Source organism: Leopardus geoffroyi, chromosome A1, assembly GCF_018350155.1.
Source record: "Leopardus geoffroyi isolate Oge1 chromosome A1, O.geoffroyi_Oge1_pat1.0, whole genome shotgun sequence".
Taxonomy (NCBI): domain Eukaryota; kingdom Metazoa; phylum Chordata; class Mammalia; order Carnivora; family Felidae; genus Leopardus; species Leopardus geoffroyi.
The window spans coordinates 117,626,031-117,767,234 of NC_059326.1; the positions used below are offsets into that span (position 1 = coordinate 117,626,031).

A 141,204-nucleotide genomic window follows, 5' to 3' on the forward strand; every position below is an offset into this window, starting at 1 on the left:
GGTCTAAAAGGTGACCCCAGTAAGCTGTTAGCCCAGGTGTAGACTTCTTCCCAACCAGAAGTCAGGTACCTGGGGGAAAGAAGGAGGAAGGATGTCTAAGTACCTTAGATTTGAACTTGAAGTCCTTTATTTCATATATTCACATTTGGTTAAAGAAGAACCATTCTCTTCCACCCAAAAGAACGCATAGATAACACTGGCTGGGTCTGAGCATGAGGGCTCTGATTAACAGGTGTTGGGGGGTGGGTGGGGGGATGGTCTCCTCTTAGGTATTTCGAAAGCAACTCAAGTTGTTCCTGTAGAGCCAGGAAGGACTACTCGAGATCCCTCCATCTATCTGATTCTATCATGGCTCAAGCTGAGGCCCAGACAGGGGAAAAGGTCGTACGGTGGCTGCACGGTACACACAAGATGAGCCAGAGCTAGAACCCCGGAATCACAACGCTGCCTGCGCAGTTTTTTAACGCCTACCCCGTCGGTCCCAGCCCGAATCTCCTAGTCGAGGGCCTTGGACTGGAAAAGCGCGGACTACGGGCCTCTCTCGTTGGACCCTAGCACTCCTCTCCGCCCACTGGCCCTGCTTACTACCGCCTCGTCCAGGCGCGGGGCTGGGGTACACTATTCCCCTTTTCGCGTCTCCACGGTGTCTGCAAGGTCGTCCTGCGCTACCGAGGCCGCCCTTAGCCCCGCCTCTCCACAGTCCAGTTTCCGACTCGGTTCGGCTTCGCCACCTGCGACCCCCCCCCCCACCCCCACCGCCGAGCGTTCTCCCCACTCTCTAGCGGGCGGCAAGCGACGCCTCTTCCAGGGTAGGACGGGCCCACGTCCATGCCCTTGCCGCAGTTCACCTCCCAGCCAGCCCCCACTTCCTTTCGCGCAGCGCCGGTCTTCCGGCTAGGCTCCTTTCTAATTGGCTGGCTGGAAGCTTCCTCGGGACTCGGCCGTTCGGAGGGCGCGACAGCGGCCTCTCTAGCCGCCGCCCGTAGGTCTGGCCTCGCTCTTTGGACTGCGAGCTCTCTATGCTGTTGGCGACGACATGTGGCGCCTCCCGGGACTCCTGGGCAGAGGTAGGGGGCGTCGGAGCCGCGGGTCGAGAAGCAGCTGAAACTCCGAACTGCAGAAGGGCGGGCCGGAGGACTGAGCCGAAGCCTCAGCGGGCTGGGTTAAAGCTGAGGAAAGGCGGGGCCCACGGGGGCGGGGCTACGCCCGCTGGTCAGGGGCTCGTGGGGAAGAGGGTGGAGCTTAGGGCCGCGGAGATGGGTGGGGCTATCTAAAGGGGGAGAGGTTAAATGGCTGGTGTTCCGAATTCGTGAAAGGTGGGTAGTGGCCAATGGAGTGCGGAACCAATGAAAAGAGGCAGGATTTAGAGTCAGGGCGCTCCAAACATTGAGCGGGAGTTTGCGTAGGAATGTCTGGTAATTTCATAATGGTGGTTGTCAGCCCTGGGAGGACATCAGAGTCACCCGGGGAGCATTTTCAGAATATGCCCTGGATGATCCTGGTTTACTGGCCTGGGTGGCACCTCAGAAACTGTACTAGGCAAAAGATTCCCACTTATGTCCTTGTTTAAGAACTTACGCAGTGGCAGATGCCAGTGATTCCTGGGTTCCAGGAGTGGGGCTCTGTCAAGGAACAGAGGGAAGATTGGTGGGGCCGTTCATGTTGAGATGATTGATCTTTGTTATTATACATAGCTCTTCCCCGTCTGCTGGGACCCGGCTTCCGGGGGCTGACTCCAAAGTCTACCAACCCAAATGAGCCTCAGGCTGCCTCCTCCACTCTGCTGGTCCCTGTCCCCAGCTTTGACAGGTGAGATGTTACCATTCCATCACCCATTCCTTCCCCTTCCCCCCCACTCCTTCCTCTTGGGATATAACTTGATAGCTTTTCTTGCCTCATCTAGGTCAGGCCCCCATGGCCCAGGCCCAGGCACGAACAGGGGCCCAAGGTCTCATGGATGGAAGGATGCCTTCCAGTGGATGTCTGCCCGTGTCTCCCCAAACACCTTGTGGGATGCCATATCATGGGTAAGGCTTCCCAGCTCTGTCCTTGACCTTCTGTGTGGATGAGAATGATGCTGCATGGTAATAAAGCCTAGAAACAAGAGCTAGGGCATCATTGTCCCCACACTCAAAATGTGAGTAACCCATGTCATTGGGGCATATTTGGGGGGAGATATTGCGGCTCCTCTTCCCCTCAGTCCTATTTCTCCTTTCATTCAGTAAACATTTATTTAACACCTTCTCTGAGCCAGGCATTTTTGTTAGGCACTTGTGACACAGCCGAGAACAAGGTAGATGTTATCAATGAATAATACTAAATAGCTAACATGTTATATATTAATGTAGAATATTATGTATGTGTTATCTTGTTTAATCCTTATAAAAATCTTGCGAGGGAAATATAATCTCTGTTTTATAGATAAGGGAACTCAGGCTCTGGACCTTTAGGTAACATGCTTAAGGCCATACAGCTCTTAAGTAGAGAAACCAGGTTTTATTCTGGAGCTCATGCTCTGAGCTACCATGCTCTACAGCTTGGTTGCTGTACTTAGTGTGGCTTTGTAAAAGCACCTAGTACAGATCCCAGTGCAGAACAATAAATATTTGTTGACTCTGATGTATAAAGTTAGGTGCTCAGTAGTGAACATTAGGTCCAAGAAAGCAGAATCTTTGTCATCCAGGTTTTGCACACATCACTCTCATTTCTGCCACATCTCATCCCTGTCACTTTCATGCTGTGTGCTTTAGGCAAGACTTGACTTCCCCGAGCATCAGTTGTCTTATCTGTAAATTGGTGTCATCAGCGGAATGGAGCCTGGAATGTCTCCATGGTAGGGCCACTTCTCTTTGGTGCTGTGGACTAGGGGTGTAACATACTTTGAAGAGGGGAGCATTTTCTCATTTTGTCAAAGATCTGAGCCCTAGAGCTATTCTACAGTGAGTCCTTCTAGAATCTGGGCTTGGATTCTGGGGGTCCTGATGCTGTCCCTCAGCTGTGTCACTGTTGCCCTTGTGAAAGTGTATGAGCTGTCCCAGTATTCTGGATACACGTCTCTGTTATTTACATGCTGGCACCTTCTCTTCCTTCCAGCCTCAGCTCACACATCACGCCTACAGAGAGGCTATCCTTAATGCCCTATTTTGTCAGACCTCCCTCTTATGCTCTGTGTAAACTCCTGATTTCTTTTTCTTTTTTTTTTTTTTTTACATTTAGCATAATTTGTTGTTATTATATTTATTTCTCTGTGTACGTGAATTTTGTCTTTCTCCCTCAGTGAAGATATAAAGTCCATAAGGACAGAGATGTGACTATCATCTTTCCCAGTGTACCCAGCGCCTGTTGTAATAAACAGGTATTTGGGTGTGGACAGGAAGGGGCAGGGAAAACCAAGCAGTCTCTGAGCTAGGAGCTAGCTTAGGTTTTCCACACACCTGTCAGAGAAGAGACACCTTCAACAAGCCTGTATGTGTGAATGTGTCTGTGGTGGGGTGGCTTGGTCAGAGAGAAAGGAAGAGTTGTGCCTCAGGCCAGAGAAAGAGAATAAACTTGATGGTGAGCCCTGACCTGTCACTGCATTTGTGGCCAAGCCCCAGCTTACCACATTATCTTTTTGCCTGCTTAGACTTTATTTATTCATTCGCTCCTTATGCATGTAATAAATACATGTGTGTATTTATTAGTGCTACATCTTAGCGTTCTCCTAGGCTCCAGGGATACATGGGTGAACAAAACAGACGTGATTCCTGTCCTCATGGTGCTTAGAGACTAACAGGAGAGACAGACCTTAGCTAAATAATTGTCGAGGTGATTACTTAAGTACCAGTGTGATCAGGGCTCTACCAGGCAAGTTTGGGCACCGGGAGGGTTTTAGTTGACCCCAGCCAGGAGTGAGGAAAGGCTTCCCAAGGAAGTGGCGTTTGAACTGAAGGGTGAGACTGAAGGAGGTAACTGGTGCAAAGCTGGGTCCCCAGTGTGCTGTCTTTCCCAGGGCACTCTGGCCGTGCTGGCCCTGCAGCTGGCAAGGCAGATCCACTTCCAGTCGTCCCTGCCAGCAGGACCTCGACAAGCAGAGCACTGCTCTTGGCGCAGACCCCTGGACTGTTTCCTCTCATCTCCCTTGTGGCATCTGCGCTCCTGTGAGTTTTCAGTCCCAGGGACAGGAGGGCTAGGCTGGGAGTTTTTCTAGGCCAGGAAGCATCTCTGGACACACCTCAGGAAAAGAGCCATCAGCAGCTCCTTGCCTTTCCTATCTGAAGTCAGAGGAAGGGGAATGTGAGGAAGTTCTACCCACCCAGGGTGTGGACCACCCCTGCCCCTCAGTGTCCTCCCATGTCCTCCCCTCCCCTTCCATGAAGGGAGCCCCACAGGGATCGAAGCTGCTTTAGATCTTGGGTGTGGCTTCCTGCTTACCTTTCACCCATGACCCTTCAGGTCATTCTCTGGTCAGTCATTCATTACTAAGTGAATCTTCATTGAATAACTACTATGTACCATGGTACACAGGCGATACAGCCCAGGGGTTAAGGCCCTGGAGTTAGTGTCAGGGTTCAGGCCCCATAGCTGGTGCATACTAGTCTTGTGTCCCTGAACAAGTCACTTTTAACTCCCCCGTGCCTCAATTTTTTCATCCATAAGTTGGGATAATAATAAAACCCACCTCATAGGTCTCTTGGGAGGATTAAATGAGTTAATACCTGTCAACGAGTTAGAACAGTGCCTGGCACACAGTAAGTACCCAGTAAGTATTAGTTTAAGGTCTTGTCCTTATGCTTATAATCATTACCAATATTACTATCAAATAGAGTGCCAGGTGTCAGGGCTACAACTGTGAGTGAGGTAGATGCCTCCTTGCCACTGGAAGAATTCAGGCAAATGAAGCATTTATACCTAGGGCAGGAGATCAGCATAAATGTAGGCCCCTCTTGACCCCAGCAAAGGAATTGGAGGAGGAGGTGGAGGTGTGTGAAGGAGGAAATTCCACATTCTTCCCCCGAACCTCAGGGAACACTCAGTCGAGCCTGAGCAGACTGAGCTGATCCCCTTCTGATGTGACTACTCCTACTGGGTCTTTCCAGCACTCCGGAGGCACATTCTCCCCAGCCCTGATGGCCCAGCTCCCAGGCACACTGGCCTTAGGGAACCCAGGCTGGGCCAGGAAGAACCCTCCACTCAGCCCGAGCACCTCTCTTCATACAGCTCCGTGAGGGCATCTGGTCTTCAGGGTCTCTCTGAAGAAGGTATGTTTTCACCACCTAGAGTCAGCCAGAGGTAGAGGGGGTGGGGACTGGGCAGATGGACATTTGTTGCTACTTATGCCAGATAAGGAAATTGTCATTCCTGTGAGGGCCCGTGCTTTCTGGGGCCCTTTGAATGATTTTGATTCCTGATGGTGGTGCTGGCCAGAGGGTCCAGGGAGACTGGGGCAGTGGGAGAAAAGGAGAAACCACACTTTCTCCTTTACCCTGGCTGGGTGTCACCCATTTCCCTTGCAGACCCTAGTGATCTCGGCTTCCTGCATGCCAGCAGTAGCTTCAGATCTGGGGCAAAGCCAGCCCAGCCTGTGCCCACCGGACAAAAGCAGGTATGGTTCAGATGTGGCCTCCAGACCCTCAGCACATTCCCCTGGGCAGGTTGCAGTTTGAGTGAACCCTCCCATGATGAGTCTTTATATTTCTTCCCCAGGAACAAGATAAATCAAAAACTCTTTCCCTCGAGGAGGCTGTGACTTCCATTCAGCAGCTCTTCCAGCTCAGTGTTTCCATTGCTTTCAACTTCCTGGGTAACTGGGTGGACCTTACATCAAGGCAGGCGGATGGGAGAACGGAAAGTGTATGGGGTTGGTCAAACAGAGTTAGGGCAGGGAGTGGTTTAAATTGAGAGAATTTATCTTCTCCCGGGTAGGTAGACTAGACCTGGCATGGTGGCACAGTGGTGTCAGGGACCCGTTCTCATGATTCTGCCATTCTTAAAACTGACTTCCGTCTCAAGGTCCTGTTTGGCTATTGCAGCTTTCTTTCTGGAAGGGGATAGGTGGGAAAGCTAAAGGACTACTCCTTCCCCACCTAGAAAGTTGCACAAATCAGTGTCCAGGATGTAGGCCTCTGACCACACCTGGTCACAGAGGAGCCTGGGAAATTTAGTCTCTAGCTGAATGTCCATGTGCTTACCTGAACATTCTGTTACTGTGTAAGAAGCAGAAGAGAAATCTGGGAGGATACCTTGCGTTTTCTGACACGTTTAGGTGAGAAGAGACTCCTAAGGTCTGGAGCAGGCTCTCAAATGCACAGACAGGAACTCTTACCCACGTCTGGAGACTCTAGATGCCCCTCCACCATTTGTTCTGTTCTCTGCAGTGACTTGGCTTAAGTTTCAGGCCTTTTAATGCAGCGACCCAGACTGCCAACAGCATCTGTTGGAGTGTATTGGGCAGATGCATGAGAAGGTGGGATTCTTTCAGCACAAAGCTGTTGAGCATTCACCTTTTCTAGGCCCTATTTTAGGTGTCAGGGATACAGTGATTCATGAGACAGAGTTCTTACTGTCATGGAGCTGACGTGTGAATTGAGGGGGAGAAGAATAAAACATTGCCAAATAAATAAAAAAGAATTTCAGATGATGGTGAATGTTAGAATTGTAAACAGGGGAATGTGTCAGTGACTCGGGGAAGGAGCAGCTTTTGATTTGGAAGTCCTCACTGATGGGAAGAACTCTGTGCCAAGACCTGACTGACAAAAACAAGCCAGTCTTGTTTCTGTATAGACAAATAGCTTTCCAAACAGGGGGAACAGCTAGTACAAAGGTCCTGAGGCAGTATTGAGTTTTGCTTGTGAAAGGAATAAAAGAAAGGTGAGTGTGGCTGCAACTTAGAAATCACCAGGAGAGTAGAAACAGATGAAGTGAGAGAAGGAGGAAGGGGCTAGGTCAGGCAGGGCCTTCTGAGCCACTGTGGAGTGTGGATTTTCTAAGGCAGATCAGAAGCCATTGGACGGTTTTACAGTGGAAGAGGAGGAGGGCAGTCACATGATCTGATGTACTTTTTCAGATTTCTCTGGCTGTTGTGTGGACAAATGTGGAGTGCAGACATGCCAGAGGAAACAGGAGACTGGGTTGGAGCTGTTACTGATGGCATAGCAAAGCCTCATGGTGGCTTGGTCTAGGTTAGAGGCAGAGGGGACAGAGAAGAGAGATGGATCGAGTAGCCAGTGTGGACAATGGGGACAGGGGTGGGATCTTTTGCCCTCTTGAGTCTTCTCAAGGGCAGATGGCTCTGTGCATCCTGGACAGCAAATTTTCAGGCAGCAGGGAGGTAACTTTAATTCACTGCTGGCTGAATGGAACCTGGCTTCTACCTCATTAGCTTTTTGTGATTTTGATGGGCCGACAGTCTCTTCTGAGGATTTTCTTGCCCATTCCTTCATTCATATATTCATTTATTCAGCAATGCTAAGCAGTGTGGCAGAACACAAAGAGAGCACAAGCCATCATCATATTTTGCATTTGTATAGAGCTTTCACCCTATGCGAAGTTATTTCTTCTACGTTCTTTTTCTGCTTCTGCCTCCAGGATTTTGCAGTCTAATTGAGGAGACAGGGCTTGTACTCTGGAAACAGTTTAGTTCATGGAAAAAGGCTTGTATACTGAGTAAAAACCAAAAGAGTGTTTGAAGCCTGAGTGTGGTCTGAAGCTTCCAGAGCAGAGGCAGAATGGGAAAGTCTGATGGTGGAGGCAGAAAGATAGCCCAGGGAGGAGAGACAACTTGAGCAAAGGTTTGAGTTGGGACTTGGCTGTGCTCAGCCCCGTCTGCTGTCCGGACACACCTGAGTTCAGGTCACAGCTGTCTTACTTTCTCTCTCACGGTTTCCTCCTAAAGCAGGATTAACAGTATCAGCTGTTATCAATTCGATCTAGTTCATTACAAGCAGCCTAAGCCCACTCTGGCTAACTTAAGCACAAAAGGAATCTACTGGGATCTGTTGATCTGCCAAATCTCAGGACAGGAATAGAGAAGGTCCGGGGATCCAGGCGGCAGTAACTGAGGGACAGTGTCTTCAGAGTTTTGCTGTCAGAATAAACCTGCAAAAGCTATTTTCTCTCCTGCCTCAACCAGATTAGGATTCAGATTCCTGAGTGAGGGACTTACTGGTTGGGAAGAGCATAGCACAACGATTGATAGCACTGGGCAGCGGGGAGGAGGGCTGCTCTCCAAGGAAAACTGGGGTGCTGGTACCAAGAGGAGGATGTTGTATAGAAGGGCAGAACCCACTGATGTCTCTGGCAAACCAGTGAAATATTCGGAGGCTGGAAACATATGCAGAGTGTCTAGCACAAAAAAGAAAGGAAGCAGCTTATGAGGATCTGGCCAAGGATGTGGGGAGGTTCACAGAGGAAGTTGTGTTTACACTCTGTGCTTTCTTACAGGGACAGAAAACATGAGGAATGGGGACTACACGGCAGCCTTTTCCTACTTCCAGAAAGCAGCAGACCGTGGCTACAGCAAAGCACAGTACAATGTGGGCTTGTGTCATGAGCATGGCAGAGGCACCCCCAGGGACCTTGGCAAGGTACTGCACCTCCTCTTTGTCCCCAGGCCTGTCTCCTGAGCTGCCCTGCCCAAAGTTGACCTCCAGAAATGAGCGGCAGGAGGGCTTGGGGAGAGTTCACCTTCTCTCTCCCAGCCATGAGGGAAAAAGAAGACAGAAGCTTCTAACTTGCAGGAATTTAGATTCAGAAGGAGGCCAGGGACCTTATCTTTTTTCTTTGCAGCTGTATCCTCAGGACCGAGAACCTTACCTTGATGAATGGATTAATTCATTGTAAAAATGTAGGATGAGTACGCAAAGATGTTATATATATATATAAGAATGTACTTTTCTTAGAATTGTATATGATGGCAAAAAAAAAAAAAGGGAAAGCAACTTGAAGTTATTCAATAGTAAGTTGGTTAATAATATCTATGTGGGCCTTAAAAAATGATGCACCAAGGGCAGCTGGGTGGCTCATTTGGTTGAACATATGACTCTTGATTTTGGCTCAGGTCATGATTTCACGGTTCCTGAGTTTGAGCTCCATGCCAGGCTCTGTGCTGTGATTCTCTCTCTCCTTCTCTAGCTGCTCCTGCACTGGTCTTTCAAAATAAGTAAATATTTTTAAAAAATGATGCACTAGATCTATGTTTACTGGCAGGGAAAGACATTCATGGTGTATTGTTAAATGGAAAAATAGATTACAAAAGTGTGAATGTTCTCTCTCTCTCACTGTTTCTCCCTATACACACACACATACACACATTTATATGTATATGTGTGTGTGCGTGTATATGTGTACATGTATAAATACACATATGTGGGAAGAAATTTGCAAAGCTGTAAAGTAAAAGTGGACAGAGAATGATCTTTAGGAGGCAGGATTGGGGGGGGGATTTTATGTTTCTATTTTTGGTTTATCTGTATTTTGAAATTTTGGCTTATCTATTTTCTGATGAATCTGTAATGATGATGTATTATTTAATTAAAATAGTTTGTACAAATTTCGCTCAAAGAGAAGGCTGGCTTGCAGAGGTATCAGTTGACTAGGTGTCTCTCCCTTTGTCCCAGGCAGTTCTTTTTTACCAGCTGGCTGCCAGCCAGGGTCACCGCCTGGCTCAGTACCGTTACGCCAGGTGCCTGTTGCAAGGCCCAGCCTCCACTTGGGATCCTGAGTGCCAGAGGGCAGTGTCCATGCTTAAGCAGGCTGCACACTCGGGCTTGAGAGAGGTGAGTGCCCAGGGTGGGGGTGGGGAGTCTCTCCTGGGCTCCTAGAGTATGCGGGGCCTGAAAGTGATGGAAATGCCTTTTTCCTTCCTCCTGAACCACAGGCTCAAGCTTTCCTCGGGGTGCTTTTCACCAAGGAGCCACACCTGGATGAGCAGAGAGCTGTGAAATACCTTTGGCTTGCGGCCAACAATGGGGTATGGGATTGCCAGTGTCCACACATGTTGGGGATCGAGTCTGCTGAAAGAGGGAATCTTGGAACTGGTACCAGGCTCTGCTGCGCATAGGAGAGGGTCGACAGGAACGCTGGGCCAGCTTCAGGTCTTAACTGTTGCTGACTTACTGTGTGACCCTTGGGCAGGTCTAGTGGGGCCCTGGAGTTGGCTGACAGCAATCTGTGAGAGCTGTCGGTAGTTTAAAATCAGCTGTGGGTGGAGTATTTGCACCACAGAAATGACTGCATGCTCCAGAGCAGGGCCTGTTTCACTGCAGAGCCAGTTGCTACACTTACCAGCATATTCCTGAGCCGGTCACTTCTTGTTCTCCTCATCTGGAAAATTGCGATGGAATGACTGCCTCACCTGTCGACTGCTTCACGGGTGTTGTTGTGAGGATCAAAATCTAACTGAGGTAGCAGGTGTGTGAGTGCTTGGTCAGTTGAGCACAGAGAAGGTGCACCCTCATGGACGGTGCATTTTGGGGAAGTCAGAAGACACTGCACAGTTTCAGGGGTGGCAGGTGTCTGGGGGCCTTGGCATCCAGGCTGCAGGACCGTGAGTTTGTTCCCCAGAGTGTTAGTTTCATGGGGTGTTTATAATAGGAAGGAAAACATGGTCAGATGGGTTTGGGAAATGCTGCACTAAACAGGTGTCTTCAGTGCAGGTGATCTCAAAGCTTCACCTCAGTGTGAATCACCAAAAAGGTGTCTGTGGTTTGCTATATTCCTGAAATGTACTTGAGCGGGACTTTTTTGGGCACTGCGTGCTGAAAGATCAGGAGTAGTGGATTAAAGCAAGCCATGTGCATGTACTGGAATTTCCCTGCACTGGGGCTGCTGATTCTCGGTGTATTCTGGCCAACACAGTGGTACCTGATTGGACTCTTGGGCATCAGAATACTTTTTTGTTTCTACTCTGTTACCTGTAGTAGCTTTCAGAAGGGGACCAGTGTCACCAACTAGTACTGCCTCTGTGCCTGCCTTCCTTGATGGAGTCCCAGCTCTATCTCGGGCTGAGTGTGCTTCACCGTCTCATGTGCTAGACATGCCTGAGGGCACCTTGGTCCACTTCGGTCAGGACGCTGGGAGAAATGCACAGAGGGTGTTGGGCACGGTCCTGACACACACACCCACCCCCCGGGAGTAATTGTGTCTTTGTAGGTTTGTACTGAGCAGTGTTGCAGGGTGGCTGTTTTGGCCTTAGGAATGTGCAGCGCTGTGTTCTAAGCTGGTCTGCTGTCATGAGTCCACCATATTTATTACATAGACTTTGCCCTGCAAGTTACAGAAACTCTCTCAAGAAATTGGACTCTGGAAATTAGAAGAGAAATGAGACCATGGTTGGGAATCAACAGAGTTGTGTTTTTTTTTTGTTTTTTTTTTGTTTTTTTTTTTTTAAGTTGGGTGCTTGAGTATAATAATTTTCCAGTAAAGAGGGAGACATTAAAATCTCTTTAGGGCGGGGCGCCTGGGGGGCTTGGTCGGTTAAGCGTCTGACTTCAGCTCAGGTCATGATCTCATGGTCCGTGAGTTTGAGCCCCTCGTCGGGCTCTGTGCTGACAGCTCAGAGCCTGGAGCCTGTTTCAGGTTCTGTGTCTCCCTCTCTCTCTGCCCCTCCCCTGTTCATGCTCTGTCTCTCTCTGTCTCAAAAATAAATAAACGTTAAAAAATTTAAAAAAATAAAATAAAAAAAATAAAATCTCTTTAGGGCAACTAAGATAATAAGAAAATATTAAAGTAACCACTTTTAATGTATTAACACATATAATTTTCATAACAATTCAATCAGGTGGGTGTTATTATTTCCCACTTTATAGATGAGGATGCTGAGGCACAGGGGCATAGAATAATATGCCTGAGGTTACGTAGCTGGTAAGTGGTAGAGCCAAGATTGGAACCCAGACAGTCTGGCTATATAGGTTGTTCTCTTAAGCCCTACCTGCTAATGCCTCTCTAAGGATCATAGTTTTCAGTGAGAGGAGAGAGGATCCAGCATTTTGGGCAAAGGGATTATTAGACTTTTAACCTTTCAAAGGAGGGACACTCTGTGTAGTGTATGTTTTGCAGCCCCTGGGCAGAGATTCAGAAAGGCATTTGGGGCCTTTGAGAAGCCTAGCCTCTACCCTGGCTCCTGGCTCTTCTAGCCTAACTAGGAGCCTGACTCCCAGGTTCCCCACAGTTGGGTTGGTCGTTCCCGTGGCCGTCACTTCTGTCTGCCTTCAGCATCAGCCTCAGCGAGAGGCTGCCACACTGCCACTCGAATCTCCCTCTCGAATCTCTCCCGGGGGCAGAGGGATCCCCGGCTCCTCTGGGTTGGGCACACTCTGGGCCTCTGGCTTTTCATACTTGAGATCCCTTGGTACAGGGGGGACTGGGACTGGACCTTGAACCTATATGGATGAAGCCCCAGCTTGCCCGACTACCCCACCTTCCTCTTGCCTTAGCATTTCAGGTCTTCTCTCCTGCATGTGTGCATATCTGTACAGCTGTCTATTTTCCCTTTTAGGACTCACAGAGCAGATACCACTTGGGAATTTGCTATGAGAAGGGCCTTGGTGTGCAGAGGAATCTGGGAGAGGCTATAAGATGTTACCAGCAGTCAGCGGCTCTGGGCAATGAACCTGCCCGGGAAAGGTTGCAGACCCTCTTTTCCATGGAAGCAGTGGTTAAAGGTGCATGTCAGAGCCAACAAGTTCCCTTCCCTGAGCTCAGTGCCCTGTGACAGAGAAGGGGGTGGCGGTAGTCCTTGGTCTCCTTGGCATTTCTTGCCCCAGTAATGGGTAAGAGCACAGCTTTTTGAGTCAGACACACCTGAGCTTTAAGAACCCTGCTGTGTCACTGAACTCGGACTCCATGTCTTTGAAAATGACGTGGTTCTTCACTTCTGAAAATGAGGGTACTACTAGTACCTTACTTGTTCGGTTGTAAGGATTAAATGAGATGGTTCTAGAGGGCTTGGCACAACCTGGCATACAGCAGGTGTTGAATAAATGGTAGCCTCCCTGAGGATTTTTCAGGAGAGACCGTATTCTGAGATTGCCTCAGTGCCCTGAATTACCCTTCGAGGGCTCTGAGTGCTCACTCCTGAGTCACTCGGGCTGGCCGGGGTTAACAACGCCAGGGGCAACCAAGCCCTTTAACAAGTCCTTGCTCCAAAGTAAGAACCCACAGTATGAGTAAGAGTCGCTCTCACCTCTCCTCACAGCCCTGGGGCCCAGCAACTTGGCAGTTAAAGGATTGAAGTCCTTCTCCAGCCCCTCCCTCTGCAGCCTCAACACTCTGCTGGCGGGAGCCTCACGCCTCCCACACGCCTCGAGCACGGGGAACCTTGGCCTCCTCTGTAGAAGTGGGCGTCTCGGAGCCAGTCCCAGGGGAGCTCTTCCCCCACACAACTACCCTTTGGAAAGGAGTCTCGTCAGACTGGGTTTTGGCTAAGGTAGGATAAGACATAGTTACTGGTGCTAGGGTCGGGAGGGTGCACAGGTTGGATGGCAACAAAAATAGGTGTCAGTGTCCCTTTCTGAGGTGGACATTCCTGCGAGAGCTGAGGTTCTCAAGCAATTTCAAGTGCATGGCTAATAAATGACTTTGACCTTTCCTCCAGTTGGTAGCCTCACAGGTGGGCAGTGGAAACATTGATAGTTATTTCTGGTTCTGTGCACGAAAGGGATTCATTCAGTGACCTGTAAAAAACTCTCCTGAAGGTTCCAGAGTCATACCATAGCCTGTGACTGAGTAAACCACTTACATATACTTTCCCTTGTCTCAGTTTCCTAGGCTTAGACTGCATGACAGATGTTTGCCAACATCTGATGTATGTGCTTCTGGTGGTTCATAAGAGGATTTTAGGTACTCTAATATTTTCTATCTTAGTAGTTGTATATTTAATATATAATGTAAAAATGTGACTAGCACATTATAGTTTCACAGATATTAAAAACGATCCATTTAAAGGAAAACATTGTGAAATTGGATAAAAGGGAGCACAGGTCCCACCCATGGTGGTTCCATGAATGGCTAAAACTTGAGGAACACTGAGTCAGGCCATTCCCAAGATGGGCTTCCGTATTCACTTTTGTTCGGCCCCAGTGGAGTTAGGATCATCTTCATCACTGATTTGGGAGGAATGAGTTTCTTGCCTACATACCTAATATGTCTGCTTGACTTTTTCAGACCTTCTCACTTCAGCCCTAAAGATGGAGCCTGTGGCTTCTCTGTTACAACTTGAGTCCCAAAGCAGAGGCCAGATATCTACACAACTTCCCAAAGAAACTTAAGCATCTGCCCCAGCATAGTAAAGAAGAAGAAAGTGTGTAAAGACCCAGGTCCTGGCCGTGTCCCCTTATGAAGCAGTGACCTGACCCACTACATTGTTTTCTCAGTTGTTGACCGAAGGCATTGGTGTATGTCCTTTGACCCTACAGAGCTCATGGGGGCCATTTCACTGCAGAAAGGGCCTTGGTGACCACCTAGGCCCAGTGAGGCAGACTGTTGCCCGTGCTTGTATGGCTTTATGAGTCACCAGGCCAGGAGAAGACCAGGCCCCCTGACTCCTGGCTCAGGGCTCTGTTTTGCCAGTTCACACTAGCTTTATGTGTTACTGTCACATCTCTCCAATGTGAGGGAGTAAGTGGAGGCTTGGAGCAGGGAAGTGTAGATTTTGAGATCCTTGTTTGTGAAGGGTGTGCCAGAAATGGATGGGAGTTTAATAAAATAGATACTGGATTATCTCATCACTCTTGCCTTTGAGTATGTTGGGGAGAGCCGGGGGTGGGGCAGGGGGAGCTGAAAGCAGAGGCTCCCACCTCATCTCTAAACTCTCCATTAACCAATTTGAAGGGTCTTAAAAGCTTCTCCAAGGGAGAGACTTAGGAAAAAATGATTTCTGAGTCAACGCTAATGACTCCAATTACTGAATCTGTGAATAGCTATTCCCTGGCTTCTGGATGTTAGCCCAAGTTCAATAGCATGGATGTGGTTGAGGGTAGGGAGTGGGAGGGACCAAACCCTCTAGTAACTGTTCAGATGTGAAAGATCACCCAGCTTGGCCAGTTCAACAGTGGAAGGAGTTGGGGGTGGAGGTTGTCTTCTCTGCTGCCCACCCCTCTCACCAACCTCCAGTGGCTCCTGCCACACTTTTCCAGCACTTTCCTCTTGTCATGGGGGCCCTAGGCTTCTTTCAACTTTAATGTCTCCCCTGACTGCTACTCCCTTTCCAGAGCTGCCCTGCACGCTGGCCTTCCCACCCCCACACTGATCCCCTCATGCGGCTGCCTCCCACAGATGTCTCCTTGGGATCTGGGACCTTGTCTTTGTATTCTGGTATCCTCAGCACTTAGCACAAGGCCCACGCTAGTAGGGGCTCAATACACACATTGGTTAAAGGTTAGGTTTTTAAGCTGTACAATGCACTAATCTCTGCAAGAAAAAAAAAGTTTCTGTGGTCAAATAAGTTTGGGAAACGCTATACCAGACATCCCTTTTTTTATAGATTTACAGTGTACATCAGCATCTTTAAGGTTTCAAGAGGTCCTGCAGTAAAGAACTTGGTTAACCCCATGTTTGCCGGCCTGAGCCAAGCACAGAGCCCAGCCACACACAGATTGCCGATCAAACTTCCTGGGGCACCTTCTGTAAAATGTCATTTCCTGCCCTCCTGTGGGACCCTACTCTCCAGTCTCCTCCCCTCCTCTTGTCATTTTGGCTTACCGATTCCTTCTGGGGAAGGAGTGGCAGTTCAGACAGCCGTGGGACAGCGGGCGTCCCGTGTTGAGGGCCAGATGCAGCTCTCCTTCCCCCTCAGTCATTACAAGTTAAGTACTGATTCAATTTGGGGTGCTAAACGTGGAGGTAGGATATTTTTAAGCTCTCCTTGTGGAAAGGCAGGATGGAAGAGTCGTGAGAGCAATGTTGTCAAGGGACCAGAAATCCTTGGCTGTTCAGTCACTGCGGTCTCCGTCCATCCCCAAGGGGTGGACCTTCATCCACAGACCCAGGCACTGCTGTGCTTTCGCCATTACAATTCCATTGTTAATGACTTGTCATCAGTGCCCTGAAAGGAAATATGAGGTGGGGAGGACAGGGGAGTGGCCCCTGCCTGGGTTAGGTACAGGGTGACCCAAGTTTTAGGACCTGGTGCCCTTCAGCAGTGAGACTTTTGTGCAAGGCTGTGCCGACTCAGTTCCCTTATCCAGAGATGTTGCTTTCAGGGATCCTTGACACAGTGCAGACAAGGCTGTTCGATTCATTATATCTTCAGTGCTAATACAGTGCAGGGTACTTAGTAAATGTTCAGTAAATATCTGTTGAAGGAATGAGTGATTTTATGCATTGCCCCCTTTCCACCCAGTTCCTTGCCCCAAGCCTACCTAGCACATAGTAAGTGCTTTAAATATTTGTCGAATCCATGATTCTGTATACTCCCCACTGCTACTTCCAGTGCTACTTCTGACACCTAGTAATTGCTCAATAAATACAAAGTGTTTGTGGAATGAGTGTTTCTGGTCATGCCTCCGTCCTCCCCTGCCCCATTACGTCATACTCCATACTTAGTAGGAGCTGGAAAAGGCTGACCTATTTTCTTGGTGCATACTATGTGCCAGGCCGAGCCCATGCTAAAACACCTCCCTCCCCCTCCTGTCTTCCTCTTGGGATATAGTTCTCTCCGGAGTCCCATGGGTAGTGGTTGCCATCTCACTCTTGTTTTAGCCAGAGGAGAGGTAGGGTCAGTGAGCTGCCAAGCTGAAGTTGGGTGACAGACAAGGAGGCTGCCTGTCAATCTCTGAGCTGCCCCCAGGCTCCAAGCGAGCACTGCATCACACTCCTCGTGCTGGAGAACCCGCTGACTGTTGATTAAAAAAAAAAAAAAAAAAGTCCCTCTGCGCTTTCCAAATTAAGACGACATTTAACTGAGTGCTTGCTGGCTTGCCTGCTCCCTCGATATCCCAGGGGATTGAGCCCATCTTGGTGAAAACCGTTCTGAGCATGTCCGAAGTCTCAGCTTTGACATCTTGGCTGATGCGAAGAAGTTTCTGTAACCTTTCTGCTCAGCACGCTCAATTCTGTCGCCATACACACTGTGTCCCTCGGCCTGTTCATGGGAAAGTGCTGGGTGTTCCCATGCTAGGAGTTGGTTGCATGCTGCAGACGAGAGCAGCTACATACATCCCCACTCTGACCAGAGATCAGTTGCCTCAGAACAGAAACAGCTCTACCCATGAATTCCTTAGGGTCTGCGGAGAAGGCAGAGCCGAGGACCAACAGAGAGGATCACAGTGGTCCTTAATCTTATTGAGGCCCCAGACCCCCTTTGAAAATGTGGCAAAAGCACTGACTCCTTCCCATTCAAAAGTATGCAGCCCTTCAATTTTGCATGCACTTTAGCGGATTTATAGACCTTGAAGCCCAACCGTGGACTCCAGGTTAAGAACCGTTGATTTGTTAGAAAGAACATCACACAAATTCCAGATCCAGATCCTAGCCCTGCCACAAGCCCGCCGTGCAGCTTTGTGCAGATCAGAAGTGTCTTGCTTTTTTCTTGGCTATAAAATGTTCTGGCTCCTTACGAGTAAAATTGCTTGTGTTTGTGGAGGTTTAAGGAGGGACTTAGACAAGGTGCAGTATAACCTTTCATAGGTTACTTGTTCCTTTGGGAATCTGATGAGGACTTTGCATCTTCTGCCTAGAAAAACACCTGTACACAAGGCTTTGCCTAGTATTCTCAAGGTCCAAGAGCTACAGATTAGGGATTTTTGAACTAGAGTGAAGCAGTGATCAAGGGCATCCAGTGATCCAGTTGACAGCCACAGTTCCAGCTTTCTTTTTAATTAATTAATTTGGCTCTGGGTTTCTTAGGTTGGCTCTTCCCCCATCTCTTCTTTTCTCCACCCTCCCGACATGAGCCCTGCATCAAAAATCCACTAGTAATTGTGGGTGGAGAGTGGCGGTCAGCATAGTTTACTCTAGTTCTGTGGTTTTCAGACTTTGATTTCCCATAATGGAAGTTTTCTTTCTTTCTTTCTAATGACGTCTTACCTGCAGCTCCAATACAGATAAAAGGAAACTCTGAAGCACTGATTTATCCATTTATTTACTCATTCATTCAACAAGTTAAGTATACATCCATTGTTGCTTTGTGCCAGTCACCTGGCTGGTCAGGCTCGAGACCCTGTCTGCTTAGTTTCCCCTGGCCTCTCTCATTTACTTTGGGAACCCAATAGCTTAAAATTCACAGATCTTGTAAGGAGATCACTTGGGCCTGAAGTGAGGTGACACACACCCAGAGACCCTGCTCTTGGGGCACTTAACTTTTGGGGGCCTCATTTTCCTCATCTGTAAAATGGAATAACTGGATAAGGGTGCCACATTGGATTCCAAATATATATGATTTTCATTATCCCTGGCTGGGAGTATGATTGGCCTGTTACTGTGGACAATGAACATAAGTACTGGCCTCCAACAGAGAATGAAAGGAGGAGCACAGAGAGGAATTTTTGCCTGTAGTGTCCAGGAGGGCCCCATGCTACCGAGAAGCTGAATGGCTAGCTGACTGACTGCTTGGAAATTTCCAGGAAAATTATAAGGCTGAGACTTGGAAAAATATTTGCTATTTCTTTGCTCCCTCCTGCCCTGGAAGTTTTGCTGCTGTCAGTATCGATTTCATAGACCCAGTTCATACACTGTTCTCTAGGGCCTGAATTCACAGGCCCAAACCTGCTGTGACAGAGGAAGATTTACCCATGAACGGTGCGTCTGCAAGGATGACGTCTGTACCTGAAGGGCTGGCTAATCGCTGGGAAAGCACAGGAGCCTGCAGAAGCTCAGGCCCGTGTCAGATTAGATCCAAGTCCCTCTTGTTCTGTGCTCAGAAATGCAGAGCTGTGGAGGCCTGAGCAGCTTTGGAAACGTTCTTTTCAACAGTGTTTCATGAGGGGAGCTCAGGTAAGTCCACACCTGGCTCAGCTCAGCTGCGGGGCCTTTTCCTTTCCTCTCCTTGGCTGGCAGTGTAGTGTCAAAGCGGAGGGCAGAGGTTTTGGTGTTCAAGACTAGTTCCAAAGCTTGCTTCTGCCTCCACTCTTGATCTTGGGCAAGACACTCTGCTTCTCCAAGCCTCATGTCCTTGCCTGTGGAATGGGGATAATAACACCTCCCTCCCAAGGTTGTTGGGAAATTAAACTAAATCCTAGCGTAAAGCCCAGGGCTTTACTGGCTCACATAAATGCTCTATAAATAGTCATGCTTTTCTTAGCCCTAATTTTCCAGCTGAGAAGCAGATTATTTGATAAGGTAGCAATAGGGAAGTAGGGTCAAGAGCACACGTGTTCATCATTGTGTACCTAGCACTGTGTACTAATGTGCCCTATTCCTGTCCACGTCCAGCATACCATCTTGCCAGGAAATGGGCAACAAGGACACCTCACTCTGCTACCCTTCCCCTGCCCCCTCTTGACAGGTGCAAACAGGAGAATGAGCCAGTGCTTTTCCTTTATTAGTAGGTCAGAGAGCTTTGCCTGGCACCCCAGGACCAGCACCCCACCCCCAACTATGCGATGAGGCCATCCTTTCCTGCTTATGACACTCCTTGGCATCTGTTCCACAGGAGGCCTGACCCTCTGTGCTGTACATGTGTTTTGCCAACAAACACTCATTTCAGCCAAAAAATTCATTCCAAAAAGTTCACAGGCAGAGCCAGCCTTTCACAAGGGGCTGCTTTGGTCAGTCAGCTATTAGTCGTGGCTCTCCTGCCTCCTCTGTGGGGCAGCATAGGTCGCCCTAAAGTTCTTGGGCCACCTCTCAACAGTGAATTCAAGGATTTTAGAAAGCAGCTCGTGTCCCAGGATCCTTAGCGCCTGGGCTCCCTAACATCCCTGGTTCTTGGATCCACAGCCCCCTGCTGCTGCTGCTGCTGCCAGTCCTGCCCTCGGCCCCCTTCTTTCCACCTGGGCCCCCCTGTCCTTCTGCGCCCGAGGCCCCGCTGGTGGCCAGGTCCAGACTGAGGGTCCTCCCGCAGACAGAGAGCCTCCGCAGCACCTCGGAGGCAGCCTCCACAGGCACACTGGAGCGTTGTTCGAGCAGCATTTCCAACAGTGAGCTCATCTCCGAGACAAAGGTGCTGGCCAGCTGCGTGCCTGTCAGGCTCAGCTCAGGCCCCGTCGCCTTGCCGAACGTCTGAAAGGTCCTCGGCTCCTCTATGGCTGGAGTGTCTGGTGAGAACACGTTGTCACGGTAGTTCGTGGTGAGGGGCAAAGAGAGCCTCGCCATCCAGGCTGGGTCAGGGACGCTCAGCCGGTCCAGGGCCAAGCCTGCATGGGAAGGAGGGGACGCAGTGAGGGCTGGGCCCGGGGAAGGGCCAGGCAGGCCAGGGTGGGGCTGTGGGCAGGGCAAGGGCAATGGACAAAGGAGGGAAGGGAAATGGCGGGGGACAGACGGGGAGGCCAGAGGGGGACGACGGGAAGGAAGAGGCCCTGACAGGGAAGCTTGCTGGGCAGGAAGGCTGCTGACTGAAGTACCCACACGAGCTGAGTAGGGAGGAGGCAGGAGGAGGAAGAAGACCTTGAATTAGAAATTGGCCCTTTCCTGAAGAATTTCCTGGGCCTGGTGTGTTTCAGGCTGGGTGTCTTCCATCTACTCGGGTAGTTGGGATCCTCACTCCCTCAGGGCACTAGTAGGTGATGGCATTGCCAGGGGTGGGGTGGGGGTGGGGTGGGAGGGTGAGGGGGTGGGGGGGCAGGAGGGGACATCCCTCTTCTTAGCCAAGGCTGGAGTTCCTGACTTGGTCCTGCCATCTGCCTGTGTTCATAATAATAGTGACCACTTCTTAAGTTCTTTCGTGCCAAGCAATTTATCTAATTCTCTCATTTAACCTCTGTACATCCCTTTGAAGTTAAGAGTGCTATCCCATTTTATGGATGAGGAAACTCAAGTTCCAGGAAGTTGAATCATACATCTACTAGGCAACCAAACCAAGGTTTGACACCAAATCTGATGACTTCAAAGCCTCATGTGACTGTACCACCCACCCACTCTCTGAGGAGCCGGCCCTTTATCCCCCTGGGTGCTCCGGGTAGCCACCTGTGGCCTCTGGAATCCCCAGGCCTGCTAAGGTCTGTACTGTCAGCATGCCCTAAACTCCTCAAACTTCTCAAGCTGCAGGAAACCCTGGCCTCGAGGCTGGGAAAGGGCTGTCTGCCTAAGGGCTGTCCCAGGAATGGGACAGTGAAAAACTGTCCCCTAGATCCCTAATGCCGCCATCACGCTTTTCCTTTTCACATCTCTTGAACAAAAATACTATCTCAAAAAAATAACCCTGGGGGCACCTGGGTGGCTCAGTCAGTTAAGTGTCTGACCCTTGGTTTTGGCTCAGGTCATGATCTTACAGTTTTGTGTGTTCAAGCCCTGCATCGGGCTCAGTGCTGGCAGTGCAGATCCTGCTTGGGACTCTTTCTCCCTCTCTCTCTGCCCCTCCCCTGCTCACACTGTCTCTGTCTCTCTTAAAAATAAATAAAAACTTAAGGAAAAAAAAAAAGAAAACTAGCCCTGGGCCCAATGGTAGAGGCCAAGTCAAAGGAAAAAAAGTATAAGTCTTATGGTTAAGCAACTGTGTTTAATAAAAAAAAAAAAAAGGTACAACATCCACTTTAGTGTGTATTTAATGTTTGCTTCAGGTGAGCTGCTTTAGAATCTATGCATATAATAAAAGACTGGAAGGAGATATGTCAAAATGTTAACTGGAGTTGCCCCTGGGCAGAAGTGATTTATTCTCTTTTTGTTTGCCTACATTTTCCTACCTTAACCAAATATTACTTTTGTAATTTGGAAAAGTTATTCCAAAATACAGCTAATCACTGTTTATATTGATAAATGAGTCTTAGTCTTGCCTTGTCAGGGTCAGACCTCTTCCCCACTGGTCCAGCCCCTGCCTGGGACTTAGTAAGCATCTCTTGAATGACTCAGTGAACATAAATATTAACCCTGGGCATTTGGGAAATGTAAACCTTAGTCCCCTGAGACTCTGGTAATAAGGTTGAAACTTTTTTGGTGTTATAGAATCAGGCTTTTGTGCCAGGGTCAGAGAGCTTCAGAAGGAATGAGGCTTGGAATGAGAAAATCACTGGAGTGTGTAAGAATGGCTGAAAAGCAATGGTGAATCCACCCCGAGGCAGGTAGACGCTGGGCTGGCCTGGGCTTGATTTCCCACCTCTGCCATTTATGAGCAGTGTGACCTTGGGAAAATCCCTTAACCTCTCTGAGCCTCCTTTTTCTCTCATAAAGTGGTGAAATAGTAGGACTCATCTTGTCAGGTTGCTGGGAGCATTCAGTGAGCTCATGTGACTAGTTAAATATTGTCCTTATCATATTATCAGATGGATGCTCCCCAGACTTCTGGGGTCAGCGAGCTCACCCCTTCTCAGCCCTGCCCTGTGAGCAGCGCAGCCTTTTCTATCCTTGCTGCCCTCGTCACCCCTCCCCCCTACTTCTTACAGTGCTCCTGTGCTCTTTGCCCTCAGTGCTGTGGAGAAGCAGGACCGTGTGGCAGCAAAGCCCACAAGTTCCAGCCCAGAGCTGGCCAGTAGAGATTAATGCGAGCCATAGAGGTCATTTTAAATTTTCTAGGAGCCATGTTAAAAAAGTCAAAAGGAAAGATGAAATTGATTTGTAAAACATTTTTGTAATTAATATCATTTTATCATGTAATTTTTTTAATTAATGAGATATTTTACATTTTTTTCATACTAAGTCTTCAAAATCTGAAGTGTGTTTTATATGTTTATCACATCCTTTTTATTTTTTTTATTTTTTTTTTTAACATTTATTTATTTTTGAGACAGAGAGAGACAGAGCATGAACGGGGGAGGGGCAGAGAGAGAGGGAGACACAGAATGGGAAGTAGGCTCCAGGCTCTGAGCCATCAGCCCAGAGCCCGACGCGGGGCTCGAACTCACGGACCGAGAGATCGTGACCTGGCTGAAGTCTGACGCTCAACCGACTGAGCCACCCAGGCGCCCCTATCACAGCCTTTTTAAAAAAAATAATAAGTTACACTTTTTAAAATACATTTTATTTCTTTATTTATTTTAAGTAAGCTCTATGCCCAACATGGGACTAGAAGTTACCACCAGAGATCAAGAGTCAGATGCTCTACTGACTGAGCCGGCTCAGGCGCTCCAGGTTTTGTTTTTGTTTTTGTTTTTTTAAAGATGTCTGATTCTTTTTCCTTTAAAGTAATTTCTGTGCCCAACATGGGGCTCAAACTCACAACCCCGAGATCAGGAGTTGCATGCTCTTCCCACTGAGCCAGGTACAGGCCCCCATATATCCCAAATTGATTCCGACTCGCCTTTTTCAAATGTGGCTAGTGGCTACCGTATTGGACCTCATGGTTGTAGATTCTAGACAATGCTGTCCTACAAAACTTTCTGTATGTGTGCTGCCCAAAGCAATATGCACTAACCCACAAGTGGCTAGTGAGCACTTGAAATGTGGCTGCTATAACTGAAGAACTGAATTTTTCATTTAACTTAACTTTAATTAGATTTAACTTTCCTTAATTTTAATTTAGAGCCACATTGCCAGTGTTAGTAACCATTTTCTGCACAACCTTGGGAAAGTTATTAAACACCCTCGCCCCTCAGTTTTTTCCTTTATGAAATGGTGATAACGAATAGTTTCTCTTAAGATGTTCTATCTTGTAAGATTTTCTCGTGAGGAACACAGAACAGGGACTAGTACATAGAAAGCTCTCCATAAATTTTAGCTATGCTTTTGTAAAGATTTTTTCCCCATGTTTATTTTTTAAGATTTTTTAAAATGCTTTTATTTATTTTTGAGACAGAGACAGAGCATGAGTGGGGGAGGGGCAGAGAAAGAGGGAGACACAGAAGTTGTACCAGGCTTCAGGCTCTGAGCTGTCAGCACAGAGCCCGACATGGGGCTCAAACCCATGAACCATGAGATCATGACCTGAGCTGAAGTCCAACGCTCACCTGACTGAGCCACCCAGGTGCACCTGTTAGCTATAGTCCTTGCCATGCCTTCGATGTGTTTACAGCCAAATGGAGCACATAGGATACGTCCAGCTGAGAAACATTATTAACCACAGAAACAGAAAACCACAGCGTAGGGATGTACAGAGGTATGCTATGTTACCTAAAGGAGGCTAACCAATGTCCAGCTAGCACCAGATTATGTACTTAATATCAAAACTAATTGTTTCTCTAGAAAATGTGATTTTTGTTTCAATTAGAAATATTAACACATTAAAGATTTGACTCAGTTCTCAGGGTCAAAGGATATTTAAGCCCACCAAAGAAACACAAATGAGTGGTTTAGGAAGTAAGGGGAGGTCTCCTTGATGGCATGCAGGCCCAGGTTAGTTCCCTTTCCGTCATTGATGAGCTAAGTGACTCTAGGCAGGCTGCAGTGCCTCTCTGAGCCTCAGCTTGCTTATCTCTAAATTGGAGCTCATAACATCTGCCTCCAAAGACTGGAAGATTAAATGTGTTAAGTATATGAGACACTCCCCAGTACCTGGCACATACCAAGAGCTCATTTGCTATTATTATGATTTTTAAAATGAATAATCAAAGTAGCATCTTGTCTTTAAACAAATGAAGATTGCCTGAAGCTTTAGGGAGAGTAAAATGCTGCTGATATTCCTGCCCAGAAACAGAATGTCTGTGTCTCCCATGGAGGGCATGCAAGGTGACCTTGGAGGCAGAAGCAAGGTCAGAGTGATCCTGGGGAGTTCCTTACCTGTGTGGGGGTCCAACAGGTTTGACAGCTCTTCTTCTAGCAGCTGCTTCACAGAGAGATCATCTTCAGAATCCAGGGGCCCTTCCTCCTGGTCTGGTTCTGCCTGGCTACCAGCCCTGGCACCTGGGCCATCTGTGTCTGGGACTGTGCTCCTACAAAGGAAGCCAACCAGTCCATGAGTGAGGAAATTCACACATAGATTCATTCATTCCTGTTCATGAACATTCTTCTATTCATGCCAGCATTCATTCCTTCACATAAGGAACTGGATACACAGCTCGGCCTTCAGAGTCAGACGAACTGGATAACTTGGTCCCAGGCCTCGTGCTACTACTCTGAGTCTGTTGCCTCATCTCTAAAATGGGGATAATAACCCCCACCTCAAGGGGCGTGTGAGGGTAAAATGAGACATTGTATGTAAAGAAATCAGTACAGTGCCTGGCACCTTGCAAGCACTCAGCAAATAGAAATAACAATGAATGCGTTGATGTCATTACTCACCATTGTCCCTCCCACTCCTTCGCAATGCCTGGCCCAAAGTAGGAGCAGAGTAACTTTGGTTGAGACAATGCAGTCACCCATCCATCCATCTATCCATCCACCTCCGTCCATCTGAGTATGAGCTCCAGTGAGGGCAAAGATTTTTGTCCACCTCATTCCCCGCTCACCAGTGCTCAAAGCAGGGGTTGGCTTAAGTACAAAGTAGGTGCTTAATAAATACTTTATGGACAAAGTGACTGAATATTCCATATTCCCTATTTGAAGCCAAATCCCGGACCAGAAGAGCAGGGCAGCAGAAGATGTAGCTAAGGTGAGAAATCCAAAAGCCACTTGGACTCTACCTGACTCCTGCTGTCCCCATCCTGGCCTCTCCCTCCTGCAAACCCTGCCTACCACTTGGGGAGGCTATTTCTCGGGACTGCCTCAGTATGGCAGGACAGGTCTGGCCCCACATTCCAGCAGGTGGGAAGGCTCCCTGAGGAGCTTTAAGGTCTGGGCATCTTTTCTGCCTTTTTTCTGTGACCATTCCTGCTGTCATGAAGCAATCAGTAGGGAGGTGACAAGTTTGCAATAATGATGACAACAACTAATGTTTATTAAGCAATTACTCTGAGTCAGGCCTTAGGTTTTGCAAGGTATGTGCACCTTCTCAGACTTGTCACATCTGTAAGGGGTTCTCTTGTTATTATTCCCATTTTGCAAATGAGAAAACCAATCAGTGGTGCTCTCCACCACCTCCCACCATCTTTGCAAAGAAGAAGGTATGAGTTGTCAAGGCAAGAGCACTGAACCTGGAGTCAGGTGCCCCGAGCTGGTCCCAGCTTTGCCACTCACTGGTTATGTGACCATGAGCAAAGTCACTTCAGGAGGAAAGGATTGAGCATTGGTTATGCACCTACTGTGTGCCAGTCACTGGGCTGTGGGCCTCGAGTAAATCTGATCATTAAATCTTTACCCCATCACTGCAAGGAAGTGTGATGACCTCCATTTTACAGATTAGAAACTGAGGCCCTGAGGATTTATCTGGCTTGCTCAAGTTTAACACAGAGAGGTCGGATCAAACTACTTAGAGCTCCAGTTTCTACATCTGTAACAAAAAAGAATTATATTAGATGTCCCCTTGAGGTCTTTTTAATTGTAGGAGTGTCCAAAAGAACACATCCACACACCCATATCCTTAGCCGGGGAGTCCTTATATTATGTTTAAGGGTCAAGAGAAAGAAAGCTGAAAGTTACACATTTAAAGCCCTAGCCCAGCACCTCTGCAATCAGGGGATAGATAGAGCCTCAGGGATGAAGTCATTTCCTTAGAGACTCTGGGTCCTATAAATACTATAAATACAGTTGCTCCGGGACCACGCTGCCTGGAATGGGAGGATGGATGCAGTCCGGTGCTCTCCCAGGGGACTGCTGTCTGGGATGTGCTCACCCCTCCTCAGATCACAGAGGCCGCAGGGGTGCACGCGAGCCGGTGGGGGGCTTGAGAAGCCTGTGGGTACATGTGCTGCTTACCTGCCGCCGCTGGGCTTGGCCAAGTACTTATTTCCCCGGTGGTTTGGTTTGGGCTGGAATTGGCCCTGATGCAGCAAGGACAGCAGCTGGGAGATTTGCTGCAAGACAGGAAAAATCTGTTGACTCCACACAATTCCGACCCAGCACACTTCCTTGCCGGATGTTTCCCTCAATGCCGGCGCTTTCTTTTTATAGTCTTTCCTCCAGCTTCAGATGTTTGTGTGATCAGATGGGGGATGGTGACCAGTGACGGAGGCAGGGACCTGTGCAGGCAGGTTCCTTGTTTTGTCCTGTCACCACAGGACATGGGTGTCTGAGGGAGAGAATGGGGACCCCCTGGGCCCATCCCCTCATTCTCATTCTCAGTGACCTGCTCCCGCTGGAATCTGTGGGATGGGGGTGAAAAGGGCATTTCCTGACCATAAATTCATTATTACTTTGATAAGCATTGTCTGAAGGTGTTATTTCCATGCCTTTAGCAGTATTCAAACACTCAGACCTCAAGACTCTGCTGTGGAGAAAGCAAAATGTATCATTCATTCATTCATTCATTCAGCAAGGGTAAGAATGAGAACAGAAGGCACTGCAAGCTGAAAGCCCAGAGGAGACCGTAGAGGTTCAGAAAGGCTGGACAGTGGGGCAGGGGGTGAATGAGATGTCAGGACCGGACCCTGCAGGGACTTTTGAAAGAGAAGGCAACAGACCAAGTCTTGGGAAGCTGAGTTCTAGTTCAAGGTCATTTTAGTATGTGTAATGTTAGGCAGGTTTTTAGACATACTCAGACCTCAGTTCCCTCATTTCTAAGTTGGAGCTGGAAATACCCATCCAGCCTTCTTCACCAGGTTGTCAAGATTAATCCAATGGTTTTAAATTTTTAAATGCTCAGAGAATGTGAGGAGTAAGGGTTGTTACTCCTAGAAACACTGCCTCTGGCTCCTGGGCCTACCCCCACTTTTCCCTGAGAAGGCCCACTTGGCCTCTCTGGGCAGCTCCAGCTAGAAAGTATCAAAACCACAGAGGACAGTTGGAAGAGGAGGTGGTAAGGGCTGGGGTCTCACTGTGACTTGGGAGAGTCAGTGTCCGGTTGCCTGCTTCAGGGCAGATCCCACCTCTCTGCCGGGGCCCAGAAGCCCTCCTAAGGCACCTGCCACTCTTCCAAGGGTTAGCTGATGTTTCAGGGACAGTCCCCGACTGCCACGCCCTGAACATAGTGCTGTCATTCAGAGTCACTTCAATGTTAGAGCACAGACTCTGGAATCAGTCAGACTTGGATTCAAATTCTAAATCTGCCCCTGCTCCAGTTCCAACTGGATGGCCTTGAGAAATTAAGCATTTTGAGTCTCGGTTTCCTCAGCGGTCAAAAGGGAATAATAATGAGGCCCAGGTGGTTGTAGTTATAAGGATTAAATGAGTGAAGATATATAATTCATTTATTTACTTTTCTGTAAAGTAATCTGTCTATTCAGCATGGGGCTCGAACCCACAACCCTAACATCGAGAGTCACATGCTCTACCAACTGAGCCAGCCAGGCACCCCTATAATTCATTTATTAATAGATCTTATGATAATCACTTAAAAACTGTAGGGGTGGTGTATAATCTCATTTAATTTTTACAATAACCCTAGGGATGAGATACCACCATTACACCCATTATACAGATGTGGAACATGAGGCTCACAGGGACTACATAGCAGTTAGAGGCCGGGCTACAATTTGATCCCAGATCTGGCTCTGCTGTGGCTGCTGGAAAGACCTGAGCATTAAGCAAGCTGCCTCTTTCCGTCAAGTTGATCCCAGCTGGGCCCCCTTCTTTCCATCACCCCGGTGGGTTCAACCACAGTGTCTGTTCTCTGCTATCTCTGCTAGCACAGTGTTTGGCTCAAAAAGCTCCCTCAGTAAGCATTTGACGAATGAATGAATGAATGAATGAATGAACGAACGAACGAATGAATGGCTCTGGGCAACCTCTGGGGCTACATAGGTCCCAGGGCAAGACTCCTAAGAGAGGAGCCGGGCTCTCACCAGGTGGCTTCCTGGGGAGGGTGTAGGGGAAGGAAGCTGTGTCCTTGCTCCACAGGAAACCTGAGCCAATGGCCTGGCCAAACAGAAGTGTGCCTTGAGTGGGCAGCCTGGCACAGGGAAAGTTATCTGAAGTGGAGAGGAACAGATATGGGTGTGAGATAAGTTACAGTCTCTGAAAAAGATTTCCCATTTTTGTCTAGCAAATCCCTGGTCGCTAGATACTTTGTCCTTCATTATCCCATTTGATCCTCAACCCCTGGGAGGTAGACGCAGGGTAATTTTGGCATCATAATTGCCATTTAATAGATGGGGAAAGGGGTGCTCTGATATTGACAGACTTGCCCAAGGTTGCCCCGCTACTAAGCGGCTATGCTGAAATTTAAACCCAGATCTGCCAGACTCCCAAGTTCTGAGATTGTTTCCACTGCCCCATTCTATAGGCCTCTCCAGCAAAGTCTAGTCTTAGGCAAGTCAAATGCAGCCTTTGAGCCCGGGGGCAATGATGCCCATGCTGGCCTGCTTCATGGGGAGGCTGCCCAGATAAGAAGAGATGAAGAGCTTTTGCAAAAGTAATCGTAACCATTTGCTGAGTGCTCACTATGTGCCAGACATTATTCTAGGCTTTAAGTGCACTCATTTCATCTTCAAGCAAATTTAGGGGATGGGTACAATTAACGCAGACGTCTTCAACAACAGAGAAGCTGAGTAATGTTCCTTTGGTTCTCAGCTAAGAAGAGGTGGGGATTTGAACCCAGGCAGTCTGAACCCAAAGCACGTATTCTTAGGCGTGCCTGTTGCTGTGTGTCTACTTGACAGACCCTAAGTAAGTGCTTTTATAAGAACTAATTAAGTCCTCAGGACAGCTCTCCAAGACAGATGCTCTTACCATCATCTCTGCTTTACAGAGAGGAAAACAAAGACTCAGAGATAGCAAGTAAGGTGCCCAACAGCTAAATTCTGTTGACCTCAGAACTGTGCCCTGACCCACTGCATCCAACATACCGTAAAGTCCCTAGTGAGCCCAAGGAATGCATGGGATGAAGGTGAGGGTAATGGGGGTGTCTGATGTGGTGGTCCAGGGGTGACCACAGAGAGAGCTGCCCACACCCAAGGTACCTGAACAGGAGGGGAATCCATCGTGAGTTCCTCCACAGGGTTCCGCTCTGCAAAGGCAGCCACAGATAGCCGGACCAGGCTCCGCAGGATCTGACGGGGACCTGTCTCTTTCTCAGGGGTCACTTTGCCATTGAGATTCCGCTGCCGCCTCAGGGTTGCAGAGGAGGCCGGTGGACTCAGTGGAGCCTCCTCGCTGCCTGTGTCTCCTGGCAGCCTCCCTGCGGGGCTGCCCATAGCCTTCGGGGGCCTTGAGCGTGGCTGGCCCATCACAGGCTGGGACTCAGGAATGTTCAGGTTCTCCCTGGAGGCGTTCCTCTGCCTAGGATGGTGGAAAAGGAGGTTGACAGTGTCCTGCAGCACCTCTTGGCTCTCAGCCAATGCTCCCTGGTTGCCTTGGTTACGCAGGGTCCTGTACAGGGTTGGAGTGAGGTGAAAGGGGGCCTGTAGGCAGGGGTCCCAGCCTGCTTCCATCGTCCCTTCCTTGCCTGCCTCCTGGTGGGGCTGCCCAACCTTGCTGGACTCATCCACCTGACCCCTGAGCACAGGCACAAGGTGGATGTCTGCCTTCTGAATGTGTTTCTGGGGCCTCTTGGGCTGGTGGCGATAGGTAGACTTAGCCTCCCGACAGTTGTACACCCCACTGTCCTTCTTCTCTGTCCGGCAGATGGACATGATCAGAGCCAAGACCAACCCAAAGATGGCCAGAAGTACGACCAGGCAAATCACTGTCAGCACTGATGTGCTCAGGGTCCCAGGCTCATGGGCTCTGTCCCTCAAGTGGTCCACACTGGTGACAAACAAGACGCTCAACAGGGCTCGGGTCTGCAAGGAGGGGCTGCCACGGTCTTCTACCACTATCTCCAGCTCCCACTCACTCCCAGTGAGACTGCTGGCATTGGTGATGTTGATGAACAACTGCCCCAGGTGGGGGTTGAGAACAAAGAGACGGGGTTCATTTCCACTCCTAATACTGTAGAGGAGCTCTCCATTTGCACCTGAGTCTGCATCTCTTGCTACAATTGTTGTCAAAAGGAACAGCCGGGAACTGTGGGTTGTCAGTGGTGTTGTATCAGCACCCACTGGACCCAAGCCGTTAGGAGTTTCAACGGGTACCAGAAGGTGGCCTGTGGAGGCATTTACGAGCACTGAGAGGCTGGCTTTTCCATCCACAAGGACAGGATGAATCACCTCTGGGGCATTATCGTTGACATCCAAGAGGCTGACCCACACAGAGACGCTGGATGCAAGTTGAGGCTGCCCCCAGTCCTCTGCGATCACGCGAAACTCAAAACCAGCCATGTGTTCATAGTCCAGTGACCTCCGAGCAGTGACCTCTCCTGTGTCTGAATCAATAGCTACCAAGTGAGAAACTGGGGATTCCTGGATACGGTATGAGATTTTTCCATTAATGCCCAAGTCTGCGTCATGAGCCTTGATGGTAATGAGGTGAAGAGAAGGTAGGTTGTTCTCCCGAGTAGAGACCTCATACCTGCTCTTCTCAAACACAGGTGCATTGTCATTGGCATCACTGATGTGAATGCTGAGCTGTTTTCTGGCTAATAAGGGCTGGGGTCCTTGGTCTTGAGCCAACAGAGTGAGGGTATATTTGGGCCACTGCTCTCTGTCCAGTGTGGTGTTGGTTAGTAGCATGTATGTATTGCCGTTTGTCCTTTTCAGTCTAAAGTGACCCAGTTCTTGGCTCAGCCAACAGTGGACCAGACCATTATTTCCTGAGTCCAAGTCATTTGCCATGACGAGAGCAATGAAACTATCCTTTGGAAGAGCCTCTGATACCAGCGATGGCTGGGAGGCCCATGTAATGTGGATGCTTGGGGCATTGTCATTGACGTCCAGAACCTTGATGAGTACTTTGCAATGGGCTGGGATGGGATTGGGACCCAAGTCCCTTGCCTGGACATCCACCTCATATGCAGGATTCTTCTCGTAGTCTAGGGGTTGACGCAGAATCACTTGGCCCGTCTTTGCATCAATACTGAAGGTGTCCAGCACCTCTGGAGGCACGTGCTTACTGAGGAAGAACTCCACCTCCCCATTGGGGCCTTGATCAGGGTCCGTGGCAGTCAAGTTTATGAGGAGAGTACCAGGGGCAGCATCTTCTTGAATTTCTAGTGCTAGTGAGCTCTCAGCAAACACAGGGCTGTTGTCATTGGAGTCCAGGACATTGACCTTGACCAAGCTGGTGCCTGACTTGGGGGGGGTCCCACTGTCATAGGCAGTTAGCACCAGATCAAAAAATGAGTGGATTTCCCTGTCTAGCTCCTTCACCACCACAAGTTCTGCATGTTTGGTCTCATCAGGCCCCACGATGACATCCAGGGCAAAGTGCTCGCTGGGGGACAGCGTGTAGGAATGCAGGGTGTTGGGGCCAGTGTCTGGGTCCAGAGCTCTGTCCAAGGGTATCCGGGTGCGCAGAGAGGCACTCTCAGAGATTTCCAGCTCCTGCTCGCCTTTAGGAAACTGTGGCTCATGGTCATTGATGTCCAGCACCTGGATCTCCACGTGGATCAGAGCCAAATCCCCTGTGGCAAGCACGTCAAAGGAAACCAAGCAGGGATCCTGCTGCCGGCAAAGCTGCTCTCGGTCCAGCCGCCTCCCTGTGCTAAGCAGGCCGTCCTCGGGATCCACCCGGATGGGGAGCGCCTGAGGCAGCTGCAAGATCTGGAAGGCAGTCCCCGTTTGCCCATGCCTCTCCTCCCAACCCAGTTCCCGGGACAGCTTGCCTATCACTGTCCCAGACGGCACTTCTTCTGACACTTGGTATCTCACAGTGAGAGTGGCCACCTCCTGACAACCCCCTGGAAGGAACAAGTAGCCACCTGGCCCCAAAAGCCCCAGCAGAAGTGGCAGAAGTCGTATCATGCTTACCGCCAGAGTGGGCTAGACTCAGAAACCACTAGAGTTCTTCAAAGGGTAGGCAAGTCCTCCAGTGTTTCCTGGGGGGCTTGATTAGCCCCGTTCGCCAAAACCTGTTGTCACAGCCTTGTCCCATAATTAGATGATGATGGAAGTAGCAGGATTCCCAGGCAAGGCCATGTTCATCTGAAGAGATCTCAGAGGTCCAGGCACCGATGAAGTGAAATTGCTAAGGGAGACCCCACACAGGGGCACCCATTGGTCCCCTTCAGTAAATGATAGAAAGAGCCGGTCCAAGAGGGACTTGACCCAGTAAAGCAGGATGTAGGGATCTGACTTCCAAACAGTTGCTGGGCTGGGGAAACGGAGAAGCAGCTTTTTCCTATGGAAACCCCACCTACAGGAAAAGGGAGGGCTGTAAGTTTCAATGCCAATTAGAGAAAGAGTGTTTCCCCCACTGTCGAGTGGCCTGTGGCTGAGCAGGATGGGAGTCCCAGGACAGGCCAATGGAAAGGTGCTATCCACTCAAGGAGGCCGCCGAGGGAAAGGCTGCTGTGCAAACAAGTGGGCAGAAAGCCTGAGCCTCCGCCTGCCCCTGATACCCTTCCTGGCCGTGTCATGCAACCTGTGTCTCTCCTTTCCTCAGCTCTCTTTGATTCCCTCATATTCCCATTATTCCTCTCCCATTCCAGTCTTTTCCTTCCACTCATCTACTTCAAAGTCTTGGCTCTGCCCGGATCACCCATTTTTGTCTCTTGGGAAGCAACTGTGATTAAGAGAGTGACTGTCAGAGCCCAACTGTCTGGGTTCAAATCCTGACTCTGCAATTTACCAGCTGGGCCATGTGGGACAAGTCACTAAACCTCTCTGGGCCTCCTCCACTTCATCTTTAAAGTGTGTATGGGAATAAGAACAGTAGCACTCACAACAGGAAATTGTGAAGATGAAATGAAATGATGTGTGAAGGGCCGAGTCCTGGCTCAGAGTCACAGGCGATGAAGTTTGTGAGCAGTGGGTGTTGAGAACTGAATTGCTGGTCCCGCCTTAAGCTCTGGCTCTTCCACTGGCCCTGGGGCAGCCCCTGCCCACACAAACCCAGGAGGGTGCCCATGGCCTTGGCTCCTGAAGCGCAGGAATCTCTCTGACCTGACCACGTGGCTTCCTCCCCCTTCCCTTCCTGCTCCCCAGCCTTCAGGCCCATTGTTTTCTGCATCTGGTCCTGCCTGAGTCCCTGTCTAGGGGAATCCCCAGCCTCCTGCTCCCCTGCCTCGGAGATTTTTATACTTTTCCCTCTCCCACGCCTTCCTCTCCTTATCCCTCCCTTCCCCTGATTCTTGTCTCCCCACTCCTGTTTATGACGGAGTCCCACGAATAGTACTCCTCTCCACCCCCCGACACTCCTAAGGATGTGGATGTGTTCAGGTGTGCCCTCCCCCCATTCACCTCCTCACAACAGTGAGGCCCCCAGGATCACTTGCTTCCCCAGCACCGTCCTGGTTTTACACCCTGCCTTGGGCTGAGTCTAGAGGTTTGTAAAGGATTTGAAATGATGGGAATTTAAGGCCAGCTTCCTTGAGGGGGGTGTTTGCTGCTGAGTCCTTGAAGCTGGAGGTACCCATTGGGACATGGGCCTGTGGGCCTGTAGGACAGGGGCAGCTGAGGGAGCCCCGTGGCCTTAGAGCCATCTGTGCCCCTCCCTTCCCTTCATCTTTTCTTCCCCACACCCGGTCCATGCTCCACTCCTGGAGGTTTCCCGTCCATGTCACTTGTTGAACCACACATAGCAAGGGCCTGAATCCATGGGGCCATCTCCTACAGTATGGTCTTAGAGACAGAACACTCACAAGCTTGGAGACATTGTAAAAGTCCCTTAACCTCTCTGGGCCTCTGTTTCCTTCTCTGTAGAATGTAGCTTTCACCCACCTATTGAGGTTGTGGTAAGGATGCAACGAGATGATACCTATAAGGGGACAGGGAAGGCACTCACTGGGACTGTTACTGTAGCTTGTATTATTTCCCAGGTTTTATGCCTCCGATGCAAATGGTGAAGATGGCCTTGCATTTGTCCCTTCCCTCCTCATTGGCCAGGAAAGCTCACTTTCCAGGGCTTCCTCAGCTCAGGCTTGGGCCATGCTGCCTGTGCGTCAGAGTGAGCCAGCACAGGCCCCATGTCCAGAGAAGTGCCCTGTGCTCACTGCCCCTGGGTGATAACTTGCATGGCAACCTCACTTCTTGGCCCTCATGTGTCCTATCATGTGCAAGGCAGCTAGCAAGACAAAGTGACCCACAAGGGGCTTGTAGTCGAAGGAGGGCATGGGGAAAAGGAAAGAAGTGGGTCCAGTGGCTCTGCATTCGGGCCTGGGGGTCAGGGGAGGCTCCTTCATGGAGGGCACTGGGCCGAAACCTGAAGACATGGGGGAGTTAGTCAGAGGAAGGTGGGTGAACAAGGGAGAGACTTAACATGCAGGGGGAGCTGAGTGGACAAAGGCCAGAGGTGAGGGATCTGGCTCCTTATAGTACCTCAAGAGGGCCTGTGTGAAGAAAGAGGAGGAAGAAGGTGGTCTGGGGATGTTAGAAGGGGCCGCCAGATCCTGGAGGGCCTGGGGTCCCATGCTAAGAATTTGGACCTTGTCCTGAAGGCCACAGGGGAGCTTTTGAATGGAGATGGCTCAGATGGCTCTGAGAAGGATGATGAGGACAGTAGCTATAGGCCAGGCCTTGTCCTGAGGTCTTTACCTACATCCTTCTGTGCCACTCTCATACCAAAGAAAGAAGCTGAGCACAGAGGGCTTGCTAACTTGCCCAAGATCACGCAAATTGGACCTCCAAAAAGCCCCTTGGGCTGCACTCTGGAAAATGGACTGGAAGAAAACAGGAGGGAGAGTGGGAGGGCAGCTGGGAGCAATGCAGGGGAGCTTTGGTGCAGAAAACTCTGGTGCAAAGAATGTTTCCAGAATGCCATCTGGTGGCCAAAGGCAGAGAAAAAGGTACAGAGGCAGAGAGGTGGGTGGCTAGAGTTCACGAATATCCATAGCTCTAGACCCATGCTTCATGGAACACAATGTAAGGGGCTTATCCACGAAGACAATTGCTTCCTTTCAGGAGAAACCCGATGTCACCCAAGGCCCACTGAAAGAATTATGGAATTCATGATTTTACCTGTATTAACACTTATATTCTTGAAGGGACACTGTGATATCTATGCTCTGTGTGTTTGTGTTGCCTTGGCTGTACCATGGATGCAAAAAGTGGTCTCACAGGTCACAAGAAAACTTGAATTTAGATTTCACAGATGGTTTTTATGGTTGTTGTTTCTTTTATTCACACTGGGGGCACAAAGCTGCGACAACCCTATAAGAATCCAAAGCCAGCAAACAAGGTGATTATCTCTGGGAATGAGATCCCCACTTAGTGATTTTCTCTCTTCCTTTCTGGCTGCGGGGATCAGTTGTTCTTTAGCAGTCATATGTCAAGAGGTGAATGGAGTTTGTCTGGAGAGCCCTCATCACTCTGAGTTTTGAAAATTGGTTTGAAGTCATGCAGGTACTCTCAAATAGGTTTGCAAAAGCTAAGGATGGCCTCCCTTACGTCCGAAATATTTTTTTTTAAAGAGGGCAGCATCAGGGCTGGTGTTTGAAAGCCTTGCTCACCACCAACTATGAGGTCATTCACACTTGGGCCCTTGGCTATGGGGAGGGGTTGGGGGACGAAGTGGGAGGGGTGGAGTCGGGATTTTTTCAAAACACTTGGTGTCCTGAGGAGACTTGAGTCAGACCAGCAAGGTGGGACTCTGACCCTTGGGGGGACTCCCCGCTCAGCTGGATGCAGGCTTAGGATCGTACTCTGTGCTATGAACGTGCTGCTTGGCCGGCTTCCCACCCTCAGGGCTCCTTGTGAATCTGCCCAGCAGCTGCCACAGTCACCATCACAAGGCCGCTTGGTGAAGCTCACAAGCTTCATCCTCCTTGGGATCATTCCTGTTGGGAGGGTGACAGGACCACCCAAGGGCAGCCTCTTTCTTTTAGCAAGACCTTGTTGAAATTAGAGTCAGTCTGGCCAGGAATCTTGATGGGGAGACTCAGGTAGATGTTCTGAGTCTCCTGCCCCTGACATGGCACTTTGTGGTCTTTGTTGGGACAGATGACAGATGTCCACTCCCACACAATGGCACCTCTTTCTGGGCCCAGTGCAGAAAGAAAGATGTACTTTGTAGGGGAAAGTTTGCCAAGAAATAGAACTTTTCAAGGAATGAAAAGGCTTTGTGTTTTGGTTGTCTTGGTTAAGAGTGGTAGCTCTCAAAAAGGGCCAGGTGTCAGAATTACTTTTCTGAATTCCAGAGACAGGGCAAGAAAATTCAAACGTATCCCCTTCCCGCCCGGCTGAAGAGAGTTTTATAACTGCCAGCTCCATTCCCTCTACCATCCCTTCAAAAAGTCTTCACCTTTTATTTGGGACAGAGTTGGGGAAGTTGATTGGGACTTGGGACTTGTTTCTGGAAAGAGAGGCTTAATTGATCTACATAATAAAAGGAAAATAGGAGAGGGGGGTTGATGAAGGCCGAGGAAATGATGGAGGGGGTACTGTGGAGGAAGGTAGCAACTTGAATTTGAGGACTTGTGAATGAATTGTTGTGAACCATGGGTCTCCTTCATGATTTTCAAGAAACATGCAAGAAAAGACTTAAAATGTATTAGCTTTAGTAACCACAATGGGAGCACATAAATTCTGAGTTGATAAGGGTTACACGTATTTTTTTTAATGTGTATTTATTTTTGAGAGAGACAGAGACAGAATGCGAGTCGGGGAGGGGCAGAGAGAGAGGGAGACACAGAATCTGAAGCAGGCTCCAGGCTCTGAGCTGTCAGCACAGAGCCCCAGGCGGGGCTCAAACCCACGAGCCGTGAGATCGTGACCTGAATCGAAGTTGGACGCTCAACTGACTGAGCCACCCAGGCATCCCATGTTACACATGTGTTTTGTCTCTCTCCCCCAACCTCAGAGGGAGAGTGGGCTACTTCTAGCACGTAGATTTTAATTCTGATATATAAGTCACTGTGACATACACCCCATCTCCACACCCATCTCACTGAGAACCACTGACTTAGAACTCCTTAGAAGCACTAACAACTTTGTCAGAGCCAAATTCTACAGCCATCAGGCCTTTCTTACTGGGTGTCCTCCTGGTCCGCAACTCTCCCCCATGCTTGTGTACTCAGTAGAAGCTCTGTGCATAGCTGGTTCTCTCCCCATATTTCTGCAGACTGACTCTTCTGTCTGCTTCTTTGATTCCATCCTTGGTTTTCCCTCCTTCTGATTCCCAGGTGTGGGCATGTCCCCAGATACTGTCCTCAACCTTCTCTTCTCCATAGGGTTCTTAGCCCAGAAACAGGTTGTAAAGATTTAAAAAATAAAAATACAAGGTGCCCAGATAAATTTGAATTTTAGACAAATGACGACAATTTTTTTAGTGTATTTTTACCTGGCAATCCTACTCAGAGTGATATATAGTCTCAACACAAGTTTCTCTTCTTTCTGTTTTCTCTCCTCCTCTTCCTCCTCTTCCTCCTCCTCCTCCTTCATCCCCTTCTTCTTCCTCTTCCCCAATCTCTTCCCCTTCCCCTTCCTCTTGGCCTTCTTCTTCTTTAGAATTTTGATTTACACAGCGAGTTTGAAAATCTATCAGTGAACACAAAAATCAAACATATTGACTGGAAGCATCGTCTGTGCATGAATATTCAGAAGCTGACTGTGTTGATTGGCCTTATTATATATTCAGCATTTCTGGGTGACTCCAATATCGAACTGTTCTCACACTGACAGAACCACCCCAGGGGGAAGCCTGGATCACATTCATTCATTAGCTTATTCGGTCATCCAGTCACTCATTTATTTGGTGGAATTCAGCATGTTCGTCTCTATTTACAAGGTCAATTTTTTTGGCAAGGAAAGTAGCTCAAGTTGACCCACATTTTCCCTTCCTCTGAACCATTGGTTTGGTTTTCTTTCTTCACACAGAATCTAATCAACCTAATTCTTGCCTTGCTTCAGAAAGGTTCTTGCAGGAAGGAAAATGAGTCTTCCTATCGTTACATAAATTCTCATGGGGCTTCCCTTTATAAGTTTATGACAGCCAGGAGTTGAGCCTGGAGCTCTGAGAGAAACAGCCACACACTGATTTATGATGGCAGCTGCTGCTAAATCTCACCCCCTTTCCTTCTTACAGAGCCATGTTACCTTGGGGTTACAAAACCCTTTTCACAGTTATTCAGGGGAATAATAATAAAATGCCAGGTTGCAAGTATAAACATGATCATTCTGTGCCTATTATTGTAAATCAAATTTTACCTTGCATCAGAAGCACAGAAAACATTTTATGCTGTCAGCCACCTCAAGCCTTTTTAGGAGTCTATTTTTATATAACCCTGGGATGACCTGAGGTATTATATGAGCTGCCCCAACCTAAGAAGCTGGTCTCACAGGTGATCTGGCTGTTTCTCCTTACACACCCAACTGACCATTTCCCTTGAGTGAAGTGTTAACTTGATCTAAGCGTAGCATTGGGGTTAATGATGTGGGCTCAGGGCTCCAGTCGCCTGGATTCAAATTTCGGTTCCATAATATACCATGTGTGTGACAGTGAAAAGTCACTTAACTTCTCTGTTATCAGTTTCCTTAGCTTTAAAATAGGGATGATAATTGAGGATGGCTCCATCATCTACTAGGCTTGGGGACAGTGATGGAGGGGAGTCTCTTTCTTTCCCTCTGTATTCTCATTCTCACCTATCATCATGTCATAAAATCTAATCCTGATTTCCTTAGGGTTTTCCCTTTTAATTCTTATGGCAAGAACTATTTTGTTCTCTTTGTATTTCTGCTACAACAAACCTAATTCTTTTATAGGCTACAGCAGAGTGTCAGATTGGTGAGGGACTGGTCCTAATCTTGAATGTCACCACTGTTTGACATTGGTGAAATCACTTCACCCATTAGTGCCCCAACTTCCTCATCTGTAAAATGGGGAGACAAGATTGCCTCAGTTATGGAGTCCTGGGTATTTAAAGGAGATAATGCACGTAAAGTGCTTAGCACAGTATAGGGCTGGGCACATGCAAAAAAGCTCAATTATTTATTTATTTATTTATTTTATTCATTCATTCACTTATTTATATTTTATTTTAGAGAGCGAGAGAGCGCACGAGTTGGGGAGAGGGGCAGAGGGAGAGAGAGAGAGAGAGAGAGAGAGAATCTTAAGCAGGTTGTATGCTTAGTGTGGAGCCCAACATGGGGCTCGATCCCACAACCCTGGAATCATGAACTAAGCCAAAATCAAAAGTCAGACACTCAAACAACTGAGCCACCCAGGCACCCCTGGGGAAAGCTCATTTGAAAAATGATACAGGACATGAAACCAAAGATACAAAAGTCTTTTATTTTTAAGGAGTCCAAAACCGAATTTTATTACAACACTGTCTCTGGACGCTAAGCATTGAGTCCAAATTATTAACACTGCTTTGAAATTCTCTCTTCTATTCCCTCCATCCTGTGACTTCTGACATGAGGTCATGACATGATGTCACAATTCACCTCCTGCTCAGATTTGTGAGAATTTCCCGAACTGGTTCTTAGGCTCCCTTACTTTTTGCATCTGGTAGGTCTCTGACAGGATTCATGGTCTCACCTGTGAGGAAGTGAGGTAGGGTTATCATATGTTTTGCTTTTGGTTTTATTTCCTTTGGCTAAACATGAATAATGATATTAGTGAGTGACTATAGAGACTCTTCTTCTGTCTTTGCATCTTTAAGGAATATGTTTCTGGTTTGGGTATCTATCACAGGGGCTGGTTAGGTTTCTGGTCTGTGACAATATGGAAAATTAGGAGTCGTTATTTGCAATTCAAAAGTTTCCCTTTGGTGGCAGTCAGGGAAACCCCTCCAAAGCCTTGATTTACTCACTTGGTTTTTCTTCTCTTCTGGGTGCAGGACCAGCTGCATAATTTGTGGAGCCAAATGCAACATGAAAATGGACAGCTTCTTATTAAAAAATTAAGAATTTCAAGATGGCCATAGGAGAGCATTAGACCAAGAGCAGGACCCTTGTGAGCCTGAGGCCTTCCTGAAAACAAGGCCCTGTGGCTTGTACACAGGTGGCTGGCCCCTGAACCCAATCCTGCCTGGAAGATAGTGGCGGTAAAGACTTAGAATCCTGTAGGTTTGCATTAGAGGACTACCCTTGCAAGTTGCTTTTCTCGGGGGAGAAGTATATGATAAAGAGGACACAGGAGCTTATTAGATCATTAGGGCACATTAGTTTGATGGTTTCCAAGAACTGGAGCCAACATTTTAGCATCCCACTTAAGGGCTGAGAACTTTAGTGTTTTGTTCCTAAACCTTTCTTATCGAGATATAATTCACATTTCATAAAATTCACCCTTTAAAAGTGTGCAGTCCAGTGGTTTTTAGTATATTCACAGAATTGTGCAGTCTTCTTCACTATCTAATTCCGCAGTATTTTCATCCCTCGAAACTAACCCCGTATCCATTAACAGTCACTTCCCATGCACTCCTGCCTCAGCCCCCAGCAGCCACAAATCTGCTTTCTGTCCCTGTGGATTTGCCATCTCTGGACATTTCATATAACTGGAACTATACAATTTGTGGCCTTTTATGTCTGACTTCTTTCACTCAGCACAATGGTTTTAAAGTTCATCAATGTTGTAGTATTGATCAGTACTTCATTCCTTTTTATGGCAGGATAATATTTCATCATATGGATATACCACATTTTGTTTATCCACTTATCCAAGGACAGACATTTGAGTTGTTTCTACCTTTTGACTATTGTGAATATTGCTGCTATAGTGAACATTTATGTACCCTATACCCAAAGAAATAGGTACAAACGTAGTTGCATATTTGTGCACGTTTTTGTGTGAATGTATGTTTTTAATTATCTTGGGTATACACCTAGGAGTAGAATTGCTGGGTCTTATTGTAACCCTATGTTTAACTTTTTTTTTTTTTAATGTTTAACTTTTTGAGGAACCGTCAAACTGTTTTCCAGAGTAGCTACACCATTTTGCATTTCCAGCAGTGTATGAGGGTTCCTATTTCTCCACAGCCTCACTAATACTTGTTATTATCTGTCTTTTTCTTATAGCCATCCTAGTGAGTGTGAAGTAGTTTCTCATTGCGGTCTTGATTTGCATTTCCTTGATGGCTAATGATGTTGAGTATCTTTTCATGTGCTTCCTGAACGTTTGTATATCTTGTTTGGAGAGATGTCTATTCAGATCCTTCGCCCATGCTACAACATGGGTAACCTTGAAAACGTTTAAAATTGGGTTATTTGCGGGGCGCCTGGGTGGCTCAGTCGGTTAAGCATCCGACTTCAGCTCAGGTCATGATCTCACAGTCTGTGAGCTCGAGCCCCGCGTCGGGCTCTGGGCTGACAGCTCCGAGCCTGGAGCCTGCTTCAGATTCTGTGTCTCCCTCTCTCTGACCCTCCCCCATTCATGCTCTGTATTTCTCTGTCTCAAAAATAAATAAACATTTAAAAAAAATTTTTTTTAAATTGGGTTATTTGCTTTTTGTATTGTTGAGTTACAGAAGTTCTTTATATATACAGAATATTAGATCAACAACTTGCAAATATTTACTCCTGTTCTGTAGATTGTCTTTTCACTTTGTTGATAGTGTACTTGAAGCACAAAAGGTTTTAGTTGTGTTGATTCCAATTTATCTATTTTTTCTTGTGTTTTTTTGGTGTCACATCTAAGGAACTATTGCCTAATCCAAGTTTAGGAGATTTACTCCTACATTTTCTTTTAAGAGTTTTATAGTTTTAGCGTTACATTTAGGTCTTTGATCCATTTTGAGTTACTTATGCATATGGTACGAGGTAGAGGGCATGTGATTATAATTCCCACTCAGTTTCTATTAAGAAATCATGTGACCTTTGGTACGTTCCTGAACCTCTCTACTTTCAATTTCCTCATTAATAAAGTAGGAATAACAAATAGTATCTAAAACCATAAGGTTATGGTGAAGAGAAGCATCCTGACTGCTCAATAAACATGGTAGTTATTAGTGTTGTAATATGAACAGTGAGTGAATGATTTCATGGAGGAGGTGCCCCAAAGATAGGCAGCATTTCTGAGAAGTTTGGATGGGGGAACCTTGCTTACTCTACCTGGAGGAGCACGTCTGAGATTTACAGGAGTGTCTGTCTTGGATAGAGAACTTGGATAGACAGTTCTCTATCCTCTAGGGATTGGCAAAATTTCGAATTCCAGGGCCCATCCCAGAACTACGGAAAGGAACCTCCTGGTCACAGAATTTGCATTTCTACCCACTTCTCCAGAGGCAAACTTAAATTTACCAGGCGAGGCGGGGAGAGTGGTGACGGCGATCGCCCAAGCACCGCCGCCTTTGGCCTTCCGGGGGCGGCCGAGGGACCGGGCGGTCACGGCGGCTGCGCAAGCCCTCCCCTCGCCGGGCCGCCAGCCGGATCCGCGCGGCTCAGCTGACAGCTCCAAACACGGAAGAGGCGGTGCCGAGCGCCCGTTGAGCCGGGCGTCTCCAGGCCGGGGCGGCGGTGGCGGTGAGCGGACCAGGGCTAGGGCGGAGGGCGGAACTTTTGGGCCCGGCGCGGCGGGGTGGCCGGAAGCGACGGTGTGGACCGAGCTCCGGGCGCGCGAGGCAGAGAAGAGCGGCCGGGCCGGGACTGCTCAGTGGGCCTGAGCCTCCTAGACCTGGGACAGGGCGTCCCCAGCCCGGTCCGGCTAAGATCCCAACCCTCTTCCCACCCGGGGCGCTCAGAGGAGGAAGGGGAAGGCCCAGGCCCTGTTGGTTCGGGACACCTGGGTCTCGCTCACACCTCACGTTCTTGCAGCGTCCTCTGTGTCCGAGCGCCGGGGCAGGTAGCGAGGCTGGGGCCTGCCCCCGGGTTGTAGGTGAGTCGTACCAACAACGACTCAGCACCCCGGGTGGTGAGCGGTGGGGACATCCTCGGCGGCGTGCTGATTCCGGAGCCAGGGCTGACCCCAGCTCGACACTTTGCACGGTGTGGCCTGGGAGAATGAGTAGGATTTTCGCAGGCCGAAGGGAAACCCGTCGGAGGAGGGCTTCCCTCGCTAGTGTAGCAGTTTCCGTTTGCCGAGACTAATAGTAAACTTAATACCTGTCGGATGGCGCGGGGGTTCGTCTCGTTCCTGGGTTACAGGTGAAGAAACAGTGGTCTGAACCCAGATTTAGTTACATTTTAGCTGTGTGACCTTGGGCCGGAAACGGACTTAAACTGTCGTTTTTCTCATCCGTGTAATGCAAATAGAGGACTTGCTGCGTGGGGCTGTGGGAATCTGCCAGGAGTTAATGCATTTAAAGTGCTTAGCACAATGCCTGACACACGGTAAGAACTCAGTGTTACTTTTCTCGGTGTTATTGTGACTCCTGCTTCTAGTGGGCTGTAGCAAAGCAGTCACTGAACCTTAGAATTCTGGTCCCCCTTTTCAGCACGCTGCATCTTACACCAGTTCAGTTACATATTTGTCTCCATTGTCAAACGCAAGGCACTGCTAGATGCTGAGAGCAACACACTGATGCAAAAGACTTGAAACTTGCCCTTAAGGAGCTAATGTGGCCTGAAAGTGTAAGTTCATAAACTATTGTAATGCAAAGTGGGATGTGATAATGTCATAGAAAAATTACCGTAAAAAAAAAAAGTTTGCTGGATTTTTAAAGAAAGGACATCTAATTGAAATTTCTATATAGAATAGGGTCTTTGGAGATGAGTCTTGAAAGCTGAGTGGATAGAATGAAAATGAAATGTAGGTCTGTCATGTGAATTAAGGCACTGGGACCTGGTGGCAGCGTCAGAAGCTGGGGTTTGTACGGTAGGTTTTGAGGAGCTGTGGATGGGAAACTCTGGTTGAAGTAGAGGTTCTTAATCCTAGCTGCACATTAGAATCACCTGGAGAGCTTGGGCAACTACTGATGCTTGATTTAATTGCTTGATTTAATGGCCTGGGTATTGAGATTTTAAAAAGCAGCTCCCCAGGTGATTCCCATGTGCAGACAAGATGGAGAAGAGTAACCTAAAACCTGAATCATTATAAAATCATCTCTCACCCCATTTACAAATGTTTACACTGGAAGAAACAGAAACTTAATTGTTTAGCATTAAATAAGGTAATGTGCAAGGACCTAATACAATATATAATAGGCGCTCAATGAATGTAAATTGATTGTGACTTTCATTCTTAGTTTATTTGGGAGTCACACATCTGAGAATTTGGTTTCAAAATTACCGTTTCTTATTGGATTTTTACATAAAACTTCAGAGTGTTCTTAGGATTCTCCATAACCCATTTATCGACCACCCTCCACTTCCATTTACTCCCAGTTGAGAAGTCTGGCTCTAAAATTTTCAAAGTAGAACTTGAAAGTGTGTGTATATGTGTACCTTTGCACGCTTTTGTTCTGTTTTTAAATATCTTGCTGTCACACTTAAATTGACCTAATGTTGAGTGTCCCTAGCAGGATTAATTTCATAGCAGGTAAGAGGAAGAACTGGAGGGGGATAGAAAATGGAAGAATAGAAGAAGCCAAAGAGGAAGGGAGAAACAAAAACAAAACAAATCCAAGAAGATGCTCAGATGTTTATTATGAGACATGGTGTGCTCAACTCTCATATGATGTTGGTATTCCACCTTGACTCCTCCCAGGGCTGAGGGCAGTCAGATAAGGCTTCTCACACTGCTGGGGCCTTGCAAACACTCCTTTAACCACATGGCTCTGTTAGGCTGTCCTAAAGAAAGTAATAGGCAGCTGTAGATTAAGATTGACTATATGTTAGGATGTGTTTGACCTAACTGGTAATAATGGAAATTTGGAATTAAAATTTGGAGAGGGTCCTGACACCATCTTCTGGGGTTTTTTTGTTTTTGTTTTTTTTTCTGCAGATGGCAGGATTTCTATAGTGTATCTAGCATGAGTTCCAGATCTTGGCATTTTATCCAGCTTCAACACTCTTATCTCCACCTCCTGGAGAATAAATGGGATTTGCATGAATTCCACATTCTGAATTGAAAGACAGACTGCATTGCTAATAGCCTTTTCTTCTGATTGTTAATAACAGGTACTAACTCCTCTCAACTAGAATATGTTAGTGTGTTCTGTTTGGGATGGGAATGTAGCTTAAGCAGAACCATGATGATCTGCTGGAAAAAAAAAAAAAACAATTTTTTTAATTATTATTTATTTATTTTTAAATTTTTTTAATGTTTATTTTATTTTTGAGACAGAGAGAGACAGAGTATGAACGGGGGAGGGTCAGAGAAAGAGGGAGACACAGAATCTGAAACAGGCTCCAGGCTCTGAGCTGTCAGCGCAGAGCCCGATGCGGGGCTCGAACTCACGGACCGTGAGATCATGACCTGAGCCTAAGTCGAATGCTTAACCGACTGAGCCACCCAGGTGTCCCAACAATTTTTTTTTTAAATGGAATCATTTTAAATGAATTTGTTCAAATTTTGAAGTGTCACCTTTTATAATGTCCTAACTTTTCAGTTGTGTATGCTTAAATTAAAAAATGTTAGTCAAGAGGGGGCATTTGCAAATCCAGTTATAGTCCAGTATTTTAATTGACAGAAAGGTAATTTTTTGTTTTAATAAAGTAATTTTCACAGATTCTCATTACATATTTTTCCACATTTAAATTACCTGAAATTGTGGTGCATCTTTCAGTTGCTGCAGTTAAAAAGTATCGATTTTACATTTTAATTGTAGCATATTTTCATTCTTAGTTTCACCTGAAATAATGGGTAGACCTTAAAATTATTTTTAATAAGTCTGGTGGTATTTTAAAAGTTTAATGTTAGGGGCACCTGAGCATCTGACTCTTGATAGCAGCTCAGGTCATCATCTCCTGTTGAGTGAGATTGAGCTCCCTTTTGGGCTCTGCACCGACAGTGTGGAGCCTGCTTGGGATTCTCTCTCTCCCTCTCTCTCTCTCTGCCCCTCCCCCACTTGGGCACGTGTGTGCTCTCTGTCTCTCAAAATAAATAAACATTAAAAAATAGAAAAATTTGATGTTATTTTGCTGCTTCCTCAGTTATCTAACCCTCTTATATAGTATCTGTCCCTGTAACATTCTCTAGAACAGGGTGTTCTGAACGGGGAGCCATCCCCCACTGCACCCCTGGGGGGCACATTTGACTATGTTGAGGGGGAAGCACATTTGACTATGTTGGCATCTTGTAGGTTGAAGCCGGGGGGTGCCTGGGTCGCTCAGTTGGTTAACTGTCTGACTTCAGCTCAGGTCATGATCTCATGGTTTGTGGGTTTGAGCCCTGTGTTGGGCTCTGCTGATAGCTCAGAGCCTGGAGTCTCTGCTTCAGATTCTGTGTCTCCCCCTCTCTCTGCCCCTCCCATGCTCATGCTCTCTGTCTCTCAATAATAAATAAACATTAAAGAAAAATTTAGTAGATTGAAGCCAGGGATGCTGGTACATATCCTGTAAGGCTCAGGATAGCCTCCTACTACAAAGAATTGTTTGTTCCAAAAGGTTAGTAGTACCGAGGTTGAAGAAAACCTGCCCTAGAGACTTTTAGGGATTTAGAAAATTCATTTAGGGATGCCTGAATGGCTTGGTTGGAGGAATTTATGGTTCTTGATCTCGGAGTTGTGACTTCAAGCCCCACGTTGGGGGTAGAGATTACTTAAATAAATAAAACTTAAAAAAATAAGTAAATAATTCATTTGTTTTTAGTAAGTATATTACATATACTTTGACCTTTTTTTTTTTTTTTTTTTTTAAAGAGTGTGAGCAGAGGAGGGGCCGAGGGAGAGAGAGAATCTCAAAAGCAAGCTCCATGCTCAGTACAGGGCTTGATCCCATGACCCTGGGATCATGACCTGAGCCTAAATCAAGAGTCAGACACTCAGCCGACTAAGCCCCCCAGGGGTCCCTACTTTGACTAATTTTGTGAGCAAGGCAATTTGCTAGGATTGGTGGACAAGTCAGAATAATTTGAAAAATTTTTAAAAATTTTTAGATCATGCCTTTTTTCCCTAAATTTCTGATGTCTGTTACAGTCAGCACTTAGAAGCACCACAATCATCATTTTTGAAAAAGCTGTTACTATTGCAAAGGTACTGGAGTATTAGATATGTCTATCACTTTTAGTTGAGCAGAAGATTGATAATATTGGTTAATTCTTTGCAGTTTTTTGGGGGGTGAGGGTGGGGATTGCCCCTAGATTTTTCCAAACTCTCTGCTTTTTCTATCCTTAACTGATTTGGATTAACTTAACTTCAGCTCCAGAAAATTAAATGTCGTCAGAAGACCGAGAAGCTCAGGAGGATGAGTTGCTGGCCCTGGCGAGTATTTACGATGGAGATGAATTTAGGAAAGCAGAGTCTGTCCAAGGTGGAGAAACCAGGATCTATTTGGACTTGCCGCAGAATTTCAAGATATTCGTGAGCGGTTAGTTAATAATACTCTCTTAAGCAGATTTTTCTAAATAAAAGTTATTCTCGATTTCTTAGTGTACCCTAAATTATTTACTATCTTGTGTTTATAGGCATTGGTGATAGATGGTAGTATTACAGATTTAATGCATGTTCCTGTTTTAATTGAAAACTGGACTGAGGGTGCATAGTTTTCAATTTGATTTGCCTTTTGACTACTGAATTGGGATATTATCCTGCATATTTCATGCATCCTAATCTTCTAACTAGCAGTTTATCAGCTATGAGTCATTAGTTGTTAAACAGGAATAATAAAAGAGAAAATGACATCATGTACATGAAAACGCTTGGAAAGTTTTAAAGTACCGTGGTGGTTGTCAATACTATTTGGTTTCCAGAATCATTTCAACTACCATAAGCCTGTGACGTGCTGTTACTCTGTGACCTTTTGCTTCAGAAAAAAAACACACACAAAAATAAAAAATTGCTGCTTTTGATACAGACGTTCACGGAAGACTTTGATGCACACTTTCTCAAAATGTTTCTATAAAGGCATTGAGTAAAGAAAGTAAGTGTAATAATCTAAAATGAAACTTTGTGAGAGTGTTGTGTGCTGTATCTTGCCCTCGAGCCTGAGATCGTTGTGTTGGCACAAATTCTCCCAACTATGATTCATGGGAAGTTGGCACATGCTGGTCTAAGTAGGTCATAGCTCTTGGATAGAAATAAAAATCCTTTTCTCTAGATAGTGTCTTTAATCATCTACTGTAAAACAACAACAAAAGAAAACATTGTGTATTACTTATTAGTGTTAGGAATTGTACTCACAAGTATGTACAAGAGTAAGTTATGTGTCTTCCTTAGAAATGTCATGGTGCTTAGATTTTTCAGGGGTTTATAAGATTTTTTTTTTCTTTTTTTTAAAGGTGGTGGCTATGAAGTTATAATTAGGAAATAGAAAGTGCTTTGGGGGAGGGTTTTTATCCCCTCAGCTAAAGCGTTAGTCTTTCTTGAGCACCTGCTCAATAGTAATGGACACTCAAGTGTTGACCGACTGATTCTTTCTAATTTTTGTTTTTGGTTCAGGCAATTCAAATGAGTGTCTCCAGAATAGTGGCTTTGAATACACCATTTGCTTTCTGCCTCCACTTGTGCTGAACTTTGAACTGCCACCAGATTATCCATCCTCCTCCCCACCTTCATTCACACTTAGTGGCAAATGGCTGTCACCAACTCAGGTTAGACCCGAAACTTAATTTCTCCTATCCATTTTTAGAAAGTTAAAAAATCATCTTTAATTGAAGACTACTACCTTGATGATCTTGAATTCAGTGCATGAAGAACAAATGGCTTTGATTTTGTAATTTTTTCCCCTTGCCTTCATGAAACCTAATGTTAATGAATTGAAAGTGGTGTTTTAGAAGGGAACGGCAGTAATTAGGATGACTGATCATTGTGAATTGCAGTATGAGTAATTTTTAATCAAGTATATATATTTTTTCTTCTCTTGCTATTTTTCCCATCTAATCTGTATTGTAATAGAGACTATAAGGTCCTTCTCGTTTTCCTTAGATGTTGGTATGCCTTTTTTTTCTTAGTTTCTTATCCATTCCTTAAATCAAAGATTCAGCTGTAATTAGGAGGGCTAAAGTTGTGCTGATGTAGTTACAATAAACAAATTAGCTACGTAAACAGAATAAGTGCTTTTATTTTTAGAGATCTGTATGTTAATAACAAATAATTGTTGACTGGTCTCACATGGATGTAAATACACACAACTAGAAATGTGTATGTATCTCCTATGTCACGAAGAGGTCTCCTATCTCTTCCTGTACCTTCTATCTCACGAAGGTTTGAGACCTTATATTACGAACCTTGTATTATGAAGCCTTCATTTCCTCCGGCTTATATATCCTCTTCAAGTAATAACCTCGACTCTTGATTGAGACATAAGTATGACTTGAAGCTAATATAAAGCCCTCTGAGATAGATAATGGATCAATAGCAGCTACTTTTCTACAAGTCGTGATGAAGATTGATAGGCTGATGTATATTAAGACAAAAGCTGTCAGAGTTCCTTGACCTCAAGGAACAGCTTGTCAGGTTTTCCTGTTTGATCATGGATTTTTTATTCCACCCCACTGACTAGTCTAATCTTTGAGTGCTTTTGTAAAATTGAGCTTATGGTTTAAAAACAAAATTAAATTTTACAAAAGGATAATACATGTAGAATAGAAAGGAGTATTATTACCTTACATTCTGATATCTGGGCCAGAGGCAATACATGCAAGGCAGTGGATTATTTGCCCAAGAATGTCAAGGCTGTTTGACATTTAGATCACTGAAAGCTGACTGAATTATTTAGGTATTTATAATCACATTTCTCCAGAGAGCTTTTGATACTTTGTATCCATGCCTATGTGCACACACTTACACACAAGCACAAAACAAGAACAGATAAACTGAGTGCATGGCTGCAGTTTCAGATTCCAGCCAAGTAGCATCTCCTTACTGCTGGCTTTTGGGAGTGTGGGGAGAGGAGGGTTGTTTGTTATTTTATGTGTTACAGCTGAAATAACAGTAGGATTCCCTGTCAGATAAATTGTTATGCGTATAATTGATCTTTTAATTGGCCTTGTATTCCTTCTTGGTTCAAGTCTTGTTGGTTGCTGGGCCCTGCTTCCTTGACATTGTGAATGTCATCTGTTGATAGTGAAGTTGACACATGGTCCTGTCTGTCACTGGATTGGGGTTGGTAGAAGGGAAGTGGGTTTAACCTCATAGTATTTTCCATTATGCCTCCCCTGATGTATATACATACACATACACAGTCTCTCTCTTATTCTTTCCTCCTTACATTTATGTGTACCCCAGCTGCCCCTTTTGAGAAGGGGTGGAGAAAAAAAGAGGATTGAGAATGGTTCTTCATTGGACTTGGTGGCCCAAATAGCACTCAGAGTTTCCCTTTTCGTATTTAGTACATTTTACACATTTCAGCAGGTTTCTCAAAAGTATGATTGATCTTATAAGCATATTCATGTACATGTGAAAAAGCATTTTGAACGGTATTTAACATCCTAAGTTTTTAAGTTCAGGAAGTGTTTAAGTTCGTGCTTATATAGGGTTTAGTGAATGGGACTGTGCAGAGCAAGGAACAGAAAATGTGGTCCTTTTTCACTTGTTATTTAAATTTACAAAATTTGTCTGCATCTGGAAGGCTTATTTTTTTGTGTTTAGCTAAAAAGAAAAGCTGCTTATAATTCCTGAGCTCTACTTACCAATATTTTACATTTCTAATGGAAAATCCTCTTATATTTGCCTTTCAAATTGAACACACCACCTTTAAAGAGGAAAAGTCGAAGTAGTTTAAATTTGGTTGCTCAGCTTAGAGAGTGTGAGCTTTCCCTATGGCAGCCGAATCATGTCGAGGGCTTATAATCGTGTCCAGGTTCCATAGCATTCTGTGTCCCTTCATTAACCAGGATCTGGTGTAAGCTCAGATTGCTTAGTTAAAACCAGCTTATAAATCTGAATAACAAGGATTCTGAGGTTGGATTCTGTTAGTGACTCTTTCTCTTGAGTTGGCTGTTTGATAGGACTGAAAGCTAGAATTAAAAACTTGGACGATATTTTTAAACTGCCCTCTTTCTATTATGCAGGGTACCTACAGGGCTAGGACTCCAAAGGAATAGGAATAGTTCATTTTAAAATTAGCTCTCTTTCTCCTACATGAGATATGTAGCAACACTAAAACAAAGAACAAATAAAGAATCGAAAACTCCTCCACCTCAGTGGCCCCTATGTAAACCTGTGCCCTTCACAGCCTTGCCATGTCTCTTGTTTTCATGGTGGTACTTTTAGTTTTTGACTTTGTTTCCTGCTGTGACTCACATTGTTGGATAGTTTAAGAATATAAGAATATTCTTACTCTCTTTCCAGCACAGTTGATCACAGCAGTAAAACAAACAAACAAAAAACATGTTTGGAATTGTAAGGGCCTAACTTAGAGGTTAAAAAGATTTCAAGAGAAATGAGGAGTTGACAGTATCCTCCTCTTTCCAAACTCACCAGCACCCTCGTGTGTTTCCTCCTAGCTGTCTGCTCTTTGCAAGCACTTAGACAACCTGTGGGAAGAACACCGTGGCAGCGTGGTCCTGTTCGCTTGGATGCAGTTTCTTAAGGAAGAGACCTTAGCATACCTGAATATTGTCTCTCCTTTTGAGCTCAAGATGGGTTCTCAGAAAAAGGTGCAGAGAAGGATGGCTCAAGCCTCCCCCAGCACAGACCTAGCTTTTGGAGGAGCTGCTGGATCCGATGTTGACCAAGAGGAAGTTGTGGATGAGCGAGCGGTGCAGGATGTGGAATCGCTGTCGAGTCTGATCCAGGAAATCTTGGACTTCGATCAAGCTCAGCAGATGAAATGCTTTAACAGTAAATTGTTCCTGTGCAATATCTGTTTCTGTGAGAAGCTGGGTAGCGAATGCATGTACTTCCTGGAGTGCAGGCACGTGTACTGCAAAGCCTGTCTAAAGGACTACTTTGAAATCCAGATCAGAGATGGCCAAGTTCAGTGCCTCAACTGCCCAGAACCCAAGTGCCCTTCGGTGGCCACTCCTGGTCAGGTAATCCTCTACTCTCTTCAAAGCTGCCTCCCGTTTCTCTTTCCCAAAGGGAGATGTTTTCTCAGGATTTTCCTTGCTAGGGCTCATCAGGCCAGGCTGAGGCCTTGGAGCCAGCCCACAAATAGTTTCACTGTATCCATCAAGAATGCTGGGGTCTTATTGTTGAAGCCAATGTAAATGCTTCCTTTGCTGGACTTGGAATGGGCAGTTCTTGGCAGAGATGAGTGTTAGAAAAGTAATTATAAAGTGTTCTGGTGATTTACTTTGTTTATCTGCTGGGATCCCATCAACCCTGGAGAATCACTAGCCTGCCTTTGTGTGAGGTTTGGATCTGAAGAGCATATCCTTGGAATGGGTAACAATCAGGGACAGGGTACTTGGCTTGACTCCTTTTTTTTTTTTTTTATTAAAAAAAATTTTTTTTTTCAACGTTTATTTATTTTTGGGACAGAGAGAGACAGAGCATGAATGAGGGAGGGGCAGAGAGAGAGGGAGACACAGAATCGGAAACAGGCTCCAGGCTCTGAGCCATCAGCCCAGAGCCCGACGCGGGGCTCGAACTGACGGACTGCGAGATCGTGACCTGGCTGAAGTCGGACACTTAACCGACTGCGCCACCCAGGCGCCCCGACTCTTTTTTTTTAATCAACTTTGTTAAGCCATCACTTTACCCATTTTTTGTTTTTTAATGTTTGTTCACTTTTGAGAGAGAGACAGAGCTTGAGCAGGGGAGGGGCAGAGAGAGAGGGAGACACAGAATCCGAAGCAGGCTCCAGGTTCTGAGCTGTCAGCACAGAGCCCAACGTGGGGCTCGAACTCACAGACCACCGTGAGATGATGACCTGAGCCGAAGTGAGACGCCCAACTGACTGAGCCACCCAGGCGCCCCCACTATACCCATTTAAAGTGTACGTTGGCTCAGCTTTCACACATGTGTAGACCCATATAACTACCACCTCAGTCAGGGTCTAGACTTGTCACATTTGGTTTGATTTTGAAGTGAGATAGAGTGTTTTGATTCATGTGAACTTAGCACCGGCATTTTAAGGTGCTGATTCTCCCCAGAATCAGAACTGTTTGGGCATCATTAAACTTGCGTGTTTTATTTTTCCCTCCAGGTGAAAGAGCTAGTGGAAACAGAGTTATTTGCCCGCTATGACCGCCTTCTCCTCCAGTCCACCTTGGACTTGATGGCAGATGTGGTGTATTGTCCCCGCCCCTGCTGCCAGTTGCCTGTGATGCAGGAGCCCGGTTGCACCATGGGCATCTGCTCTAGTTGCAATTTTGCCTTCTGTACCTTGTGCAGATTGACTTACCATGGGGTCTCTCCATGTAAGGTAACTGCTGGTAAGTGTTAACTGTGTCAACTCAGTCCTCCTATCCTCTACGCCACCCCGCCACCCCCCCCCCCCCCCCCCCGCCGCCCAAAAAAAATCCTTATCACTTCAATCCTTCCATTTGGAAGTGTTCCTTCAACAGATATTTTTGTTTCAGTTACTGTCCTAGGCTCTGGGGATATCGTAGTGACCAAATACCCTCATGGAACTTATATATATATATTTTTTTTCAATGTTTATTTATTTTTGGGACAGAGAGAGACAGACCATGAACGGGGGAGGGGCAGAGAGAGAGGGAGACACAGAATCGGAAACAGGCTCCAGGCTCTGAGCCATCAGCCCAGAGCCCGACGCGGGGCTCAAACTCACGGACCGCGAGATCGTGACCTGGCTGAAGTCGGACGCTTAACCGACTGCGCCACCCAGGCGCCCCATGGAACTTATATTTTAATGGGTAGGCAAACAGACCAATAATGATATTAGATGGTTATAGGTGCTATGGAGGAAAAAAAATAAAGCAGGAACAGTATATGAAGTGGCTTGAGGTTTTATACTTAGGGAAACCAGGGGAAGGCCTCTCTGGCAAAGCGGTTTGAATAAAGACTTGAAGAAGGAACTAAGGAAACGGCCATGCAGATATCAGGGGACCATTACAGAGAAGGAATGGCAAGGTCATTTCTATCTATGAACGTGGAGTAATGTAGCTCCTAGTTGGCAAGTGCAGACCATCTTAGCTGCCACTCTTGTTTCCATGGCACATACATCTGATCAGTCATCAAGTTCTTTGTCACTGAGCCCAGGAAAGTCTTAGAATCTTCCTCAACACATAGCGCTTCAGAAAGCCACCATTTATTAAAGTGGACACAGGAGGTGGTACCTGTTTGCTAATTCTGATCTAAATAAGGATTGAGAAATCAGGCGTTGACCTCAGTTTGACTGGACTTTGATGGCTTAGTCTTTCTCAGACTAACAGGGATAATGATAATAGCTACTATTCATAGGGCTATTGTCAGGATAAAATAAACTATTGTAGTGCTCCTCGAAGTTGGTATTGTTGTTAAACTGGTCCGTGACAAGATAAATAAATTGAGAGGTCTAGAAAGTTACAGTGATTTCACAGAGTAATTTTATGTCTGATCTAATAAAAATTTAAGCTTAGGTTTTTTTGTCTTATTATTTGTCTAATAATTCATTTGATTGTATTTTGTGAAAATACTGGTCCTTGGCAGAGTGGTGGGGGAAATACTGGTTCTTCAACATAGTTTGGGAATGACGAGCTAATATGTATAAAATGCAAAATGGTAACCATTAATGCCATTATTACTGTGGTTCCTAATTGCCATCGTAAGCAGAGTGTCAGTATCTCCAAGAAAGTAACCCTAAGGGGAGAATGAGTGAATACTTCCAGTTTGCGTAGAGTAGAGTCTTATAGTAGATACGGGCAGATGGGATGGAGACTTCACCAGAGTATAATAGAAGCCTTTGCTTTAGACTTGTATAACCTTATCTTTGAGGAGCTGAGGTGTGTTTCAGCTCATTTATGTGTTATGTGTTTCTAACATTTGTGGAAGAAATCAAAGGGGCTTGGGGGCTTCAGCAAAATTAAGAATCTCTTTCTGTATCTATTCATGCCTGTATATCTATATATTGGATAGTACTATATAAAATACATAAAATACTAACAATTATTTTGAGAACTTTAGTGCAATAATCTTTGCTCTTAAGATATCTGGGAACACAAAAGTGCTTTGAATTTTTAGAGGGATAAAAATGACAGGATAAAAAGATACAGGTCTGCAGCTTCTAAGTAGAGGTGATGGAGCCATGGGAATGCACGATACAGAGAAAGAAAGCTTCCCCAAAAGATTCACTACGTAAAAAGACCTCTAATGAGTATGAGGAAAATAAACTAATAAAGTAATTATAACGTTATTGAGAGAGGTTTTCAATGAAAATGTTGAAAAACTAAGGTAATAGAATGTGAACAAAAGCCTTTGTCTGCAAGTAAAGCCTTTGGGACTGGCTGCCTGTTACATTTGAGTTAAGTGATAGAGCTGTGCAGCCAGAGAGAAGAATATCAAGGGGAAACGTTGACAGGAGGGACTTTGCAGTACCTGTGGGTGGCAAGTTTTATTTGTTGACTTTTGTTGTATACAGAATCGAAGAGTCTTAGCTCTTAAGCCAAAGGTACTTTTGTTTATTTGGTAGGCCTTGTTATTATCAAAGGGTGAATGATGCTGACTTCATGGAAAATGAGCGTGTGTTTCAACCTTTCTGTCTTTTAGCTAAGTCATTCTTTAACAGTATGCCACTGGTTGCACAAACATGTCAACATTATTAACTCAAAGTCAATGAGAAAGATGGCTCTTATTCTAATACCTTGAGCAAGTCCAACTTCTCTAGCTGGAGGATTCTTCTATGTTCTTTGTTATTTGTACATGTGTCATTTTTACCTAGTTATAACCTAAAATATGCCCTTTTCTGGATTCTGTAATGAGTATTTTAGTTGAGTTGTAGCCATCTCATTTATAAGTTTTTTGTTTTTTTTTTAATTTTTTTTTAATGTTTATTCATTTTTGAGACAGCATGAACGGGGGAGGGTGAGAGAGAGGGAGACACAGAATCTGAAACAGGCTCCAGGCTCTGAGCTGTCAGCACAGAGCCCGACGCGGGGCTCGAACTCATGGACCGCGAGCTCATGACCTGAGCTGAAGTCGGCTGCTTAACTGACTGAGCCACCCAGGCGCCCCTCATTTATAAGTTTTCAATAACTAAAAATGATGTCATTAACTGGCCCTTTCACTTGTCGTTATTCCCTTGGACTTTAATTTGTTTGCCATTGTTACATGCATCTCCGTGCATATAACTTCATTTTGGATTATTTCCTTCTGATTAAAGTCCCAGTAATAACATTATTGAATAATCAAAGGGTTATGACCATTTTTAAATGGTTTTTAGTCAGCTTTGCAAAGTTGTATAAAAGTTAATTTTCCATTTCACTTTCCAGAAAAATTAATAGACTTACGAAATGAGTACCTGCAAGCAGATGAGGCCAATAAAAGATTTTTGGAACAGAGGTATGGCAAGAGGGTGATTCAGAAGGCGCTGGAAGAGATGGAAAGTAAGGAATGGCTAGAAAAGAACTCAAAGAGCTGCCCGTGTTGTGGGACTCCCATAGAGGTAAAGGTTCGGGACAGACTTGGCAGACAGATTTGCAAGCTCGTTACAATTGCCTGAAGAAGCCTATTATTTACGACTAGGGAAACATATTTATCAAACCTTACTTGGAAGATGCAAATTCACTACTAAATATTGACCTTAAGTGGATGTAGACTTCCCTTTCAAAATGCTTTCACAAAGTGAAAATTATTCTCACATTGTTTTCACATCAAAATGGAATGGGTTATGACGAAGCCACAGTAGAGCTACAATCAACTCTTACCTCATCTCCATGATATAAAAACTCACGCCTGACTTCTTAGAACTAATTATCCTGGAATTTAACACACCTGCGTACGAAGTATACACTTAGGAAACGACATTTTCCTATTAACCTGAGCCAAAATAGACATTTGAATGTATTGCTTCTTGACACAATCTTAATGTTTTAAAATCAGAATTTATCTTTGCATTTGGTTCTCCCATTCTGATCCATTATATCTGAACTGAACCTGGTGGTGATTTTCCAGTTACTCCACTAAGGAAACTGGCATTCTGTTGAACCACTTCAGACGTGCCTCAGCTCTATGTTAGAGTGGAGGACTTGATACCAAATGTTTACTTAGATTAAACTACACGTTCCACGTATAATATACACATTTGGTTTGTATCTCCTGTTGATCAGAAAAGTTTTGCTAAGTATCTAGTTGTAGGTACACCTGCTGAATATTTTCTATATTCTACTTGTAATGTGTAAGAGTTACAGCATGTTCCCTGCATGTTTAAACCCTGCACGGGGTAAAAGGAGAAGTCGAGGAGGACATTGTACTGAATCTTTTTGGCATGTGCTTTCCTCTTTTGCTTTAATAGCCCTGGTATTTTTCTCTTTCCATCTTTCCCACCAGAAATTAGATGGATGTAACAAGATGACATGTACTGGATGTATGCAGTATTTCTGTTGGATTTGCATGGGTTCTCTCTCTAGAGCAAACCCTTATAAACATTTCACTGATCCTGCTTCCCCGTGTTTTAATCGGTACGTATACATAATCCTGTAGTCTCAGAAACAGATTTTGGACCATTTTTCTTAGAGAATTCTCTTATATATTTTCTCACATATATGGACTTCTATATTTTCTTGTGAGTTTATGTTGAAAATACGCCACTGGGAAATTTTATTTTTTATCCTCCTCAGTGAAAAATTTCAAACATAAATAAAAGTTGAAAGACTGGTTAATAGGATATCTTCTACCAAAATGAACAATTGATAGTATTTTGCCGTATTTATTTTCTAATACTTGACTCTAAGTTGGAGATAGGATACTTTATCTCTAAATACTTCCACATTATCACCTAAAATAAGAAAATTCTTCTACATAACATAGTACTTAAAGAAATTTAGTGATGGTGGCATATTATCTCCTAATAAACATATTTAAAACTTCCCAGTGACTCCTAAAAATATCTTTTAAAGCTGTTTTATTGAGCCACAATATAATCAAATTCAAACATTTTATTTGGCTTTGTCTTTCTAGTCTCTTAATAGAGAAGAGTTTTTCCCACTTTTTTATTTTTTAAGTTTATTTATTTATTTTTGAGAGAGAGCACACAAGCGGGAGAGGGTTAGAGAGAGAGGGAGGGAGACACAGAATCTGAAGCAGGCTCTAGGTTCTGAGCTGTCAGCACAGAGCCCAACTTGGGGCTGAAACCCACAAACTGCGAGATCATGACCTGAGCCAAAGTCGGAGGCTTAACCAACTGAGCTACCCAGGGGCCCCTTCCACTTAAAAAAAAAAAAAAAAAAAAAAAAAAAAGTTAAAGATTTATTTATTTAGAGAGTGTGCACATGAGCAGGGGAGGGGCAGAAAGAGAAGGAAAGGGCATCCCAAGCAGGGTCCTCACTGTCAGTGCAGAGTCTGACATGGCGCTCAGAATCACCGACCTCAAGATCATGACCTGAGCCAAAATTAAGAGTTGGACACTTAACCGATTAAGCCATCCAGGTGGCCCTGCTCCCCCTTTTTTGTTGGATGCATTGAGGAAAACATTGACATTTTAGAGAGTCCAGGCCACTTGTCCTATAGAACATCTTACTTTCTAGAGTTTTCTTTCTCCGTGTTGTCTTTCAGTTACTCTGTCCTCTCTCTTTCCTGTAAATTGGAAGTTAGGTCTAGACTGAGTTTGAATATATTTAGAGTTAACCTTTTTGACAAGAATACTTGTGTACTTCATTTTATATCGCATTACGTCCGTAATGTCAGGCTCTCCCATTGTTAGTATGCTGCTCAGTTCTATTGCTTGCTCCATCGTAATTGTAAGTTTTCTTGGCGTGCCTGTGTCGCTCAGGGGTTAGGCGTCTGACTTCAGCTCAGGTCATGATCTCACAGTTCCTGAGGTTCCTGAGTTTGAGCCCCACATTGGGCTCTGCGCTGGTGGTGTGGAGCCTGCTTGGGAATCTTGCCTCTCTCTGCCCCTGCTATGCTCTCTCAAATATATTTTTAAAAAATGTAAGGTTTTGGGTTTTTTTGTGTGTGTGATTAGTAAGTAATATCTGGGGTGATTTCTTGGCACAATGAAAATATCCTGTTTTTCAACAGCTCTCATTTCACTGTCAGTTTATGATCTTTCTTAAGAGGCGTATGTATAGTACCTAAAATCATTGGTGTTACCTAACTGTAAGAAAAGTTGAAGAAACAGGTTCTCTCCGTGAACCATTGTAAATCTAGTGTTGAAAATTATATGAATTTTAGGTAACATTGGAAAGAAAAACGAGTTGGCAACTATAAAGCATTCTACCAGTGGAGAATGCAAGGGTGATGAAGCAGAGTAGAGTGACTCACGTGTGATAGAGTTACAGTGGTTTAGAAGAGTTCACCTTCTTCTGGATTGCCTGACTGCCCTAATCCTGGTTTATTCCATTTACTGTATACATTGAGTATCAGGTTTTTGATACCCATTTCCCATTATTGTTAATCCTTGGCCTTAAAGAGTTTGGATCCGAAAAAGGCTATTCTTGTAAACTTTAAGACAGCTTGTTCAGAGGGACCCATATTTCAGCCCTCCTCAGTGTAGTGATTGAGAGAAAGGAAAAGCTGTTCAAAGATGTTATCAGAAGAGTGCAGAAGGTAATTTTGAGAGAAGGAAAGAGATTATATTTTTTCCAAGTGCATAAAAATGTACCTTATTTTATACTTCCAGGTTGTTCCATGCTGTGGATGTTAATGGAGATATTTGGGAAGATGAGATTGAAGACTAGTTAACTCCTGCTCAAGATAAGGAAATGGAATGGTTTACCCAAATCTTGTGTCAAGTACACAAAATAGTTTTGCAGGCTATTTAGGGTACCATTTATGCACTCATCCTTTGTAGAAGTTGTGGAAGAACAAGGTTTATATTTCCATGTGGTACTACTGATAAAGGCACATGCGCACGTTTTTCAATGTAACATAGAGAAAATTATAAGCCAAAGGTTCAATGAAAACTAGAGAATATTAAATACTACAGTGTGCCCGAAGCTCTGAAGAGTTAAAAAGTAAATATTTATTTTCTTCCCCAAGTTTTAGGTGAAGAGAGGAGTCAAGAGTTAAAGTTATAGACCTTTTTATCTGAAAGCATCCCTCTAAGACATTAGGGGAGTCCCCTCAGTACTGCTCCTTATGACTGGGGTAGGTAGAAAGAAGCCTTATTAAAATTGTACCAAGAGCCTGATCTCATTTACTCCATGTCATGTTCCTTTCACCCTAAGTTTCTGCCAAGTGACTTTTCTTTGAGGAAGCCCTTTTACTCAGTAACTGATTGGATGACCCAGTGTCATTTTGATCTGCTTTTCAGAATAGAAATTTATAGATAATTTAAAAAATCTTTTTAATGCCAAAAACACTGTGGGCCAGCTGGTATTTATTAGTGGGGTATAGTTCACTGGTTTTGAGCCCAGTCTAGAATTTAATGATACTGGCTCAGAAGAATTTCAGTCCTATTCAGCTCTTCTGAGCGGTAGAGCCTAGATTCAAAATGACTTGTCTTTGCTACCTTTTGTTCTACGCTCTCTCCCTTCACTCATGCCCTACCTTCCATTAGTAAGGACAATTTTAATATTAACTCCAGCAGCTCATATTTTTATTTATGCTGGAATAAGAGAAAGCCTAATATATTCCCAAGCTGAACAAGCTGCATTTTTAAAAATTACCTCTATTTTGAACTCCCCACCATTGTAGTTCGAGTCCCAATTTTCTGAATTCTTTTTAAAGGTCTTCTCTAATGAGCTATGGAAATTTGGCTTCCTACCCTTTTTTGCAACAGCACTATTTTGGGGGATAATTTTGGCTTGATTCCTAGATCCCTGTTTCTGGATTTTGATGGCTTTTTGAAAAATTGTCTTTCCTTGTGGTTTGGTGAATGGCTTGGTAGCAAAATGATTTTTTGAAAAAGAGGACAGAGTGATACAGCTGCAGCTGTGAACATGTTCTTTTTTCCCAACTTGTCATTGAAAATTGAGGAATCACTTTTAACCATTTTATGTGTGTGTATCCAGAGTCAGCAAGGACTGTTTCTGGATTGTCAATGAGGCTGCTTAATCTTAAAAATAAAAATAATTTAAAAATTGTCTTATAATTAGAGCACAGTTGCTGTTCTGTCTCCAAGGCAACTGATCACATTTTTAAAAAACTTTATGGCATGTAACACATATTCTTAAAGTGAACAGAAAAAAAGTCATGGAATAGCACCTGTTCTTTTACCCAGACTCGTGACTGAACTTCGGTTTTTAGGGCCCATATTTTGTTTCAACCATATGGTTCATGAGCTTTCGTTTTGCACATTTTATATAAGAACTAAAGTTAATTTCATATATATATATATATATATATATATATTTTTTTTTTTTTTTTTTTTTTTAAGCTTACTTGTGTATTTTTGAGAGGGGCAGAGAGAGGGGGAGAGAGAGAATCTCAAGCAGGCTCTGCACCATCATCATGGAGCCTGATGTGGGGCTCGAACCTATGAGACTGCGAGATCATGACCTGAGCCGAAATCAAGAGTTAGACACTTAACCGACTGAGCCATCCAGGTGCCCCAGAACTAAAGTTAATTTCTTAAAGAATAAGTTGAAAATAATAATAAAAAAAAGAATAAGTTGAATATAATAAATGTAAATTAAAACGCGTATACAGCATATACCTCAGAAGAGTGGCTCTGTGATGGAATGGGAATTCAGTTGAGATGTTCTCACTAGTAGCCACTCAGAAGTTCTTTAGTTCATGGACTAGTTGGTATTTGCTAGAGACTATTTTATTTTAGGGTTTTGCACATTATGTTGTTGATAAAGTGGAAGTAGGAAAGAAAGCTTTATAATGCACTTCTGTAAAAGAAATGGGAGGTTTCTCTTTACGATTTTAAAAAACACAGGTGGTTAGTCTTAGACTTGTTTGTTCATCTGAATGTTCCATCCTTTCTTCCTTAGGTACAAAATTTTCACCATCCAATTATAACAAAGACAATAGGGCTTATAAAGTCTTATTTTTGAAGCATGTGTTATGAGGTAATTTTAAGATGGTACAGTTCTCCTGGGGCGCCTGGGTAGCTCAGTCGGTTAAGGGACCGACTTGAGCTCAGGTCATGATCTCGCGGTTCACGAGTTCGAGCCCCGCATCAGGCTCTGTGCTGATGGCCCAGAGCCTGGAGCCTGCTTCAGATTCTGGGTCTCCCTCTCTCTCTGCCCCTCCCCTGCTCACACTCTGTCTCCCTCTCAAAAATAAATAAAAACATTAAGGAAAATTAAAAAAAAAAAAGATGGTACAGTTCTGGGTGGAGTACTTTTTTAATATACGTGCTGCCAAAGCGAGCACAATAGAGTACTTCTTAAAATTTTATTTATTTGGAGAGGGAGAGTGCATGCGTGAGTGGGGGGAAGGGGTAGAGAAAGAGGGAGAATCCCAAGCAGGCTCCGTGCTGTCAGCGCAGAGTCTGATGCAGGGCTCGATCCCGTGACCTGAGCCAAAATCAAGAGTTGGACACTTAACCTACTGAGCCTCCGAGGCGCCCCTTGGGTAGAGTACTTTTGTCTCTGAGTAAAATGAAAGATTGGGGTAACCACACATGCCCTGTGAAATACATGACTTTGTGGAATATCATGACTTTGTGGTATATCAAGAAACTATATGATAGAATAAGGAGTCTTGTACCTAGTTTAATTTCATGAAGGCCTTTTGTTACAAGTGGGCCGAGATTTGTCATAAATTGACATGAACCTCATGTATCCTTTTGGTGGGCACGAGAGAGCAAAGGGTGCCTGTACAGACTGCCAGGTCATCATGTTCAAAAGTGTAGTTTGAAGAGGTTGCATCTCTTGATTTAAATAAAAGGTTTGAGTCTAGAACAGATAAATGAAAATAAGCTACAGAATAACTTGCAAAGTCAAAATACAAGTTTTGTGACTTTTTAAGGTTGTGATTGAACAGACTTAAGGGCCCACTTTGTCAATTGAATTGCATCTTGTCCCATTCTCTTTTGAAGTAAACATTTTTAGAAGTTTCAGATTTACAGAAAAATTGCAGAGATAGTACAGAGTTCTGTTATATTCCACACAGGCTTCCCCCTATTACTAGCATCTTTCATTAGTATGATACAGTTGTCCCAATAATGAACAAATATTGATTATTAGTAACAAGAGTCCATACTTGTTTCAGATTTCTTTAGTTTTTTTCCTAATGACCTTGAGCTGTTTGCAGATCCCATCTAGAATACCGCCTATTACATTTAGTCATCACGCTTTCTTAGGCTCCTTTCTTTCTTTTTTTTTTTTGCATGTACACATGAGCAGAGGATGGGGGGCAGAGGGAGAGGAAGAGAGAATCCTAAGCAGGCTCCGTGCCCAGCAAGGAGCCCAGCGCGGGGCTTGATCCCACAACTATGAGATCATGACATGAGCCTAAGTCAAGAGTTGGACACTCAACTGACTGAGCCACCCTGGTACTCCTGAAAACCTTTTCTTGAAGACTGATGACCTAATCCTAGCAGGCTCAGCAAATCATTGCACGTTTTGTTTGAGGTCTTTTTGTAGCTTTAAATCCGTTATTTCTCAGGACATTTCACTGGCTTTGTATGGAATTTTAGGCAGTGTACCTGTTATGGTCATTTTCCAAATCAGCTTATTGAGGAAATTGTGAAACTGGGTAAGTTTTTTGTTTTTTGGGTTTTTTTTTAAGATTTTATTTTTAAGTAATTTCTGTACCTGACGTGGGGCTCAGACTCAAATTCCTAAGATTGAGTCGCATGCTCTACTGACTGAGCCAGCCAGGTACCCCTAAACTGGGTAAGGTGATGAGACTTGTGGGTCATCCGGACCCACAGGCCTGAGAGGGCAAGCTTGCAGTCTCAGCTAAATACCGCAGCCAGCAAGTAAGGAGATGGATAACGGAGAAGAGACTTGGCAGCCACTCTCCCAGTCCTCTAGTATTGTCAGCAAGGTCATTTTGTTTCTTAAATTTATTGAAGTAATCTCTACACTCAACGTGGGGCTCGAAATCACAACCCCGAGATCAAGAGCCGCATACTCTTCTGACTGAGCCCGCCACGTGCCCCAGCGGGGTTATATTTTTGGAGTAGATGGTTCTAATTTACTTTAGAAATCCCTTAATATACTTAAGATTCATTTTTTGTTGTTGTTAGGAGAAAAGTAGAGTTGATTAGATAGAATAATCATAAATCCATGTGGCTGCCTGCTTTGGAAGGAAATTTTGGAGAGCCCACCAAGTATTACTTTGTCGGAAGCATCGCCAGCAGGTGGCAGCAGTTTCCATGTTCTAAAAATGCAGTACGTGATTAAGAGAGGAGCAGTATTTTATTTTGCTACAGAAACAGGCTTATTTCTGGGATTTTCATTTTCCTCATTGTGTTTGATTGTAGTCTGCTATCCACACGGGGAGGTAGAATGGCAACTTAACGACATCAGCAAGGCAGGAGCAGCAGTATTATCCAAACTGTGAGGCCACTTAAAACTATACTTGAACCATAGTTGGCATCCAGTTGTTACATAGAAAGTGTCACTTGTGCATCCCTTGGTAAACAGACTGTTATATCTGAAGCTCCTAAGTGTGACGGATAAGTCATAACACCGGCACCATCTGATACTGGGAAGAAGAGCCAAATAGTCTGCTCCCTGAACTTTGGCTCAATGAAAAAATCAGCCAGCAAACCAGGCTGGGCCTTTGTGGTCAGAGAGCTGGCTTTGAGGATGTTCTTAACGAAGGTTAATGCTAATTATCCACTTGCAGCATTCACAGTCCAGTCCTTGCGCAATGATTCAGGTCGCCTAAAGATTTGCCACTCCCAAGGATTTGCATACTTCTCTGAGCCACAGGACGCCTCGGAGAGGACTGTACACGCTGAAAACTTAGTGAGATTCTGATCCCAAAGTTGTAAATACTGAGTCAACATAGTTACTTTTTTCCCTTGCTTGGCTTTTTCCCCCCTTCGCTGAACCAACAAACTAAACTAATATTAATGTCAATGCATGGAAATTTAGATGATGATGCGTGTCTTATTCCCATTCCCACTCCATTTCTTGCAGCCTACTATGTTCCTAGTATTCATTCACTTGCTTACCAAGTATTTATTGCACACCTTACGATGATGGGCCTTCCTGTTTTCCTAGGTGCTGAGAATGTAGCAGTGAATAAAACAGACCTAGATCTCTCCCCTTATGCAACTTTAAATTCTGGTAGAAGGAGACAGACACTAAAGAACTAATATGGTTGATCAGAAGTGAAGTTGGTTGAGGAAATAAGGAGATCGGGGAGGCAGAGTGATGTTGGAATTTTAAAAAAGTGGAGAAGACTTATCATCAAGATAGCCCTGGGACAAAGGCTTGGCAGTGTGGGAGTGTACCATGTGGGCACCTAAGAGAAGAGAGTCTGGATAGAGAGGGCAGCAGAGGCAAGGGCTCTTGGAGTAAGAAGCATGTTGGAGTGCTCCAGGAACAGCATGGGAGCCAGTAGGAACCGAAGAGAGAGTAGGAAGAGTTAGGATAGCAGAGGCTGACTGCTTGAACTTGGGCTTCTGCTCTGAGATGGGAGCCTTTGGAGGGCTTCGAGCAGAAGTGTGATAGGGTCTTAGGTTTTAGGAGAGTGTGTGAGCAAGGGTAGAAACAGACCAGTTAGGAGACTACTGCAGTGGGGTGCCTGGGTGGCTTAGTCGGTTAAGCGTCTGACTCTTGATTTAAACTCAGGTCATGATCTCACGGTTTGTGGGTTCGAGCCCCGCATCAGGCTCTGCGCAGACAGTGTAGAGCCTGCTTGGGATTGATTCATTCATTCTCTCTCTCTCTCTCTCTCTCCCCCTCTCTCTCTCACTCCACCCCTTCCCTGCCCCACGCCCCCCCCCACTCCTACTCTGCTTGTTCTTTCTCAATAAACTTAAAAAAAGTACCAAGAAAATGTTTTAAAAAAAAGAAGGGAGACTATTGCAGCACTCAGGTGACAAGTGCAGGTGGCTTGGACCGGCATGTCTGCAGTTGGAATCTTCTTAAGTGGTCACATTGTGTACTTACCTTAAAGGTAAAACTTCAAGGATTCACCGATAGATTGGATATATAATATGAGAAAGTGAGGCGTCAGAATTGATTCCTAGCTCTTTTTGTCTCGGGTTGACAAGGGGAAAACTAGGTGGCAGAGATTTTCTGGTGAAGATCAGGAACTTAGTTTTGGACAGAGGAGTTTGAGACACCTGGCAGTTAATTCAATGGAGATGTTGGGTAGGCAGTTGGGTATTCTAGTCTGGAGTTGAAGGGAGAGTCTCTGGCTGAAGATGGAAATATGGGAGTCTGTGTATAAATGGTATGTGAAGCCACGGGACTGGATGAAATTACCAAGAGAGTGAGTTACATGGGGAGAAGAAGTCCAAAGGCTAAGTCTTGGAGCACTCCAGATGCCAAGAGTTCAGGGCGATGTGGAGGACCCATCAGAATAGACAGTGGCTACTCAGGGGAAATCCTGGAAGCCATGTGAAGTTTGAAGGAAGCAGTGGTCAGCTGTCACATACTGCAAATAGGTCAAGTAACAGGAGCTCTGAGCATTGAATTAGCGACCTACGTAGTCATTGGTGACTTTGACAAGTGGTGTTTCAATGGAAGGGAGGGGGAAATCTGGAGTGTGTTTGAGAAGAAATGGGGTAGCCTCACAACAAGAAAAAATGCTAAGCACACTGAAAATCAGCTTCTCTTTGACCCATCAAAGAATAGAGGTCACAGAGCAAGCCACCACAAAAACTAGAGAAAAAATATGCAGAAAATACAGGTCACTTCACCTAAAGGAGAAGCTAGAGCCAGTAATCAGGATTGAAGTGAATTGCTGGGGGCTGAGTGTGGGCTAGCTTGAGAGTTTAAAACTCCTGGGAGTTACTCTAAGGGGTTGCCCACACTTTGGTGGGTTTTACCTCCAGAAGCTTCCCCAGGTTCTCATTGTGAAGATGGCAGAAAATTCTCCTCTTGTAAGGGGGCTGGGGGGTAGTAGCCATTTCAAAATACACCCAGAGCTTTTTGTTAACTTGGCAGAAGACTGCCCTCAGGGAAAACTACTTGTCTTCTCTGACCTTGGGGAAGGGCTGTTGGATAGCGTAAGCCCCTTCCTTCCTTTCTCACATAAGGAAAAAAAAAAAAAAAAAGGCTAAGAAACTTCTAAAGTTCTCAGCCCAGGACTCTGGCTCATAAAAAAGACAAAATAGATTTACTCATAAGATACAGAAGAATTCTCCCTAGTCCCATACCATCAGTAGGACTCCAGTATTACAATAGTGGATTACAGCTTTTGAAGAAGCTGCAACACACCGACTCTATTTCAAGAAGGAATTTCTAGGGAAAACCAGAAAGGGAAGACTGAAAACATGGACACTGAAGGAAATCAAAACCTCTGACACCTGCAGCAGGCATCGAACACAGCCTAGCTGTGAGCCAGATAAACATAACACCTCACACTAAAGGCCTATTCACCTCAGTTCCTATTACCCAATATATATCATGTCAAACTTCCAATAAAAAATATACAAGGATGCTCAGAAGCAGGAAAAAAAATCTGATGAGACCAAACAGACACCAGAACCAGACTGATATGGCAGAGATTCTAGAGTTATCAGACTGGGAATTTAAAGTAACTATGGTTAATATACTGAGGTCTCTGATGGAAAAAGTGGACAACATACAAGAACAGGTGCATCATGTATGCAAAATATGGAAACTAAGAATCAAAAAGAAATGCTATGAACAAAAACAACGGAAATTAATGCCTTTGAGGAGTCCATCCGTAGACTTAAAACAGCTAAGGAAGGAATCCGTGAACTTGCAAGTATGTCACGAGAAATGTTCCAAGCGGAAATTTGAAGAAAAAGAATAATTTTTTAAAGGGACGGAATATCCAGAACTGTGAGACAGTTACAGAGGTATAAGGTATACATGGTGGTAATGCTGGAAGAGAGGGAGGGAGGAGAGAGCTAGAGTACAGGTGACTCCAGGATGGGGCAAACCTGGTGAAGAGTTTTGTTTTTAAAGCTTGTTTTGTATGCTGATAGGAGTGACCCAGGAAAGCAGGACAGTTTGATGCTGCAGGTGAGGGAGAATCTTGCTGGAATGATGCCCTCAAAGAGGCAAGAGAAGGATTTAGTGCACAAGTGGAGGGACTGAACAAGCAGCGAATAACAGGAAGAAGGGAAACCATGAGAGCAGGGCTGGCAGGTGGGTGCGCGTGATGGTGGAGCTTATGGACGTTGTCTTGATTACTTTGATTTTCAAGGTCACAGCTGAGAGAAAGGCTAGAGGAAGAGTGGTTGGAGGCTTGAGGCCTTAAAATTAGAGGAGACCGAACAGACTAGGGGAATATCGTGTGGTTGCCAGCCGGTGTTAAGGCTCCCTTGAAGCCTGAATTATTATGTTCTGTTTTATTTATCATTCTTGAATAACTCTGTATTTTGTTAAAATATATTTTATTGGAAACGTATGCATGTTTCACTAGCATCTCCTCACAGTAAGGATTTGGGTTCTCGTGAATGAGGAATCAAGTTTACAAAGTTAGATCTCCTTAGTAGGCCAATTGGCTAATCTATTATCATATAATATGCTCCTATTTCCCCCTGGTTGTTGTTATGGTCCTTACTCTTGGGAGGTACTATCAGGCTTATAGTTCAACCGAAAACAGACACCTTCTAGATATCAAAGCACTGATAGAGATGGGTTAGAACAGTATTTGGCCTGCCTTCAGGAAGCTTACATTTTAGTGGGAAACTAAATACACATCAGGCACTAAAAGAGCAGGAAAAGGGGGAATAGGGAGTGTGGATTGCTATTTTATATTGGAGGGTAAGGGATGATCTCCGATAAATGACATTTGAGCAGAGACCTGAAGGAAGTAAGGAAGTAAGCCATAGATGTATCAGGGAAATAGTGGGCCTGGCTTTTGTATCCATCTCTACTTTATAAACAGATTTAATAGAAGACGTGATACCCATTTATGTCAACAGGCTGCCACTTTTTACTAAATGCAATAAAACCTTGAACGCATTCAATCCTTTCTTCCTGAAATGCAATACCATTTATACTTAATATTACCTTTTTTCTCTTTGAGTATCAGACTTAGGGTTTTACAGATTGAACTTGTTTTACCTAGCTGTATTTAATACTTACTGATTAGATTGTCACAACCTGGCCATTCAGAGCTCCATTAAACTGCCTGCCTTGTCCTTTCATTACTGCCTCAAACCTTTTTAAAAGCACCCTTACTTTTGGCAACAAGATATTCCAGGCCTGCTGTGATCCCCGCCCCCAAACGTAATTAGCTCTTTTCCAAGGAGGCCTGAGTAGTGTCAGAGGCCCAATCTGGCCCAGAGCATACATCCCACTTGACCTGCAGAAGAACTGGTTGTAGCAGGATGACACTGCTGTTGGGCCACCAGGGAAACATGGGCCTCGGAAAGGGATCTTTTTAAGGTCCCAAGTTCATTCAGGCATCTCCAGTTTAGTTGTCATGACTAAATTCTTTTTCATTTCACTCTAATAGAATTTTTTCTTAACATGCCCACTTAAAATGTAATCCCTTCTTTACCAGATCAACAAAATGTGGTATATCCATACGGTGGAATACTGTTTTGCAATAAAAAGGGAATACTGATACATGTTGAATGGATTAACCTCAAAAACATTATGCTTCACAAAAGAAACCAGACCCACAAGATGCCATGCTGTAGGATTCCACTGTTAGGAAATATCTAGAAAAGGTAGATTGTGGAGATGAAGCAGATCAGTGGTCACATGGGCTGGGGTAAGAACAGGGAGCTTTCGGGGATGACAGAAATGGATGTGGCAGGGAATTGCACAACTTGGTAGACTTAATAAAAATCATTGAATTTAAAATAGATGACTTTTACAGGCACGTAAATTATATCTCAAAACAAGTGATAAAAATTTAAACCCTTCTGCCAACTTCCACTTGTACCTCAACTGGTTATATTGACCCAAGATGTTCCATTATGTTTACTTTTCTAACTAAAAAAAACCATCCAAACCTATTTTTTTCATACCTTGCAATGTTTATATCCCCCTTGGTCACAAATCTCCTTATTCTCTTTAGAAGCCATATCCTTGTTTGGATCCCAGGCATAGCCAGAACATGACAATTCATTGCTCATCTGTTCCTACCTGCCATTTTACACAGGTGCTTCATGTCTATGAATGACTTTATTTTCCCTCTGGTGACGGAAGAGGGTGAGCAGTTGCTGTGACTGCACCTTCCTACGGAACTGCTGTGAGGAGTGAATGTGAAGCCTTGCTCACCAGCCATTGCCAAAATACATAAATATCAACGCAGACCACCCTCTGACCCCTGGGGGCGCAAACCCATAAAGACACGTTTTATTTGAAAATATCAGATTTAATAGAAAATATCACATTGTAAATAAGCCCATCGATCCACTAGCCTAAGACAGAATGACAGCACGATCACGTATAAAAGCTAAAGACAGAACACCAGGTACCAAACACAGCACTCAAGGAGAGGCCTGAGCCGGTCTCTGAAAGATCTTTCCCAGAAATAGAGGAAGCAGCAGCTTCAAACAGGCACAGAGATAGGGAGGGGAAGGCAGCATCCACTCCACGAAGGCTTAAGAGAGTCGAAAGGCAGAGCAATGAACTCATTTTGTGAACACGGGGTGAAGGATAAAGGGGCAAAACTGTTGTGCTTCCTGGTGTTCTGGGAACACGAGAACACGCTACAGGAACCTGAGAGGGCTGAAAGGGCAAGGTATTTTAAGTGAGGAAAGGCTATTATTAGGCGCCTTTAGAAGCATTTGGTATGTTGTCTTGGCACTCAGCTCTCAGGGAAGCAGGAGAACATGTCACTTGTGTTGTGACTAAACTTAGGCCGAAGCGAGCTGCTTGCCCTGGCCCCCATCTCCTTAGCTGGGCACACTGACATGGTGCCCAGGGAGACCTTGGAACAGAAACATGGGCTCTGCTGGGAAGAGGGTTTCTGCCTTCCTTCCGTGCTGGAGGGTCCCCGAGGGAAGGGAGTGTGACGTGGCCATGCCCCTTGAGGCTCTGAGTTTATCAGCAAAAGCCTTCTCTTTAGCCCGGGCCACCCAGATTCTCCCCCAAGGAATCCTCCGAGTTCACGGAAAGGCCAACTGTGAGAGCAGAGAAAAACAAGAAGGGAAAGAAAAATCCTTTTCTTTCTTGCCACGGCACTTGGAACTGAACATAAGGTTGAGAATTTGTTCCTTCATCTGGAGTAGTGATCCTCAAATAGCAGACCTGCTCAAGAGGGGCTTTCAGAGCCTCTCCAGAGAGGTCTGGCCCGTATACACAGGTCCCTTTCCCACCACCCCCCCAAATTGAGAATCAGTATACAAATGATAGAAATTCCTGTTGGGAGTGTGCTGTATGTGAGAACAGTGCCAGAGGGAGAACCAAAGCTAAAAACCCTAATTTCTGTAGGGCAGACATCAAAAATTATGGAGTACATTTTTCAGAGACTTTTTTTTCTGATTAAGTTAGAAAACAAGTCATTCTCCCTGTCCCTAAACTCTGACGACTAGGCTCCATGCTGCAGAGCCAAGAACAATTTGTATGCCCGTTGGTCTGGGGTAACCATACTGGGTGAGAGAAATACAACTGTGTCCTCCTAAAGCAATCACCAGAAATGCCTCGCCTGTCCTGAGGACGTCCTTGATGCTAGGGTGAGCGCAGGCTAATCACCATACGGTTTCTCAGGAGACTGGTTGTTCTCTGTTTCTTTCTCTTTGATGCTGTACAAGGGGTCCACCAACTTGTTATGAACAAGCATTAAACCTGTGAAAAGTTAAAAACGAAAAGCAGTTAAGGCAGGTAGAAGCCAAGTTCCATTATGAACAGTCATATCCAAGAGCTCTCAAATTTTTCCTCTTCCTGAAAATTATCTTTTTTCTGTGGCTCCAAATGACAAAAACCCTAGAGTAGGAAAAGAACTTGTTATTTCCAAAGAATGCTAGAATCCACAGGACTTTTAAATCCAGTCTCTGGGGGTGTTGGCCATTCAAAAGTTAATCTTCTTTTTTTTTTTTTTTTTTTTTCAGTTCAAACTCATTTCCCTTTTATAAAAGTCCAAGTTACCATTACATGGTTTGGTACTCAATAAAGGAAAACTTGTTCAAATAAGGTAATACGTTATCATCAGTAATTCCAGGTGACTGTTTATAATCAAGTAGCATTATGAATAAATCCTTGAGAAGCCATCCATGGGGTTTACACTTTGTCAAGGCCCAGTTCCCCTGGAGTGGAGATTCCCAGTTCATTTAAAGTTGGTCTAAGTTCCTGGATGACATAGGGATAGATTTCTTTATGAGGTCCTGCTTTGTCCTTAACAACCTCTAGGATGTGAACTGCACTAGCAAAATCATTTAACCATCTGTATGCCCGCAAAGCAGCATCAATGATTTTAGGTTCTGGAACCAGAGTATAGCCAACAAGCGTGTTCATCCCTTTACACAATTCCCAGGCGTCAATATCTGGCTTGTTGAAGTATGTCACCCGGTGAGCATCAAACTCCCCATCTGTTTCATGCAACCCCCTGGGAGTAGCAGTGAACTGACTGGACAGCGGCGGTGGAGCCGGGACCTGGACCTGGGTACGGGAGGCCTCTGGGGCTGGCATCGGGGGCTGCGGCTGCTGCTACAGGGCAACGGTGGGGAGCGGTACAGAGCGTGACGTGACTGCTATGACGGCACGCAGTCTCAAAGGTTAATCTTTTAACCAAAGAATAAATTCCCAATATGTCTGCTTAGTAGATGAGGGTTTTCACATAAGTTTGTTTAAAGCAGTGTGTCCTTTTTATTTTATTTTATTTTTTTTCAACGTTTATTTGTTTTTGGGACAGAGAGAGACAGAGCATGAACGGGGGAGGGGCAGAGAGAGAGGGAGACACAGAATCGGAAACAGGCTCCAGGCTCTGAGCCATCAGCCCAGAGCCTGATGCGGGGCTCGAACTCCCGGACCGCGAGATCGTGACCTGGCTGAAGTCGGACGCTTAACTGACTGCGCCACCCAGGCGCCCCTAGTGTGTCCTTTTTAAAGTGGAAGAGAAAAAGATCCTCCTAAGAATTCAGTGGCCTACCTAGAGGGGAAGGCCTGCAGAAGACCTTGAAAGATTAAAACACCCTGAGGCTCAATATCATTGCCAAGAGATCACCACGTTGCCCTTGGACGACAACTTTTCATTTCACTGGGTTTTTTGCCTCCTCAGAACAAAGAGGCTTCCAGAAACAGACCCTTGCAGTCATGGATGGCAGAGCATTGACTGTATTCTGAGATCCTAAGGTTTCATTTTTGTTAAAATCAGAGTTGTCTATGAAAGTGGCCAGAGCAAGAAAACTAGATCCACTCCTCACACCTGGCACACCCTAAACTTGGCCACCAACCCCCAGCCCCAGCCCTCCCCTCACCTTTGAAATACTTGACAGTTTTCACTTTCAGCTCTAGGGTGGCATCCTCATCACACACAAACACCGTGCGGGGATGCTGCTGGAAGGCAGATACGGTCCACATGTGGCTCACCCCCTCCTCGATGGCCTTGTACAGAGCAAATGCCTTGTGAGCACCTGTGATGAGGATCATCACCTGGGGATCAGAAAACAAGCCTGTGATGGAGGAGAATGAGCAGTGGAACCCAGAGTCCAGAAACCTGAATTTTGGCCCAGTCTCCCCAACCAGCTGTAAGAATCATTGTTTTTAATATACCATTTTAAATTGTTAGCCTGCACCACACTGTGCTCCCTGCTGTATGTGCCTGATCACACAAATAACCTAAGGCAGGGGCATCATTATCATGTTCTAGGATGAGGAAAAGGGCTCCAGGAGATTTAAGTCCCTTGCTCCAGGTCATTTCTGACCCAAAGGCCACCACTTGATGGTGCCTCCTGATACCTTTGATGACGACTATGAATAGACATGCAAGACAGAGGCCCACACCCCTTATCCCAATGGTTGTGACAGTGGGTCCCAAGGGGTCCTAGGCTGGCCGAGTTTTCACAAGCACAGTCTGAATAAGAGGGGTCCCGATCTGCCCCATCTACAAAGGGCCATGGAAGTGATGGTAATAGTTATGCGTGTGGCTCCTAAGGTTGAAGCCCAGAAAGGCTGCCCCTCAATCTGGTCACTTTCAATTCCGGGTATTAGACTGACTAATAGCACTTGGGGTGATGCTTTTTGTTCAAATAAAACAAAGGCACAGCCTCCCCTCAACAGTTCAAATATCAAGAACAGAAGTGCTGGAAAGTATAAAGAACTCTGCTCTCTAGATTTCCTTTCATTATAATTCCACTGTACCATGGACTTGTGAACAGGATTTACTGTTCCTCTATCATAAGAAATGAAAACAGAGGCACAGAGAGAATGTGATTTTTCATTCAGGACCCCAGAACTCCTGATTTCCAGACCCAGGTCCTTTCCCAGATCATAATACCGTCACGTGACAGGGAGGGCCCTCAAACCCTTGCAGGTTTATAAGCTGCAAGGCCAAAAATAGCAGGGTGACCTCCTAGGTACTGAGTCAAGGTTACCCAAGAGAAAGTGGGTGATATCACTCATTTCACAAAAGTTCACTCAAAACAGGGAGCCCTTTTCACTGATGTAGATGTTTGTTAGGCAAAGAAACTTGAAGCTAAAATGTGTAGCTGCTTCCCACTGAATATACCCCTGAAAGGAAGAGAAAATGTTTTTAAAATTCTAATGAAAGACAGTAAAGAAATTAGAACCACCAAAAATTCAAATGATACTCCACTTTCTAGGGAAAAACACACTGAACCGAGTTCAAATCACACTTCCCCACATTTATGAATCCCCGAACACAGGCCTAGAACCACAACTATCCTGGGGTGGCAGGGGGAGCTCCCTTCGAACAGTGACCTCCACCAACTGCAGGGAACCAGCAGTCCCTCTCAGCACCCGGGCAGGTGCAAATTCATATTCTGACATCAGTAGGGCCAGGCTCCTTTCTGCCTGGGAGAAGCTAGACAGGCAGAGGCAGGGGAGCCTGCAGCCTTTTGTAAGTAGGCAGTGCTGAAAAGGGTTCCCTCACACTGAGAACAATGGTTGCCTCCAAAGAGGAAGGGGAAACAGTGATGGGATCAGTTAGGATTTTAGCCTTATTTGTAAGGTCTTCATTTTTAATAACTGTACCCAGGTGGTACCCTGTATAGTTAACAACAAAAAGGCCAGTTCACCACCCCACCCCCCAGGAAGGCCTGTGGACCCCTTGAGCCCTTACCTCTCTAGCATCCATGAGAGTGCCCACACCCACCGTCAGGGCCATGGTGGGCACCTTGGTGAGGTCACCATCGAAGAACCTAGCATTGGCCAGGATGGTGTCCATGGCCAGAGTCTTCACACGGGTCCTGGACACCAGACTGGAGCCCGGCTCATTGAAGGCGATGTGTCCATCGGGGCCAATGCCTGCCCAGGAGAAACAATGAGGACAGGCCTGTCAGTCCCAGGGATCCAAGATTTCAAGAATGGACAATCTATTTTTCCCCACTTGGGGTCTGAAAAAATCCTTGAAATCATATCTCTTTTCCCATTCACCCTGGGCAGGTACACCTTAAGCATAAGACCTTCCCCTCTCCCCACCTCCTGGCATTTCTGTTTGAGGCTCACACAGACGTCGTGGCCTCACTACCACCCTCAGAAAGCTAAGTAAGCAGCACTCCAAATAGCTTCTGCTTCGCAAGATCACTGATGGGTAACTTCTCTCTCTCCTTCCCAGTAGTCAGGGGTCCTGTTGCTGAGATAGAGTTACAGCAAATAAAAAATGGCCTGGTCAGGGGTTGCAAAGTTTATAAAATCTCAGAACATGAGTGCTGAGAACATTAGCCTCTTCCTCCCTGCCTTGAAGTAAAGAAGAGTTAAATCTACAGCAGTAAAAGTCCCAACTTATCACCCCCATGGGTGAATCCGGAGGTGGCGACAGACGGTAATGGAAGAGGGCAGCCCAGGGTAGGAACAAACCTCAAATTGAGAAGGGGCCACCCTAGATTCTTCCTTTCTTTCCACTGTTGTGGCTGACCCCGGGGAAGTCATCAAACTTCTCTGGTGTTCAAATGGCTAAGCTACAGTGGTGCGGGGGCCAAGTTGCAATCTTCTGGAACTACACAGAGTCTTTGCTCTGAACTGTTTAGGTAAGTCCCATGGACTGATCCATACAAAACCTTAAGACTAGGGAATAGAATCTGAGAGTCCAAATCCAGACGTCTCACTTTACCAACAAGGCACTGAAGTGCGGATCACACAGTCACTGAGCAGCACAGCTAAGGTGAGGGCTCCTACTCCAGGGTCTTCCCTGACTCAGGGTGATAAATAATCGCTACTGTTTCAGTGCAGTGAGGAAGCTGTAGTGAGACAGGCATGGGTCTCGTCCCGTTCCCACATGTCCTCACCACCCTGGACCTGCCCTGGACACGTGCTGCAGAGTGTCAAGCTCACCTCCAACGAACAGCTCGATCCCTCCCGCGGCTTTGATCTTCTCTTCAAAGGCATCACACTCGGCCTGCAGGTCAGGTGCGTTCCCGTCCAGGATGTGGGTGTTTTCTGGGCAGATGTCAATGTGCTTGAAGAAGTTGTTCCACATGAAGGAATGGTAACTCTCCGGGTGGTCTCGAGGAAGGCCTGTGGGGCCATGGCTACACTAAGTCATTCCCAGGCTGGGCCACAGCTCTCGTTACAAAGAGGATGCCAGGATACCCCCAGACCTTCACAGACTCCTTCAGGGAAATGCTCATCAGGGAGCCCTGGGCACCGCCCCTCTGGCCCTGAGACACTTAGGATAGTCTGAGCTGGACTCCCTGTGTCCACCCTCCACCACTGCTGTGACGACAGGACTGGGCCAAGGTAGCTACACACCAGGAACCTGAGAAATCCCCTCATCTGGGTCTCCTTTTCACAAAAGAGTAATTGTAGGCTGGAGGCCAGGGCCACTCTGGGCTTTTGGAGGTGGCCTAGCAACCTGGGAGTGGGGCTTGGCCCATTTGGGAAAGGAAAGCATGCCCCTTCCCCCGTGCCTCCCACCTCACCATTCACCCACAGTTATACCCCGCTCAGCCTGAACCCCAACTTCAATGCCAGGTGCTTGGACAGAATTATCTCAGGGCTTCACAATATGTTTTTTAGCCAAGAAAAAGAATGTTTAAGGTGGATGTTTAATGTCAGCCTTAAAAAGGAACAAGATTCTGACACTACAACATGGATGACCCTTCAGGACATTTTGTTGAGTGAAATAAGCCAGTCACAAAAAAGACATTTACTCTATGATTCCACTTATATAAGGTATCTAGAGTAGTGAGACTCACAGAAACAGTAAAATGGTGGTTGCTAGGGGTTGGGTAAGTGGGAAATGGGTAGTTGGTGTTTAATGGGTAGAGTTTCAGTTCTACAAGATGAAAAGAGTTCTGGGGGATGGCTGCACAACAGTGTGACTAAACGCTGCTGAACTGTGCATATAAAAATGGTTAAGATGGTGAATTTTGTGGATTTTACAACAAGTGAAAAAAAAGATGTTTAAAAAGAAGCCAAATGAAATGATGACCTGGCGGGGGGTGGGGGTGGGACGGGTACAGAAGACCAAGGTGTAGCTTTTCAGCTTTGGAAGGGACACCAGTGTCCGTTCTTCTCCCAGTGTACCTCGCAGGAAGGGGAGCTGGAGGATGAACACTGGAGAGAAAGACAGGACACGGACACTGAGGGACACACCCCAGCCACGATCCCATTTGTAATTACTGGCTCCAGAAAGAAATGGCATGGAGTTGGGGAAGAGGCAGACAAGAAGGAGATACTCATTTAATATGTATTTAAAATGCTTGCTCTGGGGTGCCTTGGTGTCTCAGTCGGTTAAGCGTCCGACTTCAGCTCAGGTCACGATCCTGCGGTTCATGAGTTCGAGCCCCACATCGGACTCTGTGCTGACAGCTCAGAGCCTGGAGCCTGCCTTGGATTCTGTGTCTCCTTCTCTGCCCCTCCCCTGCTCACGTGCTCCCTCTGTCTCTCTCTCAAAAATAACATAAAAAAAAAAAAAATGCTTCCTCCGTACAAGAGGCCTCCATATCTGTTTGATCACTTACTGCTTACAAGCTAGGAGGTCAGCTTTTATAGCTGAGTACACCAAGGCCTGGAAGAGACAGGTATTGCTAATTAAGCTTATCCCTAAACATCACCGGCTCCCTGGGACTTCCCTATTCTTCTCCTGGGCTGAGCCTGAAAGGGGAGGAGTACAATTCTCCTGGAATCAGGAAAGACCTTGAAAGAGACAGACTCACCCACATACTCATCCATGTTGAAAGTCTTCACATATTTGAAGGACAGGTCTCCATTCTTATAATACTCAATCAGCTTCTTGTAGCAGCCAATTGGGGTGCTCCCTGTAAGAGAGGCCACAGCCATGAATCCCCTTTATTTTTATTTATTTATTTTTTTCAACGTTTATTTTTTATTTTTGGGACAGAGAGAGACAGAGCATGAACGGGGGAGGGGCAGAGACAGAGGGAGACACAGAATCGGAAACAGGCTCCAGGCTCCGAGCCATCAGCCCAGAGCCCGACGCGGGGCTCGAACTCACGGACCGCGAGATCGTGACCTGGCTGAAGTCGGACGCCTAACCGACTGCGCCACCCAGGCGCCCCGCCATGAATCCCCTTTAGCTCCCAGCTCCTGAAGATGCCCAGCTGGGCTGCTCAGCAAGGAGAACCTATCAGATCTGAGAGAACATGTCAGATATGGAGTCCTCTCCCAATGCTCCAATCCTAACTGCTTCTGAATGCCTACTTCCCCACTAGACTGTAAGCTCAAGGAGGGCAGGGCCGTGTCTGTCCCGTTCACAGCTGAATCCCAGCGCTCAGGACACAGCTGACTGAAATGACCATGATGAGTAACCTGAGTGAACATCACCTTACTTACTGACACGATATTCCCTGAGCAACTAGCATGTGAGGCAGGGGGCCACATGATGAGAACACAGGAGCAGGAGACACAGCAGCCGCTTTGGAAGAGCTCACCCTGTAGGACTGGGAACATGAAACAGTAGTGTCAGCTATGATCAGGGTAAGTCTGTAGGTTCACAGAAGACTTCCCTGAGGAGCAGCAAACTCCTGCGAGTTGAGGGTCATTAAAAAGTCAATGTCATAAAGCACGTGAAAAAGGCAGGACTTCCATAGATTAAAAAAGTAAATATTCATGAAGTCTGGATACAGGCTTATTGGGGGGAAAACTATAAAACATAAATGTGGATGATGTGGAAAGAAATGTTACTATAGTCTGTATATCAGATGATATTATGGAAGGATTTTTAATAGGGATAATAATAGCATTGTAGTTATGTAAGAGAATGTCCTTATTCTGAGGAGATACATGCCAAAAGATTTAAAGGTAAAGTGTCAGGAGGTTGGGAACTTACTTTCAAGTGGCTCATAAAAAAGTGTGTGTGTGTGTGTGTGTGTGTGTGTGTGGAGAGAGAGAGAGAGAACATGAGACAGAAGAGAAGAAGGAAACTGTGGCAAATGTTAACAACTGGTGAGCCCAGGAAAATGGTACTACATTATTCTTTAAGCTTTTGTGAATATTTGAAATTCTTAAAAATAAGATGATGAAAAGAAAAATGACCCACCCAAATCAAATCACTCTTTTCACAAACTACTAATGGCTTCACATTTCACTGAGTAATAATCCTAACAAAATATGTACATAATTTGGCCCCTGGTTACCTCTCTCACCCTTACTGATCCTGCTCCTTGCAATGCCACCTCAGGGCTTTTGCACATACTGTTCCCTTTGCCAGCAGTGCTCTCCCTTCAGATATTTGCATAACTCTCACTTCTTCTGGCCTTTACTCAAACATCACTTTCTCAGATGGACCTTCCCCACCACCATATCTGATATTGCAAACCCCCACCCCTGTCTAGACACACCCTAACCCCTTTCCCTGTTTCATTTTTCTCATTCACTCATCACCATCTAACATACTTTATTTGTCGACTTATTATCTGTCTCTCCTACTACACTTAAAGCTGTAGGAAGGAAGGAATTTGTTTCTTTTGTTTGTTGTTGTATCACCAGTGCCTAGAACAGCTTGGCATACAGCAGGCATTCACTAAATAACCTGTTGAATGAATGAAAGTTCCCTCCCTGCCCCCATAATCAATCTGTCCCTGTGACATGGCCTCAGCCATGCCTGAGCCACACAGCTTCTCTATCCTTCCCCTGAGCTTCATCATGTGCATTTTCCAAATTTCTAGCTTTTCCATCAATTCTGTGAGCTCCCCAATATCTAACCAATAAATTCCTTTTCTGCTTGAGTTAGCTAGAGTTGGTTTATTTGGTTTCCACCAATTAAAGATGTTTTCACCTTTTAGATGTTTCACCTAAAAGAAGGGATGTTCCAAGGAACCCTTATATGGACATGCCATGCTGGTTCAAGCAGGACAGGAAGGAGCCAGGTCTTGGAAGGCCCTGAATGCCACACTGAGGGGCCGGGATCTGATTATACAGGTGATGGGGAATTAGGGAGGGATTTCAGCAGCATAGACACTGACCTAGAATAGCTCTAGTTACAAAACAGGATGTTAGTGCAGCCCCCACAGGGCTTGAGACATTGGTGGTTTTCCAGATACGTGTAGATACTGCTCCCACAAACCTCTAGTGCACAGGTCAGCAAACTTCACACCACAGGCCCAAACTAGCCTGCTCTCTCTTTTTGTGCAGCTCATCAGTGAAGAATGGCTTATAAATATCAAAAGAATATTACTTTGTGACATATGAGAATTATATAAATTCAAACTTCAGTGCCCATAGATAAAGCTTTATTGGTGGACGGCCATGCACATTCATCTATGTATTGTCTGCAGCTGCTTTTGAGCTACAAGGACAGTGAAATAGTTGCAACAGAGGCTATGTGGCCAGTGAAGTGTAAAATATTGACTAAGTGACCATTTACAGAAAAGGTGTGAAGGTCCCTGCTCTAGTGGATGGGACAATGAGGGGCAGATCCACCCAAACTTAGAAAGAAAGAATCAGGACATTTGCCTTAAGGAGCTGAGGTCAAAATATCCTCCCATAAAGGCAACATTCTGATTTTTTCCATAGGAAACTGGGACGTTTATGGAGGTTCCTCAAAAAATTAAAAATAGAACTACCCTACGACCCAGCAGTTGCACTACTAGGTATTTATCCAAAGGATACAGTTAAACTGTGTTGAAGGGGCACATGTACCCCAAGGTTTACAGCAGCACTATCAACAATAGCCATAGTATGGAAAGAGCCCAAATGTCCATCAATGTGTGTGTATATATATATATATATATATATATATGTGTGTGTGTGTGTACACACACATATATATATATGTACACATATATATGTGTACACACACATATATATGTGTATACACACATATATATATGTACACACATATATACACACACACACACATATATATATACACACACACACATATATATATGTACACATATATATGTGTACACACACATATATATGTGTACACACACATATATATGTGTGTGTGTATATATATATATATATGTACACACATACACACACACACACACAATGGAGTATTATTCGGCAATCAAAAAGAATGAAATCTTGCCATCTGCAACAACATGAATGGAACTAGAGTATATTATGCTAAGTGAAATTAGAGAAAAACAAACATATGACTTCACTCATGTGGAATTTCAGCTACAAAACAGATGAACATAAGGGAAGGGAAGCAAAAATAATATAAAAATAGGGATGGGGACAAAACATAAGAGACTCTTAAATGTAGAGAACTGAGGGTTGCTGGAGGGGTTGTGGGCAGGGGGATGGGTTAAATGGGCAAAGGGCATTAAGGAGGACACTTGTTGGGATGACCACTGGGTGTTTATACGTAGGGGATGAATCACTGGATTCTATTCCTGAAATCATTATTGCACTATATGCTAACTAACTTGGATGTACATTAAAAATGAATGAATGAATGAATGAATGAAGAAACTGGGACTGTTTTTCACTTAGGTCCTGTGTTTAATTAATTATAGAAAATGCTTTGAGTGGACTATCTTCTCAATTCTCCCAAGGATAATGCTCAGCTAGTAGCACTTTAGATGCACAGAAATTCATTCATTACATAAAATGTATGCCTGAAGACATTACGACTCAGTTCTGTTAAGGACTTCTGGTGGGAAGACTTAGAATGGAGTCTAAAAATCAGGTTATTCCTGCCTAACCAGGATCCCTTCTATACCAGAACTCTTTAGGAGAAGGCAGCAACTAAACCAGACCATAAAGGAAACTGTCCTCTGTTTTGCATGTCCAGGAAACAAGGTTGTTCACTCATAGCACCAGCACCTCAGAGCCCTCCTTCAAAGTCTCTTGGCTTAATGAGCCCATGAACCTGGTCCCTTAAAAACCCCAGATGCTCACTCTCTCCCCCTGCCTCCAGTCCATGGCACCTTCTCTATCCCACAACGCACCAGTGGGAAGTCCCAGGGTGAAGTACTGGTCTGGCCCTGGGTTAAACTGGATGATGCGATTCCTGATGTACTTGGCTGCCCACTCGCTGGCCTGAGAATAATGGTCCAGGATGATGAGCTTCATCTTGTCCTGTAGGGGACAGGTGACAAAAGGAATCAGTGGTAAGGGACAGGAATAAAGGGAGGGATGCAGGTGGCTGGGGAGAGGGGAGAAGCCCTTCTCACCCAGCAACACCCTCTGCCTAGGCTGATGAGCCAGGAAGAGGAAAAGATCCCAACTTTCAGCTCACAGAGGAATAGGCTGGGCCAAGTGCCTCCACCACCCACCAGGAGGCGCTGCTGTGAGACAGACCTGGGTTCTAATCTCCGTTCCTCCATTTACCAACGGCAGAACCTTAGTCAAAGGACTCAAGATCTTCGAGACTGTTTCCTCAGGCATGAAAATGGGGACAGTACCTCCCTGACAAATTTCACGATGGTGAATATTAAATAAGGATGCATGTAAACCATAGTGTTTAATATGTTGGCAATTACCTTGTAGCTCGACCCAGCCCTCTTTCCCGACCCCTCTTCCCCCATCCGCTGGATATTTTGTACCTACGGCCTCTTCCTCAATAAACAGAGGTGTAGTGGTATACTGGGATGCTAGAGCACGTGAGATCCACGGGTTTTGCCTGTAGAGGTGTGTTCTCTTATCAGTGCTGGAGTGGGTGCTCCCACCGGCCTGGCTTGCTTTGTGGACCCTCAGTTTCCCCCACAGCGTACGGGGGAAAATGTAACCGCTCCGCAAGGAGGGCGTCTGCTACCCTCTCACTGCGGTCAGTTAGAGTGAGGGGCGGAAGTGTCTGGATCAGCCATCCGAAGGATACGGCTGTGCCTTTCCGACCCCGATGGCGATCCCATCGCCCCTCCGGCCCTGCATGGGGAAGGGATCCCAGCAGCTCGCTGGCTCACGGTCCCCGGGGACCAGAGGCAGGGGCAACGCTCGGGCCCCGCCCGCGCCCACCCGCGAGGAGGGTCCCCGCCAGCCCGGTACCCACTTACTCCGACACCTCCTGCGGCGGCTGCAGCAACTGTGCTGGCGGCCCCGCCCCGCGCGGGTCACGTGGCACCGGGTCACGCGGAGCAGCTCTCAGCCGGAGGGGCTGACTCGTCCGGGTGATTGCGGGGCCCTGGCTCCCGGTGGACTGTGCCCTGGCCGGGGCCAGCCACCCTTTCATCTCCGCTCCAGGGACGCGCAGGGCTGGGAACAGCCGTGGGAGGCGAGGCTTGGAGACTGGGTTCGTGCAGGAGGCCGGGGACTTGGGGGCCTCAGGTGACTCCCAGGAATGCAGTGCTTGGCCTGGGGTTGGGGCCTGAGTTTTAGTGCTGGGGAAGGGTGGGGGCAGGAAGAGCAGAATCGCTTCCTTCGAGTCTCCTAGAGTTGGGCCTAGCTCTGCCTTCAGGTTAACTTTTAGATGTCATGGTTTTACCTAGATATTACAACCTCTTTGCTTTAAATATAATTGGATTTTTCTTGCTTTATTTTTAAAGCTTAATCTTTACAGCAATCTATACTAGAGAAAAGGGAAGGTCCCTGGTCTTCCCAGGTCTCCACCTCAAGGTAACATTGCTAACAAAAATGATATGAAAACAGGGAGGGGGACAAAACATAAGAGACCCTTAAATACAGAGAACAAACAGAGGGTTGCTGGAAGGGTTGTTGGGGTGCGGATGGGCTAAATGGCTAAGGGGCATTAAGGAATCCACTCCTGAAATCATTGTTGCACTATATGCTAACTAACTTGGATGTAAAAAAAAAAAAAAAAAAAGATAACATTGCTAACAGTTTAGACTACATTTCCAAATTGTTTTTCCTTGAATGTGCTTCTATTTTACAGAAATGGGAACACACCACACAATGAGCTAGGTGGCCACCTTCTGCAGTTCCTGTCATTGGGCTCACGGCTCCCCGTGGGCCCACCTGCAGCTCCAGGCCAGCTTGATAGAGGTGGTGTTACTCTGGTGAGGCCCTGATGAGAAGGAGTGGTGGAGCTAATTTGCAGGGGGAAAAAATGCAGTCAGAAATCTCATTTCCACATGAGGACCGTAGATGTTTCACAACCGCAGTCTCCAAACGCATCAGATAAATGGGGGAGGGGTGGTGCTCATCAGCAGCTGCCTTCGGGTGTGTCCAGGAAGAATGACTTCATGTGACTTTAAGCGGGCCTGTCCCTTCCACCCCAACCCCCATTACCTTTTTGTAGGGAACCAGTTCCAGGTCCATGTCAAGGCTGGCAGCTCTGGAATCAGAGAGCTTAGGGACAGATCAGAAGGATCTGGTGTAGTCAATTCCCAGTTCTTGAGTGAGTGACTCAAAGGACTCAACTTCTCCAGCTCTGAATTTTCTCTTCTGGAACAAACGGTTTGAGTGGGATTAGTAACATTGACCTTATGTATCTGTTGGAAGTATTCGATGATACAGTAGTATAGCTTGGCTTTCATGGCCAGCCATCATTACTCCTTATTTCCTCCCACCTTCCTTACAGCCCACTCTCCACCCTCCAAATGTTCTCTACCCTAACCTCCTGCCCCCTCATGTTCCTCCCACTGCATGCCTGGGGTTCATCTTACCCACACCCAGCCTTCCGTCCTCTTGTAGAACCAAAATGGGCTAATTAAAAGAATTGTGGATTCACCCATAGAGTGGAACATTCTGCAGCTCTCCTGTGACAGATGTTTTTCTACTCTTTCATTGCCCCTGTTCCGAGTAAACATCTGGCCCCCAGGCCCAGAAAATCCTGCTCGGTCCCCAGGGTTCATATGAGTTTTGTGAAGCTGGCCCTGCCCTTTGGCCTAAGATCTAATCAATTAGAGAGCTCCATGCCCCTGGCCATGATTAATTCAGGGCTAGGCAGACATGGAAGATGCTAACCCAAGGGCAGCTCACAGGCTCCCTTCTCCTTTGTGGCTTCCCACTGTGGCCGCTGGAAGTTAACTACTCTCCCAGCTCCTCAGCCAGGATGTGGCCCGGTAACCTAGTTCAGGACAATGAAGTAAAAAGATGGCCCTGGGAAGTTACTTTACTTTCAGAGAAAAGTGACATGCTCGCCAAACAGTCTCTGTTCCTTGCCTTTTCTTCTTGCCGTGAAGGCAGATGTGATGCTTGGAGCTGGAAAAGCCATGTTATAACCATGAGGCAATAAGTGTAAGGATAGAGTGAGGGCTAGAAAGAGCTTCTTAATATTTGACCAATGCTGGGACTCCTGCTTCTGGACTTCTCCTAAGTAAATAACAAATATCCTTATGGTTTAAACTGTTAGAGTTTTCTGTGACTTGAAATTGAAGACATGACTCATCGTTACAGCAGATGACTCAGGTCTTCCTTGGGGCTTATGCTGGTATTTTGAGGATATACATTGGGGGGAGCTGTAAAATCCAGGAAAGCTTAGAACTACCAATGAGAAAAGTAGAAACATCTAAAACAGATACCTAACCCTGATGACATCATTTGAGCCATGTCTGAAGCCAGATATATCGTTAAGTTCAATAACCCGGTGAATGGATGAGTGAAAACATAGGTAATTTTTTTTTTTTTTTTTTTTTTTTTTTTTTTACCATGAGGCTAGTTAGAGGAAATTCTGGAAGGATACTTATCTATTGCTGCACAATAGATTATCCCAAAACTCAATGACTAAAAGCAGTAAGTTCAATAAGGGCTACAAAGAAATGTACTGTCAAGCCACGAAAAGACCTGAAAGGAAACTCAAGTGTGTTATCACTAAGTGAGAGAAGCCAGTCTGAATAGGCTCTGTCTACTGTAATATTCCAAACGTGTAACATTGTGGAAAAGGCAAAACTAGAGAGATGGTAAAAAAAAAAAAAAATCAGTGGTTGCCAGCAGTTAGGGAGGAGGAAGGAATGAATAAGTGGAGCACAGAGAACTCTTAGGGCAGTGAAACCATTCTGTAAGATGCTATAGTGGTGGATACATGTCTCTATACATGTGTCTAAATCTATGGAATGTGCAAGAATGAGCCCCTATGAAAACTATAGGCTTTGGCGGATTACAGTGAATAAGTGTAAGTTCATCGGTTCCAACAAATGTACCACTCTGGCGGGAGATGGTGATAACCAGGGAGGCTGTGCATGTGTAGGCACAGGAGGTATATGGGCATTCTCTGTACCTTCTCTCTTTTTTTTTTTAACATTTATTTATTTTTGAGAGAGAGTGTGTGAGTGGGAGAGCATCAGAGTGAGAGAAGGGCAGAGGATCTGAGGCAGGCTCTGCGTTGACAGCATAGAGCCCAGTGTGGGGCTGGAACCCACAAACCGTGAGACCGTGACCTGAATCAAAATAGGAAGCTTAACTGACGGAGCCCCCTGGGTGCCCCTGTACCTTCCTTTCAGTTTTGCTGTGAACCTAAAACTGCTCTGAAGAATCCTTTTAAAAACATGTATTTTTAATCATCTCTCATGATTTCTAATGTGCTAGACATTCAGACAGGGTACAGTGGAGCCTCAAATGTAAGACTCACAGGCTGGAGCTGGAATCATGAGGCTCATTTGCTCACAGGCCTGGTGGTTGATGCTGGCTGTCGGCTGGAACACTCACATAGGGCCTCTCCTTGTGGCCTGGGCTTCCTCCAACATGGTGGCTGGGTTCCAAGGGCAACCATATTCGACAGACGTGAATGGCTTATCATGGAATGGACTTCAGAGCCACACTCTCTGGCTATGAATCTCAGCTCTACCATTTACTAATTGGGTAACTTCTGGTAAGTCACTTAATTTCTCTGTTCCCTGGTTGCTTCATCCATAAAATATGAAAATATCTTCCTTATAGTATATGCTATTATAACCACAAATAATTACCTCGGGGAGGAACAAATGATCTTAATAGACGTAAGACACTGAGAACAGTGCCTGGCACAGTTAGCCATTGCTAAGGGATCATTTTGAGATGGGTCTCAAAAGAGAATTAGGATTTGGTCTTGAAGAAGAGGGAGAAGGCATTATAGACAGGGATTATCAAAGGCACAGAGGCACAGAGGCTGCGGGTAAGGTGTTCACCAATTCAAGAAGTAAAAACACAGGACACAGTTAAATTTGAATTATTTCTAATGCCTATTTGCATATACTTTGAGATAAAAAAAATTACATGAGACATACTTATTCTAAAAACAGAGTTGTTTATCTGAAATAAATTCTAAGTATCTAAATTACACACCTGTTTATTTCATTATATTTCCTTGGTTATTTGGTTCTCCTTAATAGTTCCTCGTTTTGCAGAATTTGCTTATAAAATTCCCTGAAGTTACAGTCTTTGTTCCATTTACATTTTAACATGATTTCTGCAGTGATCACATTCTTTTTTTTTTTTTTTAAGTTTATTTATTTTGAGAGAGAGCGAGAGCAGGGGAGAGGCAGAGAGAGAGGGAGGGAGCATCTCAGGCAGGCCGTACACTATCAGCACGGAGCCCGATGCGGGGCTCGAACTCACAAACTGGGAGATCATGACCTGAGCTGAAATCAAGAGTTGGACGCTTAACCGACTGAGCTCCCCAGGAACCCCACATTCAACTTATTCTGTTCCTGAGCAGTGAACATTTGTTAATGAGAAATCGTGCTCAGCATTAGCATTATGAGCCAGCATATGGAACATCTACTTGCAAAAAGTTACCAACCCTGAGCATCGCGCTTCAAATGTTATTGGCTGAAGCACATAATACCATCTTTCACAGCATAACCTGCTTTTCCAACTCTGCAGGATTCCACTGCATCTCTTGATCAATAATTTTGTAAAATGTCCACCAGCAAAAAGCATGGTCTTCAATTTTTGTTCGTTTTTTCTTCTGTGTTACCCATGTTGATTCTACTTGTTCCCATGCTAAAAGAGTGTTGAGTAACATCCAAGTAAAATAGTCAAATTTTGTAATGGATGAAACCCATTTCAAAAGATAATCATGGCAGGTGCTGAAATAGTTATCTACTGGACTGAAAGTTATTTTCTGGTTCATACATAATGTACTTTTTAACAAGAGTTTTGATAATAAAAGGGACAAGTTTTTCATCAATTCTCGTTTAACACATTCAACAAGTTCCTTAATAATGGAGCACCTCCATTACACTGTTAGCTGTTCTTTCAATTTGCACAATCCTACTGCCAAATTGATACTGAAAACTATGAACAAGAAATAAGTAGGGGCACCTGAGTTGGCTCAGTCAGTTGAGCGACTGACTTCAGCTCGGGTCATGATCTCACGGGGTTCATTGGTTTGAGTCCCAGGTCGGACCGTGTGCTGACAGCTCAGAGCCTGGAGCCTGCTTTGGATTCTTTGTCTCCCTCTCTCTCTGCTTCTCCCCTACTCTCTCTCTCTCTCTCTCTCTCTCTCAAAAAAGAAAAACATTAAAAAATGAAAAAAAAAAAAAGAAAGAAAGAAAAAAGAAAGAAAGAAAGAAAGAAAGAAAGAAAGAAAGAAAGAAAGAAAGAAAAAGAAAAAGAAGTAAACTTCATTCAATGCATTATTTAAAAAGCCAACAGGGGGCGCCTGGGTGGCTCAGTCGGTTAAGCGTCCGACTCCAGCTCAGGTCATGATCTTGCTGTCCGTGAGTTCGAGCCTCGCGTCAGGCTCTGTGCTGACACCTCAGAGCCTGGAGCCTGTTTCAGATTCTGTGTCTCCCTCTCTCTCTGACCCTCCCCTGTTCATGCTCTGTCTCTCTCTGTCTCAAAAATAAATAAACGTTAAAATAAAAAAATTAAAAAAAAAAAAAAGCCAACAGGAATTTTGAACCAACAACTGGCTTCTTAGAGAGTATTTCTTAGAGAAGAAAACCCTTTTCTTTAGAATTCAAGTATCATCTCAGTCCTTCACATAAATGGAGGATTTTCTCAACTGTGTGTTAACGAGAATTAATGGTTTTTCAATGTAAGAGAAATGAAGAATACTGAATGCCAATAAAATCAAAATCCTTAAATTGCTCACTTAGAATAGTATCAATGCTGAAGTAAGAGAGCAATTTCATGACAGTTACTCCAATCTCAGTAAAAAAGACATGAGTGGTGACTGGGTGGCTCAGTCGATTAAGCATCCGACTTGGGCTCAGGTCCTGATCTCCTGGTTCCTGAATTCGAGCCCCATGTTGGGCTCTGTGCTGACAGCTCAGAGCCTGGAGCCTACTTCAGATTCTGTCTCCCTCTCTCTCTGCCCCTCCCCTGCTCATGCTCTGTCTCTCGAAAAGAAATAAACATTAAATTTTTTTTTAAAAAAGACATCAGGTACTGTTGAGTAGCATTATGCAGAATATCAGCAGGATAACTAACCATAGAATTATTTATGTTGTGCTTCAACCTTGAATAAGCAGGATTTATACCCTTATACAAACATTCACCAAAAGTTATGTTCATATTATCTCCAACAAAAGCAGTAAAAAAATTTTCAACAGTTCTTTTTTTATATACACAATAAAACTGTACATATTTCATGTATGTGATTTGATGAGTTCGGACATATGCATACCTCCGTGAACCATCACCACAGGCAAGGTAATACACATCTCCATCACCTCCAGAAGTTTCCTGGGCCCTTTTGGGGTGTGTGTGTGTGTGTGTGTGTGTGTGGTGAACTGTGTGTGTGTGTGATGAACTCAGTAAAAGAGTTTCTGCATAAATTTGCAGAAACTTTCTGAGGTCTTATCTGGAAGAGATTCTACTCAGAATAGCCCTATTAGCAAGCTTTTTTAACCAGAAAAATATTGCACAAAAGAAAAGTTGTTTCTGCCTTGAGATTACTTGCACTGTGGCTATGCCATAAGGTGAGACATTTAGATCTTTCATCATTTCAACAATACTAAATACAGCTTTTACAATTTTATTATAGAAGTGGATGCTACTATTTGAAAATTTTCTTACAATTTTAGAATCAGAAAACACTTTCAGCAGTAGTATCTTTGAATGGTTATTTGAGCTTGAAGACTGATGATGATACACAGTGTGGAAGTCCATTACATTTCTGCTGCAAGTATTTTATCATTTTAACCTGAATCTCTCTTTTAAAAAAATCTGTTTATCACTCCCCTTAACACTAGTTGAGGAAGCCATACATCTCTTATGCGTAGCTGTTACCATATGCTGGTTTATATGTGGCTTTCCACCATTTTTAAAATATGAAATGACCAATTGCACACCGTGGAAACCTTAAAAGGAATTTTTCCTCGCTCACTAAATGACTATGCTCAGAAAGTTCACAAAATTTATGGTTGCTTTTGTTTGTGGGGGGGTTCAAATATACACAAATAAAAAATAGACAATAGAAACAGTCCAAGAGTCAAAGAGATTGAATGTGAAGAGCTCACAGGTGCAACAATGCACCTGCACTCCGAAGTCTGATCTCACAACCAATCATAAACAGGGGTCCAGATGTTAAAAGGGCTGCATAATTGCAAACTAATATTAAATTGAACTTTATGTCTGACGCACAAAGATGAACTTCATGTTTGCTTGAAAGTGAGACGTGTGCTTTTACGGCCAAGTCTCCTGAACAAAGCTAGAGCTGATTTTCTGTAAGGGTTGGGGGGAGTGTGACAAGGAGCTGGTGGACTTTCAGAAGAGGAATTATTTAGGAATTTAAGGACCCTCAGCTGTGTTCGTGTATCGCTAGGGCAAGGCTGCTTTTGACTTGCTGACTTTGAAGCCTGGACTGTGGAATGAGGGACTTGCTGATTGGCTGTTGTCTAGGAGCACAGGGCTGTCACTGATTGGCTGGCTTTCAGAGGCATGGGGCTCTCCTTCCTCGAATCTCTCACTTTCTGAAGCCTGGTTACCGGGGTGAGTATCGCTGATTGGCTGATTTTCAGAACAAAAATCGCTATTTTTTATTAATGGTGGGTAGTGTTCACCGCTTGGGACTTTAGCCAAAGAACAGTATTTTCCTTTCCTGAATGTGAAAATAAGTACCTTTAATTTGCAGCCTTCCCTTTTATAATTACCTCAGTTAAACCTGCGGAGACCATAAGGGGTTGTCCAGATCTATATTGGTAGAGTTATGCTTTTCAGTTAGTGTGGCCATTTAATTGATTTAAATACCAATTATGGTGGAGGAAAAATAACTGAAACTTTTTAGTAACTTAGTTTTAAAAAGCTGAGTACATGGCACACCTGGGTGGCTCAGTTGGTGGAGCATCCTCCTCTTGATTTCAGCTCAAATCAGCGTGGAAACTGCTTAAGATTCTCTTTGTCTCCCTCTGCCCCTCTCCCCTCTTTCTCTCTAAAATAAAAAAAAAATGGGGGCCCCTGGGTGACTCAGTCGGTTAAGCGTTCCACTCTTGATTTCAGTTCAGGTCATGATCTCCTGGTTAGTGAGATGGAACCCTGTGTCGGCTCTGCACTGACAATGCGGAACCTGCTTGGGATTCTCTCTCCCTCTCTCTCTGCCCCTTCCCTGCTCATGCTCTTTCTTTCTCTCTCAAAATAAATAAAAACATTTAAAAAATAAAATGATAATAAATTAGTTTTAAAAATAGGTTAATAAAAAGCTCAATACGTTCAGGGCATCCTGAAAGTTAATAGATAGTTAATAGAGAGTGCAGGACAAAGTACAGAACATGTCCTGTATAAACTCGCAACTCTGGGGAAAGTTCAAGAGTAACAGAAGAATCCCCACCCCCAACCCCCAACAGAAGGAACTGTAATTCTCATTTCCTCCTAAAAGGTCATTCATTATAGCCCTGCTTCTTAAAGGAGCATATTGGAAACAACGTAAGTGCCCATCATGGGGAAACTGGTTGGATAAAGTTTTGCACATCTATACGATGGCATATAATGCAGCAGTTAAAAAGGAGGAGTTCTGTGAACTGCTATAAAGACTACCCCCATAGTTAAAAAAAAAAAAAAAACAAAACAAGGACGGGGCACCTGGCTGACCTAGTCAGTTAAGTGTCTGACTTTGGCTTAGGTCATGATCTTGCTGTTCGTGGGTTTGAGCCCCATGTTGGCCTCTCTGCTGTCAGTGCAGAGCCCGCTTTAGATCCTCTGTCCCCATCTCTCTGCCCCTCTCCCTCCTCAAAAAATAAACATTAAAAAAACTAGGGGTGGCTGCGTGGCTCAGTTGGTTGAGTGTCTGACTCTTGATTTTGGCTCATGTCATGATCTCGTGGTTTGTGAGTTCAAGCCCCACATCGGGCTCTGCACTGTCAGCTCAGAGCCTGCCTGGGATTCTGTCTCTCTTCCTCTCTCTCTGCCCCTCCCCTGCTCGCTCTCTCTGTCTCTCTCTCTCAAAATAAATAAATAAAACAATTTTTTTAAATAAATAAAAGAGCAAGATGCAGAACTCCAGGTATGGTATCATTTGCACTGAAGTATGCATGAGGGTCATGGAGGTAGAAATAAATACATGTTCCTATAGACTATCTCTGGAATGATATTCTAGAACAGTTGTGGTGATCTCCTTGAGGGGAGGAGAACTGAAAAGCTGGGAAGCTGAAGCAAAAGAAGCAGGAAGTCTTCCTTTTCATACTGCTTGATTTTTAAATTTTTTAAATCTATTTTACCTTGAGAGAGAGAGAGAGAGAGAGAGAGTGCGTGTGTGCATGAGTTGGGGAGAGAGGGAGAGACAGAGAGACAGACAGAGAGAGAGAGAGAGAGAGAGAGAGAGAGAGAGAATCAAGCAGGCTGCACGCTCAGTGCGTAGTCTGATGTGGGGCTCAATCCCATGACCCTAGGATCATGACCCAGGGTCAGATCAAGAGTCAGATGCTCAACCGACTGAGCCACCCAGATGCCCCTTGTTTGATTTTTTTTATCCTTTGTGAGTGCATTACCTATGCTAAATGCTTCTGATTATTTTTATGTTTTTTTAAGTTTATTTATTTTGAGAGAGAGTGTATGTGCACACAAGCAGGGGAGGGGCAGAGAGAGAGAGGGAAAGAGGGAATCCCAAGCAGGTGCTGTGCTGTCAGCGTAGAGCCCGATGCAGGGCTCAATCTCACCAACTTCAAGATCATGACCTGAGCCAAAATCGAGACTCTGATGCTTAACGGACTGAGCCACCCAGATGTCCCACTTGTAATTATTTTTAAAACAGTGGTTTCAAAAATCAAGTGTGTGACCTGGGCATAGATAAAAGGCACAGGTTTGATATGTTTGAGGGTGTGGACAGGATGTTTCCTGAGCCTGGTGACTCTTCTGCTCTAGGGTGGACTTCCGAGGCTGGTGGACCAGCTGTGTGGGATGTTTCCCACGTCTCCAAATCTCTTCCACATCACAGAGCACAGGAAGCAGCCTGGGGCTGAAAGGAAAGCAATGTCATCCCACATAGCATATGACCAAGAAACAGAGCTCACAGTAAATGCACTAAATTTCACAGGCAGCCAAAGGAAACAGGAACCATTCTCATTATTCTGTGTAGAGTTCACTTCCTGGGAGCTCTCTGTTGCTGATGGAGACAAACAAACAAACAAACAAACAAGAAGGGTACTCCATAGCCTCCTTGGAATTTCATAGCTGAAAGTCTTCTCCCTGGAGAGTCAGTCTGCCTTGAGAAGAATAGCTTCTTTCCTGGCAAAACCAGTTTTCTACAGCACAGAATGTGTTAGAGTATGATAAGCACTGGGAAACGGAGAGTTTGGGAGCAGAACCCACTGTAGCAGATAATCACTGTCATCCTAGGAGCTGATGTTCGCTGAGAAGGTATTGTGTTATGTGGACTGTGCTAAGTGCTTTGCGTGCATTATCATGTCAGTCCTTAGAACAACTCTATGGGGTAGGCACAGTTATTCCAATTCTACTAACGAGAAAACTGGTATACAGAGGTTTAGAATTTCACCCGAGGTCATGTAAATGGGTGATCTGGGGCTTGAACCCAGCTGTCGGCAGTCTTAGCCATTCAATCATACTTCCTCCAAAAGAGGGCTTATCCAACACAGCCTAAAAGCCAGTTAAAAAGCACCAAGCATTCATTGAGCACCTACTGTGTGCCTGGGACTGGGAGAGGTACCATGGGAGACATTTGATGTTTGAGTGTTAGTGTGACTCTTGGAATGTGATTTTCTTTAATTGAGGTGAAATTCACATGACATGAAACTAACTATCTCAAAATGAACAATTCAGTGGCATTTAGTACAATCACAGTGTTGTATAGCCATCACCTCTATTTAGTTTCAAAACATCTTCCTTACCCCAAAAAGGACCCACCTCCTCATTAAGCTGTTTCCCTCCATTCTTCCCTCTTCTCAGCCCCTCTAGCCGCCAAATCTGTGTTCTGTTTCTGTGGATTTACCTATTTTGGATATTTCATATAAATTGAATCATAAAATATATGACCTGTGTCTGGCTTCTTTCACTTAGTATGTTGTTATCAGGGTTTATCCACATTGTAATAGGTATCAGTACTCCATGCTTTTTTCTTTTATTAGATTCCATAATATCATATACCACACTTTGTTTATCTATCCACCCATTGATGGGCATTTGAGCTATTTCCACATTTTGACTATTATAAATGTTACAGGGCAGAGAACCAGTTCCAAACTTAGGTTCACCTGCTCATCGCTTGAAAATCAAGAGAGGAATGATGGAAGGAAAGGAAAGGTTGGTTTATTCAGGAAGCTGGCAACTTGGGAAGATGGTAGGCTAATGTCTCAAAGACCATCTTCCCTGTCCAGGGGAAGCTGTAGAGTTTAAAGGAGAAAGCATTGGAAAGGGGGGGGGGGGGCTACACCCAAGAGAAGCCCATGTGGTTACTCATATGTGGACATGACCCTTCACAGACTTGCTGGATCAGTGGCAGCTGTTTTCGAAGGCTTATCTTCTGGAAAAGTTTGGTTCTTCATGCCCCAAAACCAGTGGTCTGCAAATGTCAAGGAAAGTAAGTTGTTTCTGCTGTGCATCAAGGGACAGGCTAGCAAGCAAGGAATGCATAAGCTTGAAGCAAGCTAACTGTTAGGACGGGCTGGAGTGCAGTAAATTTTAAAAAATAAAAAACCACTCAAACCACTGCTGTGAACATGTGTGTGCACGTACTTGAATAGCTGTTCTCAGTTCTTTGGGGTTTACACCTAGGAGTGGAATTGCTGGGTCACATGGTAAGTCTATGTTTACCTTTTTGAGGAACCCCCAAATTGGAATGTGCTATTTTGACATTGGAGTCTTTTCTTGGTACCTTGGCTCTCCCTTATCCAAGCAAAGAAGAGAGCTCCTTTCCAGGGCGAACAAGAGAAACACAGTGTGGTGTAGTGAAGACACAGGCTGGCGTAGTTTTGAATCTCTGTTCTACCACTTGTTGATACTAGGTGTGTGGCCTAGTTGTAAGCCTCTTTGAGACTGTCTCCTTATGTGTAGAAATGGAGATGATCCCATTGTCCATCCATCCATCCATCCATCCCTTCACTGCATCTGCTGAGACTGTTGTGGGCCAGGTGCTGGGGTCAGAGAAAGCCTTCATCGGATCTATGGAAGGAAAATGGGGTGGTGTGGGGAGGACCCAGGAGTGGATTTTTGTAAGCTTATTTATTTTGAGAGAGAGAGAGAGAGAGTAAGCAGGGCAGGGACAGACAGAGAGGGAGACAGAGAATCCCCAAGAATCTGTGCTGAGAACACAGAGCCTGATACAGAGCTCAAACCCACAAACTGTGAGATCATGACCTGAGCCTAAATCAAGAGTCGGACGCTTAACCGACTCAGCCACCCAGGTGCCCCAAGAATTTTTTTTTTAATTTTATTTTTTAAAATTTACATCCAAATTTGTTAGCATATAGTGCAACAATGATTTCAGGAGTAGAAGAATCTTTATTTTTTTAAAGATTTTATTTTTAAATAATCTCTATACCCAACATGGGCTTGAACCTACAACCCGGAGGTCAAGAGTCACATGCTCTACCAACTGAGCCAGCCAGGAGCCCCAAAAGCAAGAATCTTTTTGTCATGAGCATAATCACTCCCTTTAGTCACAAGTAGTCAGTGAGTATGTCCAAGTAGGACTGCAGCCCATTCCTCTCTATCCCCAGCAGCAAACACAGGGCCTACAGAAAGAGATATGTCATTTAGGGTTCTGGAGTGGAAAGCAGCAGAAACTGAGTGGCTTGGTTTAACAGATATTCCTGGAAAAAAGATCGCAATGGCTCCCAGAATCGCAAAAGTAACTAAGCACTCAGCCCTCCAGGAGGCCGGGAAGACACCAGGCCGTTATAGGCATGTTAGCACCAGCAGCCATGGATCTGCACCCCCCTGGGGCTCTGCTCCCATGCTCCGACCTCGTCTCCACTTGAGGGCACCCTGCCAGGCTCCCGGAGCATCCTGCCGCAGCTCAGGGCCTGAGTGCCACTACAGGTGCTGCCTGTCACTGTAGGTTGGTCTTTGCACGACTCCTGGGGGTTTCTTCATGTTATGGTCATCAGAGGTTTGAATTCTCATTATGACAATTTTCTAGCAAATACCAGTAACATGTCTTGAGGAAAAGTGTCTCTGTCTGAAGTCACTCCTGGGGCTGAAAGAGCAAAACTGGGTCTGGAACTAACAGTGAAAATCAGCTTGCACTGCCCAAGAATGAAGCCAGGAGGACAGAGAAGATAAAGCCAGCTGGAAAGCCAACAGGAAACACTTTCTCCCAAAGTCATGTAGAAACTATGAAATGTCATAAGGACCTCTCTTTGGGTGACCGATGCTTTCTGATCTGTGACAAAGGCCTTCTTTGCCATTCTCATCTGTTACGGAGGACAACCAACTACTCAGCCACCCTCATGACACAACAGCTTTCAATCCCCAGTTAACTCTGCTTTTCTCAATCCTGAGTCCTAAAGAGTAACACGAGCAGTCCTGTGGAAGGCCCCACCTCACCACATCAAGACAAGAAATATGATTGCATCACTGCAGGCTCCTTCCTGGTGGCCTCTGACTGATGAGGCTTAACGGGACTGTCAGGGTCTGGAATAGAGGACTGTGATTGGCAGCCCCGCCAGGACCGTGGGATGGAGGGCTGAAGTTCGTCCAAAACAAGGTGGAATGCTGTTATTAGGGAACAGTGAAAGGACTGGGCTTCCAGACCCAAGACGTCCAAACTCCAAGAGTCTATGCTAACAATCATGCTAATTGTTATTGCGGTCGTGTTCTTAGCAAATGTCTTATAAAATTATAGATGATAATAACAATGCTTAACGGTGATTGGGCATTTGCTATGTGCCAGGCATTGCTTGTTTATTTAATTCTTGAAGCAACCTATTTTATAAGGTCTTCTGCCAGTTCTGGGCCATGCCATCTGGGAAGGGAGAGTCATCCAGCGTGAAGACGAGAGGTTGCCAGCTTCCAGCTCTGGGTGCCACCTCAGTGACTACTCTGGCCTAGCAGTGTTCCCTGGATCTCTCTAGATCTTTGTTGGAGATGTATGAAGTTAGAAGTGGGTACTGGCCCAACATGCCCTACTTTAGGTCAGGACTCGCCCTCCACTCTGGCAGCAATAATGGTAATAAACACTCTTAAGTTGCTTTACTACGTACCAGAGACCGTGCTAAGAGTTTTGCATTTATCATTTCACTTCATCAGCAGAGCAGCCCTGTGAGCTACATGCTTCTTTATTTGACAGATGAGCAAACTGAGGCCAGGAGAGGTTTCTTGCTAAGGTCACATAGTTGATGAATGACAGAACCAAGATTTGAACCTAAGGCTGTTTACAGCTCATGTGCTAAAACCACAAGGCTACATTGCTTGAATGACCTGAGACCATCTGTAAATGCAGCCTCTGTTTACATTTTTATAATTATTTATGTAGTTTTTCATATATATATATATTTTTCATATATATATATTTTCATATATATATATTTTTTTATATATATATTTTCATATATATATATATATATTTTTTTTTTTAAGTGTGCTCCACACTGGATGTGGTACTTGAGCTCACAGCCCTAAGATAAGACCTGAGCAGAGATCAAGAGTTGGACACTTAACTGACTGAGGCACCCAGGTGCCCCCATATTTAAATATATTTTTAATAAATTAGTGAAAAGCACTTAGCCCAGGGCCTGGCATGAGATTCATGAGCCATTATTACAGTTATAATGGGTGTGACCTTGACCAGTATGTAGAATCCTATTCCTACTGTAACTTTAGGTTATGATTCTCCCTTTATCTTCATTGCTCAGTGATGATCAGTTTGCATGGCTCTTAGATGCTTTCCATCTCTCCCCCAAATGCCATCTGCCAAATTTTTCCCTCACACTCTTTATGCGGCAAAGACTTAGGGGCAAGTGCTTAAAAATTAAAAGCATCTCTAAGCAAATTTTTTTAAGAAGGAAAAAATGCTGTTGTCGTGGGGTAAATAAGTGATCGGCCCCTAATTTTTCTGTTTGCAGTCTCAGGAATCTGGGATCTGGGGAGAGAAAGGGGATGTGGAGACCATGATGGCTGTCCCATAGACCGGGGAAAGCCCAGGGTTGTCTCTGCTGCTGAAAGTAGCCAGAAGGGCTCAAAGAACAGGTTCTGACCATTGACGTCACTGTCACAATGGGCAGCTGGGCCAAAAGGTAGGTTCCTGGGCCCCATCTCAGGCACACGGGGGCAATATTTCTGGAGATGGTGCCCATGAACCTGCATTTAGCATGTTTTCTGGTGAAGAGCTATAGTCTAATTCTAATATCAAGAACAAAGAGACTAGGGTAAGGCTGGGGTCACTGTCAGAGTGTAGCAGGATTCTCACACAGAGTCGTGACGCTGAGTCTTTTCTTTCCAGGAAGCAACTTTATTCGGGCCAGCACTGCTCAGTTGGGTTTGTACCCAAAGAACTGAGCCCGGAATGTCATGTGGTGTAGTTTTTTATATACTTGCTATTTCTTTGTCTCCCATGTATAGCAACACACAAACATGTAGTCTGATTAAGTGGTCTCACGTTACAAGGTCATGAGGGATGTTGTCACATATGCATATAGCCAGGTTGCCTTGAGATTTGTTTTCTCTTTTTTCTTTCCTTAAGGAGGGGGCCCTACCACAAGAGGAGCAACTATTTTTATGTATTTATTTATTTATTTTTAGTTTATTTTTTGAGGCAGCGGGGAGGGGTAGATGGAGAGGGAGAGAGAGAATCCCAAGTAGGCTCTGCACTGTTAGCTCAGAGCCTGATGTGGGACTCAAACTCATGAACCATAAGATCATGACCTGGACTGAAATCAAGAGTTGGATGCTTAACTAACTGAGCCACCCAGGCACCACAAGGAGCAATTATGTTTAAAAAATGCTTTGTGGATGGCCATCTTTTTAGATGCTTTCTTTCTTTCTTTTTTTTTAAAGTAATCTCTGCACTCAGTGTGGGGCTCAAACTTACAACCCCAAGGTCAAGAGTCACATGCTCTACCAACTGAGCCAGCCAGGCACCCCCTAGGGGTCTTCTGTTCTGCATTTATATGTCTTCCTTGCAACAGCTTTTCATCATGGCCTCACTTGACTTTCTAACATCAATTTAATTATTACATTAGTGCTCTAAGGGTCCACCTCTGGAGAATGCAATGGGGGAGCGATCACTGTCCCTCCTTCCACCAGACACGATTCTGCTCACAGAGGCTGATTGCATAGGACCTACCCTCCTTCCAGGCCCCTCACCCTTTTTCTTATTTCTTTTGGTCTTTGCTGCTACTCTTTCATCATAGGGGAGGCAGAGAGAATGCTCCTAGAATGTGAAAGACCCATTTCCCTTGTGAAATTCAAAGTGAAATTCACATGAATCAGTTTTCCTTTGGATTTGAGGTGCTGTTATTTTGGACCTAATTTAGCATGCCCTGGATTGAGAGAATTGGAGCCTGTTTATTTATCTCTTTGGCTGACCTTCCCTCCCTTCTTTCTGCTTTGTTTTCTTTTCTCCAGCTGCTGTTGCAAGTTTCATTTATCAGTCTGGCTTGCTTTGGGGTGCCAGGAGAGGAGGCTGGGCTTGAGTCTGTGCCTGGCTGGAGGATTAAGAGGAGGCTCTAGGAGCATTGTAGGAAGAAAGGAATAAATGCATGTAAAACACCTTGCTACAACTTGGTTACACAACAAAAACAAACAATCCCAACTGGAAAATGGACAAAGGATTTGCATATACATGTCTCCAAGGAACATATGCAAAAGCCAATAAGCACAAGAAAAGATACTCACCATCACTAACCAGTAGGGAAATGCAAATTGAAACCACAATGAGATACCACTTCATACCCATGGGATGTTATTTTAAGAAAAAGAAAATAAGAAGTGTTGATGAAGATGTGGAGAAATTGGAACTATTGTGCACTGCTGGTGGGAATGGAAAACAGTATGGTAGTTCCTCCAAATTAAAAATGGAATTACCATATGAACCAGCAATCCTACTTGTGGGCATATACCCAAAAGCATTGAGAGCAGGGACTTGAAAAGACACTTGTACACCTTCATTCATAGCAGTATTATCCACAATGGTCAGGAGGTAGAAACTATCCAGGTGTCCACTGACAGATGAATGGTTAAACAAAATGAGGTCTGTACGCACAGTGGAATGTTATTCAGCCTTTAAAAGGAAGGAAATTCTGACACATGCTACGATATGGATGAATCTTGAGGACATTATACCAAGTGAAATAAGCCAGTAACAGAAGGATAAATGTTATATGATTGCATTTATATTAGGTACTTAGGGTAGTCAAATTCAGAGACAAAAAGTCGAACAGTGGTTGCCAGGGACGGGAGGCAATGGGGAAGGGAGTTTCAGTTTGGGAAAATGGAAAAAATTCTGGAGATGGCTGGTGGTGACATTTGCATACCAGTGTCAATGTACTTAGTGCCACTGAACTGTATACTTAAAAATGGTTAAAGTAGTAAATTTTATTTTATGTATATTTTACTACAGTAAAAAAAAGGGGGGGGCAATAAAGGTACCTACTTCAGGGATTGTAAATAATAGCCAGTATTAATTGAGCCTGTGCTATCTGCTGGGTGCTGCTCTAAGAACTTTACATGTGTGTTTCATGTAATCCTCACACAGACATTTAAGGCAAATCTTTTTCTTTCTTCTTCTTCTTTTTTTTTGGTGGTCATTTCATGGATTTAGAGACTGAGGCTCAAGGAGCTAATAATGGTCAATCATCCACTGAAAAGCAGAGACAGGTTTGAAACACAGATCTGGTCCAAGTGAAGCCTCTGCTGTAACTTCTTAGGGTAAGAACTTGGCCTTGGCACTGCCATTTCCCCGGTGTACCTACAATAGCACCTGGCGCATAGTAGTTTCTCAATAAAACACGTTGGCTGAATGAGTAGCTCCAGAGCCTGTGCTCGCAACCTCTCTGCCAAATGGGATAGTGCATGGACAGCACTCAGCACAGTGCCTGTCACACTGTAAATGGACAATGAATAGAAACAAATTTTCACGACTGTTATGGGCTCTTCCATATGGCGGGGAGCTCGGAGGAGGGATAGAAAATTCATCCCCCAAATCTGTCCTGTGGACCAGACTGGGGCTGTGAAGGTGGCTGGTTCTTTCCTCAGCCCACTCCTTCCTTCTTGGCTTCCTTCTGCCTTTTTTACACTTTTGTTCTCCTCTGCTCCCAATTGGACTGAGCTTCTTTAAGAACAAGGTGGTGACATCTTTGTGTTCCTTCAGCGGCTCCTCCACACAGGGCTTTAGACTCAAAGGGCATGGAGAAATAGAGCGGAAACCCCTGTGCACTTTCTGAATTGGAGGTGGGCAGGCTTCTCTTCAGTGGATGCTGAGGGCCCTTGAGGAACTCAATGCCAGTTAAAACCCCTACTTCTTTGCTTCCTCCAAAGACCCTGCAGGTTGGCCCTGATATACAAAGCTAGTCCTTTCCCAGTTGGGAAGCATTCTGGTCAGAACCAGGAAAAAAGATCAGAAAGAAAAGACTTTCAGAATATTGATAGGAAAAGACAAATTCCCAAAATCGATGTACTAACAGACTTAAAAAAGGGAGCAACCACTCGAAGTTAGGGTACTGCTCTTTGTTTTTGCTCACCAATTCAGTATTTACGGATGTGCGCTTCCCCTGACTTTGCTCTCTGTCAGACCTTCAGCCGTGGATCAGCCCTGCAAGCAGTCGTTTTGTCTGAGGGCTCCCGGACAAACAGGAAGTGCCATGTCTAGAGATCTGCTGATCTGGAAAATGCATGGCTCTGGGCTTTGGTTGGGTGAGGAGTCGGGGCCTTGTCCTTTGCCCCAGGAGAACAAAGAATTTCTATCATGACTACAACATAAACCCCTCTGGAGAAACCTGCCCCGGTTGTTTTCTCTGAGGCCTGGGTTTGCCTAGAAAATTGCCTTTGACTTCCACCCAGGCAGTTGTGGGTTTTGTTTTTGTTTTTTAATGTTTATTTATTTTTTGAGAGAGACAGAGCATGAGCAGGGGAGGGGAAGGGCAGAGAGAGAGAGAGGGAGTCACAGAATCCAAAGCAAGCTCCAGGCTCCGAGCTCTCAGCCCAGAGCCCTATATTGAGCTTGAACCCACAAACGGTTGAGATCATGACCTGAGCCGAAGTTGGACGCTTAACCGACTGAGCCAGCCAGGCAGCCCCCAACTAGGCAGTTTCTGATGCCTCTTACAGACATTCTAAACAAATCGTTCATCTTTTTTTTCTACTTGATTCATCCACATGGACCAGTCCCTTAAATACCTCTGCTTCTCCCACCCCAAAAAGCCTGGGTATTCAGTATCATTTCATGAAGGGAGGATTGTATATAAAGCACTGTTTTCTAAAATTCAAAGATTGCATACCACTTCATTAGTTTTTTGGTTGCTATTATCCATGTACTGTCTGTGTTATTACTTAATATTTTTTAGTCATTTTTTAAACTTTAGCATTATTCTAATCAGTTGTTATCTATGAAATCATAGATTTCATGTTCCATTATATACACACGTACTTATATACACACAATTTTTTTAAAGATTTTATTTTTAAGTAACCTCTACATCCACTGTGGGACTTGAACCCACAACCCAAAGATCAAGAGTTAGAGGCTCCACCGACAAAGTCAAGCAGGAGCCCCTACACACACAATTTTAAATAAGTACATAACTAGTGAGAAAAATGTTACAGAAATCATCAGGTATATTTACTCTACCTCAGGAGCACAGGCCTAAGTTATGGTGTTCCAAGTAAAACTCTGGAGGTAGATTCTGTCAGGCTTGAGTGGAACCAATGTCAGCCACGGCCTTGGGGACCTTCCTGGCCAGTGGGTTGGGAATTTTCCTGGCCATCTTCTATGTGAGTCCCAGAGCATGCTCTTCAACTCTGGGGTCAAACCCCGCAAGAAGGCACTCTGTTTATGAGAATCATCCCACACTCCTATTAGCATTGGAGCCTTCTCCACAAGTTTCTGTTTTTCCTTCTATTACCCTGCTGGTTTCACCCTGCTCCCCCACACCGTGGATCTAGCCTGTACAGTGCAGACAAGTCAGCTGACTTGTGAGGTTGCCCTTAGAACTCTGACAGGTATCCTCAGTTCCAGAGAGGGCTGGTCAACTGAGCTAGGCAGCCGTAGGCTGCTTCTCTTGGCTCGAAGTGTCTCTTAAACCCTCTTTTTTTAAAGGTTTATTTAAAAATGTATTTGTTTATGTTATTGAAGTATAACTTTTAACATTTTTTTAAATGTTTATTTTTGAGAGAGGGAGAGACAGAGCATGAGTGGGGGAGGAGCAGACAGAGAGGGAGAAACAGAATCCGAAGCAGGGTCCAGGCTCTGAGCTGTTAGCACAGAGCCCAATGCAGGGCTCAAACCCACGAATCAGGAGATCATGACCTGAGCTGAAGTCGGACACTTAACTGACTGAGCCAGCCTGGCGCTCATACTTCATATCATTTTTATATCTTAAATGTACAGTATCATGAATTTTTATGTAAGTATATACCTATGAAACTACGACTCAAATCAAGGTACAGTCCTGTGGCTTTTGATATGGTAGCTACCAGCCATGTGTGGCTATTGAGCAGTTGAAGCATGGCTAGTTAGAATTGAGATGTGCTGTAGGTATAAAATACACTTTCAACAACTTAGTACAAAAAAAGGAATATATATCATTGATAATTTTTAGTGATTAAATGTCCAAATGACAATATTTTGGATATTAAATAAAAATATATCCCTAAAATTAAACTTCACTGTTTCTGGGGGCACCTGGGCGGCTCAGTTGGTTGAGTGTCTGACTCTTGATTTTGGCTCAGGTCATGATCCCAGGGTCGTGGGATTGAGCCCCACCTCGGGCTCTGTGCTGGGTGTGGAGCCTACTTAAGATTCTCTCTCTCTCCTTCTGTCCCTCTCCCCAGCTCACACTCTCTCTCTGGAATAAAAAATAAAAAATAAATAAATATGGCTACTAGAAAATGTTAAATTGCATAGACAGCTTGCGTTATATGTTTTTTGGACAGTGCTGGTATAGAACATTCCCAGCATCCCAGAAGTCTCCCTCATGTTCCTTTCCCATCAATACCCCCCAGGTAACCCTTATCCTGATCTCTATCATAGCTTCATTTGGCCTGTTCTTGGCCTTCATGTAAATAGAATAATGTGTGTACACAGATCAACGTTAGATCTGTGAAGTTCATTCATGTTCCACCATGTTGTAGAGGCTTATTTTTTCAGTATTCTGTAGTACTCTGTGGTATTAGTAGGCAACAGTTTATTTCACCCAGTCTATCGCTGATGAACACTAGTGTTTTCCCAGATTTGGGTTGTTGTTAGTAAAGTTATTGTTAATTAGCTGTAATGATTTTGTGTGTGTACTTAGTGTACATAAACAGACACTTCTATTGGTATAAACCCAGGAAAGGAATGGCTGGGTCATGGGGCAGATGCTTGTTTTGCTGTAGTAATATCCTGTGACATTTTTTCAAAGTGGTTGTTAGACTTTGCACTCCTGTCAGCTGTGGACGAGAGTTTTGGTAGTCCTATATCCTCATTGGCGCTTGGTCTTGCCAGTCCTTTTGCTTTTAGCTGGTCTTGTAGAGAGGCAGTCAGATTTTGAATTGAAAATAATTCTTACAATTTTCTTCTCTTTACAAGGTGACAGACACCCACCTAGAGGATGTGTAGAACACGTACACAGGCAAAATGAAGACAATAAAAATACCCATCATCTCAAGTCAACTCCTGTTAATCTTTGACGAATATCCATCCTACATTTATTAGCGTGTATACTGAAAAAAATGACAAACTACAGTAATTTTTGCTAACAATGTACAATGCCCATCTTTACATGCCCATGAACATTCATCTACAGGGCAGTTTTTAAAAGCTAAATGGTATTCCATTTTATGGATGTGCCATAATCTATCAGTACCCTTAGTCTTGAGCGTTTAGGCTATTAGCAATTTTTCACTCTTATACACAGTGTTGTAATGAGCACCCTTGCCATTAAATCTTTGTTCTTGTCTTTAAATTTTTTCCAACAGTGGAGTTGCTTGTTAAAAAGGCTCGTATGCGTGTTTTGAAGGCTGCCTGTCTGTCTCTCTGAGCGGCTTCGTCCCCGGTCTTGACAGCAAAACCCTTCTCTTTTCAGTGAATGCCATTTTGAAGGCAAGAGGGCAAGAGAATATTCTCTAGAACACAGAGTTGCTCCTTCCTAGATCTGATGCGCAAGAGACACTGGTTCTCTAAGAATGCTAGGTCAGCTATTAATGCAGAAACTCAGGCAGGTCATGTGCCTGGGGCAGAGAGGGAGCTGCTGGGTTTTTTAAGGAAGCGATATCTGGACCAAGGAAGGGGAATGTGTTATCTGTGAGAAGGTAAGTGCTAACTAGGTGAGACAGAGACCAAAGGGGGTCTCTTAGGTGAGGTCTATAAAAAGGGTTTGGGGAATAACAGAGCATTGCGTCTTGGTTGCTGTTAGGGCTCTAATCCATATCTCCATGGAGCTCCATGGCTCCATCTAATTAACGGGACGTTTCTCTGTGGGAGAGACGATAAATGTCTGGAAGCAGATACAAGGACTTGTGTCCGTACCTACTCCTTTGGCTTGCCTTGAGCACTCTACAGAGAGAGGGACTTATAGAAAGAAACTGATAGATCAATTCAAGCTGGACACCCCAAAATTCAGGGCAAAGCAGAGCCACTCAAGGACCCAGGTGGCCTGCTGTAGCTCAGAAGCAATTCCATCCTCAACCCCCAGGAAACACTCTGCTCCCGGGCCTCTCTCGATGGTTTATGCAGAAGCGATGCTTTTCCAATGGGATTCCTAAGCCGCAGTCAGGAAGCAGTGGTGCTAAAGAGAAAAAAAAAAAAGGCAAGAAGCTGCCTGGTGACTACAGAGATAGGCTGGTTTGTGTGCTCTTGTGAGGCTCTTCTCAGCGCCTCCCCGACAGACCTGGGGCGCTCTGAGGGAGCAGAGGTTCCCTGTTGCACTTGTGGGGGCTGTGGAATCTGGTAGCTGCCCTGCTCTAGGGTGGATGATCTAAGAAAGAGCAAGAAGAAAGCTGCATGTCGCTTATGACCTAGCCTCATGAGTCACACACCAGCACTTACACCATCCATTATACTTTGTTATGTTTCTTTCTTTTTTTTTTTTTTTAATGTTTATTTATTCTTGACAGAGAGAGACAGAGACAGAGCATGAGTGGGTGAGGGTCAGAGAGAGAGAGGGACAGACACAGAATCTGAAGCAGGCTCCAGGCTCTGAGCTGTCAGCACAGAGCCCAATGTGGGGCTTGAACTCACAAACTGTGAGGTCATGATCTGAGCCAAAGTCGGACACTTAGCCGACTGAGCCACCCATGCGCCCCTACTTTATTATGTTTCTAAGACCAGCTGACACTCAAGGAGAGGGGAGTTAAATTCCATCCTTTGAAGAGAAAAGTGGCATGGATTTATGCACATATTTTAAAACAACAGCAACCAAGCATGCATGCTCACAGTCTGCACCGCTAGAAAACATTACTGGAAGTGAAGAGAATTACTAGTTAGTAAGTGTTATTATGATAAGCGATTAGCCATTTGGAAAAAACAACAAGAAAACAAAAACTTATCCCTATCTCACATTTTGCACCAAATTGAATCCCAGATAATTGAAATAGTTACGTGTACAAAAGTACTGGAAGAAGGGCACCTGGGTGGTTAAGCGCCTGGCTTCGGCTTAGGTCATGATCTCATGGTTCATGGGTTTGAGCTCCGCGTCGGGCTCTGTGCTGACAGCTCAGAGCCTGGAGTCTGCTTCAGATTCTGTGTCTCCCTCTCTCTCTCTGCCCCTCCCCTGCTTATGCTGTGTCTCTCTGTCTCTCAAAAATAAGTAAACATTAAAAAAAAAAAAAAAACAAATCAAAAGTATTGGAAGAAAATTTGGATATATTTAAGTAGAATGCATATGGAAGTCTGTCTTGTTCAAATTATTGCAAACTCGGGCTTTTAAGGGAAGTTTCGATGGGTTTATAAGAAATGACTTTCATCGGTTAAAAAAAATGAAGTAGAGAAGGATATTGAATTATGACATCAAAGCTTAGCCAGCACAAAAGAAATAATTAATTGATAAGATCACATATGACAATTAAACACTGCAGAAGATAAAAACAAGTAAAAGAGAAATGAAAGCTGGGCAGAAATATTTGACACTTACAAGATATACAAGAATGAAACTCTTCGTATAAAGAGCTCTTACACATTCATGTGAGGGAGGGAAAAAAGATTCTAAAATGTGTCCCAGAAGTATGTCTTTTCTCTGAATAGCATGTGTGCAAGGAGAAGCTTGTGTCCATGGCGTCCACACTGCCCACAGAGCATTACACAGGGGTGGGACTCATGTTGGGTGAGTCTGTTGATTGCAGCTCTTCATTTCAGTTCCCAAAATGCCTGCATATATTTCTTTTCCTCACCCTTCACTTCTCTCTCACTTAAAGAAATCTCATTCAGATACTTCCTGTGCAGTTTGTGACTCACAGCAAGATTATGGCCCAGGCAGTGCTGATTTCAGCAAGAAATCCTCCCCACGGCATAAATTGGGTCCCTGCGATGCCCAGAGTAAATTGCAACTAGGAAGTCTGTACGTACATTCAGCACGTCCTTCTCATGCCCTTACTATGAATCTGGAGTACCCCCCACCCCCGCTTTTTTTTATCTGAGTGTGCACCTAAGGGAGGGTGCAGACAAGAAGCCTGGTCAAGAAGAAAGGGCATGGCCTGGACATCAGGGTTTGGGGCTAGCTCTACTGCTTTTCATCTGTGTGACCAGACAGAGCCCTACCAATCCTGGGCCTCAGTTGCTCCCAGTGTAAAATGAGTTGGGGGACTAGGTGGTCGCCACAGAGTCTTCCAGCTCTAACATTCAAGGATTCAGCTCGTTTTCTTTTTTTTAACACGTGGGCTCTAATAGGTGTTTAACCTAACTTGAGAAGTTTTGGAAGTCCCTTGAGAGTCCTTTTCAGATTTGGGAATCCACTAAGAGTAAAATAGAAAGTGCTTTCAATTACTGAAGTTGTTCCTCCATTTTCTAAAAAAAGATTCCATTCCACTCATTTGGAAAAAGTAAAATTGCAACAGAGTGAAATGACTAAGGAGGCGGTAGTTAGTTTAGGTGGTGAGTCTCAGAGAAGGTCTCCTTCTTCTGATCCGGCCCCAGATGTGGGTGTGGGAGCCAGTGGGGGCCACACATTTTAGACTTCATTTTCCTGGACATGCTATTGATACAAGGATGGCATGACTTACATGATGGTGGGTGAGAAGGTCTCCGTCCCTAAGTCTAAACTATCCCCACTGCTGCTAAACTGGGAGGATGTAGGTCTGAGCAGCGGGCAGCCGTCTTTCTCGTACATGGAAAGAACCTGATATGGAATGAGGCCAAGTGGAGGCGACAGAGATGAGAGGTGGAGAGAGTGTCATGGAAAGAAGACACCAAAGAAACAAGAAACAAGAGGGAGATTCAGGGGGGAGGGGCAAGAGAGAAAGTGAGGCAACTTCTTCCTGAAGCTGAAACCTTGGTTCCTATAATTTCCCCTTAAGATTCTGTAGGCTACCTGATTATCTTCCCGGCTACATGAGTAAATAAATCCTCTCTTTACTTCAGATAATTTGAATTTGGAAGTGTCCTGAATAATGTACTAGTGTATCTCCATGAAGCTCTTTTTTTTTCTCTTTACATAATATTTATTGTCAAGTTGGCTAACATACAGTGTATACAGTGTGCTCTTGGTTTTGGGGGTAGATTCCCATGTTTCATTGCTAACATACAACACCCAGTGCTCATCCCAACAAGTGCCCTCCTCAATGCCCATCACCCATTTTCCCCTATTCCCTGCTCCCCCCATCAACCCTCAGTTTGCTTTCTGTGTTTAAGAGTTTCTTATCTATTGAGGAGGGCACCTTTTGGGATGAGCACTGGGTGTTGTATGGAAACCAATTTGACAATAAATTTCATATATTGAAAAAAAAAGAGTTTCTTATGGTTTGCCTCCCTCCCTCTCTGTTTGTAACTATTTCCCCCCTTCCCCTCCCCCATGGTCTTCTGTTAAGTTTCTCAAGTTCCACATATGAGTGAAAACATATGATATGTGTCTTTCTCTGACTGACTTATTTCATTTAGCATAATACCCTCCAGTTCCATCCACGTTGCTGCAAATGGCAGGATTTCATTCTTTGTCATTGCCAAGTAGTATTCCATTATATATATAGACCACATCTTCTTTATCCATTCATCAGTTGATGGACATTTAGGCTCTTTCCAGGAAGCTCTCTTAAATTGTAAAGGTGTTATCCAGAGGGATGACACATGAGACCAGTAATGTAGGTTAGGTTTTCAGATAAGCTATGACTACTGCATAGAACATAAATTTTGATAAAGAAGATAAAGCAAGAGTATTGCTAGAGGTTATTGCTAGAAAAGGGGGAATCCTCATACACTGTTGGGAGGATGTAAAATGGTGCAGCCACTATGGAAAACAGTTGGGTACTTCCCCCCAAAAATTGAACTTGTGTTGTGGAATTAAGAAACAAAACAAACAAGCAAAGGGAAAAAGAGAGAGACAACCAAGAAACAGACTCCAGAGAACAAACTGATAGCTACCAGAGGAGGTGAAGTAGGTGATGGGGATTAAGGAAGGCACTTCTCCGGAGGAGCACCCAGTGATGTATGGAAGTGTTGAATCACTATATTGTACGCTTGAAACTAATATGACACTGTATGTTAACTATACTGGAATTAAAATAATTTTTTTTAAGTTAACATGTGGGGCATGTTGGGGGCTCAGTCAGTTAAGCGGCCAACTCTTGATTTCGGCTCAGGTCATGATCTCATAGTTTGTGAGTTTGATCCCCTCGTTGGTCTCTGCACTCACAGCCTGGAGCCTATTTTGATTCCTCAAGCTTCTTCTCTCTGTTCCCCCCCCCAAAAATAAATACATGTTAGAAAAATTGAACACGTTGGGGTGCCTGGGCGGCTCAGTAGGGTAAGCGTTTGACTATTGATTTTGACTCAGGTCATGATCTCATGGTTTGTGGGATCGGAGCTCTGTGTCAGGTTCTGCGCTGACCGCATAGAGCATGCTTGGGATTCTCTCTCTCTCTCTCTCTCTCTCTCTCTCATTCTCATTCTCTCCCCCCTCTCCCCCCCCCCACTGCTCCCCCCCCCCACTTGCTCTCTCCCTATCTCTCAAAATAAACAAATTTTCTTAAAAAGTTAGAAATTGGGGCTCCTGGGTGGCTCAGTCGGTTAAGTGTCTGACTTCAGCTCAGGTAATGATCTCACAGTTCGTGGGTTCGAGCCCCGTGTCAGGCTCTGTGCTGACAGTGAGAGCCTGGAGCCTGTTTCGGATTCTGTGTCTCCCTCTCTCTCTGCCCCACCCCTGTTCACACTCTGTCTATGTCTCAAGAATAAATAAACATTAAAAAAATAAAAAAAAAGTTAAAAATTGAACAGGTGTTATCTTATGACCCAGCAATTCCACTCCTAGCTATATACCCAAAAGAATTGAACACATATATTCACACAAAAACCTATACACGAATGTTCATGGTAGGATTATTCATAATAGCCCAAACTTCTTCCATTAATTGATGAATGGATAAACAAAGTATAGTATATCCATACAATAGAATATGACTCAGCAATAAAAGTGAATGGAGTTCTTTCTGATGCGTGAGACAACGTGAATGAAATTTGAAAATATGCTAAGTGAAAGGAGCCAGTCACAAAGACAGAAAGTAGATCAATGGTTGCCAGGGGGTGGGATATAGTGACTTGTACACTTTAAAAGGTGAATTTTTGGTATGTGAATTACATCTCAATTTAAAAAAAATGTTTATTTTTGAGAGAGCACAAGTGGGGGAGGGGCAGAGAGAGGGGGACAGAACCACGAGATCGTGACCTGAGCCAAAGTCAGACACTCAATGGACTGAGCCATCCAGGTGTCCCATCTCAATTTTTAAAGAAGGATTACTCTTATCCTAGTCAGTCCCATCTTTATACTATCCAGAGTACTTTTTCTGGTTTGACTCTAATTCTCTCCTAGCCATCCCTCTTCTAGTCCCCCCATCCTACCCCAAATCCTCCAGCATATTTAGAACCCTCGGAACATTTCCTGGTATGAATAGGAACTGGGGCCTCACTTCTCTTTCAAAAGAGCTATACTTTTTTGCTTGCGCGGTTATTTTGTTCAGTAAAGGACCTGTCTTATCGACTCAAAGGGGATAGGCAGCAGGGGACTGAAACTAATTCACAATTTTGTTTAAATTTACTTGTCAAAGGCAGAAATATTCAATTTCATGCATAGTCCCAATTCCCTGCCCTGGGAGCAGATTCCCAGGAAGCAATTATGTAGAACAAAATGTAATGGATAATAGGGGGTGCCTGTGAATTATTCATAATCCCGTAATGATTTTAGCCCATTTTTTTAACATTACCTGCTATTGGTGTTAGCTCTGGAAAGTTCCCAAAGTAAGCAGCACAGAGGCTTCCTTTAGTTATGCTTATATAACCATAAACCCCCGGACTTTCCCTAAACCATCTGAATAATGAAAATTAAAAGAGGACTTGGATCCCTTTTCCTCCCCAAGTCTATAAAGCAAAGGTAAATGCTGCCTTATAGACTTCATCTTGCTCACCCATCAGTCCTCCTTACTATCTTCTCAGAGAGGTTGACATGGCATAATGCCCGGCCGAGTGCTTGGCTCCAAGAAGGCACACAATACTTACTTGGCTTGGATTATTTGAATAAATGAATGAATGGTGGAAAGAATGAGGTATCTGTAGTAAAGAGGACTTAGGCTAAGTAGTTTTGCTCTTTACCAGCTGTGTGATTTGGGCAAGTGCCTTGCTCTCGGTTTTGTTTTGTTTGTTTAATCTGTAAGATGGAGAAAATGATACCTGCTTTGTGGGGTTATTACATAAGTGTTCAATAAGCAGTAGCTGTTATTTTAGTCTTTCTTTCTAGTAGCAGATTACCCCAAATCTGGTAACTGAGAGTCAGTCAAAGCTTTCTTAGGATCCAAAAGTTCCCAAACCTGATTAATCACTTTTTTAAATATAAATTTCCAGATTCTACCTCTGGAGATGCTGAATTACTAGGAATTGGATGGGGGCCAAAGGAGGGATATATATATATATTATATTATATAAAATCTAATACATATAATTATTTTATATATATTATGTTATATAATATATAATCTATAAAATCTATAATATATCTCTATATATTATCTATAATCTATAATCTATATCTGTATCCACATATATATTTTTTAATCTATATATACGTTAAATTAAGGTAAAATTTACCTATGAGGAAATGCACAGATCTTCAGAGTATAATTGGGTGAATTTTGGCAAATGTGTAGGTACAGAGCATTTCCACAGCCCCAGAAAGTTAAATCAATCCCCATCCTGCCTAGATCGCCACTGTTCTGATTTCTATCACCATAGATGAGTCATTCCTGTTCTTGAACGTCATATCCGTAGAATCATAATCATGCAGTATTCATTTTCTGTGTCTGTTTTTTTTCCACTTCTCATAAAGTTTTTGGGATTTATCCTTTTTTCTTGCTGAGTAGTGTTCTACCCTATGGCTATACCTCAGTTTGTTTCTCTCTTTACCTACTGACGGGCCTTTTAGTGTTGTTTTCAGCTATTATGACTAAAGGTGCCACAAATATGTTTTCATTTCTCATGGGTAAATACTAAGGAGTGGAGTTGCTGTATAATAGCATAGGGATAGTTGAATTTTATTTATAAAAGCCATTCAAGTGATTCTGATAATCAGCCAGATTTGGGAATCCCTGAGGTAGTGGAGAAGGTCACCCCTGACGACTGATGATTTGTTCACTTTTTCTTTCATTGTGCAAGTATCCTTTTTCACCAGGGAAGTGTTATCTCTTCTCCCTCTCTCACCTGAGGAGACCAGCCCTCCTCTCTCTTGCTTGCCAGTGCCTTACCAGAGAAGAGAGTTCCAGCCGAGGATCTCCGTGAGTCTTTTGCATTATGTCATCCAAATAGTTCCAGGAAGCAGTGCCGGTGAAGGGAACTGGAGGAGGCTGCCAGCCAGCAAGACTTGCTCTGACCTTGGGATTGCGTGCTTAGGATGAAAGGCCAACCTTCCCGTCATTTGAGTTAGCCGTTTCCACTTGGCCACAGCAGTCCCATCACCTAGCACAGGGGCAGGCCTGGGCTACTTGGGGACTGTGGTCTTCAGTAGGCCCTGTGGAAATCCAAGGGGAGAGCAGTGGGCGGGGCTCTATAGATTCCTCAGCCTCCAGAAACTAAAATCAGAGTTGGGTCCTGTTACCCGTGATGGGAAAGAAAAAGTTGTCAAAACATGACCATTTTGTTCCAAGGGTCATGCTGGCTGTTGGCTTAGGAATGACAAATTTTTTCCTTTCTGAAATTCCTTTTCCTTTTGAGGATTATTAGCATTTCACAATGAGGGTAAAGAGCATTCTCAAAGTTATGCTCCAATTCAGTGTTTCTCAAAGGTGGTTTATGTGTATGGTACTCAGGAAGGTTTCAGGGATTATACAGATGAGTATAATTAAAAATAAGTATTTGTCGGGGCGCCTGGGTGGCGCAGTCGGTTAAGCGTCCGACTTCAGCCAGGTCACGATCTCGCGGTCCGTGAGTTCGAGCCCCGCGTCGGGCTCTGGGCTGATGGCTCAGAGCCTGGAGCCTGTTTCCAATTCTGTGTCTCCCTCTCTCTCTGCCCCTCCCCCGTTCATGCTCTGTCTCTCTCTGTCCCAAAAATAAATAAACGTTGAAAAAAAAAATTAAAAAAAAAAAATAAGTATTTGTCTTAGCACATGGTAAAAAAAATTAAGATAGCACATTAAGTATGTGATATCGTGGATATATTGCTTATCATGAAGCCAAGTTAAAAAGGTAATTCAACATATTAATGTTGAATTCAGTGTATAATAGTATAGGTGATACACAGGTATGGCAAAAAGGACAAAGGTACAGAGGAGAGGCCAGGGTTTAGAAAACTGCCTCTGTCGAGCCATGCATTTGATGGATGAGAAACCAAAGGCCCCAAGATGCACGTGACCTGAGCAAAGTCACACCTTATCAGAACTAGGACCAGATCCCCAAACTTACCTGGTTTGTGGCCCAGTGCTCATTCTATGAACTTAGTACTTCCCTTTTGTAAGAAGGGGAAAGGATCTCAGTGACTATGTAGCCTAGCCCCTATATTCAAAGTCAAATGCATTTGCAGAAACAGCCTGCAGTTTGATGAGACCACAAAGTCAGAAGGAGTCCACTAATAGGTCAGGCTCCAAGAAGCCTGGGATAATGAGAAGAACCTAGACTTATAAGGAATGAACATCAAGATATTTGTAACTCTCCTCATGTGAAATCTTTGGGGGAGAATAGGACAGAAGCAGAATGGACAGTTGTTTTCCCTGTCTCTGGCTCCCATCCCTCCAGAACATTCAAACTGGTCTCTAAGACAAGGCTTGCTACATGAGTGCCCTATGTGGGCAGACTACCCCTGAGTAGGTTTTTTGAGGCCATAGAGAAAGAAAGCTCTGATTGTTCACAGAAATAGCTTCAGGCAGCGGGAAACATGTAAGGGCACGGCTTCCCAGATGACTGTCATCTTTGAATCTTCACAAATCCAGTAGGGAGATTCAGAGGCGGCAACTCTGTCAGAGTTCTAGCATTTGCTGATCCCCACCCCAGTGAGAGTGAAAAAGTCAGGTCCTGGGAATGCAAGCATGGAACTGCACTTTCTCAGCTGGAAAATATAGCTGACATTGGGTGAGAGGGTCTGTGTTACCCTTTCTTTTCTCTGAATGGGATCTTGTGTCCCTTGCTGAGGCATCACTAACCTCTACAGTCTGGGAGCCATTCATTCTTCCTCTGTGTCACCCTCAGGATGTTGAGCCAGTGTATGACCTGCTGAGCCCATCCCTCAAAAGATATCTGAGGGATATGCACACAACCCCGTCTAACTTCAGAGGAGACGTGGTAAGATATACCACCTGCAAGTTTTCTTAACCTTACACAAGCTCAGCACTGAGGGGGATAGCACATTATCCTGAGGCCAAACTAGGCTCTGTGAATGAACCCCTCCACCCCGACCTCCTGTCCTTGCTCTGGCCATTGGGAATAGGATCCCTAAGAATTTACTGGTAGATAAGCCAAGCAAATAATGACTGTTGAAAACCTCCCCTGACCTCTGTAAGCTCAGAATGAAGGCTCCTCTCCTCCTCCTCCTCCCCTCCTCCCCTCCCCCTCCTCCTCCTTCTTCTTCTTCTTCTTCTTCTTCTTCTTCTTCTTCTTCTTCTTCTTCTTCTTTATTAGAGAGAGAGTGTGTAAACAGGGGGCGGGACAGAGCGAGAAGAGAGAACCTCAAGCAGACTCCATGTCTAGCACAGAGCCTGACTCAGGACTCGACCTCATGAACCCTGAGATCATGACCTGAGCCAACAAGAGTCAGACACTTAACCATCTGAGCCACTCAGGCACCCTAGAATGAAGGTTCTTTTATTTAGCAAAGCACCTTCACGTGTTTTTAGGAGACACCAGGGTCAGTTCAGGAATCTGACTTGAGTGGAGGTAGAAAGCTGAATACCTCTGCATTAGAAAGTAATAAGGAATTTCACGGTTCCTGCTGGGAGTTCCAAGAGAAAGGTCAAAGAGGAAGGGAAATCATGTGATTTCCTCATAGTAAGCACTAAGGATAGAAGGCACTGAGAATTGTTTCAATGTGTGGAGCATATGTTGGTCTTCTTCTGAGCTATGGAGTGTTTCCCATCTGTTACTCCCTAGGCCTTCAGTCAAACCTGCTGTACACAACAACCAGAGTTAGTGGTGACTTTGGGTCCTGCATGGGTTTGGTGGGACTACACATGAGGGTAACAAAGATAAGATGGGCAGAGAAGTCCCCGGAGCAGAGGGTGACCTTGAGTTGGGACTGAACCAGGCCATGGGGGCAAAGTTACCTCTCAGGAACAGAATTGAGACCATAAAAATAAGAAACCAGGAGTGTGGGGAGGGGGTGAGGGGCACACACTTTGATGGGTCTCCCTCTGTGAAGGGTGGTCTGGACCCTGGTACTGTCTGCCTTTCCCAACTACAAAGAACTCAGGAGCCTCCTTGTTAGTACTCTGATCCCATCCCTGGCCTTGGCTGGTTAGTCAGGCTGGGAACTTCTGATCCAGGCCAACAAGTGGCCTGGAGTTACAGTCTTATGGTCTTGAAATGGGAGAATGCTTGAGGTCAGGCTGTCTTCCATGACTGCGGCTGGGAAAAGTAAAGCACACAGGATCTGTCAGCAGCCATGCTGCCTGTCTTGTGGGAAAAGCCACTGCAAAGAGAAGGAAGGGAGCTGACTGCCAGAGAGAGGGAAAAGATGGTGATAGAGTCCTGATGACTTTGGGGCCTCAGACTCCCAGTTGCATCATTGCCTAAATAAAAATCCTTTTCCCTAAGTTTAGTCTCTGCCACTAGCATCCAGAAATGCCCCCTGGGCACCAAGCACCACTTCCTCCCCCCTGCTTCCTCAGGTGTGCCCCTCCCTCTGGAAGTGAGAAGCTTAGATGAGGACAGAGGAAAATGTCCATCCCGGGATCAGAGCTCCTCAACCCCTTTCTATTTTCACTACATTTCCCACTCCCCAAGTCATGTTTGTTTACCTTTTTACTTTTATCACCCCTTTCCCCTAGGAAGACATGAAGTTCCATGCTGAGTTGTTTAACATGGTATCCCCAGTGCCTGGAACATAGTAGGTGCTCGTGAGTCATTGAACAAAGAAATCTGGGCTTAAAATCAGGCCACCATAGACCTCCTACCAGGTCACAATTGCAGCAGAGCTCAGTGCTAGACACTGAGTCCCGGATGTTTGAAATTTGTGTGTCCAAGTTATCTGCCCATCAGGTGCACAAGTATGCTGGAGGCAAGGCTGGGCACACAATTGGTGCTTCATAAACCACAGATAAAGAGCCAGCAGCCGAGCATGACAAAGGGCTGCGGGGAGGAGAAGTTCAATGCAGATTACAAAGGTTTCATCAGGAGCAGGGAATTGAAAGGCAGCTGTAATTAGAAAGCATAGGCATTCAAAATTGCCTGGAGGTCAGAAGGGCTGGACTGGCAGGCTGGGAGCCTGGGCAGGAAATGGACACGGAGGCACCGCAGTTCTGGACTGACATAATTGGACAGAGACCAGCAGCCAGTTGCCATGGTAGCAGCCAATCCACGGAGCGCTTCCGTGGCAAGGAGTCAAGGTTTCTAAAGAAGGGGCTGAAAAAGCTGCCTTTGTTCCCACTCTGAGCTACTTGCTGTCAGATCCCTGCGGGGGTGATGTGGCGTGGGGCCAGAGCCAACAACTGCTGGCCACGGTGGCCGGGAGGGGGCCACGTGAGGACTAACGGGGCTGGCTGGAGTTGGGGACGCAAAATGTGTCACTCCATGTTGCTGATTTTGCCTCCCGATGCAGAGCGGTGGCCAATGGCTTGGGTTTCAGAGTCTGAGAGTGCAGTGTGCAGATGGCGGCTTGGCCTCTCGGCCACTGTGTGACTCCAGGACAGATCAGGCCTCAGTTTCCTTGCATGTAAAGAGGGACTATAATGCCTTTCTTTAAGGTGGATGTAAGGCTTGAGAGAGGTGGGGCACGCCCCATACTCACTCAGAGAGTGGTAAATAACATTGTCATTATTTTGACGAATGTTACAAACTGCTTCACGGCAGCTTGCTCAAAGGGCTGTTAGCTTCTGGGGATTAAAAAGCCAGTTTGCCTTCTTCAGGGGGACCGAAAAGACAGCCAACAGAGACTCGAAAACTCCAGGAGATGACCGTTTAGACTAACAAAGTTGTATTTAAAAAGAAAACATACTTGAGACTGTTTTGAGAGTTATGTGCCATCAGAGAATCCTTCTCCTTTGTTCTTCTGGCCAATTTGTGGGCCTGGACAGGATATAGAGATGAGGCCTTCCTTCCACAGCGGGAGAGAGAAAACAGAGGAGAGGACTGTGAAGGAAGAGCTTCCTCTGATGTTCCCATGAGGTAGGGCTGGAGGGGCCAAGGAGAGTGCTTTGCTTAGACCAGGTCAGGCCAGAGGCAGACAGAGCAAGGGCACAACTCTGGACTGAGCCTCCCTTTTCCTCGCCCTCACAGAAGTGCTGGGAGATGCACACATCCCTGTTGGACTCTGGTGCAGTCCTTTGTTGCTATGGCAACTCAGTGGGCTCTCTGGTGGGTGGAAGAAAGGCCGTGCTGCATGGAAATCAGCAGTGGAGGCAGCAACCCTGCCCTTTGACTGTGCCAATCAAGGCACTTGTAAGTGGTGGGGAGACATTCCCTCTCCCGTCTCAGGAGGCCATGGGAGGCCCTGGGACTTCGGGACCTCACTCCTGGCTCCAACCTACGCCTGTCTCACTGTGAGGCTCCAGGCTCCAGTATGGAGAGATAGCTCCCACAGGACCCTCCTTTGGCGTGTGTCTTCCAATTACACATTCCTCTGGAGATTTCCTCTTCATTTTCTTTGTAAATGTAGTCGTTTGTCTGTTCACCCATTAGATACCGTGTGGTTACTGTGCACCCCACGGGGTGCAGGGCAGTGAACAAGACAACGTGCCTGCCTCCACGGAGCCCCCTGTTTTGTGGGGAGCAGACAGTAAACACATCCACAAGAAGAGACCTGGAAGGTGATACGCAGGGTGGTTTGAGCCAGAGAAATTGGAGGGGTGGGCTGATTAGAGTGGGTGGTCAGGGGAGGCCTCTCTGCCCTGCCGTTGGCAAGCTGAGCGGGACCCACCGCGGCAGCTGTGGCCGTGAGGTGTGCTCCAGGAAGGAGATGGTGCAAAGGCCCAGAGCGGGTGGCATGGTGGTTAGAGGAGGAGAAGGGGGGTGAGTTGTAAGGGCCCCAGAAGACGGAGCTGGAGAAGCAGTAGGAGGGGATTGGCCAGAGTCTTGCCAGCTTTGCCGTGGAGCTTGGATTTCACTCTGAAGGCCACAGGAAGCACTGATGGGTTTTAATCAGGACAGGGAAATGGTCTGGTTTATGTTTTCGAATGCCTCTGCTAGCCTGGCGGACGATGGACTGCTGCAGCGGTGGGAGTGGCGGTGGGGGAGCCCACAGTGTCCTGGCTCAGAGTACTGGAGCTGTAGAATCTGCATGTAACCCCAGCTGGGTTTGGTGGGAGCCTAAGGGTGGGGGTAAGGGAAGAGTGAACTCAAGGGTGACTCCCAGATGTCTGCCTTGAACCCCTGGGTGGAGGAGGGATGATGGCAGAGAGTGAAGGGGAGGGACTGCATTGAATCTCGGTTCTGTGGCCTGGATAAAGCACACTTAAGTTGCCCAAGACCTCTTTTCATGCTGGCCATGCATTGGCCATCCAAGAACTCATGCATTGCATAAGCAACAGTTGTAAGGAGTAAAGCTGAAAGGGAGCTTTTCTACAACCCACTAATGGAGAAGAAAACACTTCTTTTCAAAACCTCCTGCTGGTAAAAATAAAATCTTAAAAAAAAAAAAAAAAAAAAAAAAAGCAGAGGGGGGTGGCTCCTGGCTGGCTCAGTCGGTAGAGTGTGCAACTTTTGATCTCAGGGTTATAAGTTTGAGCCCCACGTTGGCTGTAGAGATTACTTAAAAATAAAATATTAAAAAGAAAAAACAACCACACAACACCTGCTGGGTGTCATAGTTTGGTGATAGAACTCACTTAGGCCAGTAACTGCTCTTTCGAGAGGGAAACACCTTGATGGGTCATTTCCCAGTGTGAGAGGTGATAGCCTCAGGGATATGATATGAGCTAATGTACCAGATGCTGTGCTGAGGGCTTTAAATACATTCTAATAGGGCGCCTGGGTGGCGCAGTCGGTTAAGCGTCCGACTTCAGCCAGGTCACGATCTCGCGGTCCGTGAGTTCGAGCCCCGCGTCGGGCTCTGGGCTGATGGCTCAGAGCCTGGAGCCTGTTTCCGATTCTGTGTCTCCCTCTCTCTCTGCCCCTCCCCCGGTCATGCTCTGTCTCTCTCTGTCCCAAAAATAAATAAACGTTGAAAAAAAAAATTTAAAAAAAAATACATTCTAATATAGCTTCTGTTACATAATAAGCAACTGGAGCTGAGAGAGGCTATGTAACTTATCGAAGGTCACACAGGAAGCAAGTAGCAGAGTTACTGTTAAACATGCTGTAAAATTTCCATGCCAGGTAAGAATAAAGCAATAGGAATTGAGCAGCTATTCCTTGGCCAATGAAATTTAAAAGGTGGCAGAGGGCCCTTGTGAGAGAGAAGATAACCTGGCAAGTTGTAGGGGCCTGAGAAGTTCAGCCAGTGGCTCCTCCCCAAGGTACAGTGGTCAAGGAGTTTTCCAGAAGAACGATGCCTGGTATTTGTTGTAATGTGTTTCCTGTTCACTATTGTGCTGTGACCCCTCTCCTTTACCAGCAAACCTTAGTGAAATTGTTGGTGTTGGGATGATAAAGAAGGAAGAGTTGCAATAATGAGCATGGGGGGAGAGGCAAGAATAGAGAAGCCCCTAGTGGATTCAGGAACAGGACAGGGACAGAAAGTGACCAGGAAAACATAAGTGACCTTGGAATCTTCAGAAATCCTGGGAAGGGAGCTGCCTTCCCATATGCTGTGAAAGAAGCCAGTTGATGTGGATATTGAAAAATTAGTAGCAACCTAAATGCTCATCAAAGGGAAGATCCTTACATCAACTATGATACATCCATACAATAGAATCGTAATGTGGTGGTTACAAAGGACAAAGTACCCACTCCATACTCTGAAGTGGAAATAGGGCCAAGACAAAATGTTAAATGAGAAAAGCAACTTGTATGGTGTAAAGAATATGATCCCATGTAGGAAAACACACCAAACCAATCTTCCCCACAGAGCAAAAGTCTTAAAACACCCAAGCTACGGTAGACCCTTCTGTGTAGACAGTGAACATGTGTTTGGGGAGTCAAAGGGGCTGGCTTTTTTACTTCAACTGAATTGTTCAAACATTTTTTTCCACAGAAATATATCTGTGCATTTCCTGTGTAATTAAAAATTATTTAAAAGCTCTAGAAATAAGCCAGTGACCCTGAGTGATGTGCAGAGGAGGGCTGGTGCTGACTGTCTGACCCCAAGTACTGCCCTGCTGGTCCCGGACAGCAACTGCCTTTCTCTAGATGATGAGCTCCAGGGTCAGTGAATATGAGTAAATATGGGCCCAACTCCCCAGCCCCAAGTCAGACAGTTTTGTTTTAGTGGGAACAAAGTCCCTCAGGCCCAAGAAGAATCCCAAGGACACAGCCCAGTCACTGTTCATGACAGTCACATGTAATGAAACTGGGTCTCAGGATAAATGGTTGAGTGAAAAAGCAAGGTAGGGGGAAAAAAGCAAGGCAAAGGACACTGGGAATATAATTCCACTATTTGAATGAAAATAAAAACTGTGAATATGCAGGCTAATGTATGCATGGACTATTATGCTTCTGAAGAGGGCAACAGGGCAGCTGAAAGACAGGGATGAGAAGGAGGCTTTATTACAGGCATGTTTGCACCTTTGGAATTTTGAAATATTATGTATTGACTAATTTATAGTAAGTGCTTTTTTTCTGAAAGTCTGTATCTTTTGACCCCCTTCACCCATTTTGCCCAGCTTCCCACCTCCCACCTCTAGCAACCATCATTCTGTTTTGTCTATGAACTTACTGTTTTGTTTTGTTTAGATTCCATACATAAGTAAGAGCATATGGTATTTGTCTTTCTTTGACTAGTTTATTTCCCTTAGCCTAATGCCCTCAAGCTCCATCCATGCTGTTGCAAATGGCAAGATCTCATTCTTTCTTATGGCTGAATACTATTCCATTGTGTGTACATATACAAACACATACGAACCCATTCTCTTTCTCTATCCATTCATCCATCCATAGATATAGGTTGTTTCCATGTCTTGGCTATTGCAAATAGTACTACAATGAAGAGGAGTCAGTGTTTTCATTTTCTTTTGATAAATACCCAGAACTGGAATTGCTGGATCATATAGTGGTTATTTTTCTTTTTTTTTGAGGAACTCCCATACTGTTTTCTGTAGTGGCTGCATCAATTTTCATTTCTACCAACAGTGCCAAAAGTTCACTTTTTCTCACCTCCTTGCCAAGACACTTTCTTTTTCTCATCTTTTTGATAGTAGCCATTCTGACACGTGTGAGGTGATATCCCATTGTGGTTTTGATTTGTATTTCCCTGCTGATGAGTGATGTTGAGCACCTCTCTTCATGGACCTGTTGGCCATCTGCATGTATTGTTTGGAAAATGTCTCTTCAGATCCTCTGCCCATTTCTTAATTCAACTGTTTTTTTGCAGCCCTCTTGACTTAGGACCTAGGGGCCAGCCAGTGCTAGGAAAATACTGACACACAGGCTACTGTGTTAGGTATTGACTCCGTTTCTCCTAATGCACCTCAGAATGCCCATTCCGTGATCCAGAAATCATCTTGATGCTGTGATAGAGCACCTCTGCAGATATATGCCCTTTCCTTTCCTTTCAGGGCTTTTAAGATAATAAGACGCTAATTTATTTTTATTTTACACTGTAGTTGGTTCATACCACAGAATTGACGTTTCCAAAACATAGCTGAGAAAGCATCCTGTTTTTGCTTGCCCAGGAGACATATTATATACCCAGCTGCTCCAGTTCCTTTGTGGAATGAGTCAGGACCTAAATAAATATACTTTGCTGTGTATCCTAGGGAGCCTATAGTACTTTCGTGTCCCAGTTTAAATAACGTAAACCACCCTGCTTTTTGACAGTGCATGTGCACACTGCAACACATGCACACACACGCTTTGTCATAATTAAATGGTCTTTCCATGAGGAACTAAGGACAATGGGAAGCTGCTGGAGGGTTTTAGACAGAGGCATGACTGGATCTGCATTATTCAAAGATGGCTTCCTGCAGTGTAGGAAGTTGAAGGGAACATGGTGAGGCCAGAGCCCAAGAGGGGAGAAGAGGTGGGGAGGGAGGCTGCCACAGTAGTCCAGGCTACAAGTGATGAGGTGGTGGGGTGGGCTTGGGGAGATGAGAAAAGCGCTGTATAATTCGTAAAGTGGCTTACATGGGGGACCCACTGTGACCACCCTACGTCAGCCCTTTGTGGCCTGAGGAGAGGGGTGCCGGGGTGGCTAAGTCAGTGAAGCGTCTGACTTTGGCTCAAGTCATGATCTCAAGGTCCATGAGTTTGAGCCCCTCCTGGGGCTTCTGTGCTGACAGTACTGAGCCTGCTTGGCATTCTTTCTATGCCTCGCTCTCTGCCCCTCCCCTACTTGTGCATGCACGCATGCGTACTCTCTCTCTCAAAATAAATAAGTAAACTTAAAAAAAAGAAAAGAAATAGCTGAGGAGAGAGGAGGAGGGGTCATGCTCAGGTTGTTACCTCTCCTGCAAGTCTCAGGAAGTGAGAAGGAAACTTGAGCCCCCGGGGGCCCTGAGCTGCTCAGGGATACAGACCTCTAAAGTGTCACTGACAACAGGGCTGGTGGAAAAGATATGTAGGGGAGGGCAGAGCGAGGCAGAATTTCAGACAGAGAGGCAGGACCGTCTTCTTTTTCTCATGTTTATTTCAACTCAACCCAGCTTTTTTCCTCAGAGGTCTCTGGTATTCAGCCCATGGCAAGCTCTGGTAGAGCTGCCGAGTCACAGACGGTGACACCACGGTCCTGTAAGAGGGAGGAGGCCTGGCTTCTGGTTCTTGACTTCATTAGTAACCTTCTTTTGTCAGCCTCGGATTTATGAGTTAACTTCGTTGGACCTCAGTTTTTGTATCTGTAAAATAGGATGATCTTCCTTCTGGTGGAATTGAATATGAGCCAAACAAATTAAATGCTGTTCGTCTTGTAACCCAGAAAGCAACAGTCTCATAAAGTGGTGGTTTTTCAGGCTGTGCTCCTGGTGCCACTGTGAATGAGGAGGGGGAGGTTGGGACTCTAGACATCGGACTTTCCTGTTCAATGAGGACTGCTCTCTTCAAACTATTGGAATTTGAGTAAGATTTCATTTGAACAAAGGGTTCTGCTGCTAAAACAGTTTAAAAACCACTATGACACAGCATTCCTCCCTAAGCAAATCAGATGTCTGACCTTAACCCAGGGACGGCAAATAAATCACCCACCACATCTGAAGCCTGTGCCTGCAGCAGACATCAGTAATCAATCACAGGTCCTTTCCTGCTGACCCTTAATGAAGCCTCAGAATTACTTGCCACACAATACTTCTTCTAGCTGCCAGTTCCGTAGTGAACATGTGAGATGAAACCCATTTTCAGGGCACCTGGGTGGCTCAGTCAGTTCCACGTCTGACTCTTGGTTTCCGCTCAGGTCACGATGTCAACAGTTCATGAATTCGAGCCCAGCATCGGGCTCTGTGCTAGCATTGTGGAGCCTGCTTGGGCTTTTCTGTCTCCTTCTCTCTCTACCCCTTCCCTGCTTGCTCTCTATCTCTCTCTCAAAATAAATAAATAAACTGAAGAGAAAGAAAGAAAGAAAGAAAGAAAGAAAGAAAGAAAGAAACCCATTTTCCACCCTTAACTTTTCATTGTAGGTTGACCCTGAGCATTCAGTTGAGTTGAAGACAACAACTGCTCTAAACTTGATTTGGATAAAAAAGTTTGAAAGCCAGGTTGAAGTGTTTGCTTTTGTGTCAGTCCCTTTGGGCTGCTGTAGCAAGATATACTAGGTGGCTTAAGTAACAGATATTTATTCCTCAGGGTTCTGGAAGTTGCAAGTCCAAGATCAAGGTGCAGGCATGGTAGGGTTCCGGTGAGAGCCCTCTTCCTGGTTTATAGATGACACCTTCTTGCTGTATCCTCACCAGGAAGAGAGAGAGAGAGACATCGTCTCTCTCTTGTGACTCTTTTTGTAAGGGCACTAATCCTATCAGGAGGGCTCCACTTTCATGACCTGATTTCTTCTCAAAGACCCCACTTCCAGGACCACTGGGGAGTAGAGCTTCAACATATGAATTCTGGGGAGACCCAACCATTCAATCCATAGCAGCTTTCAGAGATTTGTTTCACCAACACATATTTAAGAAAATGTTACTTTTTAAATGTTATTTATTTTTGAGAGACAGAACAGGAGTGGGGGAGGGGCAGAGAGAGAGGGAGACACAGAATCTGAAACAGGCTCCAGGCTCTGAGCTGTCAGCACAGAGCCCCACGCGGGGCTTGAACCCACGAACTGAGGGATCATGACCTGAGCTGAAGTTGGACATTTAACCAACTGAGCTCCCCCCTCCCCAGCCCCACAGATGTTATTTTAAAAAGAAAAATTGTTTATTTATTTGTTTTGGAAGAGAGAGAGAGAGAGAGAGAGAGGGAATGCACACATGAACACGTGCCTGCAAGCAGGGGAGGGGCAGAGAGAGAGAGAGAGAGAGGGAGAGAGAGAATCCCAACGTGAAGAGCCCTACTCTGGAACCATGAACCATGAGATCATGACAGGAGGTGAAATCAAGAGTCAGACACAACCAACTGAGCCACCCAGGCACCTCAAGAAAATAAGAATGTTACTTTTGATCATTTACAGACAATCCTTTATCCTAGTGTGTCCCACCCTCCTCTCATTTTGCCTGTGCTTATCATACTCATCCTTTAAATCCTAATTCAGATGCCTCCTAGTTACCTTCTCCATGAAGATGAATTTTCTTCTCTGAAATTTCCCAGTGTTCTACTCGCTTTGCTCATGGCATTTAATGCCCTGTAGTGTTGGGTTGTGTTTTCTTTGTTTTTGTTGTTGTTGTTGTTGTTGTTGTTGTTGTTGTAAATGTCTTGTGTTTCCATTTAGACAGTGAGCTCCCTCGAAATCATGATTGCCATCTCAATAGATATTTGTATTGTTTCGGGATAGCCCAGTAGTTAGTATTTGCCAAGAGAATGAATCAACATAAGGAAATCTGAGTACTAGTCCAAAAGGCTATTTCATTTTGTTAAAACTACTAGTTGAAGCACACTTAAATTCTATTGGGAATTGAAAACATTTGCTAAAATGTATGTTCTAGGAAGACAGGTGACCTTTGGTTTGTTCATGTTTCATTCATGTCTAGAACAATGTCTGGCATACAGTAGTCCCTCAATTTATTTTTGTTGAATGAATAAAAGCATGAACAAATTAGGGTTTGAGAAAATACAGTAGCCTGACAGTGACTTCTTATGTGTTTATCTCACAGCAGGTAAGGCATTAACTGATTGACAAGGTCTAGCCAGTTTGGAAACCAGCTGGACAAATGCCTGGTTATTTCTACGGAAACGTGCACATTTCACATACTTTTCCGAACAGGTAAGTATTGACAAGAGAGTGTTATGTAATTGAGATGTGACCTTCACCTCCAACTGGGAACTTATTTATTCTTGCCTTGTGGAAATCTGGGTAGATACAGTCCTTTAAAGGATGAAAATACTCTGCATATTTTAAATTTTATAGTTGTTATCAAAATAGCTCCTGAAAATTCTGTGATTTTTCCTGTGTTTGGCAAATGTAGATTTCTGTCTTCCAGGGCCATTCTGCCAAGAGACCTGCTATCAAATTTTCAATTTCTCTTTGCTTTGAGAAATTTTTTGATAATTTTCTTTACTTTGATAGTTTGCTTTATACTGCTGATTGTGCAAGAACTCGTTGATGGAGAAATCCACATTTGGAGTGATATGGTGTCACTCCCAATCTCCAGGCAAAATATTGACATCAGAAAGGTGGCTTTTTATTTATTATTATTTTTTTAATGTTTATTTTATTTTTGAGGGAGGGAATGTGCACGCATGGGGAAGGGAGGGGGGCGGACAGAGGATCCAAAGCAGGCTCCTTGCTGATAGCAGACAGGCTGATGGGGGGCTCAAATTCATAAACCATGAGATCTTGACCTGGGCCGAAGTTACATGCCTAACTGACTGAGCCATGCAGGTGCCCCAGAAAGGTAGCTTTTTAAAATTTTTTTTTTTCAACGTTTATTTATTTTTGGGACAGAGAGAGACAGAGCACGAACGGGGGAGGGGCAGAGAGAGAGGGAGACACAGAATCAGAAACAGGCTCCAGGCTCTGAGCCATCAGCCCAGAGCCCGACGCGGGGCTCGAACTCACGGACCGCAAGATCGTGACCTGGCTGAAGTCGGACGCTTAACCGACTGCGCCACCCAGGCGCCCCGAAAGGTAGCTTTTTAAAGCCTGATCTTTGTAATCCACTGTTTGGCACGTAGTAGGTGCTTGGCTAAACATTGAATCTGTGCATTTAGTCCTTCAATAAATATTTATCCAATGCCTGCCCTCCACTTGAGGTTACCAAAATTAATTCAGGTTTTAAGAACATTACTAGTGTTGTCTTTCGGAGTCAATTTGTCTAATTAACATGGGCATGCTATTATTTTCTTGACTGGCCTAGGACTGCCAAAGGGTTCAATTAAAGCAGTAAAACTGAAGAGAACTTGATCTTCCTTTAACATTTTTTATCATCAACAGGGGCTCAGTTCTATATTAAAAAGGCTTGGGTAGGGATTTTATTGGGCCCTTTGCCTACTCTAACTAGTATATAACCATTAACTGGTTAATCCAAATAGGCCCTCAGGGAGGCCTGGCAGAGCCATTATCTTTATATTACTGAAAGCCAGGTGGCTTGTTCAAGGCTGCTGTGCGAGGTCAGAGCTTGTGGCAGAGTCCAACCCTTCTTTGTCAGGATTGGTCACTTGCTTCCTCCTCAGGCATTTGCACATCTGTCTTTATTTTTCCCATGAAAGAGGAGCTCCATTGTGCCACCTTTTAGCCTTGCCCACCGGTGACCTCATTCCACTATCCTCTCTTTTTTTTTTTTTTTTTTAAATTTTTTTTTCCCAACGTTTTTATTTATTTTTGGGACAGAGAGAGACAGAGCATGAACGGGGGAGGGGCAGAGAGAGAGGGAGACACAGAATCGGAAACAGGCTCCAGGCTCTGAGCCATCAGCCCAGAGCCCGACGCGGGGCTCGAACTCACGGACCGCGAGATCGTGACCTGGCTGAAGTCGGACGCTTAACCGACTGCGCCACCCAGGCGCCCCTACTATCCTCTCTTTTGGTGAAAAGTCTGGCCCCTGGAAGTGAGACTTGGCTGGCCTTCTATTTCAGAAATCACCCTTAATTGTTCTGCAGGCCTTAGTAACTAAAGCTTTGGCGTCAAGCAACTTGAGTTCAAATCTTGGTTTCATTGCTTAGTAACCCTGTGACTTCAGGCAAGTCACTTAATATTTCTGAAACCTCAGTTTCCTCCTCTAGAAGTTGGGGCCGTTGATGATAGTACTAACCCATGGCATTGTTGCAAAATTAAATGGCATAATGTCTGTAAGGGCTTAGCACCCCTGCTGGCACGTAAGAAATGCTTCATGTATAGTAGCTATCAATTTACGAGGCAGCCATCACAAACGGCCTCTGGGCAGAAAAGTTAGAGACTTCTAAACTCGTCACATCTTGTCTTTTCATCCAAACCCGTCTGAAAAATCAATAGCCAGAATAGAAACTAGCCTCTCCAAGTGAGGTGGAGCAGATCTAACCTGTATATACATCTGTGTTGGCTAGAACTTGGGGGAATAATACATGTAATGAAGAAGAAATATGTCCTTGCACTGCTTACTTACCTGGATGCAGCGAACTGAAAACAGATACACTTTGGAGAGGTGCATTTATTACCTTTGGGAGGCTGAGCTGAAGTGCAACCAAGCAACCAGGATTTTGACATTTATCTGTTTTCCCGATGCTTTATTGACTCTGTATAAAACCAGTCTAATGACCTTCCTACCAAGGCTGAACAATTTGCTGATGGAGCTGTAGGTTTCTGTGGGCCTTTTGTGTGTGTGTGGCTTTAATTTCATTTCTGGAATAAAGGAAGTGCAAAGACATTAACTCTGGATCCATCAAAGAAAGAACTCTGTAATTGCATTTTGGCAGCAAATGTGCTTGAGCTATGTGCACTTTGAAAGCCAGCGATGATTAATCCTGCATATTTAGCTGAGTCCAAGAGCAGACACACTGTAATGATAACTGCATCAACCAAGAGAATGTTGTTTGATCAGTACAGACTTGGGTCTGCTGTGATGTACGTGAGTAGCTGCATCAACCTGATCTCAGCCAAGAAATCTAGATCTGCGTGTCCACCATGATAGCCTCTAGCCACATGTGGCTATTGAGCGCTTGAAATATGGCTGGCCCGAGTTGAGATGTGCTGTAAATGTAAAACACACGCTGGAGTTCAAAGATTGAGTATGTGAAAGAGAATGTAAAATATTTATATATTGCATATGTTAAAGTAATCATATTTTGGATATGTTGAGTTAAATAAAATACATTAAAATCAATCTCATCTGTTTCTTTGTATTTGTGTAATGCATCTACTAGAAAATGTCAAATTTGTGTGTGGTGTTATATTTCTGTTGGACAGTCCTGCTCTGTAGTCAGAGACTAACAGGTGAGGCAGAAACCTCTTGGGTTTGCTCCCAGGCTCACTGTGATTCCTCTTTTTCAGGCAGCTGCCTTTGTCTGCATCTCAGGGTTGAGTGGTCTCTTTGTTGCCATCATGCTGGTTTTTTTGACCTGAGGATGTACACCTGACTCAAGTCTGTCAATCAGACTGCTTCCCTGGGAAGCTGGACTGGGAACTGGTGGTTGGAGGCATGGCAGGTAACGTGGGTGGCCATGGTTTTCTGCTCCATGGGTCAGAAAAGTACATGGAATTGATCTGCAAAGAGAAAAATAAGAATAAAGCACCTGTGTAGGTTTACAAAGCGATAAAATAGGGGGAGTCCTGCTTGTGTCTGAGACTTTGGTTGCAACATATATATTTGACCCAGCTGGGTTCTCATCCTTGGGTCCAGTGAGCTATCCTGGACCCTTATCATAAAGGCCAACTTTTTCACTCCATCTGCTTCAAATCGGTCTCTGAGTACCAAAAGAGACTGAATAATTTGTATGTTAAGTCTACTTTTCTCTATCACCTCAGGTCCAGCCTGAAATAGATTTTCTCTGAAGTTCATGTAGCTTAAGCTCCAGAGCCACTCATTTTGCTTGCAAAGCTCCCTTCCGAAGCCCCATTTCATATTTGTACTTTAATGTTCTTTTCCTTAAAGAGGGTCTCCCAAGCTGTGTAAGTTTCAGGCAGTGTAAAATGTGGATTTACTCTCTGTATGGAATACCCTATGTATTCCTCTCTCTGCTTGCAAATGCAAACCTTTGGTGATTTCAGGAAGACTATTCCCTCATCATAACAAACTCACCTATCTTAGAGCCTTGGACAGGCCTCCCTTTGGCTGCAGTGTCCTTCTCCAGACCTTTGCATAGTTGCATAGTTGGCCCCTTCTTATGGATCAGGTCTTACCTTCATTATCACCTCCTCCAAGAGCCTTTCCCTGTGTACCCCCCAGAAGGGGCTCTGTGTCTCTATCACTGCAACATCTTTTATTTTCATGACAATTCCTTATGTATTCATTTATTTGCTTATTGTTCATTTCATTATTTATTTATCAAATACTTATAAAGCGCTTCTTGTCTGCTGAGCATGATTCTAAGAACTTTCCAAATGACCAAATAAATAAAGTTCCCAACTCTCTATTACAGTCTCTGACGTATTTTTCAATTCCTAATTCCCTCTTACGAGGAAGGAAAACTGGAACTCATCAACAAATATGTATTTAACTTATGCCTTTGCTCCAGGCACTAGGCTAAGTGCTCAACAAACATCTTATTTGAATCTTCACAGTAAGCATGTAATTAGTATATTCACTTGGGATTGCATTTGGCTGCATGTAACAGAATCCTGACAACAGTGGGTTAACACAGTAAAGATTTATTTTTCTCATGAAACAGGGGGTTGGGGGATGTGGTCTAGGAGTTGTATAGCCTCTCCCTGAAGTCATCAAAGACCTGACTTCTTTTGCTCTCTTGTTCTGTCATTCTTAGTGGGTGGCTCTTACAGTTGCAAAAATGGCTACTGACCCTTTAAGTGTCATTGTCTTGCTTTAGGCGGGAACAGGGGGAAGAGTTAAGGGCAAAGAATATATGAAAGTTGAACACATCCTTTCTGATCAGGAATACCGTGCACATTGCTGCCTTGCATAAAATTAAAGACCTATTGGTAAAGAGAGAGGGAAGAATAGATATTGTGTAAGGAGTTAGCTCTGTTGGCTATGACCACGTTCCATTGTTATATCCAGGGCCCTCAAGAATGACAAAGTCTGCAAGTACTTCAGGAATTCCTTGTTTTCAGGGCAGCTGGAAACACTGAAAGCTCTGAAGGTTGTGTAGGATTTGGGTGATTGGATGAGAGAAAAGCATTTTATTTCACAGATGGAGGAATCGCAACTATAAGTGGTGAAGGGTTTTGACAAGGGGAAAAAAAAGATACGAAACTGGAATTTAAACCAGAACTGTCTGATTCCAAAGACCATGTTCTTAAAGATTGAGCTTTGTGGGTCTTAAAGACAGTTAAATGATGATTTTCTGGGATTGAAGGACCCATATTTTCATGATAAATTTTCGCAGTAATAACATCTACCATTGATTGAGCACTTACTGTGTGATTTTCTTTATTTGCATTATCTCATTTTGAAAATGGCTTTATGTGTTTTGTAAAAGTATTTCCTGATCATTGTAAAAATCTTTTTTAAATCCCCCAAACAAGCAAACCAAGCAGTATGGAAAAAAAAACAAAAAAAACAAAAAAACAAAAAACAACTAAGAAAAAAAACCTCCAGAAATCCCACCCCAAGAGAAAAACAGGGTTAACATTTTGGGGAACATCTTTTCAGACATCTCTCTTTGCAGATTAACGTATTAGATGTGTGTTTAAATATACAAGTGGGGGCATGCCGTATGTTTCCTGTGGACGTATATTGTCCAGTTAATCATTCCAATAACCCCATGGGGTAGGCATCATTAACTCCATTTTATAGGCTTAGAATGGTTAGGTGACATGCCTAGGACACCAAGTTGGCAAGTGGCCAAAAGAGGCTAGTTTCGATTTTACCCGAAATGATCACCCCAATTCCCTGGTAGAATTAAAGTTGGACAATGCAAAGGTCTCTTTCTCTGGAGAATTAAAAAAAAAAAAAATACACACCCACACACACACATATAAATAAAAGATGGTTCTACTATCAAGGCACTTGGTGATGGGAAAACAGGGCTAGCTCTGTGGACTCAGCAGCTCTAGAGAATACACCCGTTCTGAATAAAATAAGGCATTTCAGTGTGGCAAGGCTTCTGAGACATTGTAAATCTGAACTCTGGGTAAAGCATTGCTGCATCGATGTCACCCAGCGCAATACCACCTGGCCCGGTCACATGACTGAGTCTTCTAGAACTGACAGTGTTTACATCATTACAAGTGATCTTCATTGTGATGCATTGCAAATGACTTTTTATACCACACTTCCACCCCCAGCTTTGCTGATGCTTTGCTCTGTGGTTGTATTTGCCAGATGTTGTGGACCAAGCTGAATCATCTTTGGAGCTGTAGGATTTTGAGTAAACGAATGAAATAGGGATCTCTACTCTCTTACTGGTGAATAGCGTGTTAACTGCCCAGGGGCCCAATGAAGTCTTTAAAAAGTGCTTTGCCATTGATAGGGCACCGATTAAGTAAATCATGGGACATCCCTATGTTGAAAAACCGTGTGCTGATAAAATGAGGTGGATCAGGAAAGAATGCCAAGGCGTATTATTTGGTAAGGAAGAAAAAAAGCAAGGTACAGAACATAATGCAGAGCATTTTTTAGTAAATTTAGAAGAATGTATATACAAATAGATAGAGGGTCCTTCTGGAAGGACCCATAAAAAACTCTTAATAAATAATAGCTGTTACCATTCGAAAGGGTGGGAACAGATGTTCTCACTTGTTACTTTATAGTTTTTTAATCATTAAAGTCTCAAATTGTATGTATGACTACTAGTTCAGTGTTACAATTATTACCAGCAGAAGTGATCTAGGCAGTAAAAACATGGGTCACTAAATGTTTTCTTCTCTGTACTTCCCATGCCTGAACAACGTTAAAACTTATTTTTAAAAAGATGTCTTTGGAGAGATGCCCTTCCTCCTTAAAAGAACGAGGGGTCCTCTCAGACTTTTGGTGGTGGGAAAATTCATGAAATAGCCCTATGTGTATGGGGAACATGATCTGAACAAGAGTATAAGTGAATCCGGAGGCTTCCAGAGGACAGATTTATTTTTTCTTTTTCCATTATTGTAATAAATCAAGCAGGACTGCCAAACAGTGCCAATTAAGTTCAATTGGTGGTGGCCACCTGGTGTGGGGTTGAGAAGAGCCTCGGAGGCCATTTCCGGGCTTAGCTCGGAGGCCGTTTCCGAGCCATGGCTGCCCCGGTGTGAGGGTGGGGAGTCTGGAGAACAAGCTTCCCGTGGGTGGGTATCACCAAGGGACAGGTGCTCCCCAAGTTAGTTCCAGCCTCCCTGCAACCCCCAGCATGCCAGCACAAGACAACCGTGCTACCCACAGTGTTCCAGCATCCCAGAGGGGGAAACAGGTTTAATGGAGACATGAAACACAAAACCTGATGGTGCATGAAATTAGCAACGAACAGTGGGAAACATAAGCCGCAGCTCTGTTTGTTCTGGAACAGAGGGACAATCACCGTCATTTCATCAGAATAGAAGATAAAACCAGAGGAAAGACCAACTCATCAGAAGCACCACCACCACCTCCTTTCAGATGGTGGCTCTGCCCCGCTTCATCCTCAGTGAGCTTCTGCGGCTAAGGAGCGAGAGAGAACTAGAGCGCTGTGTGGGCTGAGACCGACGGGGTTTCAGCTGTAGGGTCTTGAGGTCTTTGCGAAGCACCACGGTAGCCCCCTCTGAAGAGGTAGGTGACGTCTGAACTGATTACCAAGTAATACAGAGGAGCCAGTCATAGTCACATCCACAAGCAGCTGCTTTTAGTCGGGCCTGAGTGTCTGGGAGCCCCGTGGCAAGTTTCAGGCACTTACAGGTCAAACCTATCACCTCGGGTGTGGCCTGTCTGCCAAGGTTTTTTTTTTTTTTTTTTTTTTTTTTTTAATGTTTTATTTATTTTTGAGAGAGACAGAGTACGAGCAGGGGAGGGGCAGAGGGAGAGGGAGACACAGAATCCGAGGCAGGCTCCAGGCTCTGAGCGGTCAGCACAGAGCCCGACGAGGGGCTCGAACCTACAGACCATGAGATCATGACCTGAGCCGAAGTCGGAGGCTCCACACACTCATCCACCCAGGCTCCCCCTGTATGCCAAGGTTTAAGCAATGAGGAGCAAAGAGGCCTTTTCCTGAAAGGGACTTTTTGGACATCCCTGCAGTTTGCTTTCCATGTGTCTGGTGGAGTATCTGGCTGTCAGGTCCACGAAGGTGCTTCCCGGGCCGAGTGGGTGTGGGCCACCAGAATTGACCAACTGGACTTGATGCTTAAAATTCCAGCTTTGAAAGGTCTGCTCATTCTGTTTCTCCCAGAGCTGCAATTGAACGGAGGGTTAGAGACTTTTTCCAAGGCAAGGTCTGCTCACTTCCACAGCCACCTTTGGGATTTGGCCAAGTCAGTGTGATTTAGTATTTAAACTCTTTACTGTTTTTTTTTGTTGTTGTTGTTCAGTAAGACTCCAAGGTATGGAGAAATTTCTCTTCTTTCAAAACTGGCAGATAAAGGACTGACCAAACAGGATCCGTTTGGTTTTCTAGTTGATGCCAACCCCTCCCTTCCTCAAAATGCTAAAAACAGTCTTCCAACTATGTCTGCTTTAGATAAATCCTGATCTGTCCCTTGTCCCTTAGAATTGGGTGAGGCTGGGATCTCCAGGGAGAGCATAAACAACAGAGTGGGAGCAGGTGGGCGGGGCAAAGGCTAGAAATCTGCTTCAGGACACAACTTCCCTCATTCTTGTAATTAACAAATACAGTATATTTACGTTGGGCCTACCACAAACAAAGATGCGGTCCTTGGGGCACCTGGGTAACTCAGTGGGTTGAGCATCCGACTTCGGCTCAGGTCATGATCTCGTGGTTCCTGATTTCGATCCTCGAGTTGGGCTCTGTGCTGACAGCTCAGAGCCTGGAGCCTGCTTCAGATTCTGTGTCTCCCTCTCTCTCTGCCCCTTCCCCGCTCATTCTCATTTTCTCTCTCTCTCTCTCTCTCTCTCAAAAATAAATAAGCATTAAAAAAAAAAAAAGAAAAGAAATTTAAAAGTGATATTAGTGATCCGTACATTCCACCTTTATCATTGGATTCTTTGCAGCACCCGCCAGTCATGTTCTTTACCAGATTGCAGTTTTCTTAATTAATTTCTTTATTTATTTTATTTAATGGTGGTTCAAACAGCATAGACTGACAGGATTAAGGCCTCCACAAATCAAGTTACATTTGGCTTTAAAGAAACAAGAGTATAAGGAAATAAACGTTTTAATCATCCTGAAAAGATAGCTCACAGGACTAGTCTTGCAAAGAAGTGTATGATTTTATGCAAAAGACAATGCTTTTTTAAAAAAAAAGTGAATAATTTGAGGCACCTAGGCAGTTCAGTCGATTGAGCATCTGACTTCGGCTCAGGTGGCTGAGCCTCCGACTTGGGTTCAGGTCATGATCTCATGGTTCATGGGTTCGAGTCCCACATCAGGCTCTGTGCTGACAGCTCAGAGCCTGGAGCCTGCTTTGGATTCTGTGTCTCCCTCTCTCTTTGCCCCCTTCCCTGCTCACACTCTGTCTCTGTCTCTCTCTCTCTCAAAAATTATAAGCATCAAAAAAAAAGTATGTAATTCACACAAGAACTTGTGCACAAATGTTCACAGTGACATTATCCGTAAAAGCCAAAACGTGGAAATGACCAACATGTCCATCAACTGGTAAACGGATAAACAAAGTGTGGTATATCCATACCATGGGTTATTCAAAAATACAAAGAATGAAGTCTGGATACACGTGCAGTAATACAGATGAACTTTGAAAACATTCTGCTAAGGGAAAGAAGCCAACACAAAAGGTCATACATTGTATGATTCTATTTCTATGAAATGACTGAATGAGGCAAATACATAGAGGCAGAAAGTTGATTAGTGGTTGCCAGGGGCTGGCAGGAGGAGCAGTTGGGAGGAAATGGGGAATGAGTGCTAATGGATGCAGGGTATCTTTTTGTTCTAAGATTGATTGTGGCACACTGCAAATATACAGAAAACCACTGAATTGTACATTTTATTTTGTTATTTTTTTAAAAAATTTAAAAGCCCAACGTGGGGCTTAAACTCGCGACCTTGAGATTAAAAGTCCTGTGTTCAACCAACTGAGCCAGTCAGCCACCCCTGAATTGTACATTTTATTTTATTTTATTTTTAATATTTATTTTGGGGGGAGGAGAGCACAAGTGGGGGAGGGGCAGAGAGAGATGGGGAGAGAGGATCCCAAGCAGGCCCTTCGCTGACAAGCTGAACAACAGTGAGCCCAACATGGGGCTCGAACTCACAAACTGGGAGATCATGACCTGAGCTGAAGTTGGACACTCAACCAACTGAGCCACCCAGGTGCCCCTGAATTGTACATTTTAAATGGATGAATTGTATGTTAGTAAAGCTGAAATTATATGTTAGTAGAGCTGCTATATTTTTTAAAAAGGAGTATATATTTAAGATTTTGAAAAATTAAGTCATTTCAGGACAGTTAGGTCAGCTTGCTGGCCGCAGTCTGAAGAATTCTATTTGCTTAGATACCTAATTTGTATGTAAGCATTTTCTGAATTGAGTTTTCTAAAAAGCAGGACTCACAATATACATATGAACAGATGAATGAAAAAGGAATCAGGGTTCCAGAAATAAGCACATGTATGTAAGGAGATTCTGTATATGATGGACACTTGTTAAATGCTTATTCAACAAATGGTATGAGATCTAGCTAACCTTAAGAAAAAAATGGATTCCTACTGTATTCCTTACCCCAAAATAAACTGAACTTGATCAAATATGTCTATGTAAGAAAGAAAAGTACTAGGAGAAAATACAGGTGAGTGTTTTCATGATCTTAGGGGTGAAGGAGGAGTTTCCTAAATTAAAGCCAGAAGTCATTTAAAAAAAAAAAAAAAAAGGAGACACAGATTTGATTACATTTTTTGAAAGTACAAAAAACTTCAGCACGGCAAAAATTCTTCCTCTCCCCTCTTCCCTATTTACCCACTCTACCCAAATTTGATGAATTCTTCAGAATGAAGCTAAAATTGCCTTCCCGTGTGGCATGTTTCCCGACCACTCCTGCACCTATGACTGCGCCTTCCTTTCCTGAACTTCTCTTGAATTTGGTCAAAAACACACGGATGGAAAGAGGAGGTGGATTTGCATCCTACCCACAACTCCAGACAAACAGCAATGACCCCTCAGAGCCCTGTGTTAAGAATTCTTACCTGCACCTGACCTCAGTGGGAGCATTGTGGGCAATTGTGGCTCTTTGTTGTGCACACAGGAAAGGTGACGTGAGTCACATGCATCTTCCTTGCCTTTGGGCATCCCACTATAAGCACCCAAAGCCTGGGCACCACTTCTTACACTTCTTGTTCTTCTTACTGATATGTGTTTGTGTTGTTACTACTGTTACTGATTTTCTGTCCCCTCAGAGTCTTCCATGGAGTTATGCACAAGGGTACCCAATAAGTGATATAATAATGCAAAAAACCCTATTCAAAGGATATGATAACATTCTGAAACTCAAGCTTTCCAGGAGCATAATGGTTCCCAGGAACAGAAAGTATCCCAGGGCGCCTGTGTGGCTCAGTCGTTAAGCATCTGACTTTAGCTCAGGTCATGATCTCACAGTTAGTGAGTCCGAGTCCCACATTGGGTGAGCTCCAGCCCCGCTTTGGGTGAGCCCTGCTTCTCTCTCTCTCTCTCTCTCTCTTTGCCCCTCCTGGGGATTCTCTCTCCGCCCCTCACTCACTCATGCCCTCTCTTTTTCTGAAAGAAAGAAAGAAAGAAAGAAGAAAGAAAGAAAGAAAGAAAGAAAGAAAGAAAGAAAGAAAAAAAGAATCCCAAACCTGACCTCTCATTTCTGGTGTGGGGCAAGGAGGGTAGCAGGGAGTGGACGCAATAGAAATAGGCCTCTCTTTACTTTTCTTATTTAAACAACACCTATTTACCTCCAAGCTATACTCACTGTACGTGGGCTTTATATGTGGGCAGAAAATGGAGGAATTTTTTTAAGCAGAGAAAGCTGCCCATGGAGTAAGAATTAAATATGTGCTCACTGAATGAGTGATTGCATGAATAAAATAAGAGAACTGGAAACACCTCTACTGTGACAAGATGCTTCATGGAGCTCAAGCATCACAGGAGCCTGGCGAGAAGCTAGTAAACATGTCTTTGTATTAAGACAAGCTCCGGGTCAACGTAGGGGCAGACACTCAACTGGGCAATCCTCCCACAGCCAGACGACGCTGTCTCCCTGCCCCCTCAATTCTGCTGGCTGATGGAAACTCTTTCTGACTCTTTCACGCACCCCGTGCCCCATTGCAGCCGTCATGAGCCCAGGCTTGCCACTGCTTTCGTAGCCATCCTGATCTCATCTCGGCACACAAGGAGTTATCCACAGAAAGCCGAGGCCAGGAAAACTCCCTGGGTCTCTGTGGCTGGAAAATCTGTGTCACCAGAGGTATCACTAGAGAATTCATCCCTTCCGCTCCCTGGATTTTGAAGATTCAGGGAACACATGCAAAGCCTCGTGATAGTTGCTGGTATTTGCAATTTACAAAGTACTTTTACGTACATTGTCCCATTTAGTTGGTCTTCAGAAGGTAAAAGACTAGACCACACCTGTTTGCTTGAAATCAGGCTGCCTCAGATCAATTGTTGCCAAAGATTGCATGAAAGGTCTTTTTTTTTTTTTTTTTTTTTTTTTTTCCTGCTGGCAACAGGCACTTCTCTCCCCTCCCCAAGAAGGAAGTCTAATATCCAGATGGGAGGAAAGCTCCTCTTTAGGCCACCAGGTTGGGCAGGAAGGGCTACGCCCCAGGCAGTGATGTCTGTTTTGGAAGGGAGACGGAGTGACATTTTTAGGCTGCAAGTCTCTTCTGGGGGAGCTGGGGACAGATCTATTTTTGGATACGTTCTGTGCCACCCACGAAACACTCGAAAGGTAACCAAGAACCTGGTGGGTTTCTTGTGGGGAAAGGTGTGAAGGGCGGGGAGCTTCAGCGTGTTGTGAGTCATGAAGTTTGACTTCATCATCAATCAGGTGCAGCAAGAGCACGATGCCCCCTCCCCCTTCTCCTGAGTCACAGTTTGGTTGCATGACGACAGCACATCGGGGATGGCACAAATCTTCAAATCACAAAAGATTGGGCCACAAGCTCTCAGAGTACAGGAGGCCAGGGTGATGTGTGTTAACCCAAGGTGGTAGATTGTGTGGTTCGAGGATGGAAGGAAGCTTATGTTAAGGATCAGCTCTGCCACTTCCTGGCTGTGTGATCACAGGCATGTGACTTAACCTCTCTGAGCTCAGCTTCCACATCTGT

The 141,204-nt window shown here is 44.9% G+C and overlaps 5 protein-coding genes and 2 long non-coding RNA genes across 22 annotated transcripts; 4 read left to right on the top strand and 3 right to left on the bottom strand.

The window, feature by feature from the left end:
* Nucleotides 1-892: 892 nt before the first annotated feature.
* Nucleotides 893-16,456, top strand: DELE1 (DAP3 binding cell death enhancer 1). 3 transcript variants are annotated; one of them, XM_045491931.1, is made up of 13 exons: nt 893-1,067; nt 1,695-1,809; nt 1,904-2,027; nt 3,992-4,139; nt 5,079-5,240; nt 5,496-5,584; nt 5,686-5,782; nt 8,422-8,564; nt 9,597-9,755; nt 9,857-9,949; nt 12,476-12,641; nt 13,175-13,405; nt 15,461-16,456. In XM_045491931.1, exons 1-12 carry the CDS (start codon nt 1,037-1,039, stop codon nt 13,402-13,404), a joined length of 1,557 nt encoding a protein of 518 aa, XP_045347887.1. In that variant the 5' UTR covers nt 893-1,036; the 3' UTR covers nt 13,405; nt 15,461-16,456. The 3 variants fall into 3 exon arrangements, with proteins under 3 accessions (XP_045347887.1, XP_045347896.1, XP_045347877.1); XM_045491921.1 differs by lacking the exon at nt 15,461-16,456 and adding an exon at nt 14,143-14,702 and having other exon boundaries at nt 894-1,067; XM_045491940.1 differs by lacking the exons at nt 9,857-9,949; nt 15,461-16,456 and adding an exon at nt 14,143-14,702.
* A 1,583-nt stretch (nt 16,457-18,039) lies between these two features.
* Nucleotides 18,040-33,110, bottom strand: PCDH12 (protocadherin 12). Its single transcript, XM_045491905.1, has 4 exons — nt 29,874-33,110; nt 26,734-26,831; nt 24,721-24,872; nt 18,040-20,270 (listed from the first exon to the last, which is right to left on the bottom strand). The coding sequence occupies exons 1-4, from the start codon at nt 32,751-32,753 to the stop codon at nt 19,783-19,785; spliced, it is 3,618 nt and encodes a 1,205-aa protein (XP_045347861.1). The 5' UTR covers nt 32,754-33,110; the 3' UTR covers nt 18,040-19,782.
* Nucleotides 33,111-43,219: 10,109 nt separating this feature from the next.
* Nucleotides 43,220-61,948, top strand: RNF14 (ring finger protein 14). Of its 11 annotated transcripts, none has more exons than XM_045491968.1 (11): nt 43,285-43,346; nt 44,076-44,153; nt 44,258-44,393; nt 45,706-45,881; nt 48,063-48,230; nt 49,301-49,452; nt 52,309-52,836; nt 53,955-54,183; nt 57,181-57,353; nt 58,238-58,368; nt 60,531-61,948. In XM_045491968.1, the coding sequence occupies exons 5-11, from the start codon at nt 48,077-48,079 to the stop codon at nt 60,586-60,588; spliced, it is 1,425 nt and encodes a 474-aa protein (XP_045347924.1). In that variant the 5' UTR covers nt 43,285-43,346; nt 44,076-44,153; nt 44,258-44,393; nt 45,706-45,881; nt 48,063-48,076; the 3' UTR covers nt 60,589-61,948. The 11 variants fall into 11 exon arrangements, with proteins under 11 accessions (XP_045347944.1, XP_045347934.1, XP_045347974.1 ...); XM_045491957.1 differs by lacking the exon at nt 43,285-43,346 and adding an exon at nt 43,354-43,698; XM_045491978.1 differs by lacking the exon at nt 44,076-44,153 and having other exon boundaries at nt 43,224-43,346.
* Nucleotides 61,949-64,201: 2,253 nt separating this feature from the next.
* On the top strand, nt 64,202-69,873 carry LOC123605341. The gene is made up of 2 exons (XR_006715728.1): nt 64,202-68,530; nt 68,889-69,873. It is a non-coding gene; the product is annotated as an uncharacterized LOC123605341 (long non-coding RNA).
* A 1,350-nt stretch (nt 69,874-71,223) lies between these two features.
* GNPDA1 (glucosamine-6-phosphate deaminase 1) lies at nt 71,224-84,507 on the bottom strand. Of its 3 annotated transcripts, none has more exons than XM_045492055.1 (7): nt 84,396-84,507; nt 83,352-83,481; nt 79,143-79,244; nt 77,317-77,499; nt 76,106-76,290; nt 74,283-74,457; nt 71,224-72,654 (listed from the first exon to the last, which is right to left on the bottom strand). In XM_045492055.1, exons 2-7 carry the CDS (start codon nt 83,473-83,475, stop codon nt 72,554-72,556), a joined length of 870 nt encoding a protein of 289 aa, XP_045348011.1. In that variant the 5' UTR covers nt 83,476-83,481; nt 84,396-84,507; the 3' UTR covers nt 71,224-72,553. The 3 variants fall into 3 exon arrangements, with proteins under 3 accessions (XP_045348011.1, XP_045348031.1, XP_045348022.1); XM_045492075.1 differs by lacking the exon at nt 84,396-84,507 and adding an exon at nt 83,953-84,308; XM_045492066.1 differs by lacking the exon at nt 84,396-84,507 and adding an exon at nt 83,949-84,308.
* LOC123605338 (cytochrome c oxidase subunit 5A, mitochondrial-like) lies at nt 73,047-73,628 on the bottom strand. Its single transcript, XM_045492088.1, has one exon. The coding sequence runs from the start codon at nt 73,492-73,494 to the stop codon at nt 73,087-73,089; it is 408 nt and encodes a 135-aa protein (XP_045348044.1). The 5' UTR covers nt 73,495-73,628; the 3' UTR covers nt 73,047-73,086.
* Nucleotides 84,508-84,624: 117 nt separating the features above from the next.
* Nucleotides 84,625-104,989, top strand: LOC123605343. Of its 2 annotated transcripts, XR_006715730.1 has the most exons (4): nt 84,625-84,954; nt 85,232-85,355; nt 87,907-88,108; nt 104,945-104,989. It is a non-coding gene; the product is annotated as an uncharacterized LOC123605343 (long non-coding RNA). The 2 variants fall into 2 exon arrangements; XR_006715729.1 differs by lacking the exon at nt 104,945-104,989 and having other exon boundaries at nt 87,907-88,555.
* Nucleotides 104,990-141,204: the final 36,215 nt, after the last annotated feature.

Bases quoted from the DNA above. Each gene is read 5' to 3' on its own strand.
- DELE1 (XM_045491931.1), top strand. From the start codon at position 1,037: ATGTGGCGCCTCCCGGGACTCCTGGGCAGAG. The intron at 4,140-5,078 runs GTGAGTTTTCAG...GGGTCTTTCCAG, and splicing joins CTTGTGGCATCTGCGCTCCT to CACTCCGGAGGCACATTCTC. The intron at 5,241-5,495 runs GTATGTTTTCAC...TTTCCCTTGCAG, and splicing joins TCAGGGTCTCTCTGAAGAAG to ACCCTAGTGATCTCGGCTTC.
- PCDH12 (XM_045491905.1), bottom strand. From the start codon at position 32,753: ATGATACGACTTCTGCCACTTCTGCTGGGGCTTTTGGGGCCAGGTGGC. The intron at 26,832-29,873 runs GTACCTTGGGTG...CCTGTCTTGCAG, and splicing joins TGGATTCCCCTCCTGTTCAG to CAAATCTCCCAGCTGCTGTC. The intron at 20,271-24,720 runs GTAAGGAACTCC...CTTCCCATGCAG, and splicing joins CCTGTTGGACCCCCACACAG to GCTTGGCCCTGGACCGGCTG.
- RNF14 (XM_045491988.1), top strand. From the start codon at position 48,077: ATGTCGTCAGAAGACCGAGAAGCTCAGGAGGATGAGTTGCTGGCCCTG. The intron at 54,184-57,180 runs GTAAGTGTTAAC...TTCACTTTCCAG, and splicing joins TCCATGTAAGGTAACTGCTG to AAAAATTAATAGACTTACGA. The intron at 58,369-60,530 runs GTACGTATACAT...TTATACTTCCAG, and splicing joins GCTTCCCCGTGTTTTAATCG to GTTGTTCCATGCTGTGGATG.
- LOC123605338 (XM_045492088.1), bottom strand. From the start codon at position 73,494: ATGCCAGCCCCAGAGGCCTCCCGTACCCAGGTCCAGGTCCCGGCTCCA.
- GNPDA1 (XM_045492055.1), bottom strand. From the start codon at position 83,475: ATGAAGCTCATCATCCTGGACCATTATTCTCAGGCCAGCGAGTGGGCA. The intron at 74,458-76,105 runs GTAAGGGCTCAA...TCTGATCCCCAG, and splicing joins CTCTCATGGATGCTAGAGAG to GTGATGATCCTCATCACAGG. The intron at 72,655-74,282 runs GTGAGGGGAGGG...AACTTTTCACAG, and splicing joins AACTGTCAAGTATTTCAAAG to GTTTAATGCTTGTTCATAAC.